This window comes from Tenrec ecaudatus, chromosome 5 (assembly GCF_050624435.1).
Source record: "Tenrec ecaudatus isolate mTenEca1 chromosome 5, mTenEca1.hap1, whole genome shotgun sequence".
Taxonomy (NCBI): Eukaryota; Metazoa; Chordata; class Mammalia; order Afrosoricida; family Tenrecidae; genus Tenrec; species Tenrec ecaudatus.
Window position 1 is genome coordinate 10,234,246 of NC_134534.1, and position 144,179 is coordinate 10,378,424.

Below are 144,179 nucleotides of genomic sequence, written 5' to 3' on the forward strand. Positions count from 1 at the left end.
CCTACGTATGTTCATCTGTGTCATTAAGATCATTAAATGCAGGAATGTTAGGAAGGTTGAGGCTTCAGAAATAGCAACTGGAGTAATGATTCCCTGAGGATGCTGGAAGACAGAGAAAGGGGAAGCATGGAAAGGGGACCTGATAACAAAGATGACTTCATACCCACACTTGAGGAGAGGGAATAACAGAATTGTAGGTGAATGGATATATTGGATGGGGTAAGATATGGCTTATATATGTCATATATCATAATCCATAATAGAATAATAACCATTATAATACATAACATTGTTTCCTTCAGTATGAACAGTTCTGGAATTCTCAGTGAGCAATGTTGCTTTCTTGGGGATAGCTTATAGAGTAAGTGGTGCTGTCCTATATAAGAAAGTGCCTCTGGGATCTTTGTGGTGATTTTGTTTTTCCACCAAGAAACTATTCAAGGCTGCCCAATGCTAAATTTTAATAAAGAACATATTTGACCTCCTCCCTGGGAGACAGATGGCAGAGAAGGGGGGAGAAGGGAGACTTGGGATAGGGCAAGATATGACAAAATAACAATCTATAAATTATCAAGGGCTCATGAGGGAGGAGGGAGCGGGGAGGGAGGGGAAAAAAAGAGGACCTGATACAAAGGGCTTAAGTGGAGAGCAAATGCTTTGAAAATGATTAGGGCAAAGAATGTACAGATGTGCTTTATACAATTGATGTATGTATATGTATGGATTGTGATAAGAGTTGTATGAGCCCCTAATAAAATGTAAAAATAACAAAAAAACCATGGTTCTTAAATTGAATATCAGCACTCGTATGAGTCAGATGGGAAGGTAGTCTGATGGAGCAGTACTAACTAAGTTCACTCAGTTTTGGTCTCATGGCACTGTGGGGATCCGTGACCTAGGGCAGTGCCCTGCCCAGTGCAGGTCACAGCATGTATTTCCTCAGAACACTTTATGTACACAAAATCTCCCTATGCGCTCAGGTGTGCCTTAGTTGCCCAGGGCTGACGTGCCAGAAATATCAATGGATTACTTCAAACAACAGAAAACTATAATCCCTCAGTTCTGGAGGCTGAAAATTCCTTCAAAGTGTCAGCCTTTCTGCTTCCTTACTTATTGATAGCCTCAGCTGTTCCTTGCTGGCTTAGTCTATAGACGATCCACTAGTGGTAACTAGGTGTGTGTGTGAATGTGTGGGTGGGTTTATTCTCATATCTTTTATATAATAGAAAAGTGACTGTATTAAGGATTCACCCGGCACTGGTTGGATCTCATGCACATAACGCAAGCAGAAATGTATTTCCAAATCAGATCAAAACTACAATTATAAACAAAACCTTTTTCTTTTGAGGGGCACGCCATCCTTCATAAATCACACCAGAAGGACTTCAGATGGAAATCCCACCAAGTGAATTGAACTGTTCAGTCAAACGCACCTGTAGCCCTTGGACCGAAGGCTGATACTCCCTAGTGTCAGAAGCACAGGCCTGCTAACCAAAAGGCACAGAATTGGCAGACGTGAGACGTTGGTGCCAATCTCTTGCCTTGAGGTTGCTCACTGAATGGTGGCCCTCGGCTACCAGTTACTTAGTATCTTAATTCCCTCCTTGTTCATGTGACATGGATGAATCTGTTGGGTATGACTATGTTAATGTGAAGGAATAGCACTGAAAGTTGTGCCCCATCATCAGCTCCCATTTTTTGTGTAAGTTATGTTCACTAACTAGAGTTTAATCTGTACAGGTCAACAATTCATGCATTGCAGTTCATGCCTGGCCAATGCTATTATAATTTGATATTCTCATCAGAGTTTTAGATTCTATACAATTGGCTAAACTAATGACACATCAATGTGTAGTGGATATTCATTGTTCTATTAACCACAAGATCAGTAGTTCAAAAACACCATGCAGCTCCTCAGAAGAAAGATAAGACTTTCTACTCCTGTAAAGATTTACAGCATTGGAAACTCAAAGGGGTAGTTCTACCTTGCCCCATAGGGGCATAACTATCCTCTGTCCTTTAAAAATTAGTCCCCTAAATATTAGGGCTGATGTTCACCTCATTTATGATAGACCTATGTACGTTCATCTGTGTCATTAAGATCATTCAATGCAGGAATGCCAGGATGGGTGACGCATCAGAAATAGCAACTGGAGTAATGATTCCCTGAGGATGCAGGAAGATGGGGAGAAGGGAAGGGTGTAATGGGGACATAATAGCAATAAAGACTTTATTCTCCCACTTCAGGAGAGGGTATAATAGAATTTTAGGTGAATAGATATATTGTATGGGGGAAGATATGACTTACATATATTATATATTATAGTCCATAAAATAATAATTGTTAGACTGTATAACATTGCTTCCTTCTGTATGAACAGTTCTGGAAATCTAAGTGAGTAATGGAGCTTTCTTGGGTATAATGTATAGGACAAGCCGTATTTTCCTATATAAGAAAATGCCTTTGGTAATTTTGTGGTGACATTAATTTTCCACCAAGAAATTATTCTAACCTGGACAATTCTTAATTTTAACAAAGGACATGTTTGTTTCTAGTAAAACATTGTTCTTAAATTGAATTTCACCATTGATGTGAATCGGATGGCAAGGTAGTCTGATAGAGCAGTGCTAAGTTCACTTGCTAAGTTCACTTAGTTTGTAGTCCCAGGGGAGTGCCCTGCCCAGTCCAGGAAACAGTTCGCCTTTCCTCAGAAAACTTTATGTACACAAAATTTCTCTTTGAACTCACGTGTTTCTTAGTTATCTAGTGACATAAATGGATTGCTTCAAAGAACAAAAATCTGTAACCTCCTAGTTCTGGAGGCTGAAAATTCCAACAAAATGTCACCCTTTCTAATTCCTTCATTTATGATAGCCTCAGCTGTTCCTTGGTGTCTTGATCTACAGATGATCCACTAATAGTGTGTGTGTGTCTGTGTTTTTGTGAGACTACTCTCATATTTTATATATAATCCAAAAGTGAATGGATTAAGGATTCAACTAACACAAGTTGGATCTCATGCACATAACACAAGCAGAAGTGTATTTCAAAACAGATCAAAATTACAATTATAAGCAAAACAACTCTCATTCTTTTGAGGGGTACAGCACCCTTCATTAGTCACACCACAAAGACTTCAGGTGAAACACCTACTAAGTGAACTGAACTGTTCACTCAAACGTACCTGTAGCCCTTGCACTGAAGGCTGATCCTCCCTAGTGTGAGAAGCAGATGCCTGCTAAGTAAAAGGCATACAACTGGCAGATATGATAGTTTGGTGCAAATCCCTTGCCTTGAAGTTGCTCACTGAATGGTGGTCCTGGGATAACAGTTATTTAGTATTTAATGCCCTCTTTGTTTCGTGTGACATGTATTAATCTGTTGGGTATGGCTATATTGTTGTGAAGGAATACTATTGAAAGTTGTGCCCCAGCATCCGCTAAAATTTTTTGTGTAAACAATGTCCAGTAACTAGAGTTTAATCTGTACAAGTCAACAATTCATGTATTGCAATTCATACCTGGCCAATGCTCTTATAATTTCATTTTCTCAACACTGTTTTAAATTCTGTACTATAGGCAAAACTCATGACACATCAACGTGTAGTGATTATGCATTGCTCTACTTACCACAAGATCAGTAGTTCCAAAACATCAGCCAGCCGCTCTGGAGAAAGATGAGATTTTCTACTCCTGTAAAGGTTTACAGCATTGGAGACTCAAAGGGGTAGTTCTACCTTGTTCCATAGGGCATAACTATCCTCTGTTCTTTAATATTTAGTCCGCTTTATATTAGGGCTGATGTTCACCTCATTTATACTGATAGACCTATGTACGTTCATCTGCGTCATTAAGATCATTCAATGCAGGAATGCCAGGATGGGTGACCCTTCAGAAATAGCAACTGGAGTAATGATTCCCTGAGGATGCAAGAAGACGGAGAGAGGAGAAATGTGTAATGAGGACATGATAGCAATGATGACTTTATACCCCCACTTTAGGAGAGGGAATAATAGAATTTTAAGTAAATAGATATATTGTATAGCGATGATATGGCTTATATATATACTATATTATAATCCATAAAAATAATTGTTAGTCTGTATAACATTGCTTCCTTCTTTATGAACAGTTCTGGGAATCTAAGCAAGTAATGGAGCTTTCTTTGGGATAACGTAAAGAACAAATGGTGATGTCCTATATAAGAAAGTGCCTTTTGGAACATTGTGGTGATTTTATTTTTCCACGAAGAAACTATTCTAACTTTTACAATTCTTAATTTTAACAAAGAACATGTTTGTTTCTAGTAAAATATGGTTCTTAAGTTGAATTTCACCACGAGTATGAATTGGATGGCAAGGTAGTCTGATAGAGCAACACTAAGTTCACTCAGTTTCTACTCTTATGGCAGTGTGGTGATCACTGACCCAGGGAAGTGCCCTGCCCAGTGCAGATAACAGCATGCATTTCACAGAACATTCTTATTTATGCATTAGTCTCCCTTGTGTTCACTTGTGTCGTACTTATCTAGGGCTGACATGCCTGAAACATACACGGATTGCTTCAAAGAAGAGAAATCTATAATCTCGCAATTCCGCATGCTGAAATTCCATCAAAGTGTCATTCGTTGTGATTCCTTCCTTATTGAGAGCCTCAGCTCTTACTGAGGGTCTTGGTCTATAAATTATCGACTAGTGGCTTCTGTGTGTGTGTGTGTGTGTGTTTCAGTCTATTCTGGTACTTTTTATATAATTCAGAAGTGACTGGGTTAAGGATTCACCTGACACTGGTTGAAGTTCATGCACTTAGCACAAGCAGAAGTGTATTTCTTTTTTTTACAAAAAACATTTTATTAGGGGCTCATACAACTCTTATCACAATCCATACATATACATATATCAATTGTATAAAGCACATCTGTACATTCTTTGCCCTAATCATTTTCAAAGCATTTGCTCTCCACCTAAGGCCTTTGCATCAGGTCCTCTTTTTCCCCCCTCCATCCCCACTCCCCCCTCCCTCATGAGCCCTTGATAACTTATAAATTATTATTTTGTCATATCTTGCACTGTCCGACATCTCCCTTCACCCCCTTTTCTGTTGTCCGTCCCCCAGGGAGGAGGTCACATGTAGATCCTTGTAATTGGTTCCCCCCTTCCAACCCACTCACCCTCTACTCTCTCAGTATCACCCCTCACACCCCTGGTCTTAAAGGTATCATCCACCCTGGATTCCCTGTGCCTCCAGCTCCCATATGCACCAGTGTACACCTCTGCCCTATCCAGCCCTGCAAGGTAGAATTCAGATCATGGTAGTGGGACGGGGAGGAAGCATTTAGGAACTGGAGGAAAGCTGTATTCTTCATCAGTGCTATATCGCACCCTGACTGACTCATCTCCTCCTCTAGACCCCTCTGTGAGGGCATCTCCAGTGGCCGACAAATGGGCTTTGGGTCTCCACTCTGCACTTCCCCCTTCATTCACTATGGCATATATATACCCGATCCCTTTGGCCCCTCATGATCGCACAGGCTGGTGTGCTTCTTCCATGTGGGCTTTGTTGCTCTGAGCTGGATGAGAAGGGTATAGCAATGATAGCAATGATGACTCTAGAGCCCCACTTGATGAGAGCGAATAACAGAATTCCAGGTGAATGAATATATTGGACGGGGTGAGATATGGCTTACATATATTATATATTATAGTATATAATATATGAATTATTATACTACATAACATTGCTTCATTCAGAATGAACAGTTCTGGGAATCTAAGCGAGCAATGGTGATTAGTTGGGGATAGCTTATTGAGTGAGTGGTGCTGTCCTAGATAAGAATGTGCCTCTGGGACATTTGTGGTGATTTTATTTTTTCCCCCAAGAAATTATTCCAGATTTCCCAATATTAAATTTTAACAGAAACATGTTTGTTTCTAGAAAATCATGATTTCAAAAATATATTTAGCCACTGATATGAATCGGATGGCAAGGTTGTCTGACACAGCAGTACTAAGTTCACTCAGTTTTGATCTCATGGCAGTGTGGAGATCCGTGACCCAGGGAAGTGCCCTGCCCAGTACAGGTCACAGCATGCATTTCCTCAGAACACTTTATGTACACAAAATCTCCCTATGCGCTCAGGTGTGCCTTAGTTACCCAGGGCTGACGTGCCAGAAACATCAATGGATTGCTTCAAAAAACAGAAAACTACAATCCCTCAGTTCTGGAGGCTGAAAATTCCATCAAAGTGTCAGCCTTTCTGAATCCTTCCTTATTGATAGCCTCAACTCTTCCTTGCTGGCTTAGTCTATACACGATCCACTAGTGGCAACTAGGGGTGTGTGTGTGTGTGTGTGTGTGTGTGTGTGTCTATTCGTGTATGTTCTATAAAATTCTGAAATGACTGGGTTAGGGATTCCCCTGACACCAGCTGGATCTCATGCACATAGCCCGAGGAGCAGTGTATTCCCAAATCAGATCAGAACTATAATTATAAACAAAACTCTTGTTCTTTTGAGGAGCATGGAATCCTTCATAGGTCACACCAGAAGACTTGAGGTGGAAATCCCACCAAGTGAACTGAACTGTTAACTCAAATGTCCTGTATCCCTTGGGCTGAAAAGGCTGACACTCCCTAGCATAAGAAGCAGATGCCTGCTGACCAAAAGGCATAGAACTGGCAGACAGGAGACATTGGTGCCAATCTCTTGCCTTGAAGTTGCCCACTGAATGGTGGCTGTGAACTACCAGTTACTAAGTATCTTAATGCGCTCCTTGTTTCATGTGACGTGTATGAATCTGTTGGGCATGACTATGTTGTTGTGAAGGAATACTATTGAAAGCTGTGCCCCATCATCAGCTCCCATCATTTGTGCAATTAATGTCCAGTAACTACAGTTTAATCTGCACAGGTCAACAATTCATGCATTGCAGGTCATGTCTGGCCTATGCTCTCGTGATTTCATTTTCTCATCAGATTTTTAAATTGTACAACATTGCCTAAATTAATGACACATCGATGCAGTAGTGCTGATGCACTTTTCTATTACCCACAAGATCAGTTGTTGAAAAACACCATCCAGTTGCTCAGGAAAAAGATGAAGCTTTCTACTCCTGTAAATATTGCAACATTGGAAACTCAAAAGGGTACCTTGCCCCATAGGGGCATAACTAACCTCTCTTATTTAATATTGAGTCCCCTTAATATTAGGGCTGATGTCCACCTCATTTATGATAGGCCTATGTATGTTCATCTGTGTCATTAAAATCATTCAGTTCAGGAATGCCAGGATGAGTGATGTTTCAGAAACAGCAGCTGTGGTAATGATTCCCTGAGGATGCAGGAAGACAGGGAGAAGGAAGCGTGGAAAGGGGACCTGATAGCAATGATGACTTTAGACCCGCGCTCGGGGGAGCAACTAACTAGTTCAAGGTGAATGGATATTGGATGGGGTAAGATATGGTTTATATATGACATGTTATAATCTGTAGTATAATAACTATTATACTATATAAAATTGCTTCATTCTGTATGAACAGATCAGGAATCTGAGCGAGCAGTGGGGATTTCTTGGTGATTGCTTATTGAGGAAGTGTTGCTGCCTATAGAATAATGTGCCTCTGGGACTTTGTGGTGATTTTATTTTTCCACCAAGAAATTATTTCAGGTTGGTTAGTCTAAATTTTAAAAAGAACATGTTTGTTTCTAATAAAAGAGGGTTCTTAAATTGAATTTCACCACTGGTATGAATTGGATGGCAAGGTAGTTTGATAGAGCAGTACTAAGTTCGCTCAGTTTTGGTCCCATGGCAGTGGAGTGATCAGTGACCCAGTGAAGTGCCCTGCCCAGTGCAGGTCACAGCATGCATTTCCTCAGAAAACTGTATGTACACAAAATCTCCCTATGCGCTCAGGTGTGTCCTAGTTACCCAGGGCTGACGTGCCAGAAACATCAATGGATTGATTCAAAGAACAGAAAACTATAATCTCTCAGTTCTGGAGGCTGAAAATTCCATCAAAGTGTCAGCCTTTCTGATTCCTTCCTTATTGATAGCCTCAGCTGTTCCTTGCTGTCTTAGTCTATAGATGATCCACTAATAGCATCTCTGTGTGTGTGTGTGTGTGTGTGTGTCTATTCTATAAAATTCTGACCTGACTGGGTTAGGGATTCCCCTGACACTGGTTGGATCTCATGCGCATAGTAGGAGCAGAAGTGTATTTCAAAATCAGATCAAAACTACAATTATAAACAAAAAACTTTTATTCTTTTAAGGTGTACAGCACCCTTCATAAGTCACATCAGAAGAACTTCTGGTGGAAATCCCACTAAGGGAACTGAACTGTTCACTCAAATGCACCTGTAGCCCTTTGACTGAAGGCTGATACTCCCTAGTGTGAGAAGCAGATTCCTGCTAAACAAAAGGCCTAAAACTGACAGATAAGAGACTTTGATGCGAATTTCGTGCCTTGAGGTTTGCTCACTGAATGGTGGCCCTGGGCTACCAGGTACTTATTAATTTTATGCCCTCCTTATTTCATGTGACATGGATGAATCTGGTGGGTATGACTATGTTGTTGTGAAGGAATAGTACTGAAAGTTGTGTGCCCATCATCAGCCCCTATCATTTGTGTAAATAATGTCCAGAGACTAGTGTTTAATCTGTACAAGTCAACAATTCATGCATTGCAGTTCATGCCTGGCCTATACTCTTATGATTTCATTTTCTCATCAGAGTTTCAAATTCTACAACATTGGCTAAATTAATGACACCTCAATGTGTAGTGGTTATTCATTGGTCTATTAACAAGAAGATTAGTAGCTCAAATACACCAGTCAGTACTCAGGAGAAAGATGAGGCTTTCTACTCCTGTAAATATTAAAGCATTGGAAACTCAACGGAGTAGTTCTACATGGCCCAATAACAGATAGCTGCTCTCTGATTCTTTAATATTCCGTTCCCTTACTACGAAGGCTTATGTCCACCTCATTAATCCTGTGAGACCTATGTATGTTCATCTGCGTCATTAAGATCATTCAATGCAGGAATGCCAGGATGGCTGACCCTTCAGAAATAGCAACTGGAGTAGTGATTCCCTGAGGATGCAGGAAGATGGGGAGAAGGGAAGCCTGGCATGGGGACCTGTCAACAATGATGACTTTAGACCTCCACTTGAGGAGAGCGAATAAGAGTATTGAAGACAAATGGATATATTGGATGGGGTAAGATATGGCTTATATATAACGTATTGTAATCCATAATAGAAAAAATGATTATTATAACATATAACATTGCTTCATTCAATGAGAACAGTTCTGGGAATCTAAGCAAGCTGTGATGCATTCTTGGGGACAGCTTACAGAATCAGTGGAGCTGTCTGATATAAGGAAGTGCCTCTGGGACATTTGTGGTGATTTTATATTACTACCAATAAATTATTGCAAGCTGTCCAATTCTAAATTTTAAGAAAAAAATGTTTGTTTAAAGAAAAGCATGATTCCTAAATTGAATTTCATCACTGGTCTGAATCTGATCACAAGGTAGTGTGATAGAGCAGTAGTAATTTCACTCAGTTTTTAATCACATGGCCGTGTTGTGAGCAGTGACCCAGGGAAGTGCCCTGCCCAGTCCAGGTCACAGCATGCCTTTCCTCAGAACACATATGTACACAAAAATCTCCCTTTGCACTCAGTTATATCTAAACTACCAAGGGCTGACATGCAAGAAATATAAATGGATTGCTTCAAAGAACAGAAAACTCAAAACTCTCAGTTCTGGAGCCTGAAAATTCCAACAAAGTGTCAGTCTTTCTGATTGCTTCCTTATTGATAGCCTCAGCTGTTCCTTGGTATCTTAGTCTATACATGGTTCACTAGTAGCAACTAGGGGTGTGTGTGTGTGTGTGTGTGTGTGTGTGTGTGTCTATTCTAGTACTTTTTATATAATTCAGAAGTGGCAGGGTTAAGGATTCACCTGGTACTGGTTGGATCTCATGAACATATCACAAGCAGAAGAGTTTTTCCAAAACAGGCCAAAACTTCAATTATAAACAAAACAATCCGTGTTCTTTGGAAGGTTCCAGCACCCTTCATAAGTCACACAAGAAGCACTTGAGGTGGAAATCCCACTAAGTGAACTCAGCTGTTCACGCAGATGCACCTGTAAGCCTTGGACTGAAGGCTGATCCTCCCTAGTGTGAGAAGCAGAGGCCTGCTGACCAAAAGCCATAGAACTGGCAGACAGGAGAAGATGGTGCAAATCTCTTCCCTTGAAGTTGCTCACTGAATGGTGGCCCTCGGCTACCAGTGACTTAGTATTTTAATGCCCTCCTTGTTTCATGTGACATGTATCAATCTGTTGGTTATGGCTATGTTGTTGTGAAGGAAAATGTTGAAAGTTGTGCCCATCATCAGCTACCATCAGTTGTGTAAATAAAGTCCAGTACCGAGAGTTTAATCTGTACAAGTCAACAGTTCATGCATTGTTGTTCATGCCTGGCCTATGCTCTTATAATTTCATTTTCTCAACAGTGTTTTAAAATCTACACCATTGGCTAAACTAATGGCACTTCAATGTGTCGTGGTTATGCACTTGTCTATGAACCACAAGATCAGTAGTTCAAATATGCCAGGCAGCTCCTCTCGATAAAGATGAGGCTTTCTACTCCTGTAAAGATTTATATCATTGGAAACTCAAAGGGGTAGTTCTACCCTGCCCCATAGGGTCACTATGAGTCAGCACTGACGACATAGTAGGGAAAGTGATGCCACAGGGGATGATTAATAATTTTCTCTAACATAAAATGACAAGTATGTTTTTCAGGTGCCCAGATACATATATAATCCATAGACATATGAATGGATTTGGGGCTTGCATTTAATTCTAATTCCAATCTAAGAACAATGAATTCTTTTGCAGTGGCCCTGCTTGATGCGTGACCTCGTAAAGACATCGCTGAGAATATGCTTAAAGGAGAACAATCTGAAGGAACAGTGTCTGCGTCTGAAAGGCTTTTCTTAAAACAAGCACCCATCTGAGTGAGGAGTCAACAAAGGCCGTATGGAAGAAGCACAATTCCAAGGTTTGCAAATAATGAAATTCAAATCTGAAGGAGGGGATGGTGTCAGAGCTGAAGTTGTGAGCATTTGGTTTGTAGAGGGCTGGGTGACCCTGAAAGCCCAGAATCCAATTGCAGGGTCCACATGTGGCTTGTTCCAGAGAATTCTCTGTGATCACGGTTAAAGGATGTGAACAGCCTGGTTATCAGACAGAGGGCATTGATTGTAAAGTCTGTTATGCTTGTTGTAGTTAGGGTACAATGGAATGCCTTCTCATTTCCCTCCCCTATTGACTCCCTTTAAAGCGGTTTCTGTGTTTTTCTTTAAGTAAAGAGGAAATACATATGGATTAAGCCTTTGATGAATTTCTGACCATATACTAGGGATGTGAACAGATTTGCATCATGAAGAATACAGTGAAAAACAGATTTTTGCAGACGTCGTTAAAATTAATGCCTTCCCTCATGATTCCCATTGGATCCAATAATTAAATTTGTCCAGTTCTTAAACTACCTTTACTTTTTTTCAATTGATGTTTTAACGGTTTTACTTTGTTATTGTTGTTAGTATGTATGTGTATATATCTATGCATGTGTGTATGTGTGTGTGTGTAATCCAGGATAGGGAAATCTATAGAGACAGTAGCTGGATTAACTGTTCCTTGGGGGGATGTCAGGGGAGGTTGGTTAGAAACGGGGAGCTAAATACCATGACTACAAGAAGAGAGACCATGTTCTCAAACTGGTTGTAGTGAGACTGTCCCACTCTTCCTGATGTGCTGGAACTATTGAAGCACATGTGAATTATATGCTAATGAAAACTGTTACTAAATAATGTTTAAAAGAGTGGTTCTGGGAAAGATGAACAAAATTGATAAACCACAGGCAAATCTAATGCAGAAATGGAATGAAACAAAGTAAATTCCATGAATAAGCAATGAAATGGATGCTATGACAACAGAGTCAAATGAGATTTGACTGTCTATCAATGGATTACAACCAATGTCCCCAAACAAACTGTCTACCAACTGTTGACCAGAAAATGAATTCACGGTCAGCCTCAGTGTCACACCTGAACTACAATAAAAAAATAACCGGACAATTGTCAGAGGGCTTCAAAAACGTCTTAGGAAAGATTCAAGATGACCACCTGGGACACCCAGTGGGGCCGTTCTACTGTGTCCCTTGGGTTTCTGTAGTCAGAATCGACTAGAGGGAGACCCCGTGTGCTGTGCGGGGGACTGTGGAAATCATGGGACACTCCACGCTACAGAACCTGAGCCAACAGGAGGGGGCAGGACAGATATCCTTCCTTCCTGAGCCAACGGTAGGGGGCAGGACAGCTGTCCTTCCTTCCTGAGCCTGGGCCATTGCAAGATGCAGCATGTCCACGGCCGGTGTAACAAGGTGGGAATGGGTATAGGGCGGGGGTCCTGAGTGCCATCCATGAGCATGTCCTGTGACTAAACTCAACAAATAGGGAATGCACTTCAAAAAGCTCATGGAAACGGGAAGTCCTAGACTACAGAATTTTCTTCCTTTAAAAAAAAATCATTTTATTAGAGGCTCAAACAACTCTGAACAATCCATACATCCATCTATTGTGTCAAGAACATTTGAACATTTGTGGCCCTCATTCTCAAAACATTTGCTTTCCACTTAAGCACTTGGTATCAGCACCACATTCCCCCCCCCTCTCTACACACTGTCCCCTCCCTGATGAACCCTTGATAATTTATAAATTATTATTGTTTTGCCATGTCTTAAACTGTCTGATGTCTCCCTCGCTTCACTCATATTTCTATTGTCTGTCCCCCAGGGAGGAGTTTATATGTAGATCCAATAATCGGTTCCCCCTTTCTACCCCACCTTCCCTCCCCTCTCCTGTATCGCCATTCTCACCACTGGTCCTGAAGGGATCATCTGTCCTGGATTCACTGTGTTTCCAGTTTCTATCTGTACCAGTGTAAATCCTCTGGTCTGGCCGGATTTGTAAGGTAGAACTGGGATCATGATAGTGGGAGGGAGGAAACATTTAAGAATTAGAGGAAAATTCTATGTTTCATTGTTGCTACACTGCATGTTGACTGGCTCGACTCCTCCCTGAGACCCTTCTGTAAGGGGATGTCTCATTACCTACAGATAGGCTTTGGGTACCTAACCTGTACTCCCTCTCATTTACAATATGATTTTTTGTTCTTTGATGCCAGGTATCAGACAATGGAATCTGTCCATGAACATTTTGAAGCCGCATTGTAGCTGCCCCACGCTGAAAATCACTGCATCAAGACGGGAGCGGAGTGCTCAAGGATCCTGGACCGTGGGTCCCAGCTTGGACTGCAATGAGAACCACCCAGAGACGTTTTTGATCCAAGATTCCATGGAAGAACCCTCATCAAAAGCAGAAAAATGCTGAACAGAAAACAAAATCCTTGTGGACTCTAGATGTTCTGTAGCTACGAAGGGTGCACGCTGCCCTAAAGCCAGTGCTCTCACATCCGCTCAAATAAAAAATATCTCAAGTTTTAAAGATGAATATTTCACTTGTTTAAAAACATGAAACAAAACAGAAGAAAGGCTACCTTAAGGTTGGAATTGCACAAGAATATTGAAAAGTACTAGACTGTCAAAACAATCAAATCTGTCTAGGAAGCTGGCCAGTCAGCATGCTCCTTAGAAAGGCCGTATGGAGTGTACTCTGCAGCTACGTCGTCAGCAGAGATTGATCCTGGAGAAGGAAGGGGCATTGAAACAAGAGGAACCCGGGGACGAGATGCAGGGCGGAGGGGCTGCAGCACAGGGCTGAAGCTTAAGGAGGGCGGGGTGGTGTAGCACAGCACAGGGGTGCTATGAGGCGGAGCCAGTGCGATGGCACCTGCAAAAACACGGGGTGTCCAATTGACAAGCGCAACTCGGACGATGAGATGGAAACCTGGGGAGCGGTGAGCCAATGTTCATGGGGAACCCCTCAGCAGAGGGGGTGGGGGTCGCACAACTGGAAGGGGGACCTGCACACGTCACTGAGAAATACGTGCAGAAACCTTGGATTTAGACTCAAAAGCCAAGGATCGACATACAAGACCTTGAAGATCGTGGAAAAATGGAATGAAAAGATACTGGAATTTTTCATTAAATGCGTTTGGCATCATTATCCCCATTTGTGCCTCAAAGAAATTGTTTACTTATGTGCCTTGAAGGACAAGACTACTATAAACACATTCAAATCTTCATCTCTTTGCCCTCTCCCTCCGCCATCTCCTGCCACTGTGTAACCCACACCATTGAGTCAATTAACACATAACCACCCTCTACAGGGCTTCTGGCCCATCAAGGTTACAGGAAGAGCCTCATCCAGCTGCTGGATTGAACTGCCAACCTTGCGCTTAGTGACTCGATGCCCAAGTCACAGTGCCACTAGAGCTCCTGCAGCCACGCCCTACCCTGACTTAACCCTTAGCCACCCACCCTCTACCGTCCATCCTCGTCCCTGCTCTATAGACCGGTTCAGCTTCTCTGCAGTGGAGGTGCCATCCTAGTGCAGCTGGAACCAATACGAAAGGGGACTTCACCACATGCGTGTTCTCACTGATGAAGGAACTGACCAGTCGCAGGCGTAGGCCTTTCCACGTATGCTTGGGGTGGGAGTGGGGCACACATGCTCCAATCGACTGCAGGAGAGAATGAACCTGCAGTGACCACTTCCCAAGTCTCTCCTGTGCTCTGTGGCATCTTGACTAGCTACATGTTCCATAGCCTAACATTTCAATTAAAAATTTTCACTCCCTTGAAAACTTCAGGCTAAATTGGAATTACTCATAATGAGGACCATCCATGAACTAAGTAAGTCAAACTCATTCTAGACAGTGGGACTTCTGTCATCTCCACCACCCAAGATGCACAGCAATGACGTGACACACGGAGGAAGCTTCTGAAACCCAGAGGTGGGCAGAATCCGGGTCTAGTAGCCGTGTGACCTCAGGCAAGCTTCTAGCCCTCTCTTCATGGGTCCTCCCTGTAAGTATGGTTGGGGCAATCATCTAGGTCATTTGTAGAGAATGCTTACAGCGGAGACTCGGGTGGGATGGCCATTCAATTTGCCACAATGTTATCAAAGTGTGTCTAGAACACAGCATGGCCAGGGTTGTCCAGAGCTGATTCCCAACAGTGTGTGTGCTCCTCAGACAAACAGGAGGGAGGAGGGGATGTCAGGTCCAGGCACAGCCTGACCAGGGCTGAGAGTGAGCAGCAAGCTGAGCCTGGCCAGAGAAGAGGTGTGCAGGGGGCGGGACGAGTGCAGGCCACAGCCCACAGGGACTTCACTATGCAGGTCCATGCACCATCAGGGGGCATTCTTAGGCTACAGGACTTTGAAGGAAGGTTCCTTGGACATTTCCGACATGAACCATCTTACTGGTGTTTTTCCCTACTAGAAGGAGCCTGGTGTTGGCTGCAGTGGCAAAAGCGCTTGGCTGCTGAGGTCGGTAGCGGAACTCACCTGCTGCCCCCGGGAGGATGATGAGCAGCCTGCTTCTGCACAGGTTCAGTCTGGGCAGCTCTGTGGGGAAGGCTCTAGTCTGTCCTCAGGCACGACGCTCAGGGCTGGACTCGATCATTGAGGAGCGAAACAGTTTCTTCAGCTAAGTGACTAATTTAGGGGCAGTGTCTTTGACTTTTAGATGAGGCCTGGTGGCATAGTGGTTACTCGTGGGGCTGCCAACAGCAAGGTTAGCTCCAAGCCGCTCTGTGGGACAAAGACGGGTCTCTACTCCCATAAAGAGTAATGGTCTTGGAAACTCACGGGGGTCCAGTTCTACCCTGTCCTGCAGTGTCGCTCTAAGTTGGCATCAAGCCTGGCAGTGGGTTTGCTTTGGTCTGGTCTTTGAATGTCAGTGAATGGAAGACTACGTTTGGGTTGATGCAGGAACCACAGCTCACGGGGGAACAGTCACGAGTGGGAATCCTAGATTCATTCACAGGGAGGGGGAACCCAGGGGGGACAGCCAGCCGGCTGCATGGGATAAAATTCACCTAGACACTTGTCCACCCTGCGAGGGGAACTGCCCCTCTCCCTCTGCAAATACTCCCTGGGTCGCTCCAGAGGAAGCAGCTCGTGTGTTGTTAATGGGAGCAATGCTAGGACGGCTTGATGGTGAGGACATCCACTGAGCATGCCCATTACCCACTGACCATGACACACACAGTGATCGAGGGTGGGCGGCCCTTCTACATGGGCCCCCATGGACTTTACTGCGCACTTAGCCACAATCTAAAACGCAGTCAGATCTGTTGGTTCAACTTCTCAGCATGGGTTTTATAGATGCATGAACTATCGAGGTGGTTAAGAGAGGGGCCGATGGGGAAAGAACGGATGCCAACAGGAAAGAGATTTTAGATGACTATTAAGACAGGGAATGTCCAGAGTATAGCACCCATTGATGGAGTCAACACAAGAATCCTAACATGACATTATAGGAGACAGGGTGGACTGATGGAAACCTCTATTGGTCCCCAATATTAAAGAACTCAAATAATTTTATTCTATTCATCCCAGGTGGGAGGGTTAATTAATGATGGGAATTCCCACCTGGGATCTATGATGCAGAGAATGTTAGTGGGTGAAAATACAGATTGATGAAGGGGACCAGAGTGTTCTGCTCCAGGCCCCCGTTGGGGACCCAGGCCATATGCAGATATGTGAGTATGATCACCTGAGGTAGGGAAAAGGCCTTTTGGGGGCTGCTAGATATAGGAGCGCAAAACATCATCATCCTCAACACTGCCAACAATTTACTGAAGGGGCCTAAAGTTCAACTTGAGGATACAGAAATACAACAGTTGAGGGGAGCTCGGGGAAAGTTTGCATGAGAATTGCCAACTCAAGCAGAGCTGGTATGAAGTGGTTTCTGGATTGTATTGTTGGCGAGGAATGGCGTCTGATTGGGAACACTCCTTTCTACCTGATATGCCAACTGAAGGTGAAAGGTCTGTCCTGAGGCTGGTATTGATGGGGTACGCTAAGTGGGAAATGCCTGAACCCCTTCAGATTGTTCATCTGAACCAGGAACAAGATATGTGTGGTCAAAAGGAGATGAGTCCTCTGGTTGAAGACCTACTAAGAGCTGCAGTGTGGGGCCCAACAAATCCTCTGAACTTTCCTGCATGGCCTGTGATACCGACAATCGATTATGGAGGACGAAATAAAGTCAAGCCACCGGTGGCTTCAGCTGCTCCACACATGGTATCAAGCCAATCTCAAGAAAGCCAGCCACAGTTTGCCTTCACCTGGGAAGATCACGATTCAGTTTCACATTCGCCCAGGGTGATGCAAACTCTTCACTTTTCTGCCACAGTCTGATCCAAAGAGAGCTGGACTGGTAGGAGTCACTCATGACATTGCACAACCAAGAAAAAGTTACTGTCACTACCGACCGAACCCCAAGATGAAGCAGGAGGCCCAGCAATTGGCATATTTGGATTGTAGAGGATGCATGTCCACACCTGAGAATATCGCGAGCTCTCATCCAGAAAACGGTGTTTGAATGGGGTCTGAGCCACACCAGGCTGTGTCCGTCTGCGTGACAGGAAGCACTTCGCTCTCCTGGCCCTTATGACCCGCATGCAGACTTGATTTCAGAAGGAGCTACAACGATACACAGCATTTGTGAGGCCCTTTCCTACCTGCTACTGTGCATTGGTTGAGATGGCCTTAAGGACAGGACGTAAAATCCTTGAGAGCTGAGACACTCAGAACATCTTGGGTGCTGTCAGCGACACCGCCTAGGAAGGAAGGTTCTGCCCAAAGTAGTCTGTTACTAACACGGTAAAGCCTCACGCTGGACAGAGCTGCTGGAGGCCAGTGGATGTATGGATTGTGATGAGAACTGTAAGAGCCCACAATAAAATGATTAAAGTATATATTTTTAAAAACTGCGTGCTGCGAGTTAAGGGGTGTTTCCCAGCATGAACACCTTCTATCACCGCTAGTGCTCCTTAAAATAAGCACCCGGAGCTCTTCCGGGGAGGGACTCTTGGGGTGGGCAGGAGTCTGCATCTCCCAAGTGGCCTTAACCACTGCAGAATTCATTTATCACAGAGCCCCTGAGACTCAACAGCACAGGGGGCATGCAGGATTTCAAGGACTAAACGCTTCCCTTGAAGGATTCCACCCTTTACTCGCTGTGTCAGCTTCTGTCTCAGGACCCAGAAGGGAGGCCAAGGCCACAGCCAACCTCGGGGGGCTGTGAGGAGGAATTGCATGCACTGTGGCTGGTTCACAAGGTCCTGGACAGCACAGGCCACTGAGGGAGCCTCACTTCTCTTCCCATCACAGGGACAGATTAGTCTGTGGGCAACCTCAGCGCCTGCCCTCCCTCGCCTGCATTCTAGAGGATAAAGGGCTGCTCCAACCTTACACTCTGGAACCCTGAAAGCCAGCCTGGGGCTTCCATTTAGCTCAGGCATTGACCTCCTGCTCCAAAATAGGAAGCCTCCTCCCAAACCTCACCTAACTCTGAATTTCTTCACCACAGTTACTTGCTGGCTGAGGGGGGATCTAACAGGGGTGGGGTGGGATGTAGGGCTTAGGGGGAAATCATGGGCCTCCTGAGACAGCGCTCTGAAAAGTGTAAGACTGTGAGCTTTGTCGAACCTTGGGTGAGAACTTGGCTTGGGGTTGAAACCATTGGGGAGCAAATGATTTTTAATTGTTTCAGTAACGCTTAGATATTTTGGACATTGATTTCAAAGATGCACTTTTATCTGAGCTCTCACTGCCTCTGCAACCATGATCAACTCCTTGAGGGATGGGATCCACCCAAGTGCAATGGCACAGCCCTAAGTTTGCCTTGTGGCAGACCCAGGGTGAATAAGGATTTGAGAGAAACAGCCATCGTCTGGCCGCGGGAATTGCGGAGGGCATCCTTCTGCATTAAAAGACCCTCAACACTCCACACCATCACCCACCAGGCCCAACCGTCAAAGCAAAGGCTGCACCTTCCAATGTCAGTGTCCACGTGTCTCAGTGTGCCCGTAATCTCTGTGTTGAAATCCCAAACACTCTACAATGGTCAACTCACATCGCGTGTCAGAGAAATAACCGTCACAGTAACTCCTCAGTGTTGGAGAGACCATGGTACACACGGCAGACATTTCTACCTAAAATCGAGCCACATTCTTCAGCCTCTGGGATGGAAAGGTGTCAAATACAAGCTGCCTGCTCTGTCTTCCTCCTAATACACTCAGGAAACCCACACAGGCCTGGCCTGGTGACTGGGGAGCCCGCTGCACAGCACGGAGGGGAAAGGACTGGGTGAACAGCTTGCACTGGACACTCCTCGGTAGAAGGGTAACCCTCGAATAGAGCCCTGTCCCCGAACATGTGCAAAAACAAGGACTGAGCGAGCGAGCGAGCACACACTGACACGTGCAACAGTGACATTGCCACAAAATGGAGCGATGACAGGATTTCTTATGTCAGAGCATCGTGCTTCGTGAATGATCTTGCAATGTCCTCTTTGACAATGAATGCTGAGTCATTCCTCTTGATTGAGTCATTCCCGGCATAGGAAATCACATGATTTGTGTATTCCAAATGGCCAATACCAGTCCATTTCAACTCACGGATGCCTAGGATATTGATCTTTATGCGTCTCTTTTTATTTTTGATCACTTCCCATTTTCCTAGATTCAAACATTGTACATTCCAGACTCTGATTATGCATAGATTTCCGTAGCTGTTTCTTCTTCGCTTGCGTTGTGTCCCATCAGCAAATCCCACAGGCTTTCCTCCATTCGTGCCGCCATGGCTGACACTATGTTGAGAAAGCAGCTCCTCCTCGGGCACATTTTGAGTGCCTTCCAAGACCCAGGCAGCTGATTCCTTCTTGGCTGTCTGTTCTTACTTTGGCAGCTCCACTGAGACCTGTTCACTCTGTGCCAACCCTGCTGGCACTTGAAGTGCCAGTGACAGAGCTTCCAGCACCGCAGCAACGCACGAGCCACCACAGGACAGCAACAAAGCATCTCTGTCTTCAACACTTTCCAGAGGCCTCATGCAGCAGATTTACCTAACGCAACTCATCTCTTCGTTACTTAACGGACGGTTCCAGGAACATTGACTGTGGACACAACGCAAGCAAGGCAAAGTCCCCGAGAACTTCCATTTTTCTCCCCTGTCATGATCCTGCTTATTGGTCCAGTTATGAGAACTTTTGTTTTCTTTATGCTGAATTGTAATGCACAGTGAGGGCTACCATCCTTGATCTTCATCCACAAGAGCTCCAAGTCCTCCTCACGTTCAGGAAGCAAGGTTGGGCTAGCTGCATATCACAGGCTGTTCACAGCCCTCCTCCAATCCGATGCCATATTCTTCTTCATTAAAATCCAGCTTTTCTGATCATTGGTCGGCCCACACGTTGAATGAGTATGGTGAGTGGCTGCTACCCAGATGCAAGCCCCTCCTGAGATTAAAGCATGTAACATGAGTGTGTTCTTTCTCATAACTGACTCTGGATCCACCTACAGGTTCTTCAGCGATGGTGTTGGGAAGGTGAGCAGCACAGAGTGCCAGGTTATTAGAACAAATAGTTCTTTCATTGAAGGATGACTTGAGTGGAGGCCCAATATCCATCTGCTACGTTAATGTTTAACATATAAATACATGTGCACAGGCCTACATTCATATAATTATATCAGTATATTTACATGTAAACATGCTTATCTTTATACCTCTCTAAATGCCTTTTGCCTCCTACTTCTTTCCCTATTTGCTTTTACTTCCCTCCTGTCCGACTATCATGTTTGACCTTGGTTCGGATCTCAGTAATTCCTCTCGGCTGCATTGCACTTGATCAAACCTCAGCAGGCATTCCATGTCATCCTTGACATTGATTTTAGATCCCTTGTTGTTCCCTTGTCCCTGGACTTGTTGGCTCCCCACACCCTTTCCCCCACCTCCTCTTCTCCTATGTCCTCCCCCCCCCACTGAATGACCTGTACTGTCATTTTCTCCTCAGGATTGTAAACAATCCTGCCAATCTTATATAGGTAGACATGTCAGGGGGTGGGTCGGGGGGACCTATAAATAGCCTCAGGTCTGTCTGCTGACCCTTATGAATCATGTCCAATAGGATCTGATGAGACGCCAAACCCTACCCTCCAAGTCAGAAGTCTGTTTTCTGACAAATCACCCACAATTATCGATGCATCTCAATTACATGGTTAATCAATTTCTGACTGAAGACATTAGAATTCTTTCACTTCCTTATTACTAGCTCTTGTGTTTGGTGCCTCAATTTGAATGATATTTGTACTGACTGAATGTCCTTGTATGTGGGTGCATACTCTCCCATCACGAACAGCATTGCACCTCAAGACGGATCTTGAGATAGCCTTGTTGACCATGAATGCAATCCTCCTGAATCTGTCATTTTCGCTATAGGAAACCATATGATTTTCTGATTCAAAATGGGCGACAATAGTTCACTTCAACTCACTAACCCTTAGAACATCAATCTCCCCTTCATTTCATGGTCTATGACTTCCAATGTTCCTAGATTCATCCTCCCTACATTCCAATTTCCAATTACTAATAGAAGTCAAACTCTAGACCACTAAAATAAACAATAATATCGAAGAGAAAATTGGTTCCTTGAGCATTCAATTTCATGAGAGTAAAAGGACAACATTTGCCCAAAACAAGAATGTGCAGGCAGAAATGGATAGAAAATACCAACGAAGGAGAAGGAACCCAGGCAGAAGTGGAGAGATGCTAAAACATTGTGGGAAATGTAACCAATGTTGTGGAACCCCAAGTGAGCCAAATTCATCACTGTCTCTTGTTATATAAGACTGCAAACATGTTGCCAAATGTTTGTATTTTGTTTTTTAATGATACTTTTATTGACCTATCTTACACAATCCAGTATACCCATTCACGTTGTACTGTGTAAATGAACTTCATCACAGCAAATTGAAGATGCGAAATGAGCCAAATAAGGTGTTGCAACTACAGTGACTGTAAATCTAGGAGTGGAAACTTGCACGAGTCACTGCTGTCGTCATCAAAGGAGCCTGCTCCGGGAATCGCCAGCTGCCTTTCTCCGGAAGGCGCAGCAGTGACACGCACCGAGCACTACCAGATTCTGCTCCTCATCCTGCGCAGGAGAAAACTTGCCCGACCCCCAGACACCTTGGCAGGAAGAAGGCAGAACAGAATCCCTGGAGAGGGACCCTGGAGAAGTCTGTGACACACTGCATGACATCAGAAAACACGAAGGTTGGCAGAGCCCATACTTCATCTCACTTTTCCTCAGCAAACAATTGTCATCCGGTAAGTTCTCGCTGGAGACGGGGGCAGGAATAGGAGGAGAGGTGCTCTGGGCAGAGGCTGAGATGTTCAGGCTGGATTTGGGAAAGGAGCAGACGGATTGGTTGTTTGTTTGAACATTTTCACCCCCAGCGAGGCAGCATATCTCCATCAGTTCTCCTTAATGGGGGGTGGGGGGCAATCTTGAGAACATCCACAGGCAAGCCTGCCAAGCTAACAGTTCATCTTTGTCAGATCGACTTTACAGACTCTGCTTGTTTCCCACCTTCCCTCATGATCACTGATGGCTTCCTTGGCCAACACCACACCGGATGGAACGCTCCCGGGGGGCTTTTCTATGAACTCTGGTGTCAGATGTATGGGACATGTTCCAACTGTGTTCTACCTGTACTTATGTTCATTTTGACTTCCTCAATCAACCTGTTTGTTCATTTTTCCCTCCTGTTGTTTCTTACACTTGCTATTAGTGCTTCTATTGTATTTATATTTTCCTAAAGCCAGCTTTGATGATTGTTCCTGCTCTCCAGCAACATTTTACTGTGGGTTGCATTGATTTCTAGTCTCCCCTTTAAGTATCTTCCCTCTACGTGTTCCTCTGTGTTATAATTTTCTTTTATGAACTTCTTGGTTTATATGTTTGGTTTGTCTCTTTCCAGCCTTTTTATTTAGTAAAAGTACTTGAAGCTCTCATTGTATCTCTTGGTACATCTTAGCTGTATTCAATAAACCTTTATTTGTAACATTCCCATTGTCGTTTTTCTTTGACCTATGAGTCCTTTGATAGGGGTTACCTTTTATTTACTTTCCAAACGTTTGGATTCTAATTCTATTTTTATTACTTATTTATAATTTACTGACATTATAATAAAAATGTAAAGTGGAGGTATGCATTTTACAGTAAACATTTTATGTAACATGCAGATTTTTGTAGATCAAGTTTGTAATTGCAGTTCTCTGATCATCTAAATCTTTATGGCATTTTAATATTTGATATATTTAGTTACTGATATCACTAAACAGCAGTATTTACATGGATTGAGGATGTCAGATTCAGTTCACAGAAGTTCTGAGCTGTTATTATAGAATGAACCTCTTTAGCTTAATAATCTTTTTGGAGTTTCAGTTAATTTTGTCTAATATGCATATGTATATGCTAGCTTTATTTTGTCATTGGCTTAGTTTGTCTTTTTCCATGCCTTCAGATTTAACTTCCGAACCTTAATACAGATGGAGTCCTGGTAGCATAGTGGTTATACCTGGGGCTGCTAACTACTTGGTCAGAAATTCGAAACCACCAGCCACTCTAAGGGAGAAAGGTAAGACGTTCTGTGCCTGTTAAGAGTTACAGGCTCAGAAACCCACACGTGCAGGTCTATCCTGTCCTTAAGCTGCTATGAGTAGGCAGCAACTCTTGGCTGTTGCAGGAACTTTAGTATTCTAAATGTATTTTTTGTCACAATAGCATGTTTCTAGATTTTTGTTTCCTTTCTAATATGACATTTCTGATTTTTACTTTGAGGAGAGTTAATCCATTTATATTCATTATATATTTTTATTTACCTTTCTATTTTAACGTGAGTGCTCTAGTTTGTTTTGCCTTTTCTGTGCTTCCTTTCTTTTTCTTCTCTACTGATCTAGATACTAAATATTCCATTTTTATCTACTTAGTGCTTAGCCTTACATTGTTAACATGCGTACTATATTCTAAGAAGGCTACTTTCTTGCAAAGGAGCCTGGGTGATGTAGTGGTTGAAAGTCAGACTGCTAACCTAGAGGCCAGCAGTTCAAAAGCACCAGCCGCTCTGCAGCACAGAGACGAGGCTTTCTGCTTTCATACAGAGTTACAGTCTCAGAAATTCAGCGTAACTCCATGTGTCTTGGCAACAGGAATGTCTCTCAGGGAGTGAGCATGTGTTCGCCTCCAGTGAGTTAATGATCTCTTTAGCGCCTCCAAATGTGGTCATCAAGCTGCCACCTGATTGACAGGCTGAACCCCATCCCTTCAGGTTATGTGACTAACACAGTCGGACTGAAATTTTGATAGAGTAACTTTTCTTAGCATCTTAAAAGTGGTATCCCATCTGCTGTTGCACCTGACAATTCTACCCTCGACAAACTGCTGTTGTGAGCTTCCTGCCTTTCAACCCAGGATCGTGACACCTTTATGTGCAGCAGGTGGGAGTGCTGTCTCCTCCTGTGTCACTGCACAGTCACCAGCATGTGTCGATCTGTGAAGGTTCTGCTGCATGGCCGTCACCCCAGGTCTCTGTTGTCCGCACCAGCTCTTAACTTCACCCAACACCACGTCCTCCTCTGGCAGTTGATTCCTGCTGAGGAGGCACCCAAGCCAGCCAAGCGATGTTCTGCTGAAATCTGCAAGAGCTTCCTTGGCTTGTTTTAGGAAAGAGGTCACCAGCCCTTTTGTCCTTATCACCTTAGTCTGCAAGTTCCACTGAAACAGGCCTCTGATGAGGTTTAAGATACAAGTGGCATAGCTTTCCGCATCATAAGCACACATAAGCCCCTGCAGTGCAGCAAATTGCCACTGGGTGGAGTTTCCATCAATGTCACTCCTCTCCAGGTGATCCTGCTTTTGTTTGGAGAGGCTTGAAGGTCTTCATGTCTTTCTGTTCCACAGTCCCATTACCGTCTGATAATCTGTGCATTTCATTTTTATTTATCTTTTGAAGACTCGATCTGCACGTAAACTCTACTGAACTGTAGTTAAGTTCTAAAACCCACCTTCTAGTTCACTAGTTCTCTCCTACATTAACTCTAATAGACTTAGATCTTATTCACTGACTTAATAGCTATGGTGCTATGTGTCATTTCCAGTGTTTTTGAGGGGAATCATTTTTGCAATTTTCCTGGTCATTTATAAGGCAACATTATTTTTCTCTTAGTGTTTCCTTTTTATATTTAAAACATTGAACATACTTCTCTTGTAATTCACATCAGATTGTTCTATTTTATGAACTTACTTATGGTAAGTTGATCCCCCTTGGGTCTCGTGTTATTGGCCCTTACATGGGACTTTATCTGTGCATCTCCTATGGAGCCTGTACTGAGTGGGTTTGACTCTCCCATCTAACGACTAACCAGCCAGACCCTGCTCAGCTTCTGAGACGAGATCTCATCTGTGTGTTCAGGGCAGCACAACCTCAGGGAAATGCTGCTGCTCCAAGGAGCTTTTCCATTTGTACCTACAAACTCCTCAGGCTTACTACCAAGATGAGGCTCATTTATTTTAATCACTCCTCTTTAAGCCTTTATGCTGAGTGTTATTTTGCTCTTAGAATACCCAAGGCCCCAAATTACTTATAGAGAATGACCTGGACTGAATGCTACCTGCTTATAGAACCTTCCCTCACCCTACTCCTTTGATGATTCACTCCACTCCCACCTTTGGATCCACTGCTGTCCATTTCCGGCATGGGTCTCCAGCTCTGCCACCTGAGATGGTTCAGGTTTACTGTGCCAACCTGGTCGATAAGCACATATGGAACTAATTGAAGGGCAGAGACATAACTGGCTCAGTGAGCCTCGTCATTCTGGTTCTATGTTCTCTTGTTCCCTGGTGGCCGGACAATTGGCTGGCTGCCTCAGCTGGCAAGGCTCACTTCCTGGGAGACCTCTCTGAGGAGAAGCCACATGCACTGATGCAGGCCTGGGTGCTGGAGAAGCCATGTGGAGGCCCCTGCCAGCGCTGGGATGCTTACACTGTCACTGGAGTCAAAGATTTCTTTCCACTGGCCTGTGATCCTCCTGCATTCGGCGTCATTGCGTGTGTGTTTGTGAATTTGAAGATGACTTGGTAGATTGGTCAGACATATGGGCTAAGTAAGACTTAAGGGCTTGGACTGGACTGGGTTGGGATGTTTTCTGAATGTATACTTACCCTATATTTAAAACTCTCTCTTCTACAGATGAGTTTACGTGGATTCCTTTCTCTAGTTTACCCAGATTAACACGCACCCCAAGTACTGCTGGCGGTCACTTCTGCATATGTTCCTCCTTCCTCCCTCCTGTGTTAGTTGCCTCTACTCATTCTTCACATCTATGTAATCCCTTCCTTAAGGAGCACCTGCCTTATTTCTCCAGTGCCCCAACCACGAATTTGCAAGGACTCACAGCAACCCCTCTCACACCCCCTTCATTGTTTAGCCGTTCCATGTCAATTCCCACGCAGGCTAAAACCTGGTCTTATTTCAGTCACAGCAAGATTGTATACAATCCTGAAGGACAGAGACTACAAGACTTTCTATAGGCAATTCACACCATTATATAAAGCAGCCATCTGGTTAATAACTACAAATCATGCCCTTTGACCAGTTGGGTCTTAACATATGGTGAACTGAGAACGTGCATATGTTTATCCTCTGCAGGAAAGTGTCCTCTTTGCGGCTTCCAGCACATTAGCCAAGTGCTCTCTAGGGCCCCTTGTGTCCTGGCAGGAGCTCACAGTGTGTCTAAAAACCATCCTGCTACTTGGCGATTTAAGTCAGATTTTGGTCACCCGACCTGTTGGAATTACTAACATGGGCATCACTAGAGTGTGTAAGCTGTTCTATTGTGGGTCTCTTCCAAAGGCTGATGTCTCTGGGGGAAGTATTCAGTTCACTATGGTAACACTCTGAGAAGGTTTACTTAACAATGACCTTCTGTAATTGCCAAAGGGGCTAGTCCATGACAGCAAACCCAGCTTGTCTTTAAAAGTCTTCTGACAGTATTTTATGTGCCAGATATGTGTATACTTTATTCTCTGGAAGTTTGTTGGCCAACTCCCACTTTCTTAACTTAGGCACTTTGCCAGTATGGAACCCACCCCTCCTTATCTTACTTTATGGCGCTGACTCCCCAACAAACAACCCAGTGCAGGCCATTCTCCTTCTCTCTGACACACAGTGCTTTCCCCAGGTTCTCCTACTCCCATGTGCCTCCTCTCTGTGCTTCCTGCCAACACTGTGGCCCAATCCAGCACCAGAACCTATCTGTCTAATTGCTACACCTGTTGAGCTAGACTCTCTACTTTGAGCTTTTACAATAATCTCTTGTCAGCAGCAACCCCATGTTCATGAAAATGCATCAGCTATGCCATCCCTGTCCTCAAAGGCTTCCAAGGTGCACCCCCCCACTCTCTCTAAGGAAATCCAAAGTCCCTACTATTCCTAACAAGGGCTTATGCCCTCTGATCCTGGCTGTTTTCTAAACTCGTCTTTCTTTGCCCCTCACTTTGTCCAGGCTCATCTTGCTCCAGCGCCATTACACGTACTGAGTTCTCTTCCTGAATCCCTCTGTCCAAGATCAGGTGCAGGGTTTGCCGCCCCTCCAGTGTCCATTCACATGTTACTTCTTGATATGCTTATCGAGGCTGCCATCCCTAGACCACTGCCCATGTCCTCTTGGCACGGCCCAGCCTGATCTCTGGTCCTTCAATTGATGACAAAACCAAGCAATCCTGGGCTGTCACAGATTCCGTTGGCTGGACATGAGGGAACCAGACTTTCCCCTCCTCCAACATAGGACCAAGGAATTTCACAGACTACCAAAATTGAGGGGGTTATAATTTAGTCACTATTAAATGCTTACAACTGGCAAGCACATTGATAAATCCCTTCCTTTAACAAATAGGTCAAAGACTTTTAATAGAATCCCACATTCTCCCTTCCAGTTGAACTCTGTACTCCCCTTTTATCTGATCCTAGCAACATGCCTTCCATGGTGGAGAAATCTGTGAAGGAAGTGCTAGAGAAGACGGGAAAGGAGATCTGAAGCCCATCAAACACCTCAGTACAGCCAGCAAATTGGAAGAGTTTAACGTGATGTTTAAGTTGCAGGAAACACGCTCATTCTTTTCCAAAAAAATCGACAAGCCAGCGGGGCTCTCCGTTTTGGAGATCCTGGAGGACTCCGGATCTTCTTCAACCCCAGGTACTGTGAGCCAGGGGTGAGGGGACATGGAATAGAGCACCTGGTGCCCACATAAAGTAGCTCACCAAGCAAGGAAAACTGACATAACTTAGGACTTAAATCAACCTGTAGAGGTAGGGCTCTTATATCCATTTTCTATACGAGACATAGAAGGTAATAAAACCATTTGTTCGACACTACAGACCTGGTAGAACTGGGACCCAAAGCAATGTCTGTCTGCTCCAAACATTTCCGGCTCCCGTGTGCTGCCATCTAGGGGCAGGTGCTGTACATGCCGTACCGGGAGACACTGTCAAGATAGAAGCCATGAGTCTCGTCCAACTGACATCACCATTTGTCTCTCTGGCTCATTTTCCCCCAAAACTTTTTATTGGGAGCTAATACAGATATCATATAATTTCATAGTTCAATTACGTCAGGAAGTATTGTATAATTGCTACCACTATGAGTTTCAAATTACTGTCTTCCTTCTTGAACTCCCTGAACCCAGCTCCCCCATTCCCACAGCATCCCCTCCGTAACCACTCCCAGAAAACCTTATTCGACTTGATGTCTTTATAGGATCAGCAATCCTGGGTTTCATATACTGAAAAACATACAACAAAAATTCCAGAGATCTGCCCCCAATGATAAAATACATCAGAGCTAAACAATACTATGAACACACACACACACACACACACACACACAATGTTGGAAATTCTATATGGCCCAATGTGTATGCAGTGGATGAACTGACAAGGTTTTAAATGGCCAAGTCTGGTTTACCATTTTGATCTCCTGTAGTCATCTTTCCAATGTACTCTTTTGTAACCAGTTTATCACAATTCCTCCCTTTTTTGGCATTAAGTACTTTTATTGGAGGCTCTTACATCTCTTATCACAATCCATACATTCATCCAGTGTGTCAAGTACATTTGCACATATGCTGCCATCATCATTTTCAAAACATTCTAAGGGCCCACTTGAGCCACTGATATCAGCTCCCCATTTCTTTCTCTTCCCACCCGCCTTCTCTCACAAGCCCTTGATAAAGTATAGATTAGTATTTTCATATTTTACATCAAGATTCCTGCATTTTGGATAAAGGGAAATTTTTAAAAACGTTTTATTAGGGGCTCATACAACTCTTATCACAATCCATACATATACATATATCAATTGTATAAAGCACATCCATACATTCCCTGCCCCAATCATTCTCAAAGCATTTGCTCTCCACTTAAGCCCTTTGCATCAGGTCCTCTTTTTTTCCCCTCCCTCCCCACTCCCCCCTCCCTCATGTGCCCTTGGTAATTTATACATCGTTATTTTGTCATATCTTGCCCTATCCGGAGTCTCCCTCCCCCCCCCTTCTCTGTCATCCCTCTCCCAGGGAGGAGGTCACATGTGGATCCTTGTAATCAGTTCCTCCTTTCCAACCCACTCACCCTCCACTCTCCCAGCATCGCCCCTCACACCCTTGGTCCTGAAGGTATCATCCACCCTGGATTCCCTGTGCCTCTAGCCCCCATATGCACCAGTGTGCAACCTCTGCCCTATCCAGCCCTGCAAGGTAGAATTCGGATCATGGTAGTTGGGGGGAGGAAGCATCCAGGATCTGGGGGAAAGCTGTGTTCTTCATCGGTAGTACCTTGCACCCTGACTGACCCATCTCCTCTCCTAAACCCCTCTATGAGAGGATCTTCAGTGGCCGACACTTGGGCCTTGGGTCTCCACTCTGCACTTCCCCCTTCATTCAATATGGTATACACACACATATATATATATATATATACACATACATATATTCTTTTTTTTTTTGCATGATGCCTTATACCTGGTCCCTTGGGCACCTCGTGATCGCACTGGCTGGTGTGCTTCTTCCATGTGGGCTTTTTTGCTTCTGAGCTAGATGACTGCTTGTTCACCTTCAAGCGGATAAAGGGAAATTACAGGAGGTTTATATACTATGGGGGTCTCACAAATGTATCTTGGGTCCTACTGTCACCCATAGCCTTCTGCAAACCAGTATCTTAGAACTTGGGCTCTGATACTCGTTCCTCCTTTGGCTTCATTCTTACATAATTGTGAATGAATGTTGCATTTTATCAAATACCTTTTCTACCTCAACTAATATTATCATATGGTTCTTTCTTTTGTTTAAATGGTGATTGCATGGATTGTTTCTCTAATATTAAACCATCCTTTCATAGTTGGTATGAATTCTAGTGATCATGAAGTATTATTATTATAATTATTTATGCTTGTTGGATTCTGCTGGCTAATATATTATTTAAGATATTGCTAGTGATATTCATTAGAATTATTGGTCTGTAATCTTCCATTCTGCTGATGTCTTTGCCTGACTTAGGTATCAGAGTTATAGTTGCTTCCTAAAACCATTTAGGTAGGACATTGTCCATTTGTGTAGTGTGTAACAGTTTATGTAATATTGGTATTAAGTCTTCTCTAAATGTTTCATAAAATTACCCAGTAAAACCATCTGCCCTGAACTCTCTGAAGATGGATTTTGTGGTATTTTAAAAATTACTTGATATACTCATATTTCTTTTTGTGTTATTGGTTGGTTGAGATTTTATACACCATTTTGTAGTAATTTAGATAAATAATGACATATTTAGAAACACATCTATTCTTTATGGATTTTCAAATTTGTTGGAGTACAGTTGTTCATAATACTGTGTGATCTAAAATAAATCTCATTTGGCTATGTTGTCATAGCATCCATTTCATTTCTTATTCATGGAATTTACTTTGTTTCATTCCATTTCTGCATTAGATTTGCCTGTGGTTTATTAATTTTGTTCATCTTTCCCAGAACCACTCTTTTAAACATTATTTAATAACAGTTTTAAATAGCATATAATTCACATGTATTCCAATAGTTCCAGCACATCAGGAAGAGTTGTACAATCTCACTACAACCAGATTTAGAACATGGTCTCTGTTCTTGTACTCAGGATTTTAAGCTCCCCATTGCTACCTAATCTCCCCTGCCATTCCCCCCTAGTAACAATCAATCCAGCTACTGTCTCTGTAGATTCCCCTATCCTGGATTTTATACACACACACACACACACACACATGCACACACATTTATACATATATACACACACATACAAACTAACAACAATAACAAAGTAAAACCGACAAAATATCATCAAAAAAAAAGTAAAGAATGTTTAAGAATTGGACAAATTTAAATTGGATCCAAAAAGAATTATAAGGTTAGGCATTAAATGTTAACAACATCTGCAAAAATCTGTTTTTTACTACATTCTTCATGATGCAAATCTGTTCACATCCCTGGTACATGGTCAGAGATTCACCAAAGGCTTAATCCATATGTATTTCCTCTTTACTTAAAAAAAAACACACTAAAATTACTTTAAAAGGAGTCAAAGGGGAGAGAAAATGAGAAGACATTCCATTGTACCCTAACTACAACAAGCTTAATTGACTTTACAATCAGTGCCCTTTGTCTGATAACCAGGTTGCTCACACCCTTCAACCATGATCACAGGGAATTCTCTGGAACAAGCCATGTGTGGACCCTGCAATTGGATTCTGGGCTTTCAGGGTCACCCAGCCCTCTACAAACCAAATGCTCACAACTTCAGCTCTGACACCATCCCCTCCTTCAGATTTGAATTTCATTATTTGCAATCCTTGGAATTGTGCTTCTTCCATATGGCCTTTGTTGACTCCTCACTCAGATGGGTGCTTGTTTTAAGAAAAGCCTTTCAGACGCAGACACTGCTCCTTCTGATTGTTCTCCTTTAAGCATATTCTCAGCGATGTCTTCATGAAGTCACGCATCAAGCAGGGCCACTGCATGAGAATTCATTGGTCTTATATTGGAATTAGAATTAAGTGCAAGCCCCAAATGCATTCATATGTCTATGGATTATATATGTCTCTGGGGCACCTTAATAACATACTTGTTATTTTATGTTAGAGAACATTATCAGTCATCCCCTGAGGCATCACTTTCCCTACAATGTCGTCAGTGCTGACTCACAGTGACCCTATGGGATAAGGTAGAACTACCCCTTAGAGTCCAATGCTGTAAATCTTTACAGGAGAAGAAAGCCCCGTCTTTATCCAGAGGAGCTGGCTAGTGTATTTGAACTACTGATATTGTGGCTAATAGACCAGTGCATAACCACTACACATTGAGGTGTCATTAATTTAGCCAATGGTGTAGAATTCACAACACTGTTGAGAAAATGAAATTATAAGAGCATGGACCAGTCATGAACCTCAATGCATGAACTATTGACTTGTACAGATTAAACTCTAGTTACTGGACTTATTTACACAACCGATGGTAGTTGATGATGGGCACAAATTTCCATACTATTCCTCCACAACAACATAGCCATACCAAACAGATTCATACATGTCACATGAAATAAGTCGGGCATTGAAATACTAAGTAACTGGTAACCCAGGGTCACCATTCAGTGAGCAACTTCAAGGCAAGAGATTGGCACCAACGTCTCCTGTCTGCCAGTTCTATGTCTTTTGGTCAGCAGGCCTGTGCTTCTGACACTAGGGAGGATCAGCCTTCAGCCCAAGGGCTACAGGTGTGTTTGGGTGAACAGCTGAGTTCACTTAGTGGGATTTCCACCTCAAGTCCTGGTGTGACTCACGAAGAATGCTGCGACTCTCTAAAGAACAGGAAATATTTTGTTTATAATTGAAGTTTTGATCTGATTTGGAAAAACCTTCTGCTTGTGTTATGTTCTTGATCCAACCAGTGTCAGGTAAATCCCTAACCCAGTCAGGTCAGAATTTTATAGAATAGACACACACACACACACACACACACACACACACACACACACAGAGAGAGAGAGAGAGAGAGAGAGAGAGAGAGAGAGAGAGAGAGAGAGAGAGAGAGAGAGAGAGAGAGAGAGAGAGAGGCTATTAGTGGATCATCTTTAGACTAAGACAACAAGGAACAGCTGAGGCTATCAATAAGTAAGGAAGCAGAAAGGCTGACACTCTGAAGGAACTTTCAGCCTCCAGATCTGAGGGATTATAGTTTTCTGTGGTTTGAAGCAATCCATTGATGTTTCTGGCACGTCAGCCCTGGGTAACTAAGGCACACCTGAGCGCATAGGGAGATTTTGTGTACATGAAGTGTTCTGTGGAAATGCATGCTGTGACCTGCACTGGGCAGGGCACTTCCCTAGGTCACGGATCCCCACACTGCCAAAGACCAAAACTGAGTGAACTTAGTACTGCTGTGTCAGACTACCTTCCCATCTGACTCATACAAGTGCTGATATTCAATTTAAGAACCATGTTTTACTAGAAACAAACATGTTTTTATTAAAATTTAGCATTGACCACCCTTGAATAATTTTTTGACGGAAAAACAAAATCACCACAAAGGTCCCAGAGGCACTTTCTTATATAGGAAAGCAGTACTTATTCTATAAGCTATCCCCAAGAAATCACCATTACTCATTGAGAATTCCAGAACTGTTCATACTGAAGGAAACAATGTTATATGTTATAATGATTATTATTTTATTATGGATTATGATACATGATATATATAAGTCATATCTTACCCCATCCAATATATCCATTCACCTACAATTCTGTTATTCCCTCTCCTCAAGTGTGGGTATGAAGTCATCTTTGTTATCAGGTCCCCTTTCCATGCTTCCCCTTTCTCTGTCTCCCTGCATTCTCAGGGAATCATTACTCCAGTGCTATTTCTGAAGCGTCAACCTTCATAGCATTCCTGCATTGAGCGATCTTAATGGCAGTATTAATGAGGAGAAAGTTAAGGCCCAATAGTAAGGGGAGGAAATACTAAAGAAGCAGAGGATAGTTATGTGTTTCATCAGTGCTATACTGCACCCTGAATTCCTCATCCCCTCTGTGACGCCCTTCTATGAGGGACAGTGTGATTGTCTTCAGGGTGGATTTTGGGTCTCCACTTTGTCCAAGCTCCTTCACATCAACGATATTGCTCATTTTTGATCTTCTGACACCTAATCCGCTAGACGCTTCACGATGAGACCGGCTGGTTGGTGTGCTTCTTCTATAAGGGCTTTGTTGCTTTCCTGCTCAATGGCCACTTGTTTGGCTACAAGCCTTTAAGACCCACATGCTATATTTTTTCATAGCCAGGCACCATCAGCTTTCTTAGCCACATTTGCTTATGCACGCGTTCAGTCTTCAGTGACCTTGATTGGGTAGGTGAGTATGATACAAGGCCACATTATTAGAACTAGCCGTACTTGTACTTAGCTGAGGCTTTAGTAGAGCCTCAAAGTCCCTCTGCTTCCTTTTTGTATTTTCATGTATGTGCATATATAGACAAATACATCTACATTTATATAATTGTATATTTACATATTTATATATTAATTTTTATACATATGCATAGATGTTTTAGGTTTCTTCTTCTTTCCTCTTTTTCTCTTTCCTTTATTCCTGCCTCTGGGCCTTGTCTGCTAATGCCTTCAGTTCATCTTGAGCTTCCTTTAGAACCGTTGGTTCTTGCTCCTAAGCTACCTCTTGAAATGGTTGAGTGTCAACTAATTATTTTTGGTGCAGGGACTCTGTGTATCCTTTCCTTCTTCTTTGGATGCTTGCTGCATCATTCTATATTTTGCACTTATGATCTGTCAAGATTGCTACTCACCCCTTTGAATTTTTTCTTGAATTCTTTCAGTTTAAGTGAAGCGGAGGCTGTTCTTTGTTTTCTAACCCAGTCTTTGCACATTTTATTATGAGTTTTGACTTCATCTTCTTGAGCTGCACTTTGAAATTTTCTGCTTAGCTCTTTGACGTCATCATTTCTTCCATTTGCTTTCGCTAGTCTGCAATGAAGAGGAATTTCAGAATCTCTTCTGAAATCTACTTTGATTTTTTTCTTTCTCTCCTGACTTTTTTGCCAAGGCATTTGACTGTGGATAGACTTGAGAACAGGAATCTCAGAACACTACATTGTCCTGCAGTGAAACCTAACATTAGTGTTCAACATGTCAAACCTGTACTTGAAATTCAGGTGGGATAGACCCAAGGTCGTATTTTGCCTTTCATGGACCTGTTTTAATTTTCACCAGCTGTACGCTGAACATACAAATGAGCAATTGATGGTCTGTTTCACAGTCAGCCTCTGGTTTGGTTTTAGCTGCTGATAAGGAGCTTCTCTGTGGTCTCTTCTTACAGATATAGTCAGTCACTTTCATTTCCAATCTTCCACCTGAAGAATTCCATATGCATCATCACCTTTTGTGTTTCTGAAAAAGATATTTGCAGTGGAAAAGTCCTTGCTCTTGCTTTTAAAAACCTATCATGTGTCTCCAGCATTGTTTATATCATGCAGGCCATATTTTCCAACTATTATCCTTTCCTCTTTTCCATTTTTTCATTCCAATCGCCAGTACTCATTAATGCAACTTGATTGCATATTTTGTCAATTTCAGACTAAAGATATTGGTAAACTCCAATTTCTGAATCCAGTTTCCTGCTTTGGTGATTACTGCATACATTTGAATAATTGCTGTATTGATTGGATTTCTTTATATGTGGAAAGATATTATCTTATCACTTATCACTGTATGACTGGGTGGATTTCACAATGGCCTTTTCGACCACGAATTCAGAGTCATTCATATTGCATCTGTCACTCCCAGCAGAGTAAACCGTATGATTCTGAGATTCAAAATGGTCAATACCAGTCCAGTTCACCTCACTGAGGCCTAGAATATTGATTGATACTCAATCAGTTTCATTTTTGATGACTTCCAATTTTCCTAGGCTCTTACTTTGTGCATTCTAAGTTCCAATTATTAATTAGAGCCAACAATAATTGAGTAAAATAAACAGTAACACCCAAGATGAAATTATTTCATTGAGCAATGTGATGTAACCCTCACCGATGAAAAGAAACCATGTCCCCTGTCTTGTTTGTGTTACAAGACCACACATCACTGCCAACTGGTTACATTGCAGATATGTGACTGTGCAAATAGGCTTTATTTACAGTACAAACAAACTGGAGAACTAAAATAGGGTGTTGAGCTACAGTGACTATAAATAATGTAAGACAAAGCCTTAACAGCAGTTCAGGTGGTGACAGACAAAGGGCGCTGCTTCAATAATCTCCAACTCTTTCTACTCTAGAAGGTTTAGCAGTGATACTTAATCAAACTCTGCCTGATCTGTTCCTCATCTTCAGGAGGAGAAGACTTACCAGGTCCCACAGGGGCAGCTTGGCAGGAAGAAACAAGACAGAATCACCCGCAGAGGATCCCTGGAGCAGTCTGTGACAAACTATTAACCTCAGACCAAGTAAAGCCAGCAGAGGCCCTATTCCATCCCACTCTTCCTCAACTAAGCAGTCTCCCTCTGGTGAGTGCCCATACCCAGAGACACGGGCGTGAATAAGACCAAGAGAGGTGCTTTGCCCCCAGACTGAAAGATTCAGGCTGGGTTTGGGAAAGGAGTAGAGAGCTGGAGCTTTGTTTTCCTCATCATTTCACCAGAAAGGGAGGCAGCATGTTTTCTAATGTGGGGGAATTCCTGATAGCACTCACCTGCAAGCATGGAGGTCTAACAGTTCATCTTAGTCCAGGGTCACTCTGGAGACTCTTCTTGTTTCCCTCGTTCTCTGGGGTCGCTGATGGATTCCTCGGCCCTCTCCTGATGGAACTGGAATGGCCACAGCAGGGCTCAAATGTAGGGGCAAAGTTGAAACTGTTCAAGCTATAGTTTTGTTCATTTTTTGGTTTCTCAATCAAAGTGTTTATGCGTATTTTCTCCTTTTTGCTCTTAGTGTGTCTATTGTATTGATAACTTCCTAAAATGAGCTTTGATGTTTGCTCCTGTCCAACATCCTTCTCCTTGTATGTTTCATTGATTTCCATTCTCCCTTTTGTGTCTTCACTCTGTTTTCCTCCTATGGTAGCTCCTTTGTCTAACTTCTTGTCTACATGCTTAGCTTGTTCATTGTAAACCTTTCTGTTTAGTAGAAGTGTTGAAGCAATCATGCTATCTCTCAGTACCCTCAGGCACATCCTGCACATTTTTATTTGCAGACATTCCTCTTGTCATTTTTCTCTGATGAATAAATTACTTTGATGTGGATTTTCTTTTCCTCTTTTTAGTCTCTCAACACTGGGATTCTATTATGTGTCTATTCAGCATTTAATGACACTGTAATAAAAACGCAACCTGAAGGTATAGTCTCCTTTAGAAGCCTGTACAATGTTATACATTCCCCTGATTGCTTTGCTCTTCTAAATCTTTATGACATTTTAATATGTGATCCATTTTTACTGATATCTCTGTATAACAGTATTTGCTTTATAAGCAAATGGTTCAAGTATATCAGTTGTTCACACAACTTTTTCGTTGTTCTTTGTAACTTAATCATTGAGTGAGCCTCTTAACTTTTTGGAGTTGCAGTCAATTTTATCAGATATAAGTATGCATATATTAGCTTTACTTAACCAATTGCTTGGTTTGTCTTTATCCAGCTTTTAATTTTAACTTCTTCTCCTTAATATAAGGAGCCCTGGTGGTGCAGTGGTTAGTTACGCTTTGGGTTGCTAATGTAAGGCCAGCAGTTGGAATCAACCCACCACTCAGAGAGAGAGAAAGGCCAGGCTTCTGCTCACATGAACAGGCCCCGTCCCAGACACCCACAGGCCCAGCTCCAGCCTCTCCGGAGGATCTCCATGAGTCGGCATAGGCTCCATGGCAGTTGAGAGATCCTTAATATTTAAATCTCGTTTTTTTTTATCAGCGTACAGTATTTCCAGACTTTTGATTCTTGTCTATCTCATGACCTCTGACTTTTACTTTGGGGGAGAGTAAATCCATTTATATTCATTATATATTTTTATTTACTTTTGTACCTTTTATCTCTTGCTTTCAAACTTGTTATTTTTCTTTCTTTTTTATCATTTTATTGGGGGCGCTTATAGCTCTTATAACAACCCATATATACATTGTGGCAAGCAGATTTGTACATATGTTACCATAATCCTTTTTAAAATCTATTTTTTCTACATGAGGCCTTGGTCTCATGAACCCTTGACAAATTATAAATTATTATTATATACATATCTTACACCGCCCACTGTCCCCCTTTACCCATGTTTCTATTGTTTGTGACTAGGTTGGGAGGGGTGCTATACATTGATCATTTTGATGGGCTCCCCTTTTCTACCCCCACCTTCTCCCTATTTTCATGGTAGTGCTACTCCCATTATTGTTCCAGAGTGGTTATCTTCCTTGATCCCCTGTTTCAAGAGGTCTTATCTGTACCAGTGTACATGCTCTGGTCTAGCCCGATTTGTAAGGAAGAACTGGAGGCATAAGAGTGGGGGGGGGTGGCGAGCTGGGAGGAAGAATTAAAGATCTAGAAGAATGCTGTGTAATTTGTAGGTGTGTTACTGCACCCTGGCTGGCTTGTCCCTTCCTTGTGCCCCTCCTATGGGGGGGTGCCTAATTGCCTACAGATGAGCTTTGGGTCTCCAGTCTGCCATACCTCATTCGCATCCATACGATTGTTTGTTTTGGGTGTTCTGATGCCTGATACCTGATCCTGTTGAAACCTCGTGACCCACAGCCTGGTGTACTTCTTCCATGTGGGTTTTTCTTGCTTCCCAGCTATATGGCCGCTTGACTATCTTGAATTCTTTAAGACCCGGTCAGCGTTCTTCTCTACATTTGCTTATGCACCCAGATTGTCTTCAGCGATCATGTCAGGAAGGTGAGTACCAAAGAGTGCCAGGTTATTAGAACAAAGTGTTCATTCATTGAGGGGTAACTTGAGTAGAGGTCCAATATCTCTCTGCATCTTAATACTTAACATATAATGTATGTACATAGATCTATATTCCTATTTTATGTATAAATATATTTCAATATATACATGCCTGTATTTATACCTCTATAAGTGACTTTTGCCTCCTAGTTTCTCTATTTTCTTTAACTTTCCTCCTTTCCTACTATCATGTTAGACCTTAAATGACTATCAGTAATTCCTCTCAGCTACATTGCACTTGATCAAAACCCATCAGGCATTCTGTGTCCTCCATGCCATCAATTTTTATCACGGCTTGTCCCCTTGTCCCTGTGTTTGCTGGTCCCCCATCCCTTTCCCCCACCTACACTTCTCCCATGTCCCCCTTGAACCATTGGTTCCATTGTTTTCTCCTTGGGATTGTTTATCCTGCGTATCTTATATGGATAGGAAAGAGAAAAAAAGTCTATAAATAGTTCCAGGTTTGTCTGTTGACCCTTATGAATGTTTTCCAATAGAGTCTGATGAGGTGCCAAGCCCAGCCCCTGAAATCTATTTTTGGGATTCGGTGGGGACTTCATTTTTTTACTCCCCTTACTGCTCTGTTGTGTGCCTTTGTGTTTTGTCTAGGTGTGTGGCGGGTGGGGGTGGGGGGGTCTTTCTCCTTTGAATACAAGTTTTCTATTGTTATTTACTTTTGTATTTTAATACAAGTTTTCTATTTTTCTGCACTTCCATCCTTTTTCCTCTGTACTGATCTAGATGTTAAATATTAAATTTATTTTCACTTAGTGGTTAGCTTTAAATTTTAAAAATGCATATCACAATATCCCCCCCCCGAAGCTCTGCATCTTTTAAAAAAATCATTTTATTGGGGGCTCATACAACTCTTATCATAATCCACACATGCACCCATTGTGTCAAGCACATTTGTACATATGTTGCAATCATCTTTTTCAAAGTATTTTCTTTCTGCTTGTGCCCTTGGTATCAGCTCTTCATTTTTTCCCTTCCCTCCTCAACTCTCTCCTCCCTTATGGATCCTGGATAATTTATAAATTATTATTATTTTCATGTCTTGCGCTGTCCGACATTTCCCTTTGCCCCCTTGTCTGTTGTCCATCCCCCTGGGAGAGGGTTATATGAGGGTCATTGTGATTGGTTCCTCCTTCCTTCCCCCACCTTGCCCTTACCTATGCCTACCCTCAATATTGGTCCAAGGAGTTTTCTGCCCTGTATTCCCTGTGTTTCCAGCTCTTATCTGTACCCATGTGCATGCTCTGGTCTAGCCAGATTTGCATACTACAGTATTTTAATGCTTCTACTTTCTTACAAAGGCACCATGGTTCTGTCCTTGTTACCAGCTGGGCTGCTAACCCCAAGGCCAGCAGTTCAAAAGGCTAAACCTGTCCTCAGGGGAAATATGTGGCTTTCTACTCCCATAAAGAGTTGTCCCAGAAATCCATTGGGGCATCTCTATGAGTCAGAATCAACTTGATGCCTGTGAGCTTAGAGTTCTTAAAGCTACTTTCTTGAAAAATGAGAAGATATTTTCACATTTTATTCTATTTCTTATCCCCTGATTTCTGTGATTATAATCTAGAATTTTAATTATATCTAATTTTGTATACCAAATTAGGTGCTATAGGTATGTAGATACAATGCTCCTTTCAATTTACACATGTGTTTGCTCATTCTTCCTTCTTAGATTCAAAACTTTCCTTATAAGTGAAATGTCATTTCATTTGAACTAATAATTTGGTAGTTTTGTGAAAGATTCTCCAGGAGCCCTGTTGGTGCAGTGGTTAGACATTGAGCTGCTATGTGCAAGTTTAGCAGTTTGAAACCACCAGTAGCTCTTTGAGAGGGGAAATGAGACTTTCTACTCCCGTAAAGCATTTCAGTCTTGGAAAACCAGAGATGCTGATCTACCCTGTCCTTTAGGGTTGTCACGAGTCAGGACTGACTAATGGCAGTGAGGTGTTTTCTGAAGGTTGTTAAAGAGAGTCCGTGTTATCTCCTTTCAATTGTTATTAATCTGACAATGCCTTTATTTTTGCTTAGCTTTGGTAGGGTAGTTCTTCCAGATTAAGATATTTTGATAGAACATAACCTTTAAGCATTTTTAATGAATTATTCCATTTTCTTTGGGCATCTACTGTGAATAATCTACTGTCTAAAAATTGATGTTGTGAGTTTCCTTTCAACCTGGGATCATGACACCTTTATGTGCAGCAGGTGGGAGTGCTGTCTCCTCCTGTGTCACTGCACAGTCACCAGCATGTGTCGACCTGTGAAGGTACCATTGCATGGCCGTCACCCCAGGTCTCTGTTGTCTGCACTGGCTCTCAACTTCACCCAACACCACGTCCTCCTCTGGCAGTTGATTCCTGCTGAGGAGGCACCCAAGCCAGTCAAGCGATGTTCTGCTGAAATCTGCAAGAGTTTCATCCACTCTTTTTAGGAAAAAAATCACTAGCTCTGTTTTCCTTATCATCTCAGCCTGCGAGTTCCACAAAAACAGGGCTCTCATGATATTTGAGATAAGGTGACATAGCCTCCTGCATCACAGCAAAACACAAGCCATTAATGGTACAAAGATTGACAGATGGAGTGTTGTCATAACAGTCCTTCCTCTCCAGACGATCCCGCTTTTCTTTGGAGAGGCTGTGAAGGTCTTCATGTCTTTCTGTTCCACAGTCCCAGTACCATCTGCTGATCTGTGGATTTCATTGTTACTTATCTATTCAAGGCTGATTGGGCTACTTAAACCAAACATGAGTGTTTTTCAAATATGGAAAGCAGAGTCATTTTATCTTTGACTAGTAGTTTGTCTCATTCTTTCTATTCTCTCCAACGGATATGCATGGTGTCGCCTCAGTATATTCCCCAGCTGTCTTGTCTATAGCACTTTCTATTTCTTTATCGTCCTCTACTGCACTGTGGTTACCTTCTCAAATCCACCTTCAAGGTCAGTCGTCCTCTCAAACTGCTGTTGTGAGGGACCATGTAGTCGGTTCTGTCGCACAGCAACTGTGTGTACACCAGGAGACACACTGCCCCGTACTGCACTGTCCTCAAAATTCGCCCTGTGCCCGAGCCCATGGCTGCAGCCACGGTGTCCATCCACCTTGTGGAGGCCTTCCTCTTCTGCGCTGCCCTCCACTTTGCCAAGCCTGAGGTCTTTCTCTAAGAACTGGTTCCTTCTGACAATGTGCCCAAAGTCTGTAAGAAGAGGGCTTGACATCCTTGCTCCTAAGAAGCACACTGGCTGTACTTCTTCCAGTATGGATCAGTTTGTCCTTTTAGCATCCATGGTCCTTTCAAAATTCTTCACCAGCACCACAATTTGAAAACTTCTATTCTTCTGTGGTCGTCCATATTCAATGTCCTTCTTTCACATGCACACGAGGCAATTGAAAATACCATGGATTGGATCAGCACGCCTTAATTCTCAGAGTAATTTGATTCCTTTTCAATACTCTAAAGAGGTCTTGTGCAGCAGATTTCACTTCTGCAACTTTAGATCTCTTGATGGCTTTTTTCATGAGCATTGACTATGGATCCAATCAAGACCAAATCTCTGAGAACCTCAACCTTTTCTCCATTTCTCCTGTTGTTGCCTCTTGGTCTGATCGTGAATATTTGAGTCTTCTTTACATTGAGCTGTAATCCAGACCAAAGCTGGCAACCCCTCATGTTCATCCACCAGTGCTTCAAGTCCTCACTGTCAGCCACCGAGGCTGTGCTATCGGCATAATCATAGATTGTTAATAAGACTTCCTCCCCATCTGATGCTACAGTCTTCTCCATGGAGTCTAGCTTCTCATAGTAATTTCTCAGCACAGAGTGAATAAGTATGGTGACAGGATAGAACCCTGTGGCACGCCGTCCTGGTTTTAGACCGTGTGATCTTCTATTGTTCTACTCACAGAGCGGCCTCTTGATCGATGTACACGTTCCCAATGAGCACTGTGAGGGTGCTGGGAAGTCCTCCAGAGTGGGTTATGATCCCCATCAAGGAATATCGTGGCATAGTCAATGAAACACGAACACATGTGGTTCTGGTACTCTCTGTGTTGAGCCAATGTACACCAGGCATCAGCAATGAGATCCCTGGTTCCATGCCCTCTTCTCGATCCACCCTGAACCTCTGGGAGCTGTAGTATATACAATATGACAGTGTAGTGCTATGACTGTTGTTGGATGATCTTCAACAAAATTTTCCTTGCCTGTGATATCAGTGATATAGTTTTATGATTTGAGCATTCTGTTGGCTCAACTTTGTTTGGAATGGGTACATATGGATCTCTAGCAGTCAGCTGGCCAAGTGACTACGAACCAAATTTCCTGGCATAGAAGAGGAAGTGCTTTCAGCGCTTCATCAGCTTGTTGAAACCTTTCAGTTAGTGTTCTATCAGTTGCTGGAGACTTGCCTTTGGCTAATGCTTTCAATACAACCTGAACCTCTTCCTTCTGCATCATTGCTTCTTACTCATATGCTCCCTCCTGAAATGATGGAATGCTGACTTGGTCTTTGGTACAGTGCCTCTGTGTATTCTTTCCTTCTTCTTCTGATGGTTCCTTTTTCATTCATAATATTGCCCATGGAACTATTTAATGTTGCAACTTGAGGCTTGAATTTTTTTTTTTTACTTCTTTCAGTGTAAGACATACTGAGGGTGTTCTTCAATTCTGATTTTCTAACTCTAGGTCAGTGGTTCTGAACATTCCTAATGCCACAACCCTTTAATACAGTTCCTCATGTTGTGTGACACCCCTCCCCCAACAAATTATCTTTGTTGCAACATCATAACTGAAATTTGCTACTGTTACGAATCTGGCAACCCCTTCAAAGGGTTGTTCGACACCCAAAGGTGTTGCGACCCACAAGCTGAGAACCGCTGCTCTGGGTCTTTGCATATTTTATTATAGTATTTTTCTTTGTCTTCTCTAAGTGTCTTTTGAGATTTTCGAAGATTTTGATTTTATCATTTCTTTTGTGTGCTTAGCTACTGCATGATTAAGAACAAATTTCAGAGTCTCTTCTTACATCCGCTTTGATTTTTCTTTCTTCTTGGGTTTTAAAAATCACCTTTATTTTTTCATCATGAAGGAAGTTCATCAGGTCTTCTGTCGTTAGTGTCCAATGTGTCAAATTTGTTCTTGAAACTCAGGTGAGATAGACACATGGTCCGATTTTGACTTGGCATAATTTTCTTCAGCTATAACCTGAAATTACATAGGAGCAATTGATGGTCTGTTCCAGGCAGCCCATGGCCTGGCTTTACCTGCTGATATTGAACTTCTCCATCATCTGTGTGTTTCATCTGGAGAATTCCATGTGTATTGTTACCTTTTTGTTGTTGAAGGAAGGTATTTGATATGAACAAATTATTTGTTTTGAAAATTCTATCATGTAACCTCCAGTTTCAATTGTACCAAGTCCATATTTTCCAACTACTGCTCCTTCTTCTTTGTCTCAAACCTTTTCATTCCAAGAACCAATAATTATCAATGCATCTTGATTGCATGGTTGATCAATTTTCAATTGAAGTAATTGACAGAAGTCTTAATTTCTTGTGATGTAATCTTCATATCTATGTAAATCCATCCTTAAAGAGTGTTTTTCTCACTTCTCCACTGCCCTGATCAATTTTCAAGGACCCACAACACCCTCTCTTTCACCCCTTTCATAGTTTAACCTTCCATGTCTATTTCCATGCAGGCTAAAACAATCATGAAGGACAGAGGCTACAAGCACTGTCTATAGGGAGTTCACAGCCACATACAAAGCAGCCATCTAGTTAGTAACTATAAATCATGCCCTTTGACTAGTTGGATCTTAGCCCATGGTGAGCTAAGAATGTGCATGTGTTTACACTCTGCAGGGGAAAGTGTCCTCTTTGCTACTTCCAGCACAATAGCCAAGTGCTCTTTGGGCCCTCTGTGTCCTGGCAGGAGCTTAGTCTAGCTATGGTTTGCCCATGTCTAAATATCATCCTGTTACATGGTGATTCAAATCAGATTTCAGTAAACTGATTTCTTGGAATTACTAACATGGGCATCACTAGTGTGTGTAAGCTGTTCTATTGTGTGTCTCTTCCAAAGGATGAAGTCTCTGGGGGAAGTATTCAGTTCACCATGCCAACACCCTATCTGTCTGACAAGGTTTACCTAACCCCTTCTGTAATTGCCAAAGGGGCTAGTCCATGACAATGAACCCAGCTTGTCCCTAAAAGTATTCTGACAGTATTTTAAGTCCCAGATATGTGTATAATTTATTCTCTGGAAGTTTGTGGGCCAACTCCCACTTTCTTATGTTGGGCACTTTGCCAGTATGGAACCCACCCCTCCCTTATCTTACTTTATGGACTGACTCCCCAACAAACAACCCAGTGCAGGCCATTCTCCTTCTCTCTTACACACAGTGCTTTCCCCAGGTTCTCCTACTCCAGTGAGTCTCTTTTCTGTGCTTCCTGCCAACACCGTGGTCCAATCCAGCACCAGCACTTATCTGTCTAATTGTAATCCCTGTAAACCTAGACATTGCATTTACACCTTTACAATAATCCCTTCTCAGCGGCAAATCCAAATTAAAAAAAATGCATCAACTATACCGTTCCAGTCTTCTAGGCCTCCAAGGTGCACCTTCTCCCTCTAAGGAAATTCAAAGTCATTACAAAATCTAACAGTGGCCCACACCCTCTGACCTCCAATATTTTTTAGCTCATCTTATTCTTTCTGCCTCACTTTCCCCAAGCTAAGCTTGCCTGGAGTCTTTTCATGTACTGATTTCTCCACTTGAAATCCTTTTTCCAAGATTAGATATAGGGTTTGCTTCTTTCCTCCACTAAGTCTTTGTTCAAATGCCACTTCTTGGTAAAATTGCAAACATTACCATCCCCCATCCCCATCTCCTCTTTGCACATGACTAACATTCTCTCTGATCCTTCAGTTGACGAAATCAAATGGAGGTTTGGTGGAAATGGAGAGCTAATAACAGTGAGGACAAGAAAGAATGAATATTCTAAAACTGATTGTGGTAATGATTGTGCAGCTCTTCTTGATATCATTTAACTATTGAGTTGTATGATATGTGGATTATGTGCCAATAAAATTGCCTTAAATTTTTAAAATAAAGCAATTCTGGGATTTTACACTTCCGTAGTTTGGGGACTGAAAAGCCTTGAGTCTTCCTTATTTCAGCCACAAGGAGCATGGAATTTCACAGACTACCAAAGTTCAGAGGGTTATAATTTAATTACTAACTCATGCTTACAACTGGCAAACACATAACTAAATCCCTTCTCTTCAGGAAATAGGTCAAAGATGTTTAAGAGAAGCCCCACATTCATCACACTTCCAATGTAACTTTGTACTCCCTTTCTATCTGATCCTAGCAACATGCCTTCCACATTGGAGAAGCACGTGAAGAAACTGCTCATGAAGACAGGGCAACAGAAAATGAAGCCCGTCAGAGACCTCAGCATGGCCAACAAATTGCAAGAGTTTAACGTGATATGGAAGAAGCGCCGCACATTTTCATCGTTTTTTAAGGTAGAGGACAAGCCAGCGGAATTCTCCATATTTAGCATCCTGGAGGACTCAGGATCTTCTTCAATCCCAGGTACTGTGAGCCAGTGGTGAGGGGACAAGGAATACAGCTCAAGGTGCCCAGATAGAGGTAGCTCACCAAGCAAGACTCCCTGAAACACCAGACAGGCAGATATCAGGTCAGCCTTCCCTACAGACAAAGGGCAATGGATAAGGTTATATCAGAATCTAAGAACGAGGTGGGCCCAGGATAAATGAGGTCATTTAGGACCTACATCAACCTGTAGAGGTAGGGGAGTTATATATGAGAACTAGGAGGTAATACAATCATTTGCTCAACACTACAATCCTGGTTGAACTAGGATGCAAAGCAATGTAGTCTGCTCCAACCATTTTCAGCTCCAGTGTGCTGCCACCCAGGAACAGGTGCTGTACCTGCTGCACCAGGAGACACTATGTCAGTAAAGACAATTCTATGAGGCTCCTGTCCAAGTGATGCCATCATTTCTTAGGGTGAAGCTGTTAACTCTGCTTATCAACCCCTGGATGGAATCAAGCATTTGAGATCCTGACTTAAAACATTAAACATGATGAAGGGCTGAGGCAAAATACTCAGTAAATGGTTGCACAGAGCCCTGGTGATGCAGTGGCTTATACTTCGTGTTGCTTGCTAACCATGAGGTGGTTGTGGTTGTTGCTGCTGCTGCTGCTGTTTTGTTGAAGCCGCCATCAAGTCAGTTCCAACACATAGAGTAACAGAACAATATACAACACGGTCCTGGGCCATCCTCACAGTCTTTCCCTGCTCAAGGCCATTGTTGCCGTCACGATGTCGATCCATGTCGTTGAGGGTCTTCCTTTGTCTTGTTGTCCCTCCTCTTCACCAAGCACAGTGTCCTTCTCCAGGGACTGGTTTCTCCTGGCAATATATCCAAAGCATATAAGGCGAAGTCTTGCCATCTTGGCCTCTAAGAACATTCTAGCTGTATGTCTTCTGTGACAGATTTGTTTGTCCTTTTAGTAGTGCCTGGTACTTTCCAGCACCATAATTCAAATGCATCTCTTCTTCTTTGGTTCCTTATTGGATGTTGAGCTTTCATCAGCATACGAAATGACAGTAGATACCATGGCTCAGACCAAGTGAACCTTAGTCCTCAAAGTAATGTCTTTGCTTGTGAGAACTCTAAAGAGGTCTTGAGCATCAGAGTCATCTAATGGAAACCATCTTTTGATCTTTTGACTGTTGCTCCCATGAGCATCCATTGTAGATCCAGGCAAGACAAACTCCTTGACAACTTCAACCTTTTCTCTAATTGTTATGATATTACCTATTGGTGTAGTTGTGAGGATGTTCGTCTTCCTTACATTGAGCCCCAATTGATATTGAATGCTACAATCCTTGATCTTCATCAGCAAGTGCTTTAAGTCTTCCTCACTTTCAGCAAGCAAGGTTGTATCATCTGCTTAATACAGGTTGTTAATCAGCCTTCCTCCCATCCTGATGACACATTCTTCTTTATAATATCCAGTTTCTTTGATGATTTTGCTCAGCATACAAATTGAATAAATATGGTAAGAGGATACAACCTTGAATCACCCCTTTCCTGATGTTAAACCATGCAGTATTCCCTTGTATTAGCCCCACAACCACCTCTGAATACATGTACAAGCTCCTGATGAACCGTTAGTCTGGGTTGACTACAGAAACAAATCCAAGGAGACTCATTTGTGTTTAAGACAGAGTTTTATATATAAGAGCAATTGAATATTGAGGAAACATTCCAGCCCAGTCAAGATCAAGTCCAAAGTCTGATATTAGCCTCCATGTCTGATACCAATCTATAAAGTCCTCTTCAGACTCATGAAACACATGCAATGATGCCGAATGCAGAAAGATCACAGGCCAGGGGGTGGAAGGTCTTGTGGATCCAGTGGCAGTGGCAGCACCTCAGCACTGTTGTGGGTTTCCACGTGGCTCCTCCAGCTCCAGGGCTCTAGCATAGCTCCATGTGTCTTGTCAACAGGAATGTCTGGCAGGGAGAGTGTTGTGCCCCGCCTCCAGTGAGATATTTATCTCCTAAGCACCTCCAAATGAATTCATCAAGCTGCCATCTGATTAACATGCTAAACTCCACCCCTTCATACTTAAAAAAAAACCATTTTATTGGGAAATTGTACAACTCATCACAATCCATACATTGATTGAAGCGGGCATGTTTGTACATATATTGCCTTCATTCCTTTCTAGACACTTACTTTCTAGTGAGCTCTGGGTATCTGTTTCCTTTGCCCTCATCACTCCTTGATAGACTGTGCATTGTTGTTATTTTCATCTCTCACACTGACCGCCGTCTCCCTTCCCCCATGTTTTCTGTTGTTCTTCCCCCTGGAGAGGGGTGTATGGTTATGTGTCGATCATTGCAATTGGTTCCCCCTTTCTCCCTTCCTCTCCCCCTCTCCCCCATGCCCTTCTGGTATCACTATTCCCACTCCTGTTCCTGGATTCTGTGTGTTGTGAGCTCCCATCTCTTATCTAAACCTGTGTACATGTTCCGGTCTAGTCTGAATTATGAAGCTGCACTGGGGTCATGGTAGAGGAGGGTGAGGAAGCCTCAAGGAACCATGGGAATACAGTGTGTTTCATCAATGCTTTACTGCACGCTGGTGACTCATCCTTTTCCTGTGGCCCCTCTGGGGGCAGATTGTTCCCTTGTCTACAGATGGGTTTTGGGTCTTTGCTCCAAGCTGCCTCGTTCCCAGCAATATGTTCTTGTTTGTTATGTGTCTGCTGATGCCTATTACCAGCTCCCTATAACTCCTCATGATCGCACTGGCTGTGTGCTTCTTCCACTTGGACCCCAGACACTATCTTTTAACAGCCGAGCACGATCCGCCTTCTTGCTTATGCACATTTGCTTATGCACCCATTTTGTCTTCAGCGATTGTATTGGGAGTGTGAACATCTCAGACTGCCGATTAGTTAGAACAAAGTGTTCTTGGATTCATGGAGGGTATGAGAAGAGACCCGACGTCCATCCCTAACTCAGTGTATTGTTGTATAAATATATGTACATGGGCCAATACCTCTACTTTTGTGGGTTAATGTACTGGCATATGTAAACTGCTATGTTTATACTTCTCTCCATTGCATTGCTTCCTAGTTCCTTCGTCCTGCCCCACTATCACGTTCCCCTTATTTCTGTCTCTTGGTACCTCTTCTTAGCTAGTTTATTGTTACTCTGACACCAATGTCCCTTGGATCCCAATCTCCTCCTTGTTATTGACTACAACACCCCATTTGTTCCCCTGTCTTTGGCGACACCTGCTCATCACCACCTTCCTCTTACCTCCCAGGTTTCCCAAGGACCATTGGTCCTGTTGCTCTCTCCTCAGGAATGCTTCCCATGACAATCCTATATAGGTAGGCATACTGACTATGACATAGCCATAATGGATTAAAAAAATCAATCAATAAAAAATAATCTTAAAATTTTAAAACAGAAGAAATATACAAATTCCTGGGTCTGTTCGCTGGCCTCTGTGAATGTCTAGGAGGAGCTAACCCTCCCAGGCTGGAAAGCCCCTTGGGGACTCCTCCGAAGCTTCGTAGCTCTGCCTCTATCCAGATGCTGATCTGGTATGCTCCCTTCTTGGTTCACTCCATTTTGGGGGATAAAGACCGCCCTACCTCCCCACCATGTGACCCCAGAAATGTCCTCAGTCACCGTCTACTCCAGTAAAGGGACAACATGACACAGGCTGTTGTTGGTTGCACAGTCCCCTCTGGGCTCCATAAGCTCCCCGCACAGACATCATCTTCCTGGCATGGTGTGCCAGCATGGAGTCCAGTCCTGCTCGCTCTTTCTCTTCCTCCCTCCCACCTGCCTCCATGTGGGTGAGGCATGCTGGCTCCTCTCCCTCACCTGTAGGTTCAGTGCCGCTCTCTGCCACATCCACGTCCAGGGAGGGGGTTAGTTTGGCTCTGCCTTTGGGGCCAGCCCTGTACCTCTCTCTTTTCATGCATTCTTCCACGTGGCCATGCTATGCATTCTTCCACGTGGCCATGCGATGCATTTTTCCACGTGGCCATGCGATGCATTCTTCCACATGGCCATGCGATGCATTTTTCCACGTGGCCATGAGATGCATTCTTCCACGTGGCCATGCGGTCCTCATGGTTTGGTGCATTGTGGTAGGGTCTGCATGCCCCTCCCAATTCTGTGGAGACCAGCCCAGTAATCTCCCCCTTGGTGAGTTATTGCCCTGCTCCCTCCATCATTTCAAATTGACAAAAGGTTATGTACTGACCACACGAATGTAATGAGTATACTGGAATTTCCATTCTTCTCAAGGTTATCTGAAGTTTATGACCCACACACTCAACAGCCTTGAAATAGTCAATAAAACACAAGTAAACATTTCCTTGTTTGCTCTACTTTGACCCAAGGTCCACTTGATATCAGCAGTGTTGTTCCATGTCCTCTTCTGAATCTGACCTTGGGCAGTTCTCAGTCAATGTACTGCTGCATCCGTTGTTGGGTGATCTTCAGGAGAGTTTTGCTTGCACATGGTATGAGTGATGTTCTTCTATTGCTTGAGCATGTTGTTGTGTCACCCTTATTAAAATGGGCACAAATATGAATCACTTCTACCCAGTCGGCCTAGTGGCCGTGGCCTCCAAATTTCCTGGCATAGACTAGAGCGCTTCCAGTGCTTCATCAACTTGTTGAAACAACACAAGGAGTGCACTTTGAATCACCAGTCACTCCATGGAGAAACATGAAGCTTGCTACGCCTGTGACCTTTGGAATTGACTCAGTGGTATTCAGTCTGGTGCTTTTTGTTTTGTTTTGCTTTGAGTAGCCATTGAATGCCCTCTCACTAAAAATGACTCCATCTGCCTGAGAGCAGGACTGTGCTCCACAGGGTTTCCAATGGCTGCTTTCTAAGGAGCCTATCATGAGGTCTTGCTCATGAAATGCCTCTGAGGAAACTCCAACCTCCAGCCTTGGAGTTTTTCCACCAAGAACATTAGTCATTTGTTCCACCCAAGGAAACCTGCAGCTGTATTCCAAAATCCAAACCAAACCCACTACTATTGGGTCTGTTCTGACTCATAGCAACCCTATAGGACAGAGTAGGGCTGATCCCGAGGGATTCTGAGACTAGAAATATTCATGAGAACACACCTACCTCTCAAATAGCTAAGGTGGGTTTGAACCATCACCCTAGAGTTTAACAGCTCCATGCTTAACCCACTGTGCTAAGAAGGCTCCTGAGTGGGGAATGGGCTTCAGTCACCCCATTACTTGAACTACACGTTTCTATGTTAATTCTTGGCTAAACCTAAGGTCAACTTTTCTCCTCCCCAGAAACTGACTCATCAAAACCAATCCCCTTCCAACAAGCTGGGAGCCTGGAGACGAGGATTGAAGTGAATGTAGGGGCAGCCACAGGCCCAGAAATGACGGTGTTGTATAAAACAACAGAGTTAGAAGAAGTAGCTCTTGAATTTCAGTATGTTACAATTCCTCTCGAAACCTGGACAGAACTTCAGAACAGGTGAGCCCATGAGAAAGAACAAGACCACGTCAGCAGTGTCCCGGTGGAAGCTCTCCTCTTGGTTATGTGGCATCTAGAGGCTTTACTGCTGAGACTAGGAATGAGGATGATGGTGTCAGAGATTAGATGTCCCTTGTAGGACATTCATTTCTTCAATCATCAAATTGTCACTAAGGTTTACCTGGCCCAAGCCAGGGCATTTTCTATTGTCAACCAGGCATGTGAAATTGGGACATTGACTAAGAAAGCCTGAAGAAGAGTTGATGCACTTGAATTGTGTTGCTAGCAAAGAATATTGGAAATGCCATGGAGTGCTACAAGGACAAACAAATCTGTCTTGGAAGTACAGTCAGAGTGCACCCTAGAGGTCAGGATGGCAAGACTTCGCCTTAAATACTTTGTACATATTGTCAGGAGAGGCCAGTCCCTGGAGAAGGGCACTGTGGTTGGTAACGTGGGCCACTGTAGAGAGGAAAGCCCTCGGGGAGATGGACTGACACTGGCTGTAACAATGGGCTCCTGTGGTGTTGTGTTCTGTTGGCATAGGGCGGCGATGGGTTAGAACCATCTCAAAGGCACCTGACAACAACAATCCTCCAGTTAGTCAGTTAGCCTCCCTCCCCTTCATGGTAACCTTCAAAAATGTTTCCTTTTTTGTGTAACTTTTTGCTGGGCTTTTAAAGCCTTGGTCCAATATAATAAGGTGCCCTGTGATTGACTAATTCACAGGGCAGAATGTTCTCTGTGTTATGATAAACATAACATAAAGTTCATTCATGTTATAAGGTGTTTGCCAGATTTGTGGTTATCTTTATTGCTATATAGTATTGAAATCAAAACTTTAAAGGCAGGAAAGAAAAAGGAGCTAGGTGCAGCCAGTGTGATCATGAGGTTTCAATAGGAAAAGGAATCAGAAGTTCAAAAACAAACAACCAAATTAGTGTGAAGGGCTAGGGATGTAGCAGAGACCCAACAGCCTTCTGAGACTCTCTCAGCAGGGCCACACAGAAGGGAATGATAAATCCAGGGTGCAGTATAGCACTGATGAAACACAGAACTATCCTCTAGTTCATTAATATTTCCTCCCTTTACTATTATGATTTTTATTTGTCTTTTATCATTTTATCAGGGGCTTATACAACTCTTATCACAATCCAGACATACATCAATTGTGTAAAGCACATTTGTACATTCATTGTCCTCATCATTCTCAAAGCATTTGCTCTCTACTTAAGCCCCTGGCATCAGGTCCTCGTTTTTCCCCTCCCTCCCCATTCCCCTATCACTCGTGAACCCTTGATAAGTTATAAATTAGTATTTTCTCATATCTTGCTCTGTCCGAAGTCTCCCTTCAACCACTTTTCTGTTGTCCATCCCCCAGAGAGGAGGTCACATGTAGATCTTTGTAATCATGTCCCCCTTTCCCACCCACCTTCTCTCTATGTTCCCAGTATCGCCACTCACACCCCTGGTTCTGAAGGGATCATCCGCCCTGGATTCCCTGTGTTTCTGGTTCCTATGTGTACCAGTGTCCATCCTCTGGTCTAGCCAGACTTGCAAGGTAGAATTTGGATCATGATAGTGGTGGAGGGGGCGGAGGAAGCATTTGGAAACTAGAGGAAAGTTGTATTTTTCATCATTGCTACATCGCACCCTGTCTGGCTCATCTCTGAGATCCCTCTGCAAGGGGATGTGCAGTGGCTGACAAATGGGCTTTGGGTGTCCGCTCTGCACTCCCCCCGCGCCTGGTTTTTATTTGTTTTACTGCAGTAGTCACGTTAGATTTTCGTATGTTCATTTCTATAAATAAGATCATTCATGACATGAAGGCCAAGATAGATAACCTTCAGAAACAGCAACAGGAGTAATGGTTCCCAGAGGGAAGGGGGAAGAGACAGCATTGATGATTGTATAACCCCACTCAAGGGGAGTAAAAACAAGGGAACCGTATGTGAATGAATATATGGGATGGTGTAAGATGTGGGGGGAAAAAAGAAAAATGCTCATCCCTGGGCGTAGAGTGGGGTGAGGGAGGGTTTAAAGGGGAGCTGTTATCAAGGAGCTCAAGAAGAAAGAAAATGTTCTGAAACTGATTGTGGTAGGAGTTGTACAACTCTGCTTGACGTGATTGAACTCTGGGATGTTATAATATCTGGAAGAGCTCCAATAAAATGATTTTAATAGAATCAGAAAAAGGAACTAAGTCCTTTCAATAAATGCAACAAGAGGCATGTAATGTTTTTTCAATACAAAAGTGCTGAGATCGATTTAGTGACCGATATTCTGAAGGCAATAAACGGGACCAGTTGAAAGAGGACAAGGATTAAGGAGTATGTTAGGTCTCTTGATGGTGCACATATTTGACCTGAGGCCAGAAAGGTCACAAAATACAATCAAGAGAAGGAGGAAAGGAGTCTACATAGAGGGTCTACAACTCCTGGGGCAGGACACAGCCTCCTGTTTTCAGGAATCAGAGAGAGACTAGCTGGATGGAGGCTGGGCCAGCCAGGACAGAATCAAACTCAGGGTCATCAAGCCAATGGGGACCCATAGTGACCCAAAAGGCCAGGTCAGAATGCCCTGTGAGTTTCCCAGATTGTACCTCTTTATAGCATCTGCAAATACGTATGGTGGTAGGAATTCTGTCTTTTTCCTGAGGGGTGGGTGATGGTTTTGAACTGCTGAATTTGAAGTTAGCCCCCCAGGCAAAGCCACAAAACCACCAGGGCTCCTATCCAGACAGGACAAAGGGGGTGGTGGTGTAAAATGAGACTTGGAAGATAAGCCATCAGATAGGATGAAAGGTCTTGAAGACACAGAAAGGAGCTCAACTTTTACAAGGATTATAGGAAAGCAGGGACGGATATTCAGTAACCTCTGCCCTCATAAAGGAAGATAAGCACTTCAGGAGTTGACACACCTGGTACCTAGAGTTTTAACCCCGTGGTGGCCTTGTGGTTAATCAGTGTTGTGGCCTCAACCTTAAATGAAGATGAAATTTGTTTTCAGGGCTTCAAACCTCTCACATGTACCAGAAAACAATCGACCAATCCACCTACCTAGGACAGGGAATCCATTAAGACCCACATGTGCTAGTCTTAGAAACGATCCAGGATCCTCTCTGGTCCTTCCTGCTTTATCCATTTTGTTCTAGTTCCCAACATGATTGGGTCATCCCTGTGCATTTCCCTAGAGGCTCTTCTTGATCATCTGGATTAGTTTACTTCTAGGCTTTTCTACTGGGGTACCCTAGTAGGTAAACATATACCCCTTATGGAGCCCAGGTTGCATAGGGTATTATGCCTACTGTAAGGTCAGAAGTTCCAACCCACCGGCCACCAATCTGGAGAGAGACAAAGCTTTCTATGCCCATCAAGGGTTGCAGGCTCCGAGTTCTACCTTGTCCTACAGAGTTCTGTGGGTCAGAATTGACTCTGTGGCAGTGAGTTTGGTTTTTGGTTTCTCAAGATCTATATTATTTAACAACATGAAGATGCCCTTAACAATAGGGCACACATACTCTTCCACCCTACCCATCAGGAAAAAAAATTGTTCTGTTCCCATAGGTAACTGCGCTTCTTAAGTCAGGCAGTAGCTTCCAACCCATTGAGGATACACCTGTTAAAAGTGACATGTACTGTACTCCTTCTCAGTCCTCTGAAGAAGTGTGGCCTAGAACAAGGCAAGAAGCTTTCCTCTTCCAACTCTGATGCTTCTCTCCCTTCCTCACATCCCCAGGAAACGAGTAGAGAAAGAGTCATGGTTTCTGCAGCAGCTCCGCCGGAAAAATGCTAACCTTTACGTGGTGACTGAGATCATGAAACTGACCAAGAGTACACCATTGCACACTAAAGGAAGTGTGGAGGTTGGGGGAAAGTTATCCATCCCCCAGATTCCATATGTCAAGGTAAAGATCTGTCTTATAGTGGGATGAAGGTACAAAGGTCCAGCCAGACTTGCCTCCCTCCCTTTTGTCTATGAGTCGAATGCAGGGCCTCTGTCTGGGACTTGGGTTCAGACAGAGTCATTATTTCCCAATTCTCAGCTGCTGAGATGCAGTCACTTATTTAATATGGTCCTTCTAGCCATCAGCCCTTCTCGGTTGTATTCCTCTGTGCCCGTGGTTTTAAACTCATTGGGAGGAGTAGGTACAGGGAGGATTCACCAGGTCACAGTTTGATTAGAGGGCAAAGATAAATGGCTCTGCAGGGTCTGCTCCCCTCCCTCTTGCTCTCTGTTGATTGGAGAGTGCTGGAGTGTTCTTGCTGCTGCTTTAGCTAAGTTCTCTGCCTCAGCCTGTGAGCTACACTACCTGTGGGCCCAGCCAGACCAGTCTGTGTATTATATTGCTAGAGCTTGATGCTCCTTCCAGACCTGCTTCACCACTGCTGCTGGTGTGTATATTGTACATCGCTGGACTAGAGGCTGATGAATTTGACATCCCGTCCTTTCCTGCTTTGCTAAGCTCCTGAGCTACTCAGTGTTGGTGACCCACCCTGCTGCTAGTTTCCTGTGGGCACACTCTGCTTGCTTTGCCCCAGGGAGAACTCTGCTGTTTCCTTCACCTTGAACCCAGCACCACCTTCAACCCCCTTGTGAGTTGAAGGACTTCCAGTACATTAATTGTCCCACAGATGTGAATTGAATTGAACCTTCTATAGTGCAGTGTGGACTAATTAGCTGTCATATTCCTTCCCGCTGTATAAACGTATCCTCTTATATATATAAAATCATAGCTGTCCTGGTCTCCTTTCTCTTCAGAACCCTGCCTAACGCAACCTGCCTAAATTAAAATATGAAAAAATACACAGTCACCATATCCAAACGAATTAATCCATATTTAACTATGTCAACAGGTAGCCTACTGTCAAGTACCATGAGAGCTAAAATACGACCTTGGTACATCCTCAGACTGGCGCTGTTGTTAAAGCCTGAAAGAACCTTATTGGTCTGTTTACTTGTTCATGGTCAGCAATTATTTCTTGTGGCTACCCTGAGCCAAGAGTTAATGTAAACCATCTATATGTGACCTTACAGGCTATATATTCTGTGTTCTGATTGTCAATAGAATACCATCAAGGCCATCTGCTTTGTGATCAGTCTGGTGCTTCCTTAAACATTTGGGGATAGAAATACTATAGGATCCAGCTATCCCTTGATTTACAGAAAGAAAAGCCATGACATAAATAGATATATGGGACCCATGAACACTGCAGCACTTGCCACAAAACCAAAAATATGGAAAAGATCTAAATGCCCACCAATAGAAGAAATGGATTTTCAAATGATGCTATTTCCATACAATGGAAAACAACTCAATGCTGAAGAGCAAAGGTGAACCTGTGAAAAACTTCATTACATGTACCTCAACACTCTGTGATGCTCACCTTCCCTGCCACAATCACAGAAGACAAAGCGGGTACATAAGCAAATGTGGTGAAGAAAGGTGATGGTGACTGGTTATGAAAAGAGATAGTGTCTCAGGTGTTAAAGGCTTGAAGATAAACAAGCGGCTATGTAGCTGAGAAGCAACAAAGCCTACATGGAAGAAGTACAACAGCTTGTGTGATCATGGGGTGTTGATTGGATCAGGTATCAGGCACCAAAGACTCAAAGCAACAATGCATATCAGTGTGAATGAGGGGTCATGCAGAGTCGAGACCCAAAGCCCATCTGTAGACAACTGGTATCCAGAAGAGTCACTAGGAAGAGACAAGCCAGTCAAGGAGTAGTATAGCACAGATGAAACATAACAACATTCCTCTAGATCTTTAATGCTTCCTACTCCCTTCTATCATGACCTCAATTCTACTTTACAAATCCTGCTAGATCCCAACATGTACACTGCTACAGAGAAGACCTTGCAACACATGGAATCCAGGACAGATAAAGCCCTCAGGACTCATATTGGCAGTAGCGATACTAGAAGTATAAGAGGAGGTAGGGGAAGAAAGGAGGAACGGATCACAATGATTGATATATAACCCCCTCCCAGGGAATGGAAAAGAAAATGGAGACAGCGGTCAGTTTAAGACATGAAAAAAAAATCTACATCATCAAGGGTTCATGAGAAAGGGTGGGAGCAGGGGGTAATGAGCTGTCTCAAGGGATCAATTACAAAGAAAATGTGTTAAAGATAAGAATGGCAGCTTATATATAAATGTGTTTGACACAGTGAATGGATGTATAGATTGTGATGAGAGTTCTGAGTACCTAATAAAATGATTTTAAAAAAACTTCATTACATGAAGGAACCAGGAGGATATCATGCTGAGGGATAAGTCCACATAAGACAAATATTGTATGAGTTCACTATGGTAAGTCTAGAAAAGAGTATCACATTAAAAGAAACATTATTTGATGGCCTCCAGGGGTGTTGAGGAAGAAAGTATAAATAACTGGCCAGAGCAGAAACATAGGTTACCTTGTGCAAACAGGAGAGCCACAGGCGGTAAGAGTGAGGTCAGCAGGCATTAATGTTTTAATTATGGCAGAGACGACACTTGGAGGAGTGCAAGGGTTAACAGAGGCAAGGACCATTAGATACTCAATCCTGCGATCACAAGAAGGCAGGAGTCCACGCACCAACTGCCATGCAGGCTACATGAGTGTGGAAAGGAGAGTGAGACTACAGGCAGGCAGACATAGAGGTTGGACAGAGCATGCTTCTTCACGAACATTCACTTTTACTGCAAAGTAAAAGCTCCATGAATGTGGTGCCCACACAGGGGGAAGCTCCAAAAACTTCTTAGATGAAACCAAATGCCTTCAGGGAATGGCCTATGGGGCTGGGGAGTTCAGGATCATGGTCTCAGGGGATGCTGAGGTCCTTTGGCATACACAGTTCACAAAGACTATGTCCCCTCTCCTACATCGGTAAGTAGCCACGGGGATTTCCCATGCTCACGTGTAGCCATCTAAGGTCTCTCCCTGTTCAGAGCAATGAAGAGTGCAAAGACATGGAAACCATCAGTCAAATGGACCAATGGACCACCTGAAACCCAGTCTCTACAACACTGAGACCAGAATGAGAATGCTCCACCTGCTCACAGGAAAGGGTCCTAGATAGAGTGGAAGAGAAATCTGGAATAAAACTAAAATCATAAAAAGACCAGGTTTACTGGCCACCCCGAGAATGGTGGAACCCTTGAGATTATGGGCCTCAGCCACCCTTCAGGTCTAGAAATGAATTCACCCCTCACGGCGGAATGTTTGGGTCAACTTTATACAGGCAATAAGGGCAACATTAACACTATGGAAAGGCTCACACCTTGCAACAACCAACTTCTGGGAGCCAATAGGAAGGACAAAATGCAGAACGGTCAGGAATGAGAAATGGAAACAGGCAACACAGAAAGTGAGATGAGTGATGGAAGAGTGTGGGGATTGAAATCAGTGCCATGAAATAAAGTGCAAATGAATCATTTAATGGAAAGCTCAATTCCTAATAAAATGTTTAAAGAGAAGGGGAAAAATCCAAATGTTGCAATATAATCATTAAATTTAAGAATATGAAGATAAATACTGACTGAAATGGGACCAAAAAAAGTAATAACTGAAAAATCAGAAACCAGAAGTAGGGAGGTGACTGTTGTGGATATTTTTTGTTCTCACAAGCTTTTTAATCAATTTGTCTTCTAAATTGTTATATAGATGTATTATTTTGATTAGAAGTAAACATCAGGCTTTTCAATGGTACTGTAAGGCAAAGAGCTCTATATTTCTGAACCTGGTTTTTCTCCTCAGGGTAAAGTTCAGGGGAAACGTCTCAAAGTGCACAAGGAGAAGATGGACCTGCCAGAGGACACGGTGATAGCCTATCAGAGGAAGCAGCTGGTTTTCAAGGAGGATGGCTGGCGTAAGCAGAGGCTGAAGGAGGCGGGTGGGATGAGGGAGAGTCTGCAGGTCCGGAGAAGATCATGTGGAGGAAAAAAAATCATCCCCTAACAATCAGTTGCTGTTTCCGTTTGAGGATGTAGGAGGTGTCAGGATATACACACACGCATACTGTCCTCCAAAACCCCCTTCCAAGAATGTCTCAACTCCGTGGCAGATACAAACTGCCTGTGGGCAAGGCTCAAAGGGGTGCCCAACGTGGAAGTGTATTTACCCCTGAGAAAGTGTATTTACTGCTCATCCTAATCATCATTACGGATTCAAGACCTTACCAATCTCAGAAGTGCCACAGAGTTTCCCTAGATGACCCAGAACCCTGCTTCTTAGCTCCAGCAGATATTAGCATGATCACACAGTTGCAGACATTCCTAAACAACACACTGAAGACTTAGTCTTTCCCTCGCCCACTCACCTTGACATGCACCATCCTCCCACATACAGACTCCACGTGGAGAGACCCCATGGGGACGAATGGTGAGCAGTGGGACAGGGCCTGTGCTCAGCATCCTTGCTCTCCTTCTTCAAACGATGAGTCCCACCTAGAGCTCCGTCTGGGCTCAGTTCCTCCAAGAGGAGAGAATGTCCTCATGTTGCTAACACAGAAATACACGCACGCACACACTGCCCACCTCTGTATCTTCAATCCTCTGCCCAAGAAGGGTATTGATGCCAATGTCTCTACCATCAAAGAAACAGGCTGAACTCCACCATCTTACAGGGGTGCTCTAGTCTGGCTTCTGAAGAAACATCAACCCTGCACAAAGCAGGCAGTGTCCACTGAAGGACAGAGGTCTGCTCATGGCCAAGCCAGGGGGTTCTATTAAAGGCCATGGTTACTTAGAAAGGGTTGTTTATTTAGGAAGGAAATTAAAATAATCCACCTTAAAGTGGGAAGAATGCTGAACAAAAGGGTCAGCATCACAGAAGTCACTGCAGGTCACACGTAAAGGACGGGGAGTAAAGTAGAATGCGCCTGTTGAAATATTTTCAATCCAAGGAGGAAGGGAACTAGCCCTTACAATGTGCCAGTGCATTAGACCCTTGACATCCTTGAATTTATTGGGCATAATCGCATCACAGTCCAGACCAACAGTGGTCAGCAGGCAACTTCAACTCGGAGATTCTGCGTTTCTGAGGACACTTTTCAATGTCTGGCTTTTAAGAAGTAGATCCTTCGACCTGAGTTCCCAAGTGTCTCAAGGTGGACATAACCTGGAACTCTGCATTTAGCAACGGAGCTTTTTAACCTTTCACACCCCAACCAAGTAGCTTTTTCCAGTTGGCCTCTTCTCCCCACTAACTTTCCTCCCACTGCTCACTTTCTCAAAGGCTCATCCATCGAGTCTTGGTGTCATTTCCTTATCTAAATGTCATGCCCCAAACCATTGAAGTCCGTCCTCCAATGAATTCACTCAAAGGAAGGCGCCAATGACCACACGGTCCACTAGTCCCTCCTGGGAACGCTCCTCTCCTGCACACAGACATGACCCAGTTCTCCAAGACCTCCTTTTCTCCTCTGCTCCCCACAGGCTCTTTCCCTCATCAAATATTTACATGGTGGTCTTGTCCAGAGACAAATCTCTCCATGGGAAAGCTGCGTCACCCAGGAAGATGGCAGGGTGGGGAGTAGAGGAGGCAGGGCAGGAAATCAAAGGACAGCAGGAGGACAGTCCTACAGGATGAGGGCAGCAGGAGGCCCATTTCCTTCACAAGATAAGGAAGTTCTTAGATGCCAGAGCCCAGAATCATCACGTGAGGCACCTATTTATAATGTACTTCTGGATCCCCCTCAGAGAGCCTGACTCAGAAGACAGATTGAGGAAATCTGTCTACACAAGCAAAATAGGGAATCATTTTAACAAGCAAGTGATTGTCCTACCAGAAGTCCCCAGGCCACTCTGAGAAGAGCTGCCACAGTCTGGCCTGGCTGAGGACACAGTAGAGGCTGCAGGTACAAGGCAGTGACAATCTCCTCACAGAATAACTTAGCGCTCTCACCCCTTTGCGCCCCCTCCAGATATTCTGTACTACTCAGAGGATGATGAACAGGAAACTTTCCAAGACTTCAAAGAGGGTGAGTCCCAGATGGGGCCACCCCAGCCCTGTGGCCTTGACTCTGCATTCCTCTGACATGGGAATGGTCCTAGAGGACTAAAGATCCAGGAAGGGGCTAGATCAGGGGTTCTAAACCCGTGGGTTGCCACCCCTTTGGAGGTCAAACAGAGCTTACAGAGGGGTCGCCTAATACACGGGGGAGGAGGTCCACTTCCTTCATGAGATAAGGCACTCTGCAAGTACTGAAGCACATAGGCACCTGTGTAAGTGCAGCATCTGCATCCCTCTCAGAGAGTCTCATTCAGAAGACAGAATGAGGCCAGGGAATCCATTTTAACAAGCAAGTGATTCTCCCTCCACAAGTCCCCGGGCCACTCTGAGAGGAGCTGCCACACCTTGGCCTGGCAGGGGAGCCCCAGAAGCAGCAAGTCTAAAGCAGGTGAAAGACTCCCATCTTTCCTAACCCATCTTTTCCCTTACAGAAATGTTTTACTTCTCAAAGGTTTTGTATGAAATATGCCCTTATGGTGAGTTCTAGCACTGACACCCCTCCCACCACCCCCTCTCTCCTGCCTTTGGTGCAGACACTGACCTCTTGGGTCACTGGAAACCCAGACGGTCTCTTTGCAGCCCCGGGATCTGGGGTGGGAGTGGGGGTTTGCCTGAGGCTCATCCCAAGACCTCAACCATTCCTAAAGGGTCTGGTTTGCAATTTCAGGTTCTTCCTTCAAGAAAGAACATGCAGGTAAGACCCAGTGAGAAGGGAAAGGAAGAAGGACAATATACGAGGATTCGGAAAATGCTAACAGGGGAAAGGCGAGGAGGTGATTCATGTAAGTTTAGGGACTCCGTTCCAGAAATGGGAACAGAATACTTCCATTCAGGTGAGTGGACTTATTTTGATCCCTCCACAGCATAGCTCTACACGAAAGTCCAAGCCCCTCCCGATTGTGGTGGCTGATGATGCCAAAGACTTTGTAATCTGGTCTCCTGGGCAAAGTGTGTGGGGATGGACAGGAGAGAGTTGGGGAGGGTGGGATGGATGGAGGCTGGTAAAACCACCCATCCTCTGCAACTCACTCTTGAACGAGAAGAACTGACTTTCTCTTTCTTTCCAACACAGATGTTCTCCCAATAGGTGAGTGGGGTTGCTGGAAGCAGGAGGGAAACTGATGGGGTGAGCGGGACAGGTGGCCCCTGCCTGTGTCACCCCAGCTCTGTGGCCTTGGCTCTGCATTCCCGTGGTGTGGGAATGAGCCCAGAGAACTAATGATCCAGGAAGGGGCTAGATCAGTGGTTTTCAACCTGTGGGTTGCCTCCCCTTTGGGCGTTGAACAACCCTTTCACAGGGTCGCCTAATATATCCTGCATATCAGGTATTTACAATATAATTCATAACAGTAGGAAAATTACATTTATGAAGTAGGATGGGAAAGGGAGACCATCAATCACTTGCTGTTCTCTCTCTAGGAAGAATAGAGGAACCCCATTCTCAAAGTGAGTGTGCGCTTCGGGACGACCTACATGGGAAACCACAAGGCTGAGTATCCCACAAACTCACACCATGGAGCTCTAGTTCCTTTTTTGCCTTCTCTCCATCCCATTATTCATTTATTCCTTAGTGCATCCATGCAGGAAAAGTTTATGCAAAGGACCGAGCAACACAGATTCTGGGCACTGGGAGTATAGGGCGGATCATTCCAGGCACCAGGCATGGTGGGCTTGGCGCACAAGGGTGGAAGCCGGGAGGAGTAAGGGGACCAGTAACAGCAATGTACAAGTCAGACAGGAAGGCATGACTCTTCCAAGCATCCACTCTACTGAACGCATCTTCTCAGCAAAGAACACAGTGGTGACAGGAAGTCTCTGGGAGAATGAATGTCCCAATGAATGTCCAGCATCCACCCATCAATTACTTTTTTCTTTCATTATTATTATAATATAAAATTTTATAAAATATAAATATTATAAAAATTAACTTTCACAATTCAATGAAACCAGCTACATTAACCATGATCCCGTGCCATATTTTCTATCCTGAAAAATACAAGGCATGAAGACATAGCAATAAGGGGGATTCATGTATGCCAGGCACTAGCCCCAGTCACATTACACACAGAACTCACTTTGTCCTCACGATATGAAACAAATGCAGCAACAGATGTGCAAGCTAAGCTCAGCAACTGAAAATCTCACACTTGAGCCAAGCACTCAAAAACAAACAAAAACAAACTCCCTGATAGCCAATCAATTCTGACTCTTATCAACACTAGAGACTAGGAAAGCACTTCTCTGCAGGTTCCCAACTATAAGCTATTTATGGGAATATAAAGCCACATCTCCATCCCAAGAAAATCCACATCTGGTGGATGCGAAGGATTGACCTTGTGGTTGACAGCCCAAGGCAGAACCCACTCCATCACTGGGGTCCTTACTAGAATAACTAAATGTTCTTCCTGACATTTCCCAGAAAAGAACACTTGGTCATTTTCTTCCAGTGACCCCTGTTAATACCTCCACCTTAACCTCCCTGTATTCTATCCCTCAATGCAGACATGTGACACTGTCCCTCTTTCTATGCTATCACGGCGTCTCCATCCCCTGCATTGGGCATCTCACTCACAGAAACACTTGGGGTCAGCCGGCAGCTGAAAGAACTAGAGGAGTTTGGCTCCTTTGGATGGGGAAGGGCTGATGATCCCAGGAATGTGCTACTCAGTACATTGTTCAATTTTCTGCTTGCTGGTGATCTCTCTTGGCAGATTTCAATCTTCTACAAGAGGAGATATACAAAGAGATGAAAGCCTTGGACAGCGTCCCAAGAAAGCTTCGAGATACCCTATTCCATAGCATTCTGGCTATGCTCAAGGACGGGGAGGATTTTCAGAATCTTATGGATCTGGTGAGGAGAGCAGCCCATTGGTGCACGGGGGAAAGGGGTGGGGTGAACAACACAGAGGGGACAGACTTAGAGATATGGATACCTAGATACAGAATAAACACGGGGAGAGGAATGGAAAAACACCAGAGGAATGAAGTTTGATCAGAGGTTCTGGTTCCAGGGAAAATCACCAGGGCCAAACAGTACAGCCCCCACATCATAGACATGCCCTGGGGAGATGGAGAATTCTCAGATTCCTCTCACTCTTTATTCATTTGGAGATCTAAAACACAATGGGAAAATGACATGTAATGGTATTATTGTTATTATTGCCATTGATACTCATGTCCTCTAGTTGGAAGAGAACCGCTCAGGTCATTTGGAAGGCCATGGTGGCACCATCCTAAATGAACTACAAAAGAATTATGAAGATCCATGGGCCATCCCAGTGCACTGCATCCTTTACCTGCTGGAAGCCATAATGGGTGAGAGTGATTTCAGGGGGAGGGAGATTCACAGGCTGGTGCCCCGGGCCCTTGAACAGCACGCATTAGAGGCCACATCCCAGAAGCCCTTCATATGCCATGAGTTTTCATTCTCACATCGCGCCTGTAACAAAGGGCATGAGGGCTTTGTGTAATAAACGTTTATGTGACATAGAAGACTGGAACCTAGAAAGCAACTGCCTTATGTCCATCCAGGACATCATCAGAGGGAAGGACCATAGCGCAATGGTTAATAGATCTGAAGACCATTGCCTAGGGCAGAAGGAAGACTTCCTGTGGCTGAGAACTCGGCTTTCAAGTCTAATGGGTTTCATCCCTCCCCATCAGGTTCCCCTCACTGGTTCTACTAGTTCCTGAGGGGCAAAAAGCCATCTAGATTCTTCATCACTTTCTTCCCCAAATGTCTCCCCTCCCTAGTGCTGACTGACATCCAACATGACCTGCTCGCTCAGTCCATGGAGAGGAGCATCCTGGCCCAGGAAAGAGAGCTGGTAAGGGAGCCCTGGGGGCTAATAGACAGGGGAGGGGGAGAAGGAACTGAAGACAAGGATGGTTCTGAGAATGACAGGATGCAGCTCCCCCTGGAAGGGATGATGGGATCCCAAGGGGGTATGTAAACCCTCTGCTGCAGCCTCCAAAGGGAGGGCAGGCAAAATAGGTGTGAGAGGACCTCACCAGGGCCTGGTTCCCCTGGCAATAGTTCTACATTAGTCACAGGGATATAAGTCCTGCCTTGGAAGCTGAAGGGAGATGAGTCTGACTGCCGCTTTGACTCTCTCTTGTACACGTTCTCTCCCTTTCTCTCCCCATAGAAATGTATGTTGCTACTAGATGTCCCTGAGTCAGTGCTGACACCTAGCACTGCTATAGAGAACACCACTCTGCCTGGTCTTGCCCCATCCTCACAATGAGTGTGTTTTCAGTCCATTGTTGCAGCCACTGAGTTAATCTGTCTCATCCAGGCTCCTCTTCCTTTTCTCATTCCTCTACTTAATCAAGCACCAGGTCCTGTTCCAGGGACTGGTCTCTCCTGAAACATGTCCAACATACGTGAGATGAAGTCTTGCCATCCTCACTTCTAATGAGCATTCTGTCTGTATTTCTTTAAAGACAGACTTGTCTGTTCTTCTGGTAGTCAAGGGCACTTTGAACACTCAGCATTAACACTGTAATTCAAATTCATCAATCCTTCACCGGCCATCCTGATTTACTGTCCAGCTTTCACATATATATCTCACTCAGTTGAAAGTGCCGTGGCTTGGGTGCAGCTGAGTGCTCAAAGGGAAATCTTCACTCTTGGCACTGTAAACAGGTCTGGTTCAGCCAATTCACCCAATGCAATACATCCTTTGGCATTTTTTGACTGCTGCTTCTATAAGAATTGATTATGAATTCAAGTATCCTGAAATCCTGGACAGGTTCAAGCCTTTCTGTGTTTAACATGAAGTTGTCTTGATCCTGTGATGAGGATTTTGGTCTTCTTTGCATTGAGTTGCAATCCATACGTAAAGTGACAGTCTTCCCTTTTCATCAGCAAATGCTTCAAGTTCTCCTGACTTTCACCAAGCAAGCTTGTGTCATCTGCATCGTCACAGGTTGTTCATTAACTGGCTTTCCTCCAATCCTGATACTACATTCTTCCTCCTATAACCCAGATTCTCTGATAGTTTGTTCAGCTCACAGATTGAATAATTATGGTCCAGGGATACAACCCTGATTGTTCAATGACTCCCCACTGTGTAGAGGTTCGACATGAATACAATGAAGTGTTCTGGAATTGTTTTCTTCTCAACTTTGCCCATGGTTTCTTACACAGAGTCAAATGCCATTGCAGTTGTTAAAATACAAGTGCACCCGGTTCTGTTCATCTCTGCTTTCAGCCAACATTCATCTCATGCCAGTAATGATATCTCTTGTTCCATGTCCACTTTATAATCAGGCTTGTATATTTGTACTTGTAGCCATGTTTGAATTATTTGAAGAGAATCTTACTTGCATGTGATATTAAGTCTATTTTTCAATAATTTCCACATTTTGCGGAGTCAACTTTCTTTGAAAGAGATACAAATATGAATCTCTTGCATTTGGTTGGCTGGATCGCTCTCTTCCAAATTTCTGGGCACAGACTGATGCATGCCTCCTGTGCTGTGACTGCTTGTTGAAATATTCCAATTGCTCCCGTCAACTTCTAAAGCTCTCTTTTGGTAAAAAAAACCCTCAGTGTAACTTGAAATTCGTCTTTCTGGACAATGGATTCTTGCTCATATCTACCTCTGTTCATTCAGTATTTTACCAAGACAAAATGTTTAAGCACAATTCCATAGGGTCCATTCTGAATTACAAAATCTCTATGAGATGGTACCGTCCCCCCCCCCCCCAAAGTAGATTTTTTCCCCCCATTTTTCAAAGCTCTGTATTTTTTTTTACACAAAACACCCTTATCACCTTAAGGTACCTTTAATTACACTTAACACAGTTGTCCAATCTGTGATTCCATTCTTTCCATTCTTGGAAACATGTTCAAGCTCATCTGTTTGCATGGCTGACAGCACCTCCCTCATATGTTTTTGTCACCTCTTCTATATCACCAAATCACTGTCCTTTAGCGTCCCTCTTCATTCAAGCAATCAAAAAGATGTATCACAGAGCAAGTTCTGGTGAGTAAGGTGTGTGGGGCCACAGAGGCATGCTGTTTTTTTGTGTGTGTGTGCCAAAAACAGGCATACTGAGATGGCTGTGTGTGTAGATCCATTGGCCACAAGTCAGGCCCTTTTTGTCACATACTGTTAAACAATCTTTTTGGAACTTCTAAGTAGAATGTTTGATTAAATGTGTGACCCAGTGGAACGAACTGCAAATGCACTGAAAGTGGACATTTTTATCGATTCGGGAAGTTGACAGACATCCAGAATGAGGTTTGTCATCAATCAACATTTCACCTTTTTGAAATAAGAAAACCACTCAGACACTTGAGTTTTTCCCATAGCGCTGTCCTGTCCACTGTTTTGAACATCACAACCGTTTCTGTGGCATTTTTGCAGAGTAGGAACCCAAAATTCACAGCTGCACACTGTTCTCTTAAATTGGCCATTACATAAAAGGAGGTTCAAGTGAAACTACTTTTATGAACATATTCACTTTGACCAGAGAGAACCATTCCAGGAAACACCACTGAGTGCACTAACCCAGAGTGAGTTGCCTCAATCCTGATTTTGGGGAAGGGACCTTCTCATATATATATTTTCTGAGACTGGAAATCTTTATGAGAACTTAATGCCTCCCGTTTTATTCTTGGAGCTGCAGGTGGATTTGAACAACTTGGGGTTCATAATACGACACTTGACAGTGTCAATTGCACTCCCAAACTTACTGATGGAATCTTTTAATATAGCAATTCAAGGTTCGATATTTCCCCTCAGTTCTTTCAACCTATGCTTTGCATACACTTTCAGTTTGGCAATCAGTGCACATTTAATTATAATACTTTATCTTTGCAAGCTTCCTTTGAGTCACTGTACCAAAAAGATTGACTGGTGGACAGTCAGGCACTTGAAGAAATATCATGTGATCAAGATGAAGACTTTGAAGGGAGAAGTCCAAGCTACACTCATGGCCGCATGAGAAAACATTTCTATTCAGCTATTTTACTTCATCATTTCTTCTCTTGGATTTTTACATCATCCAGAGGGAATTTTACACTCTCTTTAGACATCTACTTTGATTCCCACCTCTCTCTTTCCTCCGTCTTTTTAGTGACCGTATGCTTTCTTCATCTATGATGTTCTTGAGGCCACCCCACAGCTCATCAGGGCCTCACCTATGAGTGTCCATTGGGTCAGGTGTGTTCTTGAGATTTTTTCTACTTACATGAGTATATGAAAAGGTCATGTTTTAGCTCTCATGAACTTGCTTTCATTTTCTTCAACTTCAACCTGAACTTACATGTAGGCAATTGATGGCCTTTTCCATAATTGGTTCTGGACCATAACAGTGATGATGTGGTTTCTCATCAGATGTAGACTGTGTGGTTCCTGTGTATTCCATCTGGTGGATCAATGTGTACAGTCTGTTTGTATTACTCAGACATTCTTTGCATGATCATGTCCTGAGCCTTGCAGATTTTTACAACATGATTGATATCTAGCTTGATCTCTATCAGCAAGGCCACATTGTTCAACTACTCATGCTTCCTCTTTGGTCCATACTTTTGCATTACAATTATCTGGAATTATAAAATCATCTTGATTAAGTTGATCAATTTCAGGCTGAAGAAATTCCTCAATGACTTTATCATTAGCTATTTGGGTTTGTGCATAAATTTGACTAACAACTGTGTTCTTTAAATTTCCTAAAGGTTTGTAAATATCACCTTATCAAACATACCAGTGTGCTTTCAGATAGATCTTGAAATGTTTTGTCTTAAGAATTAATGTCATGCTTCATTTTTCAATTGACATTGCCCACATAGTAACCATATGCCAGTTTCCCTCAAAACCACACATACTATTCCATATTGATCTTATGATTTCCATTTTATTTCTTATTACTCCCAATTTTCCTAGATTCACATTTCATAGATCCACATTCTAATGATGAATGGATGTTAGAAAGCCTTTCTTCTTATTTTGATTTGGTCTCATCAGCAAAGGAGGGTCCCTAAAGCTTCGCACCATCCAAGTCATGAAGATAGAGTCTGCTTTGTGGAGCCTTGTTCTGAGTAACTTTCAACCTGAGGGGATTACTTTCTGATCTTCTATCAGAAAATGTTCTTCTCATAGGTTTTCAGTGGCTGCGTCTTCAGAAGCGGACCACTTCTTCCTTCTTCCTCATCTGCCTTAGTCTGAAAGCTCTGCTGCAGCCTGTCTACTACCTGCGACCCCACGGGTATTTCAATGATGAGTGGCATAGTTCCCCGCATCCCAGCAACACGCAAGACACCACAGAGTGATGAGTGCATATTGGATCTCTACAAGTTCATACATATGATCACAAATATATGCATTCACATATATACAGTGGTAGAATTTCAAACACTGACATTTATTCTGCAAACTGCACGTTGCTGCCAAGGAGCAAGATTTCTACGAACTTGTCCAGTATTTCAGGAATCGAAAGTCATGGCCAACATAGGACTCCTACTTTCCTTAAAAGCAAATCTTTTGGCACAGCCCTCAGTTCATTCAGAAGTGTTTTCCTCTTGACCTGAAAGGCCAACCTGTCCCTCTGACCCTGGTTTCCTAGGTGAAGAGCATCCTGCAGCCAAACTTCAAATACCCCTGGTGCATACCCTTCACCCTCAAGCCCGAGCTCCTCGCCAGCCTCCACGATGAGGAGCTGGACATCACCTATGGACTGCTGGAAGAGTGTGGCCTCACCATGGATCCACACAACCCCAGATCGACCTGGGATGCGGAAGCAAAGCAGCCTCTCTGTTCCCTCTATGGGACACTCTCATTGCTGCAGCAGCTGGTTGATCCCTAAGTCCTGCCTGAAAGATGCAGTCAGTCCAGAAATGCCTAGGTCCTCCACAGACCTCTGCTGTGAGTGTCTCCAGTGGGTTCAGGAGACGTGGGAGAGACAGAGGTTGACTAGGGGATGATTTGAGGGAACTCTCTGGAATCAGGGAAACATTCTGTATCTTTGAACAATTCATAACACTTATCAAATCATATGTTAAAAATTTGAGTATTTCACGATATGTAGATTTTAATTCCAAAAACTGTACACAAATCATAAACCATCATCAGCAATATGTTTTCTCATATGGGGGATGCTGATTTCAATATACTTTGGAACGCAGTAACAAAAATCAGGTGGGTGGAGGAATGGGTGGATGGCTATGCGGTGAAGTATGTGGCACAATGCTAATAATTGAGGGACCTGGGTGGAGGATATCCAAATTTCCTTTCTTATTTTTGAAATATTTTGTAAGACTGAGATGGTTTCAAAATAAAACGCTGTCAAATGTATATGTATATACATATTCAGTTCTCATTCAATGATGTTATGTTCTGCAAAGTCAAGAAAAGCGATGTTTGAATCAGTGAATAGAGAGACACTGATATAAGTAAAACACGAAGTTAGGGAAATTTAGCATCTGGTCACAAATTTCCTTAGCTGATGAATGCTTATCTGTGTTTTATATGTGTGTTTGTTGAAAGCCATTTAATAGACATTGTGAATTTGTCACATTGAATTTACAGCCAACAACACTAACTGATGCTGGATGAATCGTATTTAAAATGTTTTGCTCAGTAACGCACTACGCAGCCTTTTAGGGCTCAGGAAGAGCTGACAGCACTTCAGCACTACACTTGGTAGTGAGGTAGGTTTGGTGGGGTGTTTAGTCAATTTAAATGGTAAAATCTTGATAAAACACCTCCACAGAATATAAATAGAAGGGAAAATTTAATCATTACTTTATTTCTTCTTTTACACAATTTTATTGGGACATAAGCCCCATATCATACAATTCTATAGTTCAGGCATATCAAGCATAGTTGTAAAGTCCTCACTACAATCAAATTTAGAACATTTTCTTCTGTCTTGTACTCTTTGTTATTAGCTCCCCATTTCCCCCCACCCTCCTGTCAAATCCCCTACACACCACCAATCCAGCTACTGCCTCTATGCTTTCATTCATCCTGAATTTCAAACACTGAAAAATGTATAAAACAATGTAACAAAAAAGTTGGCAACAACAACAACCACATCAAAAATAGAGGGAAACCTCAATAAAAAAGAAAGCAAAAATTTTAACAATTAGAGCAACTTTAAAATGGGTCAAAAGGGAGATTAAATGATTAGGTGTTAGATTTTAACGTAACCACATCTGCCATAATCCACTTTCCTATGCCGTATGCATCACAGTTAGACTACTCACGGTCCTTGTCTAGTTTCCAGGGATTTCGCCAGAGGCTGAATCCTCATCCATTTCACCTTCCTTTTTAAAAACTCATAAAACTTTTAAATTGGTCAAAAGAGGAATGAAAAGCAATTTTATATTTTACCCAATTATATCCACTAAATCGTCTCTACAATACACTCTTCCTGATAACCTGCTTATTCGCATTCTTTTACTATGGTCAGAGAGTATTCACCAGAGCCATAATATATGCATGGGCCCATCAAGTGGATTTGGGCATTCACTTTGTCATCCATAGCCTTCTGAAAAGTAGGAGTAAACAGCGTAAGCTCAGATACCTGCCCTTATTTGAATATGCATTGTATTCCTTATAATCCTTCGATCACACAGGCTGGTGTGCTTCTTCCATGTAGACTGAGTTGAAACCTAACTTAGATGGCTACTTGTTTGAAGACAAGCTTTTAAGAACACAAATGTCCTAACGACCCCCATATTCATAACTTGGTACCATCTAGTTTCTTCACCACAGTATACTATAGCACCTGTATGCACAGGTGAAAATATTTTTAAAACAAAATAAAAGTTGCCTATAAAAAACTAGCAGCCAACATTATTCTCACTGTAGAGAAACTGAAAACATTTCCTCTGAGAAGAACAACCAGACAATACAGACTTTACCACCCTTCTTATTCCACAATATTCTGAAAGTCCTCACTAGAGTAAAGGAGCAAGAAAGAAAGGAAGGGCATTCAACTTGGTAATAAAAAAATAAAACCATGCCTATTCACAAATAATATGATCCTTTAGAGCAGCGGTTCTCAACCTGTGGGTGGCAACCCCTTTGGGGGTTGAACGACCCTTTCATAGGGGTCGCCCAATTCATAACAGTAGCTAACGTACAGTTATGAAGTAGCAACAAAAATAATTTTATGGTTCAGGGGGTCCCACAACATGAGGAACTATATTAAAGGGTCATGGCTTAAGAACCACTGCTGTAGAGAAAATCACAAAGAAAATTTTTGGACCTAATAAAACAATTCAGCAATGTAATAGGACAGAAAATCAATATATAGAAAACAATTGGATTGCTCCATACAAAAGAGGGGTGGGGGGTTGAAAAGGTAATCAGAAAAAGGGAAGGAAAAAAACCGTCTTGCAATAGTCCCCAGAAGATTGAATACTTACAGCAAAACTAATCAAGGGCATGAAATACTACACAAAGACAACTACAAAACACTACTGCAGGACACTAAAAGAGGCCTACATAAAGAGAATACATACCAGGCTCATCGATATGGAGACCATGTTTGATGCCAGTGAGTACACAAATAAATCTATAGATATAATGCAATCCCAAGCCAAATCCCAATAGTATGCTTTCAAGAGATTGAAAATTAATCAACAATTTCACATGGAGAGGTAATAAACCCTGAATTAATCAAGTAGTATTGAAGAATATCAACTTAGGGGCCCTGACATGACCAGGTCTTAGAACCTACTGTGTAGCCAGTGTAGACAAAGTATCCTAGTCCTGATAAAATGGCAGACACACAAACTGATACCAAAGAATGAGAGACCAGAAGTAAATTTATCCACCTGTGGACAGTTTATTTCCCACAAAGTGGTAAACTCCATTTAACGGGAAAGAGACAGCCTCTTTAAAACACAGTGCTCACAATATTAGATGTCCATTTGTACGGAATCCTGACGCATACCTCACACCATATCGATAAATTACCACAATTGGTCAAAAACATATAAATCAAACCTAAAACTAGATATACCATGCAATAAAAACACAGGGACTAAGTGAATAAACAGAATACCAAACATATCAAAATATATACAAATTTTAAAAGTTTAGCTCAATAAATGGAACTTTCTAAAAATTAAATACTAATGTTCATCACAGGTGTAAAAAGAGAATCTATAGACTAGGGACAATTTTTGGCTACAACTGTCACAAGAAGAATCTAATCGCTAAAGTTTACAGAACACATGAACAGTTCAATAACAAAAAGAGAAACAATCCAATCAATAAATAGACAGCATATGAACAGAGAGACATTTGAGCAAGGAAATCATTCAGGTGCCTAACATTCACATGAACATATGCTCACCATTGTTAGCCAATCCCCCTACCCTTGAGCTAATTCTACCTTATGGCCACCCAATGAGGATGTCAATCTTAACACGAGGAGAGAACTTCAACTGTCTCTTGCTAAATGGTGGGTTAGTGTGGACCACAGACTTTGCAGGTAGCAGTCCAATGCTTCTGCAATAACACCACCAGGCCCTGAGCAGTCATCAGAGAAAGAACACTCAAAAGTACAATGAGATAACAACTTACTCTAATGATAATGGAATAAATTAAAACAACAACAGAAACTAACAAATGTTGGTGAGGTTGTGGGAGATTAGAACTTATATATTTGCTGGTTGGGATGTACAATAATACCACAACGCTTGAAAGCGTAATGGTGCTTCCTGAAAAAGTAGAAATACAAGGGGGCTTCGAACATTTCATGGAAAGAACGGAATTATTTTTTCCTGGGGACTCTATGAAGCCTGTCATACCTATGACTCAGCCCTCCATTGTGGGTAGCCTAAAGAAATAAGAGCCTGTGGACTTCTGGGGAGATGGCAACTGAGTAACGCGTACCAGAGGGACTCCGCGGAAATCAGCCAAGGAGTGTTACTAAGAGGTTAATTCCACACTGATGGATCGTGGGAGTATCATAAAGATAAGTAGGTTTTGAAGGACGGGCGCTTTTGGGCTATCACAGTGAAGGCAGCTGGGGTTTGAACTTAGCCCCGCCCCTGTCTCAGCCACAGCTGGGACCAATTGTAGCCAGAGCAGGAGCTTTATCTCAACACAGGCACAGCTTGTCAATGCCTCAGGCCAGGGATTAAACCCTTGCAGCCCCATGGGCAAGGATCGGGGCTGAGCTAAATTGTTACCTTTGTTTCCCTCTCTTCTATCACCTAACAGTCTCAGTGGGCTTACTTTTAATTGTTTTTCTCCTCTTTGTCTCTTTGTTGTTCTCTCAAACTTCACTTCCTACCTCCACACCACTCCCCTTACCCTAGGGCATTTATTCTTGCCCACCCACCCATTAAGGTGAGCTCCACACTGTGCAGTGTAGCCCGAGGCTGGAGAAAGCCCGGCTGACTCCACCATGGGACACTACACCCAACTTCTTACCAGGGAATTCCTGCTTGTGTGACTGGAGCTCCTGTTTTTCCTCTGTTGTTCCACATGACTGTGGGGATTCCCCAAGACCTAAGGGAGATCGGCCAACACGTCAATGTTCAAAGCTGCTGTAGAAACCTCTGCCCAACTTCCACATCACCAAAGCAGCAACACACCAACTTTGTGGGGCACTCCCCTAAGAGGGAAGCCACAGGAGGATAAAGTGGCAGGTTAATTCCATAGTGAAAATAGCTTTAGGCAGTTTGAAGATGTATTCCTACAAGTCTCCCAGAGAAAGGAAGTGCTCTCTGGCTCCATCAAACATGGCACCTGGCTCTTCTAAAGCACCCAAAGCAAACAGCCATCAGCCCCAACGACCTCTATGAAAAGACAATAAAAACAGGAGAAAACAAAGGCAACGGCAGAAGATGTCTTGAACATGATGACATGCATAGAAGAGGCACACATTGAGAAGCCACACAAAGAAGTTTTGAGAATGCTACTTGTGGTCATACAGGATATAAGGGAAACAATACAGAAAAGGGATGGAATCATAGAGGAGATAAAGGCCATACACCAAAAGGAAATACAGGAGCTTAGGGAGGAGATAACAAAAAAAAGCACTAGCAGACACACAAATCTCAGGAATCGTCTGGAGGAAGCAGAGAATTGCATCAGTGACTTGGAGGACAGCCAACTAGACTTTAACAAACACTAACACAAATCTACTAAGATTATCAGAGAAGCTGTAGAAAACCTAAGAGTTATGTCTTATGCAATGACGAGAAACAACATTAGAATTATTGGATTACCCCAGGAAGACACAAGAAGTCATCTGCAGCAATAGTAAGAGTAAGAGAATCCTTGGAGGAAAACTTCCCAACTTAATGAATGAAAACCAGGCAACCATTCAAGAGGCTGAAAGAACACCAGCTAGACTGAATCCCAAGAAGAAGACAGCAAGGCACATAATAGTTAAACTATCCAACTTTGAGGAAAAGGAGAAAATCATGAGAGCAGCTAGGGAAAAACAAGCAATGACATATAAAGGTTCCCACTTAAGAATATGCTCAGACCTATTGGCAGAAACTATGAAGAAGAGGAGAGAGTGGATTAACATATTCTGAAAATTGAAGGAAACAACCCAAATCCAAGAATACTCTACACAATCAAATTATTACTCAAGATAGATGGAGAAGTAAGAGTCTTCAAAGACAAGGAAAAACTCAAAGAAAACGTTAGAAGAAACCCAGCCCTACAAAAGATCCTTATAGACCCAGTATGGACAAAAGAACAACAGGCACCAAGCATAAATAAGAGACTGCCACATAGAACAACCTCACCCAGAGGAGACACATCTCAAGGCTACAGACAAAAATGGGCTGAGAATCAAAGGCTGGAGAAAAGTGTACCAAGCAAACAGGAATTCAAAAGAATTAGGGGTTTCATGCATAATCCCAGATGAAATTGACCTGAAAGTGCCAACCAGGAAAAGAGATAAGGCGGGACACTATATCATGCTCAAGAGAATGGTAGACAACGAACCACTAAGCATTGCAAACATATATTCCCTGAATGAGAGACCCGCTGAATACATCAAACAAATGCTTCAAAAGATGAAAAAGAAATCACAGCCTCAACAATTATAATGGGTGAATTCAATACACTGTTTTCTGAGAAAGATAGATCACATGGACGGAAAAACAACAAGGCAGCTAGAGATCTAAACACTGCAATTACAAAATTTTACCTGATAGATATTTGCACAGCTTTTAATGCAAATACAAATATTCACATTTTTTTCACACCTGCATGGGACATATTTAAAGATAGACCACATTCTGGGGCATAAGGTGAATCTACATGAATTTAAGCACATTGATTTCATACAGACCTCTCTCTGACCACTGTATCATAAGGCTGGAAATTAACAAGAGGAAGATGAAGAAAACAAGAGCAAACAATTGGAGGATGAATAACTCTCTCTTGCAAAATGAGTACATACTAGCACTGATCAGAGATTAAACTAGGATCTTTCTAGAATCCCACGAGAATGAGAACACAATATACCAAAACTTATGAGATACAGAAAAGGCAGTTATCAGAGGACATATCATAGCAATACATGCACACCTGGGAAAGGAAGAGAGACGCATGACTGATATGCTCGCACAAGATTTACAAGAACTAGGGCAGAGTCAACAGGACAATTCTACTAATAGCAAAAGAAAAGAAATAATTTAAATCAGGGCTGAGATTCAGGAGAGAGAAAATAAGAAAACTATGGAAAAAAATAATGCTGCTAAATGTTGGTCCTTGAAAGGATAAACAGAATCGACAGACCGCTGGCAAACTTAACCAAAGAAAGGCTGGAACAAATTTCAATAGCAAGAATAAGATATGAATGGCTTGTACTCCAATGAATTTCACAACTTGGAAGGCATGGACAAATTCTTGGAAAAAAAATTCCTCCCTAAAATATCCCCAAACGATGGTAAGAATCAACAGACCCATAGCAATACAAGAAATAGATAAGGTCATCAAGGATTACCAAAAAAAAAAAAAAAAAACGAACCCTGGCCCAGATGGCTTCACAGACGATTTCTACCAAGCATTTAGGGAAGAACTAACACCAATCCTACACAAATTCTTCCAGAACATAGAAAAAACTGGCAAACTTCAAATCTCTTTCTATGAAGCTAGTATAGCTCTGATATCAAAACTGGACAAGGATCCCACAAGAATAAAGAAGTACAGACCAATATCCCTAAGGAACATTGATGCAAAAATCATTAACAAAATACTAGTCAATAGAATACAAAAGTATTTCAAACAAATAATTCACCACGACCAAGGGGGATTCCTACCAGGGATGCAGGGATAGTTCAAAATAAAAAAGTTCATTAGTATCATTCACCACATTGACATGGAAAACTATAAGAACCACATGATAATATCGATAGATGCAGAAAAATATTCGACAACATCCAACACTAATTCCTGTTTAAGACACTTGAGAAGATATGAATCAAAGGAAAATTCCTCAAGACAATGCAAGCTATATATGAAAAACCAACAGCCAACGTGGTGGTCAATGGAGAAAAGACTAACATAATTCTACTGAAAAAGGAGACTAGAAAAGCATGCCCCGTGTCCTCACTTTTATTTAATATTGTGTTAGAGGTTTTAGCTAACAGCATAAGGCAAAGAAAAGACATTAAAGGTATTCATCTGGGGAAGGAAGAGAGGAAATAATTGTTATTTGCTGATGATATAATTTTATTTATGGAAAATGCCAAATCTCCACAAGGGGAGAACTGGAAGCAAGAGAAGAGTTTGGCAGAGTCACAGGACACAAGATCAACAAACAGAAGTCCATCGGACTGATGTACACATTGGATTATAACACAGAAGAGAAGATAAAAAAGGTGGTATCCTTCACAGTAGCCAAACACAAACTGAAATCTAGGGATATACCTGACTAAAATAACAAAAGAACTATATGAGGAAAACTACAGAACGTGATTACAAGAAACCAAGAATGACGTCAAGAAATGAAAGAATATCCCATGCTCATGGTTAGGAAGACTCAATATACAAAAGATATCACTTCTGCCTAAGACACTATATAAGTTTGAAGCTATCCAGACACAACTACCCTCATCTTTCTTCAAAGAAATGGAAAAACTGAATACCAACTTCATATGGGGAGAGAAAAAAAACAACCCAGAATTAGCAGAGAACTCCTGAAGAAGATGGACACAATGGGAGGGCTTGCTTTACCTGACTTTAGCACGTACTATACAGCAACAGTTGTCAAACCTGCATGGTTTGGGTACAATGAAACATACTCGGACCACTGGAAAATAACTAAAAACCCAGAAATAAAATCATGAGCATGTAGTGAACTGATCTTTGATAAGGGCCCAAAAAATATCCAGTGGGAAACAGATGCCCTCTTTAACAAGTGGTGCTGGAAAAAATGGATATTTATCTGCAGAAAAATGAAGCAATACTCCTATCTCAGTCCATGCACAAGAATAAACTCAAGGTGGATCACAGACCTTGATGTTAAACCCCAACCCATCAGGCAATCAATGAGGGAATTGGGGCCAACTTGAGAACTTTGGCACTTGGAATACATATGTTATCAGAAATAGGGAAGGACACAAACACAGAGGAGGAACAAATTGGCAAATGAGATATACTGAAGATAAAACTTTTGTGTACATCCACAGAATTCACCAAGAGAGTACTAAGAGAGTCCATGGACAGGGAAAACATCTTTAGCAAAGACACATTAGACAAAGGCCTTATTACTAAAATCTACAATACTCTGCTAGCTTCCAAAAAGAAAAAAAATGAATTGCCCATTGAGGAAGTGGGCAAAGAACCTGAGCAGAAGTTTCACAGGGGCAGAAATCCAAATAGCCAACAAACATATGAGAAAATGTTCCTGATCTTTAGCCATAAGAGAAATGCAAATTAAAACAACAATGAGGTACCACCTAACACCCTCAAAGACAGCCCAGTTCTAAATATCAGAAAACAACAAGTGTTGAAGGGGCTGTGGGGAGACAGGAACTCTCATCCACTGCTGGTGGACCTGTAAGTATGTACGACCACTATGGAAATCGATCTGGCGATATCTAAAACAGATGGAAATTGAGTTGCCATACGACCCAGCAATCCCCCTACTGGGCATATACCCAGAAGAGGCAAGAAACAAACCAAGGCCAGACATCTGTGTTCATTGCAGCACAGTTCCCAATTGCAAAGAGTCGGAAACAACCCAAATTTCCATCAACTGACGAGTGTATTAAAAAGCTATTGTACATACATACAGTAGAGTACTACACATAGCTAAAAGCAGTGATGAACATATGAAGTACATCACTGCATGGGAAGAACTGGAGGAAATCATGTTAAGCGAAGTAAGCCAAGCACAAATGGACAAGTACAACATGATTTCAATGAGGTAAACTTAAAACAAAAATGCAAAGAGGGAATAGGGAAAAAGCTACTGTATACAAACATTCCTAGGGCGTGGACCAGGTAGTATGGCAGGGGCTAGACCATATCCAGGTATACATATGGTAGTCAACCAAAAAGTAAGTGGGGAAAGGAAAAATAAGAAAAAAGAAAAGGGTAGCAGGGACACAGCGCACTAACCCACCCAAGGGGAGGGTATTGTTTATATCTCCATGGGGAAAGAGGGACCAGACTTCAACCCAGTGCTCCAAGATGGGAATGCAACATGCTGGCATGGACTAAGGAACCAGTGGAGAGGTCTGAGGTGCCCGTGCCAATCTCAACTACATGGACACATGCCCTTTCATCCAGAAGAATTTATTTGAGAGGGCAGCAATGAATCTGCAGCTCCGGGAGAGGGAAATGTCTGATGAGAGCCCACAGGAGCAAATGAATGGGGCTGAAGAGAAAGTGGAGCACATCCTGGCCCACCAAGCCTTGAGGACGATATTCCTGCTCAGAGCAGCCAATTCACAGAGAAGACCGCATGGCCAGCCCCACTGTAAGACAGGACATTCCTCACTGACCCATAGCTCTACGGGGGACAACACTGGAGACACAGTGTGGAAATTCCACCCGATCTGATCTCACCACACCAAGGCAAAACACCAAGGGTGTGGAACAGAACAGCAAGAGGAACAGAGCAATGAAGTTCCCAGGGAATACCGAAAACACACTTTGGGGCCAGGAATTGGCACCCCATCAGACTCGACCAGAAAATACTCCCAAAGGCCAACAAACAGTCCCTGAACTAACTACAAGCTCTCTTTCTTGTGGTATTTTGTTTTCTTTTTTGTCCTTGGCTTCTTGCTGTTTTGTTTTCTCTTGCTACTTGGTTTTGCTTTTTCTTGTTTTTGTGCATGTTATCATCTCTGCAGGTCTGCTTAAATAAGATAGGCTGGATGATCAATCTGGAGGAGAAAACATTTGGATCGATAGTTCCTGTGGGACATGGGAGAGGAGGTGGTGGGGCAAAATGAATTGGTGTTAACAAACCAAGGGACAAGGGAACAACAAATGATCCAAATCAGTGGTGAGGGCTGGTACGGCGTAAGCAAGGGTAATGTAACCAAGAGGAATTACTGTAAGCCAAATGAAGGCCAAGCATGATAGTGGGACATGAGGAAAGTCAAAGGAAATACAGGAAAGAGCTACAAGGCAAAGGGCTTTTATAGAGGTCTACATAAAGGCATGTACATATGTAAATATATTTACATATGAGGATGGAAAAAGAGATTTATGTGCTCATATTTAGAGGATTAGTATTAAGGTATAGGTGGACATTGGGCCTCCTCTCACGTACTCTCTCAATGCAAGAGTACTTTGTAATATTAAACTGGCATTCCATGATGCTCACTTTCCTGACAGGATCGCTGAAGACAAAGCAGGTGCATAAGGAAATGTGGTGAAGAAAGCTGATGGTGCATGGCTATCAAAAGATATAGCATCTGGGATTTTAAAGGCTTGAAGTTAAACAAGCTTCCATCCAGCTCAGAAGCAACAAAGCCTACATGGAAGAAGCACACCAGCCTGTATGATCACGAGCTGTCAAAGGGATGAGGTATCAGGCATGACAGAAAAAAGACTCATATGATTGTAAATGAAGGGGAGTTCGGGGTGGGGACCCAAAGCCCATCTGTAGGCAACTGGACATCCCCTTTCAGAAGGGGAGTGGGAAGGAGACAAGCCAGTCAGAGTGCGATGTAGCAACGATGAAGCATACAATTTTCCTCTAGTTCCTCAATGCTTGCTCCCCACACACTTTCATGATCCCAATTCTACCTTGCAAATCTGGCTAGACCATGGATTTACACTGGTACACATAGTAACTATAAATACAGGGAGTCCAGGACGGATGATCCCTTCAGGACAAGTGATGAGAGTGGTGATATCAGGAGAGTGCAGGCAGGGTGGGGTAGAGAGGGAAAAGAAATACAAGGATCTACATATAACCTCCTCTCTGGGGGACGAACAACAGAAAAGTGGGTGAAGGGAGGTGTCGGACAGTATAAGATATGACAAAATAATAATTTAAAAATTATCAAGGGCTCATGAGCGATCAGGGAGCATGGAAGAGGGGGAAAATGAGGAGGTGATGTCAAGGGCTTAAGTGGAGAGCAAATGTTTTGAGAATGATGCGGGCAATGAATGTACAAATGTGCTTTACACTATTGATATACATATGGATTGTGATAAGAGTTGTAGGAGCCAGTAATAAAATGATTATAAGAAAGAAAGAAAGAAAGAAAGAAAGAAAGAAAGAAAGGAAGAAAGAGCTATGGCATGAATAGTCAGATGTATGCCTCTGTTCATTGCAACATTGTTCACCATCACCAAAAGATGGAAACCATTTAACTGCCTGTCAACCTACGAATGGATATACAAATTATGGTACAGAACCATGCAATACCATATAGCAATAATAAATTCAAACAAGTCTATGAAACATCTGAATGCAGGGAACTTGGAGGGCATGAAGAACACAATAGTGTATGCGATCACTAATATTATGAAAGAAAGAACAAATTTGTTTCCATTCAGGAAATAAACAAACAGTCACTCGTTCCTAGAGGTGAAGGGAAAGCCAGTACACAGTGTGAGAGAAGTCAACCCTGCCTAACCACGGCAAAGGAAGACACCAGAAGGAACACTGAGGAAGTCCAGGCTAATCACAGGAATAACGGCAGAGACCATTCTGCATCCAGAGTGTGAACAAACCGTGATGTACGAATGGCTGCAATGGGAGCTAGGTACACTGAAGGGGCGTGAGACAGTTGAGGGAGCACACTGTCCAACAGATACAGGTTTGGTGGTGGATATTCCACATAGATAATTGTAGGCTTTGCCTGTGTGAGGGGGCTTCTAAAAGTTCATGGAAAACTCCATTATTTTTATGCCATTTTCCCACTAGGTTTTTGAAGTCCCATTATGTATTAATATATAGACAACAGAGCACACAAGGGGCACAGTCATGGAATCTACTCAGGTAGATCCAAACATCTCCAGTTCATGAGCTCCAAGAGAGAGGGCCATAGACTTAGGGAAGGGCTATTTGGTCAATTGACTTTATGTTGTTCCATTGTTTTTTTTTTAAATCAATGTTCTGCTTTGTAGTTTGGTTGATTTTTCACCGGAGTCTTAAAAGGTTAGAAGTAGGCATCTAAAACACAACTATCAATCTTTTCCTAATGTGCAAAGAAGAATGAGGAAAATGAAAGATTCAGAGGAGCAATTACACGAAGGATGAATAATCCACAGCCTACACAACCCTGAGACCAGAAGCACTAGATGGTGTGCAGATTCTGCTATGGAATTCAGTGCCTGGGATCACAACTGAGTGTCCAGACAGAGTGGGAGAAAAATATAGAGCCAAAGATCGAATTCCCCAAAGACAAGACTTCCTGGTCTGAGAGCAACTGGTGAAGCCGTCAAGACTAGGCCTCTAAGATTCCCTTCTGAGTTGGAGATTGTCTTTAACCAATCACTGGGTCAACGAAGAACCCCCCTGAATCCAGTGGATTGTGACTCATACTGCCCCATAGGACAAAGTAGAACTGCCCGTACAAGAGCCATCAAGTCCCCTCTGACCCCAGTGGAAGTGCCCCTTTTGTTAGTCTTTCCAGAGAGGAGAGAGAGAGCAAGATTCCTTAATTAATAGGTCTTTATCTAGGGAGCTGAGATTCATAGCTGAAAGGAGATGCAACGGAGTGAGAGGAGAGGAACCTGGGCCAGAGGGACGTTGGAGCCGGCCCTTCGGCTGAAGTTAAGGACAAGAGAGACAGTGAAAGAGAGGGAAAGAGCTGACAGAGCCTGCAGGAGCCATCCCAGCAGAGCAGGAAAGAACAATTAATGCCCGTGCAGGGCCAAACCACAACAGAGGGCACACAGAAAGGGTGCTGATTGTGCTGCTGCACCCAGGAGCTGCCTGCTGAGTGGCTGAAGGTGTGGGTAGAGAGAAAGCAGGCTTGGGGAGAAGCAGACAGGACCTTTTGGCCCCTGCCTCCAGAGAAAAGCCAGAGGGACAGCCAGCCAGGAAGAAAGGGGCACATTGGACGCTGGGGCAGGAAAAGGAGAGTGCAGAGAGAGCTAGAGGAGAAGACAGGGGAAGAGCCCGAACAAAGAAACTTCCACACTTACAAGGAAGCCTTCAGGAGACTACTTTTACATTTAGAAAGGAGGGATCCCATGCCTTGTTCGGATTGAAAGCTTGGAGTCAGGGAAGGAATACAGTCCATATTAGGCAGGCACAGGGGTCTACTGGAATTGGTGGGTGAGGATGACCTGTATGTCCCAGGCCAGGATGTGTAAGGGGGTGTAGAGCAGGGATTTGTAAACAAGGAGAGAATGTCTATGGCTGGGGCTGAGTGATAGCGCTTCTGCTAGCGGTTCTCAACCTGTGGGTTGGGACCCATCTGGAGGTCGAACGACCCTTTCACAGGGGTCGCCGATTCATAACAGTGGCAAAAAGTACAGGGATGAAGTACCAAGGAAAATAATTTGATGGTTTGGGGGGTCACCACAACATGAGGAACTGTATGAAAGGATCTCAGCATGAGGAAGGTTGAGAACCACTGGCTCAGAGCCAGGAGGGTGGGCAAGGATGGATAGAAACAAGACAGCTGGGGACAAGGAGGAAGATCATCGTCATGACAGGAGGCTAGATTTAGAGATAAAGAGGGTTATCTCCCCCATGCCTGCAAAGACTCACATAGCAGGGCTGCGAAGAAATCAGGCATCTGTCAGATACCTAAGGGAAAATCCAGAATTGAGCATGCTCACATACCAGCCTCCTGTGCCCAGGTGGGAGGTATACCTGGGGGCAAAGACTTGGCCCAGACTCATGATATCACCCAGGTGCACCTAAACACAGCCAATCGGGTTAACCAATACTTCAACCAGGTCTCCCAGCCAGAAGGGTTCAATACTCCGGCTGCAGAAAGATGAGCTCTTTTTTTGGCTCTCTGCTCTGACCTAGGTGCAGGCTCTAGGTCTGAGGGAGGGGGTGCACACACGCTGCCTGGGCCCTGGGGCCCCAGCTCCCTCTCAGGCCTCCTTTTACTCTGCTAGTCCAGCTGCAGGTGGAGGGTGTGTCTGTCCCACATGAGTAAGTGCCTGTAGGTCCTCTTGGCAATTGGTCTTTTGGGCTCAGGGATCCCGCAGTTCCACACATGTGTGTTCTGTTCCAAGTGGTTGTTTATGCCCAGTGTGGACCCCAGCACAGCTGCCACATGGCTGGCCACACTTTCTAAAAATAGTGTGTACACTGTAAAACCAGACACCCTTTCCTGCATTGAAAGTCACTTGGATTGTGCAGTGCTTCTGCGACGTGAAGTCTTTCAGCGTGCGAAGCAATGAAGCGAGGCAAATCATCCAGAAACCTCACATCTCTGGTGCTGTGACTCGGATTAGAACCTTTGGACTGCACCTGCAAGGCAGCCCCAGCTCGGGAGACTCTTCTGTCCCTGGAGCCGCGCAGATCTTGGCCTCACTGGTGGGTTTGGTGTTCTTTTCGGTTGGGACTTCACCTTTCTACCTGTGAGAGACGGAGAAGCTCAGGTGGCTGGGTCGAACCTAAACTGCAGTTGGAGTCTGCCAGTCTTTGTAAGATGGAGGTGGGCCTTTGGCGTTTAGACAAGGCTGCAGACCCCCCAGTGTTAGGTTTCTGCGGAGGTATATCCCAGTTCTTGCTTCGTGCTGAGGGAAGAATTCACACAGTCGCAGCTCAGTTGTAATCCAAGTGATTAGTGAGGAAAGGGAAGTTTCAGGTATTCACAGGGAATTGCAGTGTGCCCTGAGGTAGCGTTTGGACCCAAGGTCCGGGCAGTGCATGTGTGCCCCCGTCCTGCGACCTGCTAGAATAGGGCTTCTCAAAATTCCTAATGCCTCACCCCTTTAATACAGTTCCTCACGTTGCAGTGAGCCCCACAACCATACAATTATCTTCATGGCTGCTTCATAACTGTATTTTTGCTACTGGGATGAATTGGGTGACCCGTGTAAAAGTGTTGTTTAACCCCCAAAGGGGTTCGTGACCCACAGGTTGAGAACCGCTGTGCCAAATGTAACCTGGTGTCCTGAGCAGCGCATTCAATAATTACCACTCTTTGACAGTTTAGAATGCTCGCTTTATTCACCGCAAACACATCAAACAATCTAATAATTCTAACATTTAACTCAAAGTATAATATCATTTTAAACAAATAACAGGTACAGGGTCAACACACTACATTATTATCTCAGCAGCATACCCCAATAAGGATTGCCTTAATCGGTGTACTCATCCCAGGTAGAGTTGGAGAGAGCAGGAACTGATGTCTCCTGAGTTCCTAGCTCTCTGAAAAGTCTGTGTTTCTACCCGGGTTTACTAGGCAGTTTAGCTGCTCTTTGACGTCATTCAGGAAATTTCGTGGCATCCAGCCAAGTCTGATGTCTGACCCTCAAGCTTTCTGGGTAGCTCTTCAGACCATCTGTTGGTTCTTGGCAGTGGCCAACATTTAAGCTGGCCTTAATATTATCCTTTCATATCGTTTCCAAAAGAGGCTTCCTGGGTTTACATCTTGCAAGGTAGTTCTTTCACGCTCTCATCACCAAAGGAGAGAAGAGTCAAAGAGGCGGCAGGCTTTTATCTCCTCCGGCTGGGGAGACATGGTTGAAGGTTTTGATCGACCTTATTGGCTTCGTTTAGATCCACCTGAGTGATCTCCTGTGGCTGGGCCTAGTCTGTGCACCCAGGTGTCTCACCATGCTCAGTGTGGGATTTCCATCCGTGTCTAATGAATGTGCCTGATTCCATTCCAATCCCTTTCTTGTGTCGCTGTGCGGGTGTCGGGGAGACAGCCCCCTTAGTTCCTCTTTTGACTCCCTAATCCCAGAACCATTCAACCCTGCCCTTCGGAGTTGCTGGAAGTGAGGGAATTTAAGGTCTACTTTGCCTGGGCCCCGATGGCTGTTGGAGGCCCTCACCCTCCGCCCTGTGTGTCTGCCTGCCTGCGCTCCACGTGATTCTTGCTTCTGTCCTCCACGTGTCTGTCTCCTCCTCTCCCGTGCAATTTCTGCCTCCATGCTTCCCTAAGCCTCCCTGCCAGGGATGCCACTGGGAGGACTGCGGCCTTGGCCGTGTACTCTGTTCCCCAAAGCCCTTTTGCTCCCGGGCACATTTGGGTCTGTGGCTGCCCCTGTGGAAACGTCCTAAGGACTCCCGGGCCGTGGTGCCCTTCGAGTGCTGTGCAGTTTAAGAGTTATTTACACTGGTTGGTATTTGCAGGACACCGCTCATCAGTCTCCAGACCTGCCCCCTCCATTTCTCCCCTGCAGGATAGCAGACCCATGACTCCTGCCGACCTCACTAAGATGCTCCAACCACAGGCAGGGGCGGGGCGGGGCGGGGACTTAGTGGTTACCCACCAATCTCTTCCTGACCCATCAGGTGTACCCTCCCCTCTCCTCCTGGTTTTCGGGGCTAGTCCCACCCTGTTCCCACCGTGGGACCTTCCCTGTTTGTTGTCCACTCCCAGTCTGTTTGTTTGCTTGTTGCTGTTTGGCTAGCCTCAGCCAGTTCTTTTGGTTTGGGTTTCGGTTCTTTCCGGTTCCTCAAAGCACCTTCCGCTGGTATACAGATGAGCGGGTGCAGAGGACAAACCTCGTTGTCTTAGGTTCAGCTCTGCCTGGTTTTGGGATTTGGGTTTACTTTCTTGCTGTTTTTAAAATTTTCCTTTTACCAAACTTTGGCAAGGGGCATTTGAAAGTAAGGTCGCTGAAGGATTGCTAATCCTGTTGAGCACAGTGCCTCCAGCCTCTCCAGCCTCTGGGCCATTTCCACCCCTGGTCCAGGATCCCGCCTGGGTCAGTGTATTCCCAGCCCAGGACTGCACATTCCCTGGAGTGACAGCTCCCTTTCCCTTCAGAGGTTCTGTTGAGTCACCCTTAGCCGGCGACTCCCCTTTGGAGGTTCCAGGTGGGTCTCTCAGCTCGTGACTCCCCTCCGTTTGCCCTGTGATTCCACTCAGAGTCATTGGCACCCAAAAGCCTGGCCTGCGGTCTAGGAAACAGCACCTGTAGAGCCGATTAAGGCTGGTGCTAAGCGCGCCATGGATATAAGGGTCTGTCTATGGTTCTTGGTTCCAGAGGATTGGAGACTTAGGTTAAAACTCCCTGATGCAGGGCAATCTAACCCCTTGCTGTGTGTTTTCTAGATAGGTGACCAGGGCCCTGTCCCTTGGACAACGCTTTTGCACTGTAACCTGCCTATTGGGCCAGATTTCACCTCTAGATGCCAAGCAAGCAGAAAATGGTGTTTGTCTGCCATTCCTTCACTCCCAGTGCATTCTAGGTGACTGGGAATCCAGACCAGACTTTAGCACACTTTCCCTCCCTCCTCTAATACAGACACAACCTGAAATATGTAAAGGATGGGAACATGGCCAGAGGTTCCTCTGTTCAGGCAATTTCCTCATGAGAAAAAGACCTTGTTCCAAAGGTGCCAAAGACCCTATCACCCCCTCTGAAGTCCCCGGACAATTCCCAAGCCTTTCAGCCTAACTGAACTCAAGCAGATTAAGAGTAAACGAGGGAGTTACTCAGACTTCCAGAACAGTACATAGATACTTTCAACTTTTGCCAGTGTTACCTTTTACAATACAGATGTTAGGCAAGAGGCTTGGCAGCAGGAGAAGAAGACAAGGAGAGATGTCAGACATGCTGGGTATTAGTCTCCATAGGTAATTAGTGCAATCTACCACCTGCCAGATTCTAAAAAAAAACCTGCACAAGGTACACAGTCCCTTTGCCACGGGGCAAAGGAGTTTGCTAATAGAAATCAGGCTCCCCGAGTGCCATGTAAATCCCCTGGCCTCTGGCAGCGCGCTGTCCTCTGGGGAAAACGCAGGAGGAAAGCAATCTGCTGGCCAGGGTACAATTGGTACCTGGATAAAGCGACCCCGCTGCACAGCCCAGCAGCAAAGGCTTGCTGCTCCTGCTCTGGACCGCTGGCTGGGCCTGGATGGGAAGGCGGCCAATTCATTATTTCCCTTGCTGCTGTCTACTCTCGTCTCACCTCTTTCCTCACACTCCAGCAGTAGCCTGACACTTAGGGATAACTTACGCGTCCACTGGGCCTGGAGACCTTAATCCTCAGGGCAGGTAGAGAGAGGTCACCCACACTTAAAGCCAACTCAATTGATGCAGGAAACTCTGATGCACTGGGTGTTAGACAGGGTTCTCTAGAGAAACAAAACCAGGACACTACTCATTTTTTTATATTTATACAGATAGATAGCATAAGAAATAAACAGTTAACTAATCTATAAAGCAGTACAAATGGCTCAGTGCAACTCACAATCGTGAGACAGCTGGTACACCTGCAGTCCTTCAAGTCTTCAGGGCCATGGGGTAGTCCTCCACGGAGCAGTTCAGGCTATCCGGCCACAGGCAGCAAAAAGCAAGCAGGTCACCAAGAGCCAGCCGGATGATAGGGTCTGACACTCCTCAGCTCAAGAGATGTGCCTTCCAGCAGTGTGGCAAGGCAGGTCTTGAAGGAACCTCACGTTACAGCGCCACAGCCCACAGATAGGCGTCCCACAGATAGTGTAGCTTGCAAATGGAGGCACAAAACCATCAAGGCAGCTGCACACTCCTCCAGTGATCAAAGAGCAAGAGAGAAAGAGGCGAGGCTCAGCAAGCCATTTATCTTTCTGCCCTTCAACTAATCTCACACGTGTTCATTGGCAATGTTGGCACAACAAACCTACCTATTACACACTGGGAAGAGGCACCGCCAGTAGCTCTGTGATGTCTCAGAAGGCCCCATGGGAACCTGAGTGTAAGCCCCTATGAAGTTTCACAGGGTGACCTTTCTTTGCACCAGAGCCAGCCACAGCCTCTGAGGGGTCTTTAATGCAGCAAGGTGCCACATGGAGCCCAATGCAGGAGGTGTTCCATCCGTATGGGCTTAGTCAGGCCCCAGAGGAGGGAAAGCTGCCCCGTGGTCTTCCTGGAGACCTAGTTCTTATAAAACCTGGACAGATGGATCCAATTCCCGGCTCAAGCCAATCAGGAAGGCCCTTCCCAGTGATTCTACCCCCACTGTCGTTAAAGTTCCAGCACAAAACGCTTGGATCCTCCCTTCCCGGGTGAAAGCGTGGAAGCCCTCGCACGTGGACCCCTCAGACACAGGCCAAAGGAGCAAGGTGAGTACTCCTGTGAATCCTTGGGTGGTTGTAAGATGGTGTTGTGCTGACACCCCGACAGATAAGTGCCTCGCAGAAAACCCGTCCTCAGACCCAACAGACGTGAAGCTGGGAAATGCTTTCACACAATTCCTGTGTACAAAGCAAACTTGTATCCCTGCCTGTCAGTCCAGTGGTCACAGCTCCTGAGAGTTCTTTTCAGATCTTCCCGTGTGACATGAACCCACACTTCCATGGGCACTGCTATCCCACAGCTCCCACGTGTCCTCAGGTGGGAGGGGCAGGAGGGAAGTTCAAGACTCTCTTGTGGAAGGAAGGCCCTGAGTGAAGCCCCTGTGAGGAGGGGGACGGGAGGTGGGCGTTCATCCTGAGCAGTGAAGCCGGGAGCCCTGGGTAGAGGAGGGGGCAGTTGAAGGTGATGCTTACAACGTCCAGGTGGTCAATTGCTATGAAAACTAATCTGCTGTAAGAGAAAGTCGACAGAGGAGATTTGTTTCCCAGGCTCTTGCTCTGTACGGAGAATGCTCCCTCCCGTTGGGTGCCTTCCCTGCACTATGTCAGGGCGGCCTCCTTCCCACCTGGGCTCCCTGATTCCAATTCCTGTGATCCCAATTCCCCACCTCTTCCTGCTGTGCTGCTTTTGGGTAGAAGGTGTCCTTTGTCTCCCTGTAACTGACTGTTCTTAGGAACACCTCTTCCCTTTGGGTGTTGCTGTTTACTTTAGGGGTTTCCTACTGTTTCGGGAGAGAGGTGAGGGTCCTCGCTTCCATGAAGGTGTGTGATTTCAGAAACCCTGGAGTAGCTCTACTTCGTCCTATGGGCAACATGAGTCAGACCCACTGGATGCAGCAGGCGATCTCGGTTGGCTCACTGGATAACGGGCATCTCCAGAAATAGCTCCAGCTCCAACTCAGAAGGTGTCCTAGCGCCGTAGTCTTGATGGCTTCACCAGTGGCGTCAGACCAGGAGGTCTGGTTTTATGGGGAATTTGATCTTTGGCTCTATTTTCCTCCCACTGTGTCTGGGCCCTCACCTGTGATCCAGGCACAGAATTCCGTAGCAGTGTCTGGGCGCCACCTAGTGCTTCCCGTCTCAGGTATGTGCAGGCTGTGGTTCATGAGGTTCACTAGTCCTTTGTGTACTTGCTCCTTTGAACCTTTGCTCTTCCTCATTCTCCTTTGCTCCGATAGGAAAAGAGTCATAGTTATATATTAGATGCCTGCTTGTAACCTTTTATGACTCTGGTGAAAAATCACCAAAGTAGAACACAGAACATTTTTTAAAAACAGCAAACTGTCAATTGACCTAGATAGCCACCAGGTCCATTGTCCTCTCCCTTAGAGCCCAGGAACTTGAGATGTTCAGATCTACCTGAGTAGATTCCATGACTGTGCTCCTTGTGTGCTCTATTGTCTATATATTAATACATAATGGGACTTTGAAAAACTGGTGGAAAATGGCATAAAAATAATGGAATTTACTATGAACTTTTCTTTCTTTTTTTTATTTAAATATTTCTTTTGGGGACTCTTACATCTCTTATCATAATCCATACCTTCATCCATTGTGTCAAGCACATTTGCACGTATGCTGCCATCATCATGTTCACAGTATTTTCTTTCTACTAGAGACCTTGACATTAGCTCCTCATTTTTCACCTTCTCTCCCCACCCGCCCTCCCTCATGAACCCTTGATAATTTATAGATTATTATTATTTTCATATCTAACATGCTCCACTGTCACCCTTCACCAACTTTTCCATTATTCATCTCCCTGGAAGGGGGGGTATATGTTGATCCTTGTGATCTATTGCCCCTTTGTCCCCCCCCACCTCCCCATACTCCTCCTGGTATCTCTATTCTCAATATAGGCCCTGAGGGGTTTAGCTATGGTGGATTCCTGTCTTGCAGACCCCTGTCTGTAGCTGTGTGCATGTTCTGGTCTAATCCGATTTGTAATGAAGAAATGAGGTCGTGATCGTGGGGGAGAGGAAGCATTAAAGAACTAGAGGAAAGTTGTGTGTTTCATCAGTGCTACACTGCTCCCTGATTGGCTCACCTCTTCCTTGTGACCCTTCTCTGAGCGGATGTCCAATTGTCTACAGTTGGTCTTTGAGTCTCCACTCCACACACACACTCCCATTCACATTAGGTATGATTTTGTTCTGGGTCTTAGATGCCTGAGTCCTGATCCCATCGACACCTCATGATCACACAGGCTGGTGTGCTTCTTCCATGTAGTCTCTGTCGCTTCTCAGCTAGATGGCTGCTTGTTTACCTTCAAGCCTTTAAAACCCCAGGCACTGTATCTTTTGATAGCCAAGCACCATCAGCTCTCATTTGTTTATGTACCCATTTTGTCTTCAGCAATCCTGTTGGGAAGGTGAGCATCACAGATTGCCAGAATATTAGACCAAAGTGTTCCTGTGTTGAGGGAGTAATTGAGTGGGGACCCAATGTTCATGTGCAACCTCAATTCTTAACATATAGATTTAAGTACATAGATCTATTCCCCTCTCATTATATATACATACATTTACATATGAACATGCCTCTATTTAGACCTCTATACATGTCTTTTGCCTCCTGGTTCTTTCCTCTATTTCCTTTTACTTTCCTCTTGTCCACCATCATGTATGGACTTCATTTGGGATTGTAATTCCTTGATGCTACATTGCCCTTGATTAAGTCCCACTAGGCATCTGATGCCTCCCCTCTCCATTGATTTTAATTCACTTGTTGTTCCCATGTCTCTGGATTGGTTTTCCTCCACCTTTTCCTTTCTCCCACCCCCCTTTCTCCTATATCCCCCCGGAACCATGGGTCCTGTTCTTATCATCTCTGACTTGTTATTCCCCCCATCTTATCTAGATAGACATGCAGAGATATTAATAAGTGCAAAAACCAGACAAAGTCAGACAGAACAACAAAGGAAGTAAAAACCAACCAAACAATAATAACTAAAAAAAACACCCAAAACAAAATAACAACAAAAAGAAAAGCACTGACAAAAAGGAAAAGCCTATAAGGAGTTGAAGGTCTGTTTGTAGGTCTTTACGAGTGTTTTCCAGTCGAGTCTGATGGGTGCCACACTCTGTCTCCAAAGTCTAATTTTGGAATTCCCTGGGGATTTCATCACTTTACCCTTCTTGCTGTCTGTTGCTTGCCATTAGTGTTTCCTCCCAGTGTGAGGGGGCCAGATTGGGCATAATTCCGGCCCTGAGTCTCCAGTGTTGTCTCCCATAGCACTATGGTTCACTGATGGACGTTGTGTCTTGTGGTGGGGCTGGGCCTATGGTTCTCTCTGTGCATTGTCTGCCCTGAGCAGGATATCGTCCCCGGGGCTTGGTGAGCCAGGACGTGCTCCCCTCCCTCTCTGTCCCTCTTTGTTTCTCCTGTGCGCTCTAATCACCTGTGCCCCTCTCCCCAAGCAGTGGCTTTGGTGCTGTCCTCTGAGCTGCATTCTTCTGGGGGCGGGGGTTGGGGGTTGTCCACATACTTTAGATTGTGGCTGGCCCCGCAGACCTCTCTATTGGTTCCATGGTACATGCCAAAATGTGGTATTCATGTCTTGGCACATTGGGTTGAAGCCTGGTCTCTCTCCCCTTCTCCTCTTAATTTTCTGGTCTGACAGCAGGAGCTCCGGATGGGTAAATCTACCTGATGCCACCTTTCCATACCATGAACTTTTAAAAGTCCCTCATACAGGCCAAGCCTATAATTATCTATCTAGGAATATCCGCAACCAAACCTGTATCTGTTGGACAGTGTGATCCCTTAACCGTCTCTCACCCCATGAATTTACCTGGCTCCCATTGCCGCCATTCGTACACCACTGTTTGTTCACACTCTGGGTGCAGGAGGGTTTCTGCTGTCATTCCTGTGGTTAGCCATGAATTCTGCGGTGTTCCTCCCGGTGTCTTCCTTTGCCGTGGTAAGGCTGGGCTGACTTCTCTCACACTGTGTCTTGCCTTTCCCTTCACCACTCGTGACCGGTACCTGTTTGCTTATTTCCTGGATGGAAACAGTTTTGTTCTTTCTTTCTTTTATAATATTAGTGATCACATGCAATATCCTGTCCTTTATGACCTCCTAATTAATTCCTGCTTTCAGATGTTTTATAGATTTGTTGGAATTATTTATTGCTATGTAGGATCCCATGGTGTCTGTACCATAATGTGTATGTCTGTTCATCGGTTGACAGGCAGCTCAATGGTTTCCATGCTTTTGCAGCAATGAACAGGCACTTACATACATCTGTTCATGCCGTAGCTCTTATTTCTTTAGGGTACACACACAGGGGGTGGCTGAATCTTATGGTATAACAGGCTCCATTGAGTCCATGGGAAAAAACCATTCAGTTCTTTCCATGAAATGTTCGAAGCCCCCTTGCATTTCTATTTCCAGTTTTTCAGGAAGCAACATCCTATTTTCCATGGTTGTGGTACCATTGTACATCCCAACCTGAAAATATGTGAGTTCTAATCTCCCACAACCTCACCAACATTTGTTACTTTCTGTTGTTGTTGATGTAGTAATTAGTGTCATTCTTGTCAGGTTGAGGAGTTATCTCCTTGTAGTTTTCAGTGGTCTTTCTCTGATGACTGCTAAGGGGCCTGGGGGTGCTGTTGCAGAAGCATTGGAGGGCTACCTGCAAGGTCTGTGGTTCACACTGACCAGCCATTCAGCAAGAGACAGTTGAAGTTCTCTCCTCCTGTTCAGATTGAAATCCGCATTGGGTGGCCATGAGGCAGAATTGGCTCAAAGGCAAGGGGAATGACTAACAATGGTGAGCATATCTTTATGTGAATGTTAGGCACCTGAATGATTTCTTTGGTCAAATGTCTCTCTGTTCATATCCTGTCTATTTATTGATTGGATTGTCTCTCTTTTCAAGTTTTCTGTAAATGTTAGCGATTAGATTGTTCTTGTGACTGTTGTAGACAAAACTGTCCCTAGTCTGTAGCTTCTCTTTTTACTCCTGTGATGAACATTGGTATGTAATTTTTAGAAAGTTCCATTTATTGAGCTAAAATTTTGTTGTTTGTATATATTTTGATATGTTTGGTTTTCTGTTTATTCATTTAGTCCCTGTGTTTTTATTGCATGGTATATCTAGTTTTAGATTTGATTTTTTTTTTAAAGTTTAAGAGTTTATTTGTTGGATTTGGGTTTGAATCTCTCCTTTTGAGGGTGCCCAATGTCTGGTGGCCTGAGACCACCATGTATTTTTGATTTTCATGCTCTCTTTGCTTTTTTTTTTTTTTACATTTTATTAGGGACTCATACAATTCTTATCACAATCCATACATATACATACATCAATTGTATAAAGTACATCCATACATTCCCCGCCCCAATCATTCTCAAAGCATTCGCTCTCCACTTAAGCCCTTTGCATCAGGTCCTCTTTTTTTTCCCCTCCCTCCCCGCTCCCCCCTCCCAATGTGCCCTTGGTAATTTATACATCGTTATTTTGTCATATCTTGCCCTATCCGGAGTCTCCCTCCCCCCCCTTCTCTGCCATCCCTCTCCCAGTGAGGAGGTCACACGTGGACCCCTGTAATCAGTTCCCCCTTTCCAACCCACTCACCCTCCGCTCTCCCAGCAATGCCCCTCACACCCCTGGTCCTGAAGATATCATCCACCCTGGATTCCCTGTGCCTCCAGCCCCCATATGCACCAGTGTACAACCTCTGCCCTATCTAGCCCTGCAAGGTAGAATTCGGATCATGGTAGTTGCGGGGAGGAAGCATCCAGGACCCGGGGGAAAGCTGTGTTCTTCATCGGTACTACCTCGAACCATCATTGACCCATCTCCTCTCCTGAACCCCTCTGTGAGGGGATCTCCATTGGCCGACACTTGGGCCTTGGGTCTTCACTCTGCACTTCCCCCTTCATTCAATATGGTATATATATACACATATACATATATAGACACACACATATACACACATATATATACATATACACACATATATCTTTTTTTTTTTGCATGATGCCTTATACCTGGTCCCTTTGGCACCTCGTGATCGCACTGGCCGGTGTGCTTCTTCCATGTGGGCTTTTTTGCTTCTGAGCTAGATGGCCGCTTGTTCACCTTCAAGCTTTTAAGACCCCAGTCACTATCTCTTTTGATAGCCGGGCACCATCAGCTTTCTTCAGCACATTTACTTGTTCACCCACTTTGGCTCCAGCCATTGTGTCGGGAGAGTGAGCATCATAGAGTCCAATTTAATAAAAGAAAGTATTCATGCATTCAGGGAGTGTTTGAGTAGAGGCCCAAGGTCCTTCCGCCAGATATGATTTTTATGTTTTTGACCAATTGTGGTAATTTATTGATATGGTGTGAAGTATGAGTCAGTATTCTGCACAGATGGACATCTAATTTTGTGAGCACCGTGTTTTAAAGAGGCTGTCTCTTTCCCATTTAATGAAGTTTAGCACTTTGTGGGAAATAAACTTTCCACAGGTGGATGGATTTACTTCTGGGCTCTCATTCTTTGATATCAGTTTGTGTGTCTGCCATTGTATCAGGACTAGGATACTTTGTCGACCATGGCTACACAGTAGGTTCTAAGACCTGGTCATGTCAGGGTCCCTAAATTGATATTCTTCAATACTGCTTGATTAATCCAGGATTTATTACCTCTCCATGTGAAATTGTTGATCAATTTTCAATCTCTTGAAAGTATACTATTGGGATTTGGCTTGGGATTGCATTATATCTATAGATTTATTTGTGTACTCACTGACATCAAACATGGTCTCTATATTGATGAGCCTGGTATGTATTCTCTTTATGCAGGCCTCTTTTAGTTTCCTGCAGTAGTGTTTTATAGTTGTCATTGTGTACTATTTCACGCCCTTGATTAGTTTTGCTGTAAGTATTCAATTTTCTGGGGACTATTGCAAGAGGGTTTTTTTCCTTCCCTTTTCTTGATTTCCTTTTCAACCCCATCCCCCTTTTGTATGGAGCAATCCAATTGTTTTCTATATATTGATTTTCTGTCCTATTACATTGCTGAATTGTTTTATTAGGTCCAACAATTTTCTTTGTGATTTTCTCTATAGCAGTGCGTCTTAACCTTCCTCATGCCATGACCCTTTAAGAGAGTTCCTCATGTTGTGGTGACTCCCCCACCCCCGAACCATAAAATTATTTTTGTTGCTACTTCATAACTGTATGTTAGCTACTGTTACGAATTGGGCAACCCCTGTGAAAGGATCGTTCAACCCCCAAAGGGGTTGCCACCCACAGGTTTAGAATCGCTGCTCTAAAGGATCATATTATTTGTGTGTAGTTATGGTTTTATTTTTTTATTACCAAGTTGAATGCACTTCCTTTCTTTCTTTTGCCCCTTTACTCTAGTTAGGACTTTCAGAATATTGTGGACTAAGAAGGGTGGTAAAGTCTGTATTGTCTGGTTGCTCTACTCAGAGGAAATGCTTTCAGTTTCTCTGCAGTGAGAATAATGTTGGCTGCTAGTTTTTTATAGGCAACTTTTATTTTGTTTTAAAAATATTTTCCCCTCTACATACAGATACTATAGTATACTGTGGTGAAGAAACTAGATGGTACCAAGTTATGAATTTGGGGGTCGTTGGGACATTTGTGTTCTTAAAAGCTTGTCTTCAAACAAGTAGCCATCTAAGTTAGGTTTCAACTCAGTCCACATGGAAGAAGCATACCAGCCTGTGTGATCAAAGGATTATAAGGAGTACAATGCATATTCAAATGTGGGCAAGTTTCTGAGCTTATGTTGTGAACTCCTACTTTTCAGAAGGCTATGGATGACAAAGTGGATGCCCAAATCCACTTGCAGGGCCCATGCATAGTTTATGGCTCTGGTGAATACCCTCTGACCATAGTAAAAGGATCCGAATAAGGAGGTTATCAGACAGAGGGTATTGTAGAGAAGATTTAGAGTGGATAGAATTAGGGTAAAATATAAAATCGCTTTTCATTCCTCTTTTGACCAATTTAAAAGTTGTATGAGTTTTTAAAAAGGAAGGTGAAATGGATGAGGATTCAGCCTCTGGTGAATCCCCTGAAAACTAGACAAGGGCCGTGAGTAGCCTAACTGTGATGCATACGGCATAGGGAAGTGGATTATGGCAGATCTGGTTACGTCAAAATCTAACACCTAATCATTTATTCTCCCTTTTGACCCATTTTAAAGTTGCTCTAATTGTTAATATTTTCTGCTTTCTTTTTTTTAATTGAGGGTTCTCTCTATTTTTGCTGTGGTTGTTGCTAGCTTTTTTGTTTCTTTGTTTTCTACATTTTTCAGTATTTGAAATTCAGGATGAGTGAATCCATAGAGTCAGTAGCTGGATTGATGGTGTGTAGGGGATTTGACAGGAGGGTGGGGGAAATGGGGCGCTAATAACAAAGAGTACAAGAAAGAAGAAAATGTTCTAAAATTCATTGTAGTGAGGATTGTACAACTATGCTTGATATGCCTGAATTATAGAATTTTATGAAGGAAATTTGTGACCAGATAATAAAGTTCCCTAACTTTGTATTTTACTTATATCAGTGTCTCTCTATTCACTGATTCAAATATTGCTTTTCTTGACTTTGTAGAACATAACATCAGTGAATGAGAGCTCAATACGTATAAACATATACATTTGACAACGTATTATTTTGAAACCATCTCAGTCTTACAAAATATTTCAAAAATAAGAAAGGAAATTTGGATATCCTCCACCCAGGTCCCTCAATTATTAGCATTCTGCCACATGTTTCACCACATATCCATCCACCCATTCCTCCACCCACCTGACTTTTTTTCATGTGTTCCAAAGTATATTGAAATTATCAATCCCCCATACCAGAATATATATTGCTGATGATGGTTTATGATTTGTGTACAGTTTTTGGAAGCAAAATCTACCTATAGTGAAACACTCAAATTTTTAACATATGATTTGGTAAGTGTTATGAATTGTTCAAAGATACAGAATGTTTCCCTGATTCCAGAGAGTTCCCTCAAATTTTCCCCTAGTCAACCTCTGTCTCTCCCATGTCTCCTTAACCCACTAGAGACACTCACAGCAGAGGTCTGTGGAGGGCCTACATCTTTTTGGACTGACTGCATATTTCAGGCAGGGCGTAGGGATCAACCAGCTGCTGCAGCAATGAGAGTGTCCCATAGAGGGAACAGAGAGGCTGCTTTGCTTCCAAATCCCAGGTGGATCTGGGGTTGTTTGGCTCCATGGTGAGGCCACACTCCTTCAGCAGTCTGTAGGTGATGTCCAGCTCCTCATCGTGGAGGCCGGCGAGGAGCTCGGTCTTGAGGGTGAAGGGTATGCACCAGGGGTATTTGAAGTTTGGCTGCAGGATGCTCTTCACCTAGGAAACCAGGGTCAGATGGACAGGTTGGCCTTTCAGGTCAAGAGGAATAATTTTCTGAATGAACTGAGGGCTATGTAAAAAGATTTGCTTTTAAGGGAAGTAGGAGTCCAATGTTGACCATGACATAAGATTTGAGAAATATTGGACAAATTGGTAGAAATCTTGCTCTTTGGCAGCAACATGTAGTTTGCAGAATAAATGTCAGTGTTTGAAATTCTGTAAGTGTATATATGTGCGTGCATATATTTGTGATCATGTGTATGTATTGGTGTGGATCCAATATGCACTCGTCACTCTGTGGTGTCTTGTGTGTTGCTGGGATGCGGGGAGCTATGCCACTCGTAATTGAAATGCCCGTGGGGTCGCAGGTAGTAGACAGGCTGCAGTAGAGCTTTCAGACTAAGACAGATGAGGAAGAAGGGAGAAGCGGTCTGCTTCTGAAGACGCAGCCACTGAAAACCTATGAGAAGAACATTTTCTGATAGAAGATCAGAAGGTAATCCCCTCAGGTTTAAAGTTACTGAGAACAAGGCTCCATAAAGCAGACTCTATCTTCATGACTTGGATGGTGCGAAGCTTTGGGGACCCTCATTTGCTGATGAGTCCAAGTCAAAATAAGAAGAAAGGCTTTCTATCATCCATTCATCATTAGAATGTGGATGTATGAAATATGCATCTAGGAAAATTGGGAGTAATAAGAAATAAAATAGAATTCATGAGATCAATATGGAATAGTATGTGTGGTTTTGAGGGGAACTGGCATATGGTTAGTATGTGGGCAATGTCAATTGAAAAATAAAGCATGACATTAATTCTTAAGACAAAACATTTCAAGATCTATCTGAAAGCACACTGGTATGTTTGATAGGGTGATATTTATAAACATTAATGGAAATTTAATGAACACAGTTGTTAGTCAAATTTATACACAAACCCAAATAGCTAATGCAAAATTGATTGAGGAATTTCTTCAGCCTGAAATTGATCAACTTAATCAAGATGATTTTATAATTCCAGATAAGTGTAATGCAAAAGTATGAACCAAAGAGGAAGCATGAGTAGTTGAACAGTGTGGCCTTGCTGATAGAGATCAAGCTAGATATCAATAATAGTCTATAAATCTGTAAGGCTCAGGACATGGCCATGCAAAGAACGTCTCAGTAATACAAACAGACAGTACACATGGATCCACCAGATGGAATACACAGGAACCACACAGTCTACATCTGATGAGAAACCATATCATCACTGTTATGGTCCAGAACCAATTATGCAAAAGGCCATCAATTGTCTACATGTAAGTTAAGGTTGAAGATGAAGAAAATGAAAACAAGTTCATGAGAGCTTAAAAAAAAAACATGACCTTGAGCATGTACCCATGTAAGTAGAGAACATCTCAAGAACAAACCTGACCCAGTGGACACTCATAGGTGAGGTCCTGATGAGCTGTGGGGCGGCATCAGGAACATCATAGATGAAGAAAGCATACGGTCACTAAAAAGACGGAGGAAAGAGAGAGGAGGGAATCAAAGTAGATGTGTAAGGAGAGTATGAAATACCCTCTGGATGATGTAAAAATCCAAGAGAAAAATGATGAAGTAAAATAGCTGAATAGAAACGTTTTCTCATGTGGCCATGAGTATAGCTTGGACTTCACCCTTCAAAGTCTTCATCTTGATCACATGATATCTGTTGAAGTGATTGACTGTCCACCAATTCTTTTTGGCTCAGTGACTCAAAGGAAGCTTGTAAAGATACAGTATTAGAATTAAATGTGCACTGATTGCCGAACAGAAAGAGTATGCAAAGCATAGGTTGAAAGAACTGAGGAAAAATATCGAACCTTGAATTGCTATATTAAAGGATTCCATCAGTAAATTTGGGAGTGCAATTTACACTGTCAAGTGTCCTATTATGAACCCCAAGTTGTTTAAATCCACCTGCAGCTCCAGGAATAAAACGGGAGGCATTAAGTTCTCATAAAGATTTCTAGTTTCAGAAAATATATATATGAGAAATCAGGATTGAGGCAACTCACTCTGGGTTAGTGCACTCAGTGGTGTTTCCTGGAACGGTTCTCTCTGGTCAAAGTGAATATTTTCATAAAAGTAGTTTCACTTGAACCTCCTTTTATGTAATGGTCAATTTAAGAGAACAGCGTGCAGCTGTGAATTTTGGGTTCCTACTCTGCTGAAATGCCACAGAAACGGTTGTGATGTTCAACAAAGTGGACAGGACAGTGCTATTGGAAAAAGTCAAGTGTCTGAGTTGTTGATTGATGACAAACCTCATTCTGGATGTCTGTCAACTTCCCGAACAGATGAAAATGTCCACTTTCAGCGCATTTGAAGTTCATTCCACTGGGTCACAGAGTTAATCAAACATTCTATTTAGAAGTTCCAAAAAGATTGCTTGACAGTGTGTGACAAAAAGGGCCTGACTTGTGGCCAATGTACCTGCACACACAGCCATCTCAGTATGCTAGTTTTGGGGAAAAAAGTAGCATGCCTCTGTGGCCCCACACACCTTACTCACCAGAACTCGCTCTGTGATACTTCTTTTTGATTGCTTGAATGAAGAAGGATGTTAAAGGACAGTGATTTGGTGATATAGAAGAGGTGACAAAAACATATGAGGGAGGTGCTGTCAGCCATGCAAACAGATGAACTTGAACATGTTTCCAAGAATGGAAAGAATGGAATCACAGAGTGGACAACTGTGTTAAGTGTAATGAAAAGTACCATGAAGGTGTTAAGGGTGTTTTGTGTAAAAAATAATACGGAGCTTTGAAAAATAAAAAAAAATTCTACTTTTGGGGGTGTACCCCCCTCATAGAGATTTTGTAATTCAGAATGGACCTTATGAAATTGTGCTTAAACATTTTGTCTTGGTAAAATACTGAATGAACAGAGGTAGATATGAGCAAGAATCCATTGTCCAGAAGGACGAATTTCAAGTTACACTGAAGGTTTTTGAGAAGTTGACGGGGAGCAATTGGAATGTTTCAACAAACAGTCGCAGCACAGGAGGCGTGCATCAGTCTGTGCCCAGAAATTTGGAAGAGAGCGATCCAGCCAACCAGCAAGAGATCCATATTTGTACCCTTTTCAAAGAAAGCTGACTCCACAAATTGTGGAAATTATTGAAAAATAGACTTAATATCACATGCAAGTAAGATTCTCTTTAAATAATTCAAACATGGTACAGATGCAAAAATCCAAGCGTGATTATAAGGTGGACATGGAACAAGAGATATCATTGCCAGCATGAGATGAATGTTGGCTGAAAGCAGAGATGAACAGAACAGGGTGCACTTGTATTTTATCAACTGCAATGGCATTTGACTCTGTGTAAGGAACTATGGGCAATCTGGAGAAGAAATCAATTCCAGAACACTTCATTGTATTCATGTCGAACCTCTACATAGTGGGGAGTCATTGAACAATCAGGGTTGTGTCCCTGGACCACAATTATTCAATCTGTGAGCTGAACAATTTATCAGAGAAACTGGTTTATAGGAGGAAGGATGTGGTATCAGGATTGGAGGAAAGCCAGTAAATGAACAACCTGTGACGTGCAGATGACACAAGCATGCTTGTGAAAGTCAGGAGAACTTGAAGCGTTTGCTGATGAAAAGGGAAGACTGTCACTTTAAGTATGGATTGCAACTCAATGCAAAGAAGACCAAAATCCTCATCACAGGATCAAGACAACTTCAGGTTAAACACAGAAAGGATTGAACCTGTCCAGGATTTCAGGATACTTGGATCCATCATCATCTCTTACAGAAACAACAGTCAAAAACAATCAGAGGATGTATTGCATTGGGTGAATTGGCCGAACCAGACTTGTTTAAAGTGCCAAAAGTAAAGATTTCCCTTTGAGCACTAAGCTGCACCCAAGCCATGGAACTTTCAAATGACTTCTCTCTCTCTCTCTCTCTCAGTCTCTCTCTCTCTCTTTCTGTTTATCTATCTATCCATCTATCTATCTATCCATCAATCTATGTATGTATGTATGTATGTATGTATCTATCTACCTACCTACCTACCTAAAAGCTGGACAGTAAATCAGGATGGCCAGTGAAGGATTGATGCATTTAAATTAGTGTTTATGCTGAGTGTTCAAAGTACCATTGACCACCAGAAGAACAGACAAGTCTGTCTTTAAAGAAATACAACCAGGAGGCTCATTAGAAGTGAGGATGGCAAGACTTCTTCTCATGTATGTTGGACATACATGAGGAGAGACCAGTCCCTGGAACAGGACCTCGTGCTTGTTAAGTAGAGGGATGAGAAAAGGAAGAGGAGCCTGGATGAGACAGATTGACTCAGTGGCTGCAACAATGGACTGAAAACACACTCATTGTGAGGATGGGGCAAGACCAGGCAGAGTGTTATTTTCTATAGCAGTGCTAGGTGTCAGCACTGACTCGAGGACACCTAGTAACAACATACATTTCTATGGGGAGAGAAAGGGAGAGCAGCGTGTACAAGAGAGAGTCAAAGCGGCAGTCATACTCATCTCTCTTCAGCCCCCAAGGCAGGACTTATATCCCTGTGACTAATTTAGAACTAATGCCAGGGAACCAGACCCTGGTGAGGTCCTCTCACACCTATTTTGCCCTCCTTCCCTTTGGAGGCTGCAGCAGAGGGTTTACATACCCCCTTGGATCCCATCATCCCTTCCAGGGGGAGCTGCATCCTGTCATTCCCAGAATCATCTTTGTCATCAGTTCCTTCCTCCCCTCCCCTATCTGCTAGCCCCCAGGGCTCCCTTACCAGCTCTCTTTCCTGGGCCAGGATGCTCCTCTCCATGGACTGAGCGAGCAGGTCATGTTGGATGTCAGTCAGCACTGGAGTGGGGAGACATTTGGGGAAGAGAGTGATGAAGAATCTAGATGGCTTTTGCCCCTCGGGAACTAGTAGAACCAGTGAGGGGAACCTGATGTGGAGTGATGAAACCCATTAGACTGGAAAGCCGAGTTCTCAGCCACAGGAAGTCTTCCTTCAGCTCTAGGCAATGGTCCTCAGATCTATTAACCATTGCGCTATGGTCCTTCCCTCTGATGATGTCCTGGATGGACATAAGGCAGTTGCTTTCTAGGTTCCAGTCTTCTATGTCACATAAACGTTTATTACACAAAGCCCTCCTGCCCTTTGTAACAGGCGTGATGTGAGACTGAAAATTCATGGTATATGAAGGACTTCTGGGATGTGGCCTCTAACGCGTGCTGTTCAAGGGCCCGGGGCTCCAGCCTGTGAATCTCCCTCCCCTGAAATCACTCTCACCCATTATGGCTTCCAGCAGGTAAAGGATGCTGTCCACTGGGATGGCCCATGGATTTTCATAATTCTTTTGTAGTTCATTTATGATGGTGCCTCCATGGCCTTCCAAATGACCTGAGAGGTTCTCTTCCAACTAGAGGACATAAGTGTTATTGGCAATAATAACAATAATGCCATTACATGTCATTTTCCCATTGTGTTTTAGATCTCCAAATGAATAAACAGTGACAGGAAGCCGAGAATCCTTCATCTCTCCAGGGGATGTCTATCATGTGGGGGCTGTACTGTTTGGCCCTGGTGATTTTCCCTGGAACCAGACCCTCTGATCGCTGACCAAACTTCATTCCTCTGGTGTGTTTCCATTCCTCTCCCCGTGTGTATTCTGTATTTAGGTATCCATATCTCCAAGTCTGTCCTCTCTGTTTTGTTCACCCCACCCCCTTCCCCCGTGCACCAATGGGGCTGCTCTCCTCACCACATCCATAAGATTCTGAAAATCCTCCCCGTCCTTGAGCATAGCCAGAATGCTATGGAATAGGGTATCTCGAAGCTTTCTTGGGACGCTGTCCAAGGCACTCATCTCTTTGTATATCTCCTCTTGTAGAAGATTGAAATCTGCCAAGAGAGATCACCAGCAAGCAGAAAATTGAACAATGTACTGAGTAGCACATTCCTGGGATCATCAGCCCTTCCCCATCCAAAGGAGCCAAGCTCCTCCAGTTCTTTCAGCTGCCGGCTGACCCCAAGTGTTTCTGTGAGTGAGATGGCCAATGCAGGGGATGGAGACGCCGTGATAGCATAGAAAGAGGGACAGTGTCACATGTCTGCATTGAGGGATAGAATACAGGGAGGTTAAGGTGGAGGTATTAAAAGGGGTCACTGGAAGAAAATGACCAAGTGTTCTTTTCTGGGAAATGTCAGGAAGAACATTTAGTTATTCTAGTAAGGACCCCAATGATGGAGTGGGTTCTGCCTTGGGCTGTCAACCACAAGGTCAATCCTTCGCATCCACCAGATGTGGATTTTCTTGGGATGGAGATGTGGCTTTATATTCCCTTAAATAGCTTATAGTTGGGAACCTGCGGAGAAGTGCTTTCCTAGTCTCTAGTGTTGCTAAGAGTCAGAATTGATTGGCTATCAGGGAGTTTGTTTTTGAGTGCTTGGCTCAAGTGTGAGATTTTCAGTTGCTGAGCTTAGCTTGCACATCTGTTGCTGCATTTGTTTCATATCGTGTGATATGTGACTGGGGTAGTGCCTGGCATACATGAATCCCCCTTATTGCTATGTCTTCGTGCCTTGTATTTTTCAGGATAGAAAATATGGCACGGGATCATGGTTAATGTAGCTGGTTTCATTGAATTGTGAAAGTGAATTTTTATAATATTTATATTTTATAAAATTTTATATGATAATAATAATGAAAGAAAAAAGTAATTGATGGGTGGATGTTGGACATTCATTGGGACATTCATTCTCCCAGAGACTTCCTGTCACCACTATGTCCTCTGCTGAGAAGATGCGTTCAGTAGAGTGGATGCTTTGAAGAGTCGCACCTTCCTGTCTGACTTGCACATTGCTGTTACTGGTCCCCTTCCTCCTTCCGGCTTCCACCCTCATGTGCCACGCCCACCATGCCTGGTGCCTGGAATAATCCGCCCTATATTCCCAGTGCTCAGAATCTGTGTTGCTCAGTCCTTTGCATAAACCTTTGCCACATGGATGTGCTAAGGAATAAATGAATAATGGGATGGAGAGAAGGCAAAAAAGGAACTAGAGCTCCATTGTGTGAGTTTGTGGGATACTCAGCCTTGTGGTTTCCCATGCAGGTCGTCCTAGAGCACACACTCACTTTGAGAACGGGGTTCGTCTATTCTTCCTAGAGAGAGAACAGCAAGTGATTGATGGTCTCCCTTTCCCATCAACCCCGGTGGCCTTTGTCACACTTCAGAGAGTTCTGCCTCCTTATTGCCTCCTCCACCTTAATGACTTCCTGCCCCCGTTCCGTCCATCCTTCACCTCCTCTGGCTGCCCCAGACCCTTTGCATTACACCTAGCCCAGTGGTTCTCAGCCTTCCTAATGTCACGACTCTTTAATAGAGTTTTCATGTTGTAGTTACCCCCAACCATCAAATTATTTTCTTTGCTTCTCTATAACTGTAATTTTCCTACTGTTATGAACTATACTGTAAATACCTGATATGCAGGATATATTAGGTGACCCTGTGAAAAGGTTGTTCAACACCCAAATGGGTGGCGACCCACAGGTTGAGAACCACTGATATAGCCCCTTCCTGGATCATTAGTTCTCTGGGCTCATTCCCACGCCATGGGAATGCAGAGTCAAGGCCACAGAGCTGGGGTGACACAGGCAGGGGCCACCTGTCCCGCTCACCCCATCAGTTTCCCTCCTGCTTCCAGCAACCCCACTCACCTATTGGGAGAATATCTGTGTTGGAAAGAAAGAGAAAGTCAGTTCTTCTCGTTCAAGAGTTAGTTGCAGGGGATGGGTGGTTTTACCAGCCTCCCTCCATCCTTCCCTCCCCAACTGTCTCCTGTCCATCTCCACATGCTTTGCCCAGGAGACCAGATTACAAAGTCTTTGGCATCATCAGCCACCTCAATCGGGAGGGGCTTGGACTATCGTGTAGAGCTGTGTGGTGGAGAGACCAAAATAAGTCCACTCACCTGAACGGAAGTATTCTATTCCCATTAATGGAACTGAGTCCCTAAACTTACATGAATCGCCTCCTCCCGTTTCCATTTTTCATTCTCCTCGTATATTGTCCTTCCTCATTTCCCTTCTCACTGGGCCTTACCTGCATGTTCTTTCTTGAAGCAAGAACCTGAAATTGCAAACCAGACACTTAAGGAATAGTTGAGGTCTTGAGATGAGCCTCAGGCAGCCCCCCACCCCCACCCCAGATCCCGGGGCTGCAAAGAGACCGTCTGGGTTTCCAGTGACCCAAGAGGTCAGTGTCTGCACCAAAGGCAGCGGAGAAGGGGAGGTGGGAGGGGTGGCAGGGCTGGAACTCACCATATGGGTATATTTCCTCCATACACTTTGAGGAGTAAAACATTTCTGTAAGGGAAAAGATGGGTTAGGAAAGACGGGAGTCTTTCACCTGCTTTAGACTCGCTACTTCTGGGCTCCCCTGCCAGGCCAGGTGTGGCAGCTCCTCTCAGTGTGGCCCGGGGACTTGTGGATGGAGAATCACTTGCTTGTTAAAATGGATTCCCTGGCCTCATTCTGTCTTCTGAATGAGACTCTCTGAGAGGGATGCAGAAGCTGCGCTTACACAGGCGCCTACTGTGCTTCAGTACTTGCAGAGTGCCTTATCTCCTGAAGGAAGTGGACCTCCTCCCCTGTGTATTAGGCGACCCCTCTGTAAGCTCTGTTTGACCTCCAAAGGGGTGGCAACCCACGGGTTTAGAACCCCTGATCTAGCCCCTTCCTGGATCTTTAGGCCTCTAGGACCATTCCCATGTCAGAGGAATGCAGAGTCAAGGCCACAGGGCTGGCGTGGCCCCATCTGGGACTCACCCTCTTTGAAGTCTTGGAAAGTTTCCTGTTCATCATCCTCTGAGTAGTACAGAATATCTGGAGGGGGCGCAAAGGGGTGAGAGCGCTAAGTTATTCTGTGAGGAGATTGTCACTGCCTTGTACCTGCAGCCTCTACTGTGTCCTCAGCCAGGCCAGACTGTGGCAGCTCTTCTCAGAGTGGCCTGGGGACTTCTGGTAGGACAATCACTTGCTTGTTAAAATGATTCCCTGTTTTGCTTGTGTAGACAGATTTCCTCAATCTGTCTTCTGAGTCAGGCTCTCTGAGGGGGATCCAGAAGTACATTATAAATAGGTGCCTTACGTGATGATTCTGGGCTCTGGCATCTAAGAACTTCCTTATCTTGTGAAGGAAATGGGCCTCCTGCTGCCCTCATCCTGTAGGACTGTCCTCCTGCTGTCCTTTGATTTCCTGCCCTGCTTCCTCTACTCCCCACCCTGCCATCTTCCTGGATGACACAGCTTTCCCATGGAGAGATTTGTCTCTGGACAAGACCACCATGTAAATATTTGATGAGGGAAAGAGCCTGTGGGGAGCAGAGGAGAAAAGGAGGTCTTGGAGAACTGGGTCATGTCTGTGTGCAGGAGAGGAGCGTTCCCAGGAGGGACTAGTGGACCGTGTGGTCATTGGCGCCTTCCTTTGAGTGAATTCATTGGAGGACGGACTTCAATGGGTTGGGGCATGACATTTAGATAAGGCAATGACACCAAGACTCGATGGATGAGCCTTTGAGAAAGTGGGCGGTGGGAGGAATGTTAGTGGGGAGAAGGGGCCAACTGGAACAAGCTACTTGGTTGGGGTGTGAAAGGTTAAAAAGCTCCGTGGCTAAATGCAGAGTTCCAGGTTGTGTCCACCTTGAGACACTTGGGAACTCAGGTAGAAGGATCTACTTCTTAAAAGCCAGACATTGAAAAGTATCCTCAGAAACAGAATCTCCGAGTTGAAGTTGCCTGCTGACCACTGTTGGTCTGGACTGTGATGCGATTATGCCCAATAAATTCAAGGATGTCAAGGGTCTAATGCACTGGCACAGTGTAAGGGCTAGTTCCCTTCCTCCTTGGATCGAAATTATTTCAACAGGTGCATTCTACTTTACTCCCCATCCTTTATGTGTTACCTACAGTGACTCTTGTGATGCCGACCTTTTTGTTCAGCATTGTTCCCAATTGAAGGTGGATTATTTTCAATTCCTTCCTAAATAAACAACCCTTTCTAAGTCACCGGTGGCCTTTAATAGAATCCCCTGGCTTGGCCATGAGCAGATCTCTTTTTAGTGTGAGTGCCACCCTCTCTCTGTCCCTCAGTGGACACCGCCTGCTTTGTGCAGGGTTGATGTTTCTTCAGAAGCCAGACTCCAGCACCCCTGTAAGATGGTGGAGTTCAGCCTGTTTCTTTAATGGTAGAGACATTGGCATCAATACCCTTCTTGGGCAGCGGATTGAAGATACAGAGGTGGGTAGTGTGTGCATGTGTGTCTTTCTGTGTTAGCAACATGAGGACATTCTCTCCTCTTGGAGGAACTGAGCCCAGATGGAGCTCTAGGTGGGACTCATCGTTTGAAGAAGGAGAGCAAGGATGCTGAGCACAGGCCCTGTCCCACTGCTCACCATTCGTCTCCATGGGGTCTCTCCACGTTGAGTCTGTATGTGGGAGGATGGTGCATGTCAAGGTGAGTGGGCAAGGGAAAGACTAAGTCTTCAGTGTGTTGTTTAGGAATGTCTGCAACTGTGTGATCGTGCTAGCATTTGCTGGAGCTAAGAAGCAGGGTTCTGGGTCATCTAGGGAAAACTCTGGCAATTCTGAGACTGGTAAGGTCTTGAATCCGTAATGATGATTAGGATGAGCAGTAAATACACTTTCTCAGGGGTAAATACACTTCCACGTTGGGCACCCCTTTGAGCCTTGCCACACAGGCAGTTTGTATCTCCCAAGGAGCTGAGACATTTTTGGAAGGGGGTTTTGGAAGACAGTATGCGTGTGTGTATATCCTGACACCTCCTACATCCTCAAACGGAAATAGCAACTGATTGTTAGTGAATGATTTTTTTTTCCTCCAGATGATCTTCTCTGGACCTGCAGACTCCCTCATCCCACCCGCCTCCTTCAGCGTCTGCTTACGCCAGCCATCCTCCTTGAAAACCAGCTGCTTCCTCTGATAGGCTATCACCGTGTCCTCTGGCAGGTCCATCTTCTCCTTGTGCACTTTGAGATGTTTCCCCTGAACTTTACCCTGAGGAGAAAAACCAGGTTCAGAAATACAGAGTTCTTTGCCTTACAGTACCATTGAAAATCCTGATGTTTACTTCTAATCAAAATAATACATCTATGTGACAATTTAGAAGATACATTGATTAAAAAGCTCCTGAGAACAAAAAATATCCACAACAGTCACCTCCCTACTTCTGGTTTCTGATTTTTCAGTTATTACTTTTTTTGGTCCTATTTCAGTCAGTATTTATCTTCATATTCCCAAATTTAATGACTATATTGCAATGTTTGGAATTTTTCCCCTTCTCTTTAAACTTTTTATTAGGAAATGAGATTTCCATTAAATGATTCATTTGCACTTTACTTCATGGCACTGATTTCAATCCCCACTCTTCCCACTTTCTGTGTTGCCTGTTTCCATTTCTCATTCCTGACCCTTCTGCACTTTGTCCTTCCCATTGGCTCCCAGAAGTTGGTTGTTGCAAGGTGTGAGCCTTTCCATAGTGTTAATGTTGCCCTTATTGCCTGTATAAAGTTGACCCAAACATTCCGCCGTGGGGGGTGAATTCATTTCTAGACCTGAAGGGTGGCTGAGGCCCATAATCTCAAGGGTTCCACCATTCTCGGGGTGGCCAGTAAACCTGGTCTTTTCATGATTTTAGTTTTATTCCAGATTTCTCTTCCACTGTATCTAGGACCCTTTCCTGTGAGCAGGTGGAGCATTCTCATTCTGGTCTCAGTGTTGTAGAGACTGGGTTTCAGGTGGTCCATTGGTCCATTTGACTGATGGTTTCCATGTCTTTGCACTCTTCATTGCTCTGAACAGGGAGAGACCTTAGATGGCTACACGTGAGCATGGAAAATCCCAGTGGCTACTTACCGAGGTAGGAGAGGGGACATAGTCTTTGTGAACTGTGTATGCCAAATGACCTCAGCATCCCCTGAGACCATGATCCTGAACTCCCCAGCCCCATAGGTCATTCCCTGAAGGCATTTGGTTTCATCTAAGAAGTGTTTGGAGCTTCTCCCTGTGTGGGCACCACATTCATGGAGCTTTTATTTTGCAGTAAAAGTCAGTGTACGTGAAGAAGCATGCTCTGTCCAACCTCTATGTCTGCCTGCCTGTAGTCTCACCCTCCTTTCCACACTCATTTAGCCTGCATGGCAGTTGGCGCATGGACTCCTGCCTTCTTATGATCGCAGAATTGACTATCTAACGGTCCTTGCCTCTGTTAAACCTTGCACTCCTCCAAGTGTCTTCTCTGCCGTAATTAAAACATTAATGCCTGCTGACCTCACTCTTACCGCCTGTGGCTCTCCTGTTTGTACAAGGTAACCTATGTTTCTGCTTTGGCCAGTTATTTATTTATTTATTTTTGTAAAACAAAAAAACCAAAGACCTTTATTTTAAAATTTTGGTTACAGTTTCAGTTTTTTGTTTCTTAAGAAGTCTACTGCTTAATCTCTCAGGATTAAAAAAAACAATATTTTAAAGAATTAACAACAAAGGAAGGTCAGGGTGAGGGCACAGTGCCCATTTCTCAGGGGTGTATAGCTACTCCAAGTTTAATACCTAGCGTCAAAACAGAATGTAGGTTTATATTTTATAAATGAAATGATATGCACATTCACCACCTTCAGCTGAGCTGGTTATAACTCAAAATATACAAAGCTTCGTTTTCAAGCTTGCTAATAACTGTAACAGGAATGATGGCTGACTTTAGTATGTAGTGTGTACCTTACAGTAATTTTTGAAACAATCATAGCACAGTAATAATGAAGTCTTCAATTTAGAGTCTGGAACATTCTTCCATCAGGGGGAGGGGAAATTCAGTCCAATGAGTCTGTCTCAAGATCTTCATCTCCTGTTTGCTCCACTGGTGTTCTCTTTTCAGTAACTGCATTAATGGTTTGAGCCCAAAATGAGATATATTTTTTATTACTGTACTTTACATGTTGTTTGGTGCTCAGTCTCCATTTGCTCCTCCTGCTTGCGTTTCCGGTCTGTAGCTTCCTTCTCATGCTGCCCTTTCAGCACGTTTCTCCGGGGAGCAGTCGGAAAGCTCCGTCCACCTTTTCTCTTCTTTTCCCCTTCTTGATCATCCCCTTCTTCAGAATCAGACGTAGACGCAACCCCTGCTTTGGGTATATTTTTCCGTTTTGATTCTACTTCTTTCTTCCCTTCTTTTTTGTCTGGCTCTTTTCTTGGTTTATCTTCTTCCTTCTGGCCCACTTCTTCCTTTTTCAGTTGCTTTTTGGGTTGTTTTTCCTCGTGCCCTTTTTTCTTACTTTTCTCTTCTCCGGTTCCCATGTCACTCTCTGAAGGGCAAGACGGTTTTACCATTTTGGGTCTGCCTCGTGGTTTTGGAATCTTGACTTCCGTAGCTGCAGGCCGTCCTCTCTTTGGACTTGCTTTCAGATGGACGGATGCTCCTGCTGGTGACCGGCTCCACTTTCCTCGCTTTCTCCTTGCTTTCCTGCCTTCCTCTTTCCCCCTCTTCTGGCAGCTTTCGGGGTAGTTCTGTCAGTTTCTTTAGTCACATCCTCCTTGCTGCCCTTTTCTTCCCGGTCAGAATCCTCCTTGGAAACTAGACAAGTTTCCTTTCCTTTGGTGTCAACATCAGAAGATGTGGTAGATTGCTTCGTCGAGGCCTGCTGACTTGAAATTTTCACTTTTGGGTTGTTATCTATTTCCCATAAACCTTCATTAAAACCTTTTTGTTTATTTGGCTTGCCATATTTTTCCTTATTTTCAGAGTAAGGAAATATATCTTTTGGGCCTAGAAACGCAGTCTCATGAGTTCCAAAAAAGAAAATGGGTAGTTTGTTTGTGGGCGGCTTGACAGCTCCATCAGGAACTTCATCTACTCGAGCCGGCCAATGAGGATAGCCTTTCATCTTGGCGAAGATGAGGTCTCCGGATTTGAAATCGCGCATCAGGTTTGGGGGGGCGACTCCGGGGGTCCGGAGCCCAGCGAGCAGCTGCGGAGGGCAGACTGGCGTCTCAGCGGGGCCTGGCGCTAGGAGGCGATGCCTCCGGGCGTCCAACGCGCCTGCCAACCCACGGGCACCCAGGCTGCGGTGGCGGCCCAACTCCCTAGGCCTGCGTCGCCGCAAGACACCTGCGACACCAGCTGCAGCAGAGGCGTCTCAACGGCTCCGATTCGCAACCGCTCCGCCGCCGACACTGCGCTGCTCTGGCCAGTAATTTATACTTTCCTCCTCAACACCCCTGGAGACCATCAAATAATGGTTCTTTTAATGTGATACTCTTTTCTAGACTTTTACCATAGTGGACTCGTACAGTATTTGTCTTATGTGGACTTATTTCACTCAGCATGATATCCTCCTGGTTCCTTCATGTAATGAAGTTTCTTTTAAATCATTTTATTAGGGACTCATAACTCTTATCACAATCCATACATCCATTCACTGTGTCAAGCACATTTATATATATGTTGCCATTCTTATCTTTAAAACATTTTCTTTCTACTTGAGCCCTTGGGATCAGCTCATTTCCCCCCACTCCCACCCTCTCTCACGAACCCTTGATGATGTAGATTTTTTTTTCATGTCTTAAACTGACCGCTGTCTCTTTTCTTTTCCATTCCCCTGGGAGGGGGTTATGTATCAATCATTGTGATCTGTTCCCCCTTTCTTCCCCTACCTCCCCTTATACTTCTGGTATCGCTACTGTCAATATGAGTCCTGAGGGTCCTGGATTCCATGTGTTGCAAGGTCTTCTCTGTAGCAGTGTACATGTTGGGATCTAGCAGGATTTGTAAAGTAGAATTGAGGCCATGATAGAAGGGGGTAGGAAGCATTAAATATCTAGAGGAAAGTTTTAGGTTTCATCTGTGCTATACTGCACCTTGACTGGCTTGTCTCTTCCTTGTGACCCTTCTGGGTACCAGTTGTCTACAGATGGGCTTTGGGTCTCGACTATGCATGACCCCTCATTCACATGGATATGCATTGTTGTTTTGAGTCTTTGGTGCCTGGTACCAGATCCCATCAACACCTCATGATCACACAAGCTGTTATACTTCTTCCATGTGGGCTTTGTAGCTTCTCAGCTACATAGCCGCTTGTTTATCTTCAAGCCTTTAACACCCGAGACACTATCTCTTTTCATAACCGGGCACCATCAGCTTTCTTCACCACATTTGCTTATGTACCTGCTTTGTCTTGCATGGTCGTGGCAGGGAAGGTGAGCATCACAGAGTGCTGAGTTACATGTAATGAAGTTTTTCACAGGTTCACCTTTGCTCTTCAGCATTGAGTTGTTTTCCATTGTATGGAAATAGCATCGTTTGAAAATCCATTTCTTCTATTGGTGGGCATTTAGATCATTTACATATTTTTGGTTTTGTGGCTAGTGCTGCAGTGTTCATGGGTCCCATATATCTATTTATGTCATGGCTTTTCTTTCTGTAAATCAAGGGATAGCTGGATCCTATAGTATTTCTATCCCCAAATTTTTAAGGAAGCACCAGGCTGAGCACAAAGCAGATGGCATTGGTGATGTTCTATTGGCAATCAGAACACAGAATATATAGCCTGTGAAGTCACATGTAGATGCTTTACATTAACTCATGGCTCAGGGTAGCCACAAGAAATAATTGCTGACCACGAACAAGTAAACAGACCAATATGGTTCTTTCAGGCTTTAACAACAGCGCCAGTCTGAGGATGTACCAAGGTCGTATTTTAGCTCTCGTGGTACTTGACAGTAGGCTATCTGTTGACATAGTTAAATATGGATTAATTCTTTTGGATATAGTGACTGTGTATTTTTTTATCTTTTAATTTAGGCAGGTTGCGTTAGGCAGGGTTCTGAAGAGAAAGGAGACCAGGACACTTATGATTTTATATATATAAGAGGACACGTTTATACAGCGGGAAGGAATATAACAGCTAATTAGTCCACACTGCACTATAGAAGGTTCAATTCAGTTCACATCTGTGGGACAATTAATGTACTGGAAGTCCTTCAACTCACAAGGGGGTTGAAGGTGGTGCTGGGTTCAAGGTGAAGGAAACAGCAGAGTCCTCCCTGGGGCAAAGCAAGCAGAGTGTGCCCACAGGAAACTAGCAGCAGGGTGGGCCACCAACACTGAGTAGCTCAGGAGCTTAGCAAAGCAAGCAGGATGGGATGTCAAATTCATCAGCCTCTAGTCCAGCGATGTACAATGTACACACCAGCAGCAATGGTGAAGCAGGTCTGGAAGGAGCATCAAGCTCTAGTAACACAATCCACAGACTGGTCTGGTTGGGCCCACAGGTGGCATAGCTCACAGGCTGAGGCAGAGAACTTAGCTAAAGCAGCAGCAAGAACACTCCAGCACTCTCCAATCAACAGAGAGCAAGAGGGCCCTGAAGAGCCATTTATCTTTGCCTTAGAATCAAACTGTGACCTGGTGAATCCTCCCTGTTCCTACTCCTCCCAATGAGTTTAAAATCATGGGCACAGAGGAATACAACCGAGAAGGGCTGATGGCTGGAAGGACCATATTAAGTAAATGACTGCATCTCAGCAGCTGAGAAATCAGAAATAACGACTCTGTCTGAACCCAAGTCCCAGACAGAGGCCCTGCATTCGACTCAGAGACAAAAGAGAGGGAGCCAAACCTGGCTGGACCTTTGTGCCTTCATCCCACTATAAGACAGATCTTTACCTTGACATATGGAGTCTGAGGGATGGATAACTCTCCCCCAACCTCCACACTTCCTTCGGTGTGCAATGATGTGCTCTTGGTCAATTTCATGATCTCAGTCACCACGTAAAGGTTTGCATTTTTCTTGCGGAGCTCCTTCAGAAACCATGAATCTTTCTCTATTCGTTTCCTGGGGATGTGAGAAAGGGAGAGAAGCATCAGAGTTGGAAGAGGAAAGCTTCTTGCCTTGTTCTAGGCCACACTTCTTCAGAGGACCGAGAAGGAATGCAGTACATGTCAGTATTAACAGTTGTATCCTCAATGGGTTGGAAGCTACTGCCTGACTTAAGAAGCTCAGTTACCCATGGGAATAGAACTATTTTTTTCCTGATGGGTAGGGTGGAAGAGTATGTGTGCCCTATTGTTAAGGGCATCTTCATGTTGTTAAATAATATAGACCATGAGAAACCAAAAACCAAACTCACTGCCACAGAGTCAATTCTGACCCACAGAACTCTGTAGGACAAGGTAGAACTCGGAGCCTGCAACCCTTGATGGGCATAGAAAGCTTTGTCTCTCTCCAGATTGGTGGCCGGTGGGTTGGAACTTCTGACCTTACAGTAGGCATAATACCCTATGCAACCTGGGCTCCATAAGGGGTATATGTTTACCTACTAGGGCACCCCACTAGAAAAGCCTAGAAGTAAATCAATCCAAATGATCAAGAACAGCATCTAGGGAAATGCACAGGGATGACCCAATCAGGATGGGAACTAGAACACAATGGATAAAGCAGGAAGGACCAGAGAGGATCCTGGATCATTTCCAAGACTAGCACATGTGGGTCTTAATGGATTCCCTGTCCTAGGTAGGTGGATTGGTCAATTGAAGACACAGTTTTCTGGTACATGTGAGAGGTTTGAAGCCCTGAAAACAAATTTCATCTTCATTTAAGGTTGAGGCCATAACACTGATTTACCACAAGGCCACTGCGGGGTTAAAACTCTAGGTACCAGGTGTGTCAACTCCTGAAGTGCTTAACTTCCTTTATGAGGGCAGAGGTTACTGAATACCCGTCCCTGCTTTCCTATAATCCTTGTAAGAGTTGAGCTCTTTTCTGTGTCTTCAAGACCTTTCATCCTATCTGATGGCTTATCTTCCAATCCTCATTTTACACCGCTACCCCCCCCCCACTTTGTTCTGTGTGGATAGGAGCCCTGGTGTTTTTGTGGTTTTGCCTTGGGGGGCTCACTGCAAATTCAGTAGTTCAAAATCACTACCCACCCCTCAGGAAAAAGACAGGATTCCTACCACCATACGTATTTGCAGATGCTCTAAAGAGGTACAATCTGGGAAACTCACAGGGAAGTTCTAACCTGTCCTATTGGGTCACTATGGGTCCCCATTGGCTTGGTGACCGTGAGTTTGATTCTGTCCTGGCTGGCCCAGTCTCCATCCAGCTAGTCTCTCTCTGATTCCTGAAAACAGGAGGCTGTGTCCTGCCCCAGGTGCTGTAAACCCTCAATGTAGACTCCTTTCCTCCTTCTCTTGATTGTATTTTGTGACCTTTCTGGCCTCAGGTCAAATACGTGCACCATCAAGAGACCTAACATACTCCTTCATCCTTGTCCTCTTTCATGTGGTCCCGTATATTGCCTTCAGAATATCTGTCACTGAATCGGTCTCACCACTTTTGTATTAGAAAAACATTACATGCCTCTTGTTGCATTTATTGAAAGGACTTAGTTCCTTTTTCTGATTCTATTAAAATCATTTTATTGGAGCTCTTCCAGATATTATAACATCCCAGAGTTCAATCACATCAAGCAGAGTTGTACAACTCCTACCACAATCAGTTTCAGAACATTTTCTTTCTTCTTGAGCTCCTTGATAACAGCTCCCCTTTAAACCCTCCCTCACCCCACTCTACGCCCAGGGACAAGCATTTTTCTTTTTTCCCCCCACATCTTACACCATCCCATATATTCATTCACATACGGTTCCCTTGTTCACTCCCCTTGAGTGTGGTTACACAGTCATCAATGCTGTCTCTTCCCACTTCCCTCTGGGAACCATTACTCCTGTTGCTGTTTCTGAAGGTTATCTATCTTGGCTTTCATGTAATGAATGATCTTATTTATAGAAATGAACATACAAAAGTCTAACGTGACTACTGCAGTAAAACAAATAAAAACCAGGGGCGGGGGGAGTGCAGAGCGGAGACCCAAAGCCCATTTGTCAGCCACTGCACATCCCCTTGCAGAGGGATCTCAGAGATGAGCCAGACAGGGTGCGATGTAGCAACGATGAAAAATACAACTTTCCTCTAATTCCTAAATACTTCCTCCGCCTCCTCCACCACTATCATGATCCCAATTCTACCTTGAAAGTCTGGCTAGACCAGAGGATGGACACTGGTACAGATAGGAACCAGAAACACAGGTAATCTAGGGTGGATGATCCCTTCAGAACCAGGGCTGTGAGTGGCGATACTGGGAACATAGAGAGAGGGTGGGTTGGAAAGGGGGACATGATTACAAGGATCTACATGTGATCTCTCTGGGGGATCGACAACAGAAAAGTGGATGAAGGGAGACGTCGGAGAGGGCAAGATATGACAAAATACTGATTTATAACTTATCAAGGGTACACAAGGGAGGAGGGAATAGGGAGGGAGGGAATAATGAGGACCTGATGCCAAGGGCTTAAGTGGAGAGCAAATGCTTTGAGAATGAAGAAGACAATGAATGTACAAATGTGCTTTACACAATTGATGTATGTCTGGATTGTGATAAGAGTTGTATGAGCTCCTAATAAAATGATAAAAAACAAATAAAAGTAAAATAATAAAGGGAAGAAATATTAATGAACTAGAGGATAGTTCTGTGTTTCATCAGTGCTATACTGCACCCCGGATTTATCATTCCCTTCTGAGAGAATCTGTCCAATTAACTTGCAGGGGGCTGTTGGGTCTCTGTTATATCCCCACCCCTTCACACCAATTTGGTTGTTTGTTTTTGAACTTCTGATTCCTTTTCCTGTTGACACCTCATGATCACACTGGCTGCACCTTCTCCTTTTTCTTTCCTGCCTTTAAAGTTTTGATTTCAATACTATATAGCAATAAAGGATAACCACAAATCTTGAAAACACCTTATAACATGAATCAACTTTGTGTTATGTTTATCATAACACAGAGAACATTATGCCCTGTGAATTAGTCAATCACAGGGCACCTTATTGTATTGAACCAAGACTTTAAAAGCCCAGAGAAAAGTTACACACAAAAGGAAACATTTTTGAAGGTCACCCTGAAGGGGAGGGAGGCTAACTGACTAACTGGAGGATTGTTGTTGTCAGGTGCCTTTGAGATGGTTCTAACCCATCGCCACCCTATGCCAACAGAACACAACACCACAGGAGCCCATTGTTACAGCCAGTGTCAGTCCATCTCCCCGAGGGCTTTCCTCTCTACAGTGGCCCTCCACGTTACCAACCACCGTGCCCTTCTCCAGGGACTGGCCTCTCCCGACAATATGTCCAAAGTATGTAAGAGGATTTCTTGCCATCCTGGACTCTAAGGTGCACCCTGGCTGTACTTCCAAGACAGATTTGTTTGTCCTTGTAGCAGTCCATGGCATTTCCAGTATTCTTTGCTAGCAACACAATTCAAGTGCATGAACTCTTCTTCAGGCTTTCTTAGTCAGTGTCCCACTTTCACATGCCTGGGAGACAATGGAAGATGCCCTGGCTTGGGCCAGGTAAACCTTAGTGACTATTTGATGATTGAAGAAATGAATGTCCTACAAGGGAAGTCTAATCTCTGACGCCATCATCTCATTCCTACTCTCAGCAGTAAAGCCTCTAGATGCCACATAACCAAGAGGAGAACTTCCCTGGGACACTGCTGACATAGTTTGGCCTTTTCTCATGGGCTTACCTGTTTAGAAGTTCTGTCCAGGTTTTGAGAGGAATTGTAATATACTGAAATTCAAGAGCCACTTCTTCGAACTCAGTTGTTTTATACAACACCGACATTTCTAGGCCTGCTGTGGCTGCCCCTACATTCACTTCAATACTTGTCTCCTGGCTCCCAGCTTGTTGGAAGGGTATTGGTTTTGATGAGTGAATTTCTGGGAAGGAGAAAAGTTGACCTAAGGTTTAGCCAAAATTAATGTAGAAACATGTAGTTCAAGAAATAGGGTGACTGAAGCCCATGCCCAACTTCAGGAGCATTCTTAGCAAAGTGGGTTAAGCATGGAGCTGTTAAACTCAAGGCTGATGTTTCAAACCACCCACAGCCCTTTGAGAGGTAGGTGTGTTCTCATGAATATTTCTAGTCTCAGAATCCCTCGGGATCAGCCCTACTCTGTCCTAAAGGGTCGCCATGAGTCAGAATGGACTCAGTAGTAGTGGGTTTGGTTTGGTTTTCGTATCCAGCTTCAGGATTCCTTGGGTGGAACAAATGACTAAGGTTCTTGCCTGAAAAACCCAAAGGTTGGATGGAGGTTTGCTTTTCCCCAGAGGCATTTCATGAGCACGACCTGATGACAGGCTTCTTAGAAAGCCACTGTTGGAAACCCTGTGGAGCACAGTCCTGCTCTCAGGTGGATGGAGTCACTTTTAGTTAGAGGACATTCAATGGCTACTCAAAACAAAATAAAACAAAAAGCACCAAACTGAATACCACTGAGTCAATTCCAACGGTCTCAGGTGTAGCAAGCTTCATGTTTCTCCATGGAGTGATTGGTGATTCAAAGTGCACGCCTTGTGTTGTTTCAACAAGTTGATGAAGCACTGGAAGCACTCTAGTCTATGCCAGGAAATTTGGAGGCCACAGCCACTAGGCCGACTGGGTGGAAGTGATTCATATTTGTGCGCATTTTAATAAGGGTGACACAACAACATGGTCAAGCAATAGAAGAACATCACTGATACCATGTGCAAGCAAAACTCCCCTGAAGATCACCCAACAACGAATGTAGCAGTACATTGACCGACAACTGCCAGAGGTCAGATTCAGAAGAGGACATGGAACAACACTGCTGATATCAAGTGGACCTTGGGTCAAAGTAGAGCAAACAAGGAAATGTTTACTTGTGTTTTATTGACCATTTCAAGGATTTTGAGTGTGTGTGTCATAAACTGCAGATAACCTCGAGAATAATGGAAATTCCAGAACACTCCTTATGTTCATGTGGTCATTACACAACTTTTTGTCAATTTGAAATGATGGAGGGAGCAGGGCAATAACTCACCGAGGGGGAGATTACTGGGCTGGTCTCCACAGAATTGGGAGTGGCATGTTGCAGACCCTACCACAATGCACCAAACCATGAGGACCACATGGCCACGTGGAAGAATGCATCTCATGGTCACGTGGAAGAATTCATCGCATGGCCACATGGAAGAATGCATGAGAAGAGAGAGGTACAGGGCTGGCCCCAAAGGCAGAGCCAAACTGACCCCCTCCCTGGAAGTGGATGTGGCAGAGAGCAGCACTGAACCTATAGGTGAGGGAGAGGAACCAGCATACCTCACCCACATGGAGGCAGGTGGGAGGAAGGAAGAGAAAGAGCGAGCAGGACTGGACTCCATGCTGGCACACCAGGCCAGGAGGATGATGTCTGTGCGGTGAGCTTATGGAGCACAGAGGGAACCGGGCAACCAACAACAGCCTGTCCACTCCCTTTACTGGAGTAGACGGTGACTGAGAACATTTCTGGGGTCACATGGTGGGGAGGTAGTGTGGGCTTTGTCCCCCCCCCCCAAATGGAGTCAACCAAGAAGGGAGCATACCAGATCAGCATCTGGATAGAGGAAGAGCTACAAAGCCTCTGAGGAGTCCCCAAGGGGCTTTCCAGCCTGGGAGGGTTTTCTCCTCCTAGACAGTCACAAAGGCCAGCGAACAGACCCAGGAATTTGTACATTTCTTCTCGTTTTAAAAATTTAAAGTTATTTTTTATTGATTAATTTTTAAAAATCCATTATGACTATTGCTATGTCATAGTCAGTATGCCTACCTATATAGGATTGTCACGGGAAGCATTCCTGAGGAGAGAGCAACAGGACCAATGGTCCTGGGGAAACCTGGGAGGTAAGGGGTAGGGGGTCGTGAGCAGCTTTCGCCAAAGACAGGGGAACAACTGGGGTGTTGGAGTCAATAACAAGGAGGAGATTGGGATCCAAGGGGCATAGGTGTCAGAGCAACAGCAAACTAGCTAAGAAGAGGTACCAAGAGGCAGAAATAAGGGAAACGTGACAGTGGGCCAGGAGGAAGGACCTAGGAAGCAATGCAATGGATAGAAGTATAAAATAGTGGTTTACCTATGCCAATACATTAATCCACAAAAGTAGAGGTCTTGGCCCATGTACATATATTTATACAGCAATACACTGAGTTAGGGATGGACTTCAGGTCTCTTCTCATACCCTCCATGAATCCAAGAACACTTTGTTCTAACCAATCGGCAGTCTGAGATGTTCACACTCCCAACACGATTGCTGAAGACCAAATGGGTGCATAAGCAAATGTGCATAAGCAAAAGGCGGATCATTCTAAGCTGTTAAAAGATAGTGTCTGGGGTCCACGTGGAAGAAGCACACAGCCAGTGCGATCATGAGGAGTTATAGGGAGCTGGTAATAGGCATCAGCAGACACATAACAAACAAGAACATATTGCTGGGAACGAGGCAGCTTGGAGCAAAGACCCAAAACCCATCTGTAGACAAGGGAACAATCTCCCCCCAGAGGGGCCACAGGAAAAGAATGAGTCACCAGGGTGCAGTAAAGCATTGATGAAACACACTACATTCCCATGGTTCCTTGACGCTTCCTCACTCCCCACTACCATGACCCCAGTGCAGCTTCGTAATTCAGAGTCGAGCGGAACATGTACACAGGTATAGATAAGAGATGGGAGCTCACAACACAGAGAATCCAGAAACAGGAGTGGGAATAGTGATACCAGAAGGGCATGGGGGAGAGGGGGAGAGGAAGGGAGAAAGGGGGATCCAATTGCAATGACCGACACATAACCATACACCCCTCTCCAGGGGGAAGAACAACAGAAACCATGGGGGAAGGGAGACGGCGGTCAGTGTGAGAGATGAAAATAACAACAATGCACAGTCTATCAAGGAGTGATGAGGGCAAAGGAAACAGATACCCAGAGCTCACTAAAAAGTAAGTGTCTAGAAAGGAATGAAGGCAATATATGTACAAACACGCCTGCTTCAATTGATGTATGGATTGTGATACGTTGTACAAGTTCCCAATAAAGTGATTTTAAAAAAAAGTATGAAGGGGTGGAGTTTAGCATGTTAATCAGGTGGCTGCTTGATGAATTCATTTGGAGGTGCTTAGGAGATAAATATCTCACTGAAGGCGGGGCACACACACTCTCCCTGCCAGAAATTCCTGTTGACAAGATTCATGGAGATATGCTAGAGCCCTGGAACTGGAGGAGCCAAGTGCTGAGATGCTTACACTGTCACTGGATTCACAAGACCTTCCACCCACTGGTCTGGGATCTTTCTGCATTTGGCATCATTGCATGTGTTTCATGAATCTGAAGAGTACTTTATAGATTGGTATCAGACATAGAGGCTAATATCAGACTTATGGACTTGATCTTGACCTGGCTGGAATGTTTCCTCAATATTCAATTGCTCTTGTATATAAAGCTCTGTCTTAAACACAAATGAGTCTCCTTGGGTTTGGTTCTGTAGTCAACCCAGGCTAACGGTTCATCGGGAGCTTGTACATGTATTCAGAGGTGGTTGTGGGGCTAATACAAGGTAATACTGCATAGTTTAAAATCAGGAAAAGGTGTGATTCAAGGTTGTATCCTCTTACCATATTTATTCAATTTTTATGCTGAGCAAAATCATCAAAGAAACTGGATTATATATAGAAGAATGTGTCCTCAGGATGGGAGGAAGGCTGATTAACAACCTGTATTAAGCAGATGACACAACCTTGCTTGCTGAAAGTGAGGAAGACTTAAAGCCCTTGCTGATGAAGATCAAGTATTATAGCATTCAATATGTACTTCGACTGAATGTAAGGAAGACCAAAATCCTCATAACTGGACCAATAATTAATATCATCTTAAGTGGAGAAAAGGACTTTGTCTTGCCTGGATCCACAATGGATGCTCATGGGAGCAACAGTCAGAAGATCAAAAGACGGTTTCCATTAGATAACTCTGATGCTCATGACCTCTTTAGAGTTCTCACAAGCAAAGACATTACTTTGAGGACTAAGGTTCACTTGGTCTGAGCCATGGTATCTTCTGTCGTTTCGTATGCTGATGAAAGCTCAACATCCAATAAGGAACCAAAGAAGAAGAGATGCATTTGAATTACGGTGCTGGAAAGTATCAGGCACTACTAAAAGGACAAACAAATCTGTCACAGAAGACATACAGCTAGAATGTCCTTAGAGGCCAAGATGGCAAGACTTCGCCTTATATGCTTTGGATATATGGTCAGGAGAAACCAGTCCCTGGAGAAGGACACTGTGCTTGGTGAAGAGGAGGGACAACAAGACAAAGGAAGACCCTCAACGACATGGATCGACACGGTGACGGCAACAATGGCCTTGAGCAGGGAAAGACTGTGAGGATGGCCCAGAACCGTGTTCTGTGTTGTCCTGTTACTCTGTGGGTTGGAACTGACTTTATGGCGGCTTCAACAAAACAGCAACAACAATAACTACAATAACCTCATGGTTAGCAAGCAACACGAAGTATAAGCCACTGCACCACCAGGGCTCTGTGCAACCGTTTACTGAGTATTTTGCCTCAGCCCTTCATCATGGTTAATGTTTTAAGTCAGGATCTCAAATGCTTGATTCCATCCAGGGGTTGATAAGCAGAGTTACTATCTTAACCCTAAGAAATGCTGACATCACTTGGACAGGAGCCTCATAGAATTGTCTTTACTGCCAGAGTGTCTCCTGGTGCAGCAGGTACAGCACCTGTTCCTGGGTGGCAGCACACTGGGGTTGAAAATGCTTGGAGCAGACATATTGCTTTGCATCCTAGTTCAACCAAGATTGTAGTGTTGAACAAATGATTTTATTACCTTCTATTTCTCATATATAACATCCCTACCTCTACAGGTTGATGTAGGTCCTAAGTGACCTCATGTATCCTGGGCCCAGTTAGTTAACAGATTCGATATCATCTTATATTCTTGCCCTTTGTCTGTAGGGAAGGCTGACCTGATATCTGCCTGTCTGGTGTTTCAGGGAGTCTTGCTTGGTGAGCTACCTCTATCTGGGCACCTTGAGCTGTATTTCTTGTCCCCTCACCACTGGCTCACAGTACCTGGGATTGAAGAAGATCCTGAGTCCTCCAGGATGTTAAATATGGAGAATTCTGCTGGCTTGTCCTCTACCATAAAAAACGATGAAAATGTGCGGCGCTTCTTCCATATCACGTTAAACTCTTGCAATTTGTTGGCCATGCTGAGGTCTCTGACGGGCTTCATTTTCTGTTGCCCTGTCTTCATGAGCAGTTTCTTCACCTGCTTCTCCAAAGTGGAAGGCATGTTGCTAGGAGCAGATAGAAAGGGAGTAGAACGTTAAATTGGAAATGTGACGAATGTGGGGATTCTCTTAAACATCTTTGTACTATTTCCTGAAGATAAGAGATTTAGTTATGTGTTTGACAGTTCTAAGCATGAGATAGTGATTAAGTTATAACCCTCTGAACTTTGGTAGTCTGTGAAATTCCATGCTCCTTGTGGCTGAAATAAGGAAGACTCAAGGCTTCTCAGTCCCCAAACTACGGAAGTGTAAAATCCCAGAATTGCTTTATTTTAAAAATTTAAGGCAATTTTATTGGCACATAATCCACATATCATACAACTCAATAGTTCAATGATATCAAGAAGAGCTGCACAATCATTACCATAATCAGTTTTAGAATATTCATTCTTTCTTGTCCTCACTGTTATTAGCTCTCCATTTCCACCAAACCTCCATTTGATTTCGTCAACTGAAGGATGGAGAGAATGTTAGTCATGTGCAAAGAGGAGATGGGGATGGGGGATGGTAATGCTTGCAATTTTACTAAGAAGTGGCATTTGAACAAAGACTTAGTGGAGGAAAGAAGCAAACCCTATATCTAATCTTGGAAAAAGGATTTCAAGTGGAGAAATCAATACATGAAAAGACTCTAGGGCAAACTTAGCCTGGAAAGAGTGAGGCGGAAAGAATAAGATGAGTTAAAAAATATTGGAGGTCAGAGGGTGTGGGCCACTGTTAGATTTTGTAATGACTTTGGATTTCCTTAGAGGGAGATGGTGCACCTTGGAGGCCTTTGAAGACAGGAACGGCATAGTTGAAGCATCTTTTTTTTAATTTGGAGTTGTCGCTGAGAAGGGATTATTGTAAAGGTGTAAGTGGTATGTCTAGGTTTACAGGAATTACAATTAGACAGATAAGTGCTGGTGCTGGATTGGGTCACAGTGCTGGTAGGAAGCACAGAGAAGAGGCTCATGGGAGTAGGAGAACTTGTGGAAAGTGCTGTGTATAAGAGAGAAAGAGCACAGTCTGCACTGGTTTGTTCGTTGGGGAGTCAGTCTATAAAGTAAGATAAGGAGGGTTGGGTTCCATACTGACAAAGTGCCTAAGATAAGAAATTGGGAGTTGGCCCACAAACTTCCAGAGAATAAAGTATGTACATATCTGGCACATAAAATACTGTCAGAAAGCTTTTAGGGACAAGCTAGGTTCATTGTCATGGACTAGCCCCTTTGGAAATTACAGAAGGGGTTAGGTAAAGCTTGTCAGACAGATAGGGTGTTGGCATGGTGATCTGAATACTTCACCCAGAGACTTCATCCTTTGGAAGAGACACACAATAGAACAGCTTACACATACTAGTGATGTCCATGTTAGTAATTCCAACAGATCAGTTTACTGAAATCTGATTTGAATCACCATGTAGCAGGATGATATTTAGACATGGACATACCATAGCTAGACTAAGCTCCTGCCAGGACACAGAGGACCCTAGAGAGCACTTGGCTAATGTTCTAGAAGTAGCAAAGAGGACACTTTCCCCTGCAGAGGATAAACATATGCACGTTCTTAGCTCACCACGGGTTAAGATCCAATTGGTCAAAGGGCATGATTTGTAGTTACTAACTAGATGACTGCTTTGTATGTGGCTGTGAACTCCCTATAGACAGTGCTTGTAGCCCTTGCCCTTCAGGATTGTATACAATCTTGCTGTGATTGAAATAAGACCAGGTTTTAGCCTTCATAGGAATAGACATGGAATAGACCTGGAAGGTGAGAGAGGGGGTGCTGTGGGTCCTTGAAAATTGATCAGGGCAGTAGAGAAGTGAGAAAAGCACTCTTTAAGGATGGATTTACATCGATATGAAGATTAAGTCACAAGAAATTGAAGACTTCTGTCAATGACTTCAGTTGAAAATTGATCAACCATGCAATCAAGATGCATTGATAATTATTGGTTCTTGGAATGAAAAAAAGTTTGAGACAAAGAAGAAGGAGCAGTAGTTGGAAAATATGGACTTGGTGCAATTGAAACTGGAGGTTACATGATAGAATTTTCAAAACAAACAATTTGTTCATATCAAATACCTTCCTTCAACAACAAAAGGTAACAATACACATGGAATTCTCCAGATGAAACACACAGAAATCAAATTGATGACATCTATGGGAAGAGATGATGGAGAAGCTCAATATCAGCAGGTAAAGCCAGGCCATGGGCTGCCTTGAACAGACCATCAATTGCTCCTATGTAATTTCAGGTTATAGCTGAAGAAAATTATGCCAAGTCAAAATTGGACCATGTGTCTATCTCACCTGAGTTTCAAGAACAAATTTGACACATTGGACACTAATGACAGAAGACCTGATGAACTTCCTTCATCATGAAAAAATAAAGGTGATTTAAAACCCAAGAAGAGAGAAAAATCAAAGCGGATGTAAGAAGAGACTCTGAAACTTGTTCTTAATCATACAATAGCTAATCACACAGAAGAAAGGATTAAATCAAAATCTTAGAAATTCTCATAGGGCACTTAGAGAAGACAAAGTAAAATACTATAATAAAATAAGCAAAGACCCAGAGCAGCAGTTCTCAACTTGTGGGTCACAACACCTTTGGGTGTCAAACGACCCTTTCAAGGCATTGCCAGATTCTTAACAGTAGCAAAATTACAGTTATGAAGTTGCAACAAAAATAATTTGTTGGGGGAGTGGTGTCACACAACATGAGGAACTGTATTAAAGGGTTGCGGCATTAGGAATATTTAGAACCACTTACCTAGAGTTGGAAAATCAGAATTGAAGAACACCCTCAGTATGTCTTACACTGAAAGAAGTAAAAAAAAAAAAATTCAAGCCTCAAGTTGCAACATTAAATAGTTCCATGGGCAATATTATGAATGAAAAAGGAACCATCAGAAGAAGAAGGAAAGAATACACAGAGGCACTGTACCAAAGACCAAGTCAACATTCCATCATTTCAGGTGGGAGCATATAATCATGAATCAATGATGCAGAAGGAAGAGGTTCAAGTTGTATTGAAAGCATTAGCCAAATGCAGATCTCCAGGAATTGATAGAACACTAACTGAAAGGTTTCAACAAGCTGATGAAGCGCTGAAAGCACTTCCTCTTCTATGCCAGGAAATTTGGTTCGTAGTCACTTGGCCAGCTGACTGCTAGAGATCCATATGTACCCATTCCAAACAAAGTTGAGCCAACAGAATGCTCAAATCATAAAACTATATCACTGATATCACAGGCAAGGAAAATTTTGTTGAAGATCATCCAACAACAGTCATAGCACCACACTGTCATATTGTATATACTACAGCTCCAGAGGTTCAGGGTGGATTGAGAAGAGGGTATGGAACCAGGGATCTCATTGCTGATGCCTGGCGTACATTGGCTCAACACAGAGAGTACCAGAACCACATGTGTTCGTGTTTCATTGACTATGCCACAATATTCTTTGATGGGGATCATAACACACTCTGGAGGACTTCCCAGCACCCTCACAGTGCTCATTGGGAACGTGTACATCGATCAAGAGGCCGCTCTGTGAGTAGAACAATAGAAGATCACATGGTCTAAAACCAGGACGGCGTGCCACAGGGTTCTATCCTGTCACCATACTTATTCACTCTGTGCTGAGAAATTACTATGAGAAGCTAGACTCCATGGAGAAGACTGTAGCATCAGATGGGGAGGAAGTCTTTTTTTTTTTTTTTTTGTTAATAAAGTATAGTTCCTTTTTATTTTATTTTATTATTATTTTTTCATTTTCTTTTTTTTTTAATTTTAACAATTTATTGGGGCTCATACAATTCTTTTCACAGTTCATGCATATACATACATCAATTGTATAAAGCACATCTGTACAGTCTTTGCCCTAATCATTCTCAAGGCATTTGCTCTCCACTTAAGCCCCTTGCATCAGGTCCTCTTTTTTTTCCCCCCCTCCCTCCCCATTCCCCCCTCCCTCATATGCCCTTGGTAATTTATACATCGTTGTTTTGTCATATCTTGCCCTATCCGGAGTCTCCCTTCCCCCCTTCTCTGCTGTCCCTCTCCCAGGGAAGAGGTCACATGTGGATCCTTGTAATCAGTTCCCCCTTTCCAACCCACTCACCCTCCACTCTCCCAGCATCGTCCCTCACACCCTTGGTCCTGAAGGTATCATCCACTCTGGATTCCCTGTACCTCCAACCCTCATATGCACCAGTGTACAGCCTCTGTCTTATCCAGCCCTGCAAGGTAGAATTCGGATCATGGTAGTTGGGGGGAGGAAGCATCCAGGATCCGGTGGAAAGCTGTGTTCTTCATCGATACTACCTCACACCCTAATTAACCCATCTCCTCCCCTAAACCCCTCTATGAGGGGATCTCCATTGGTCGACACTTGGGCCTTGGGTCTCCACTCTGCACTTCCCCCTTCATTTAATATGATATATATATATATATACATACATATACATACATATATACATATACACATATATACACATGCATACACACACTTATATCTTTTTTTTTTTTGCATGATGCCTTATACCTGGTCCCTTGGGCACCTCGTGATCGCACTGGCCGGTGTGCTTCTTCCATGTGGGCTTATTTGCTTCTGAGCTAGATGGCCGCTTGTTCACCTTCAAGCCTTTAAGACCCCAGACACTATCTCTTTTGATAGCCGGGCACCATCAGCTTTCTTCACCACATTTGCTTATGCACCCATTTGTCTTCAGCGATCCTATCATGGAGGTGTGCAGTCAATGAAATGATTTTTTGTTCTTTGATGCCTGGTAACTGATCCCTTTGGGACCACTCGATCACACAGGCTGGTGTGTTCTTCCATGTGGACTTTGTTGCTTCTGAGCTAGATGGCCGCTTGTTTATCTTCAAGCCTTTAAGACCCCAGTCACTATCTCTTTTGATAGCCGGGCACCATCAGCTTTCTTCACCACATTTACTTGTTCACCCACTTTGGCTCCAGCTGTTGTGTCGGGAGAGTGAGCATCATAGAGTTCCAATTTAATAAAAGAAGGTATTCATGCATTGAGGGAGTGTTTGGGTAGAGGCCCAAGGTCCTTCCGCCACCTTAATACTTGACCTATAAATATAGACACATAGATCTATTTCCCCATCCTCCTATATATATTTGCATGTACATGTCTTTGTCTAGACCGGGGAGGAAGTCTTATTAACAATCTATGATTATGCCGATAGCACAGCCTCAGTGGCTGACAGTGAGGACTTGAAGCACTGGCTGATGAACATGAGGAGTTGCAGGCTTCAGTCTGGATTACAGCGCAATGTAAAGACGACCCGAATCTTCACGATCAGACCAAGAGGTAACAACAGGGGAAATGAAGATTCTCAGAGATTTTGACTTGCTTGGATCCATAGTCAATGCTCATGAAAGTAGCCATCAAGAGATCTAAAGTTGCAGAAGTGAAATCTGCTGCACAAGACCTCTTTAGAGTATTGAAAAGCAAGCATATTACTCTGAGAATTAAGGTGTGCTAATCCAATCCATGGTATTTCCAATTGCCTCGTGTGCATGTGAAAGAAGGCCATTGAATATGGAAGATCATAGAAGAATAGAAGTTTTCAAATTGTGGAGCTGGTGAAGAATTTTGAAAGGACTATGAACAGTAAAAGGACAAACTGATCCATATTGGAAGAAGTACAGCCAGTGTGCTTCTTAGGAGAAAGGGTCAAGCCTTCATCTTACAGACTTTGGGCACATTGTCCAAAGGAACCAGTTCTTAGAGAAAGACCTCAGGCTTGGCAAAGTGGAGGGCAACGCAGAAGGGGAAGGCCTCCACAAGGTGGGTGGACACCGTGGCTGCAGCCATGGGCTCAGGCACAGGGCGAATTTTGAGGACAGTGCAGGACGGGGCAGTGTGTCTCCTGGTGTACACACGGTTGCTGTGAGTCAGAACCGACTACATGGTCCCTCACAACAGCAGTTTGAGAGAATGACTGACCTTGAACGTGGATCTTCAACTGTAACCACAGTTCAGTAGAGGATGATAAAGAAATACAAACTATTATAGACAAGACAGCTGGGGAACATACAGAGGCGACACCATGCATATCTGTTGGAGAGAATAGAAAGACTGAGACAAACCACTAGTCAAAGATAAAACGACTCTGTTTTCCATATTTGAAAACACCCATGTTTGGTTTCAGTAGCCCAATCAGCCTTGAGTAGATAAGTAGCAATGAAATCAGATGGTACTGGGACCTTGGAATAGAAGAGACGTGAAGACCTTCAAAGCCTCTTCAAAGAAAAGCGGGATCATCTGGAGAGGAAGGACTATTATGACAATACTCCATTTGTCAGTTTTTTGTACCTTTAATGGCTTGTGTGTTTGTGGTGATGCAGGAAGCTAGCCACCTTATCTCAACTATCATTACAGCACCGTTTTAGTGGAACTTCCAGACTAAGATGATAAGGAGAACAAGGTTAGTGATTTTTTCCCTAAAATGAGCCAGTGAAGCTCTTGCAGATTTCAGCAGAACATCGCTTGACTGGCTTGGGTGCCTCCTCAGCAGGAAGCAACTGCCACAGGAGGACGTCGTGTTGGGTGAAGTTGAGAGCCAGTGTGGACAACAGAGACCTGGGGTGACGGCCATGCAGCAGAACCTTCACAGATCGACACATGCTGGTGACTGTGCAGTGACACAGGAGGAGACAGCACTCCCACCTGCTGCACATAAAGGTGTCACGACCCCGGGTTGAAAGGCAGGAAGCTCACAACAGCAATTTGTAGACAGTAGAATATTCACAGTAGATCCCTGAAGAAAGTGGAATAATTCATTTAAAATGCTTAAAGGTTATGTTCTATCAAAACATCTTGATCTAGAAGAACAACCCTACCAAAGCTTAGCCAAAATAAAGGCATTGTCAGATTAACAACAATTGAAAGGAGATAACACGGACTCTCTTTAACAAACCAATGGAAAAAATCTCACTGCCATTAGTCAGTCCTGACTCATGACAACACTAAAGGACAGGGTAGGTCAGCCCCTCTGGTTTTCCAAGACTGAAACTCTTTATGGGAGTAGAAAGCCTCGTTTCCCCTCTCAAAGAGCTACTGGTGGTTTCAAACTGCTAAGCTTGCACATAGCAGCTCAATGTCTAACCACTGCACCAACAGGGCTCCTGGAGAATCTTTCACAAACTACCAAATTATTAATTCAAATGAAATAACATTTCACTTATAAGGATAGTTGTGAGTCTAAGAAGGAAGAATGAGCAAACACATGTGTAAATTGAAAGAAGTATTGTACCTACATACTATAGCACCTAATTTGGGATACAAAATTAGATATAATTAAAATTCTAGATTATAATCACAGAAATCAGGGGATAAGAAATAGAATAAAATGTGAAAATATCTTCTCATTTTCCAAGAAAGTAGCTTTAAGAACTCTAAACTCACAGGCATCAAGTTGATTCTGACTTATAGTGACTCTAGGGGCAGGGTTGAACTGCCCCAACGAATTTCTAGGACAACTCTTTATGGGAGTAGAAAGCCACATATTTCCCCTGAGGACAGACTCATGCTTTTGAACTGCTGGCTTTGAGGCCAGGTGGTAACCAGGACAGCACCATGGTGCCTTTGTAAGAAAGTAGAAGCATTAAAATAAAATACTATAATATGCAAATCTGGCTAGACCAGAGCATGCACATAAGTACCGCTATGAACTGGAAACACAGAGAATACAGGGCAGACAAACTCCTTAGACCAATATTGAGAGTAGCCATAGGTAAGGGCAAGGTGGGGGAAGAAAGGAGGAACCGATCACAATGACCCTCCTATAACCCCCTCCCAGGGGGATGGACAACAGACAAGGAGGTAAAGGAAGATGTCGGACAGCGCAAGACATAAAAATAATAATTTATAAAAAATCCAGGATCCATAAAGAAGGGGGGAGGAGGAGGATGGAAGGGAAAAAAATGAAGAGCTGATACCAACGGCTCAAGTAGAAAGAAAATACTTTGAAAAAGATGATTGCAACATATGTACGAATGTGCTTGATACAATGGATGTATGTGTGGATTATGATAAGAGTTGTACGAGTCCACAATAAAATGATTTTAAAAAACGATGCAGCGCTTCAGGGGGGAACTATTGTGAAATGCATTTTTAAAATTTAAAGGTAACCACTAAGTGAATATAAATTTAATATTTAACACTTAGATCAATACAGAGGTAAAAGTAAGGAAGTGCAGAAAACCCAGAAAAAAATAGAAAGCTTGTATTGAAATACAAAAGTAAATAACAATAGAAAATTTGTATCCAAAGGAGAAAGACCCCCCCACCCCCCCACACACGTAGGTGAAACACAAAGGGCACACAACAGAACACTAAGGGGAGCAAAGCAATGAAGTCCCCGAGGAATCCCAAAAATAGATTTCGGGCGCTGGGCTTGGCACCTCATCAGATTCTATTCGAAAACATTCATAAGGGTCAACAGACAAACCTGGAACTATTTATAAGCTTTCTTTCCTTTTTCCTATCTATATAAGATACGCAGGATAAACAATCCCAAAGGTGAAAACAATGGAACCAATGGTTCAAGGGGGACATGGGAGAAGTGTAGGTGGGGGAAAGGGATGGGGGACCAACAAACACAGGGACAAGGGGACAAGCCGTGATAAAAATTGATGGCATGGAGGACACAGAATGCCTGATGGGGATTGATCAAGTGCAATGCAGCTGAGAGGAATTACTGATAGTCATTTAAGGTCTAACATGATAGTAGGAAAGGAGGAAAGTTAAAGAAAATAGAGGAACTAGGAGGCAAAAGGCACTTATAGAGGTATAAATACAGGCATGTATATATTGAAATATATTTATACATAAAATAGGGGTATAGATCTATGTACATACATTTATATGTTAAGTATTAAGATGCAGAGAGATATTGGACCTCTACTCAAGTTACCCCTCAATGAATGAACACTTAGTTCTAATAACCTGGTATTCTTTGATACTCACCTTCCTGACATGATCGCTGAAGACAATATGGGTGCATAAGCAAATGTAGAGAAGAACGCTGACCGGGTCTTAAAGAATTCAAGATAGTCAAGCGGCCATATAGCTGGGAAGCAAGAAAAACCCACATGGAAGAAGTACACCAGGCTGTGGGTCACGAGGTTTCAACAGGATCAGGTATCAGGCATCAGAACACCCAAAACAAACAATCGTATGGATGCGAATGAGGTATGGCAGACTGGAGACCCAAAGCTCATCTGTAGGCAATTAGGCACCCCCCCATAGGAGGGGCACAAGGAAGGGACAAGCCAGCCAGGGTGCAGTAACGCACCTACAAATTACACAGCATTCTTCTAGATCTTTAATTCTTCCTCCAGTTCCCACCCCTCTCACCCCACTCTTATGCCTCCAATTCTACCTTACAGTTTCGGCTAGACCAGAGCATGTACACTGGTACAGATAAGACCTCTTGACACATGGGATCAAGGACAGATAACCACTCTGGAACAATAGTGGCAGTAGCACTACCATGAAAATAGGGAGAAGGTGGGGTTAGAAAAGGGGAGCCCATCAAAATGATCAATGTATAACACCCCTCCCAACCTAGTCACAAACAATAGAAACATGGGTAAAGGTGGACAGTGGGTGGTGTAAGATATGAACATAATAATAATTTATAATTTATCAAGGGTTCATGAGACCTAATAGAAAGGGTTTAAAAAGATGATGGCAACATATGTACAAATCTGCTTGCCACAATGTATATATGGGTTGTTATAAGAGCTGTAAGAGCCCCCAATAAAATGATAAAAAAGAAAGAAAAATAACAAGTTTGAAATAAGAAAATAAAAGGTACAAAAGTAATTAAAGATACCAAATGAATATAAATGGATTTACTCTCCCCCAAAGTAAAAGTCAGAGGTCATGAGATTAGACAAGGATCAAAAGTCTGGGAATCCTGTACGCTGATAAAAAAAAACAATTTTTAAATATTAAGGATCTCTCAACTCCCATGTAGCCTATGCCGACTCATTGAGATCCTCCGGAGAGGCTAGAGCTGGGCCTGTGGGTGTCTGGGACGGAGCCTCTTCATGTGAGCAGAAGCCTGGCCTTTCTCTCTCTCTGAGTGGCGGGTTGATTTTGAACTGCTGGCTTCAGGTTAGCAGCCCAAAGGGTAACTAACCACTATGCCACCAGGGCTCCTTATATTAAGGATAAGAAGTAAAAATTAAAAGCATGAGCGGCCATCTAGCTCAGAAGCAAAAAAGCCCACATGGAAGAATCACACCAGCCAGTGCGATCACAAGATATATATATATATATGTGTGTGTGTGTGTGTGTGTGTGTGTGTGTGTGTGTATGTGTATATATATACATATACATACACACATACATACATATATATACCATATTGAATGAAGGGGGAAGTGCAGAGTGGAGACCCAACGCCCAAGAGTCGGCCACTGGAGATCCCCTCACAGAGGGCTTTAGGAGAGGAGATGGGTCAGTCAGGGTGCCATGTAGTACAGATGAAGAACACAGCTTTCCCCCAGATCCTGGATGCTTCCTCCCACCAACTACCATGATCCTAATTACCTTGCGGGGCTGGATAGGGCAGAGGTTGTACACTGGTACAGTTGGGCCTGGAGGCACAGGGAATCCAGGGTGGATGATACCTTCAGGACCAAGGGTGTGAGGGGCGATGCTGGGAGAGTGGAGGGTGAGTGGGTTGGAAAGGGGGAACTGATTACAAGGATCCACAAGTGACCTCCTCCCTGGGAGATGGACGGCAGAGAATGGGGGGAAGGGAGACTCTGAATAGGGCAAGATATGACAAAATAACAATGTATAAATTACCAAGGGCACATGAGGGAGGGGGGAGCGAGGAGGGAGGGGAAAAAAAAGAGGACCTGATGCAAAAGGCTTAAGTGGAGAGGAAATGCTTTGAGAATGATTGGGGCAGGGAATGTGCAGATGTGTTTTATACAATTGATGTATGTATATGTATGGATTGTGATAAGAGTTGTATGAGCCCCTAATAAAATGTTTAAAAAAAGAAGCATGGATAAAGACAAACCAAGCAATTGGTTAAGTAAAGCTAATATATTCATATTTATATCTGACAAAATTGACTACAACTCTAAAAAGTTAAGAGGCTCACACAATGATTAAGTTACAAAGAACAACTAAAAAAATATGTGAACAAATCTGATATACTTGAACCATTTGCTTATACAGCAAATACTGTTAAATGGAAATAGCAATAAAAAATGGATCATGTATTAAAATGTCATAAAGATTTAGAAGATCAATGCAATCAGGGGAATGAATAACATTGTACATGCTTCTAAAAGTGACTATACCTTCAGGTTACATTTTTGATTACAGTGTCATTAAATTATGAATAGAAATATAGAATCCCAGTGTTGAGAGACTAAAAAGGGGAAAAGAAAGTCCACATCAAAGTAATTTGTCCATCAAATAAAAGAGACAAGAGGAATGTTTGCAAATAAAAATGTGCAGAATGTGGCTAAGAGCATACTGAGAGATAGCATGACTGTTTCCAACACTTCTAAACAGAAAGGCTTACAATGAACGAGCTAAGCATGTAGACAAGAAGTTAGACAAAGGAGCTACCATAGGAGGAAAACAGAGTGAAGACACAAAAGGGAGACTGGAAATCAATGAAACATACAAGGAAAATGATCATGAACAGGAGCAAACACCAAAGCTCATTTTAGGAAGATATCAATACAATAGACACACTAAGAGCAAGACTGGTAACAAGCAGAAGGAGAAAATACGCATAAACACTTTGATTGAGGAACCAAAAAAGGAGCAAAACTATAGCTTGAACAGTTTCAACTCCTCCCCTACATTTGAGCCTTGCCGTGGCCATTCCAGTTCCATCAGGCATGGACCGAGGAATCCATCAGTGACCCCAGGGAACGAGGGAAACAAGAAGAGTGTCGAGCATGACCCTGGACAAAGATGAACTGTTAGACCTCCATGCTTGCAGGTGAGTGCTATCAGGAATCCCCCACATTAGAGAACATGCCACTTCCCTTTCTGGTGAAATGATGAGGGAAACAAAGCACCAGCAATCTACTCCTTTCCCAAACCCAGCCTGACTCTTTCAGTCTGGAAGCAAAGCACCTCTCCTGGTTTATTCATGCCCGTGTCTCTGGGTGTGGGCACTCACCAGAGGGAGACTGTTCAGTTGAGGAAGAGTGGGATGGAATAGGGCCTCTGCTGGCCTTCGCGTGTTCTGAGGGTAAGCAGTTTGTCACAGACTGCTCCAGGGATCCTCTGCGGGTGATTCTGTCCTGTTTCTTCCTGCCAAAGATTTCCCTTTGGGACCTGGTAGGTTTTCCTGCTGAAGATGCGGAACAGAGTCAGATAGAGTTTGAATAAGTATCACTGCTAAACCTTCCAGAGCAGAAAGAGTTGGAGATTATTGAAGCAGTGCCTTTGACTATCACCACCTCAACTGCTGTTAAGGCTTTGCCTTACATTATTTATAGTCACTGTAGCTGAACACCCTATTTTAGTTCCTCAATCAGCTTGTTTGTACTGTAAATAAAGCCTATTTGCATAGTCACATATCTGAGATGAAACCATTTGGCAGTTATGTCTAGTCTAGTAACACAAATAGAACAGGGGACAAGGGTTTCTGTGCATCGGTTGGCGTTCCATCACGTCAGCTACATTCCCCACAGAGTGTTTGCTCTGGGTTCCTGTTTCTTTTCTTTCGCATTGTCTATCCTTTCCTGCCTTCCCTCTCTATGGGCTAATGTCTTTTTGATCTTGTACAACTGATTGTTCAATTAAAGAATTTCCTCTTGGCTGTTACTCTTTATTTTAGCAAAATATTGTTTGGCTTCAATCAATAATTGGAACTTAGAATGTAAAAATTAAGAGCCTAAGAAAATTGGAAGTCATCAAAAATGAAACTGATTGAGTAATGATCAATATTCTAGGCCCCAGTGAGGTGAAGTGGACTGGTATTGACCATTTTGAATCACAGAATCATATGATTTACTCTGCTGGGAGTGACAGATGCAAGATCAATGACACTAAATTAGTGGTCGAAAAGGCCATTTTAAAATCTACCATGATGTACAATGACAAGTGATAAGATAGTAACTTTCCACATATAAAGAAATCCAATCAATACAACTATTATTCAAATGTAAGCAGTAATCACCAAATAGGGAATTGGATGCAGAAATTGTAGAAGTTTACCAATGTCTTTCGTCTGAAATTGATCAAATATGCAATCAAGTTGCATTGATCAGTACTGGTGATTGGTTGGAAGAGAGAAAAGAATAGTAGTTGCAAAATATGGCCTTGGCGATGTAAACAATGCTGGAGACACAAGATAGGATTTTTAAATCTATCTATCTATTTATTTAGCATTTTATTGGGGACTCATACAACTCTTATCACAATCCCTACACACACCAATTGTTTAAAGCACATCTGTACATTCTTTGCCCTCATCATTTTCAAAGCATTTGCTCTCCTCTTAAGCCCTTTGCATCAGGTCCTCTTTTTTCCCCCTTCCTCCCGCTCCCTTCTCCCTCATGAGCCCTTGATAATTTATAAATTATTATTTTGTCATATCTTGCCCTGTCCGACGTCTCCATTCACCCCCTTTTCTGTTGTCCAATAGAATTTTAAAAGCAAGAACAATGACTTTTTCACTGAAAATATCGTTTTTTCAACAACACAAAAGGTGATGATACACATGGAATTCTTCAGGTGGACTACATGGAAATGAAAGTTTCTGACTACATCTGCAGGAAGAGACCATGGAGAATCTCATTATCAGCAGCTAAAACGAAACCAGAGGCTGACTGTGGAAAAGACCGTCAATTGCTCATTAGTAAGTTCAGATTACAGCTGAAGAAAATTAAAACAGGCCCATGAAAGGCAAAATACGACCTTGGGTCTATCCCACCTGAATTTCAAGAACAGGTTTGACACGTTGAACACTAATGATAGGTTCCACTGCAGGACAATGTAGTGTTCTGAGAGTCCTGTTCTTCTCAAGTCTATCCGTAGACTGTTGTGGTCCACACAGTCAAATGCCTTGGTAAAAAAAGTCAGGAGAGAAAGAAAAGATCAAAGGAGATTCCAGAAGAGACTCTGAACTTGTTCTTTATAGTAGACTAGCTAAAGCAAATGGAAGAAATGATGACGTCAGAGAGCTGAACAGAAAATTTCAAAGTGCAGCTCAAAAAGATGAAGTCAAATCTCATAATAAAATATGCAAAGACTGAGTTAGAAAACTAAAGAACAGCCTCAGCTTAACTTAAACTGAAAGAATTCAAGACAAAATTCAAAACCGTGAGTAGCAATTGTGAAAGAATCTAAAGGCAAAACATAGAATGATGCAGCAAGCATCCAAAGAAGATGGAAAGGATACACAGAGTCCATGCACCAAAAATAATTAGTCGACACTCAACCATTTCAAGAGGTGGCATAGGAGCAAGAACCAACGGCTCTAAAGGAAGCTCAAGATGAACTGAAAGCATTAGCAAAAACAAGGCCCAGAGGAGGGAAGAACAGAAAAAGAAAAAGAGGAAAGAAGAAGAAACCTAAAACTTCTATACATAGGTATAAATATCAGTATATCAATATGCAAATATATAATTATATAAATGTAGGTGCATTTGTCTACACATGCACATACATGAAAATACAAAAAGGAAGCAGAGGGACTTTGAGCCTCTACTAAAACCTCAGCTAAGTACAAGAACGGCTAGTTCTAATAATGTGGCCTTGTATCATACTCACCTACCCAACAAGGTCACTGAAGACTGAACGGGCGCATAAGCAAATGTGGTGAAGAAAGCTGATGGTGCCTGGCTAAGAAAAATATAGCATGTGGGTCTTAAAGGCTTGTATCCATACAAGTGGCCATTGTGCAGGAAAGCAACAAAGCCCACATGGAAGAAGCACACCAGCTGGTGTCATCGTGAGGTGTATATCGGATTAGGTGTCAGAAGTTCAAAAATGAGCAATAACATTGATGTGAAGGAGCTTGGACCAAGTAGAGACACAAAATTCACCTAGAAGACAATCAGACTGTCCCTCATAGAGGGGCATCACAGAGGGGATGAGGAAGTCAGGGTGCAGTATAACACTGATGAAACACATAACTATCCTCTGGTTCTTTAATATTTCTTCCTCTTACTATTAGGGCTTATGTTTCACCTCATTACTACTGTTTGACCTATGTATGTTCATCTGTGTTATTAAGATCATTTGATGCAGGAATGCCAGGATGGCTGACCCTTCAGATATAGCAACTGGAGTAATGATTCCCTGAAGATGCAGGAAGATGGGGCAGGGCGGGGAGGGGACTAAAAGGTGGAAAGGGGACCTGATAACAATGATGACTTTATACCCCCATTGAGGAGAGCAAGTAACAGAATTGAAGATGAATGGATATATTGAATGGGGTAAAATGTGGCTTATATATGTAATATATTATAATCTATGACAGAATAATAATTATTATAATATATAGCATTGCTTCCTTTAGTATGAACAGTTCTGGGAATCTAAGCGAGTAGTGGTGATTTCTTGGGGATAGCTTATTGAGTGAGTGGTGCTGTCCTATATAAGAATGTGCCTCTGGGACCTTTGTGGTGATTTTGTTTTTCCACCAAGAAATTTTTCCAGGTTGGCCAATATTAAATTTTAACCAAAACATGTTTGTTTATAGAAAAACATGATTCCTAAATTGAATTTCGTCACTGTTATGCATTGGATGGCAAGGAAATCTAATAGAGCAGTACTGAGTTTACTCAGTTTCTACTCTCGTGGCAATGTGGGGATCAGTGACCCCGGGAAGTGCCCTGCCCAGTGCAGGTCACAGCACGCCTTTCCTCAGAAAACTTTTATGTACACAATATATCCATTTGCACTCATGTGTGCCTTAGTTATCTAGTGCTGACGTGCCAGAAACATAAATGGATTGCTTCAAAGAACAGAAAACTATAATCTCTCAGTTCTGGAGGCTGAAATTCCAACAAAGTATCAGTCTTTCTGATTCCTTCCTTATTGATAGCCTCAGCTGTTCCTTGATGTCGGTCTATAGATGATCCACTAATGGCATCTATGGGTATGTGTGTGTTTGTGTGTGTGTGTGTGCATCTATTCTGGTATTTTTTAAATCATTCAGAAGTGACTGAGTTAAGGATTCACTGGACACTGGTTGGATCTCATGACCATAACACAGCAGAAATGTATTTCCAAATCAGATCAAAACTGCAGTTATAAACAAAAACACTCTTGTTCTTTTGAGGGGCATGGCAAACACACCTGTAGCCCTAGGGCCGAAGGCTGATTCTCCCTAGTGTGAGAAGCAGATGCCTGCTAAGCAAAAGGCATAGAACTGGCAGACAGGAGACGTTGGTGCCAATCTCTTGCCTTGAAGTTGCTCACTGAATGGTGACCCTGGGCCACCAGTTACTTAGTATTTTAAAGCATCCTTGTTTCATGTGACATGTATTAATCTGGTGGGTATGGCTATGTTGTTGTGAAGGAAAATATTGAAAGTTGTGCTCCAGCATCACCTCCCATTGTTTGCGTAAATAATGTCCAGTAACTAGAGTTCAACCTGTATAAGTCAACAATTTATGCATTGCAGTTCATGCCTGGCCTATGCTCTTATAATTTCATTTTCTCATCAGAGTTTTAAATTCTGTACCATTGGCTAAACTAATGACACATCGATGTGTAGTGGTTATGCATTGGTGTATTAACCACAAGATCAATAGTTCTAAAACACCAGCCAGCTCCTTGGAAGAAAGATGAGGCTTTCTACTCCTGTAAAGATTTACAGCATTGGAAACTCAAAGGGGTAGTTCTACTCTGCCCCATAGGGTCAGTGGAGTCAGCACTGACTACATGGTAGGGAAAGTGATGCCCCAGGGGATGACTGATAATGTGCTCTAACATGAAATAAGAAGTATGTTATTAAGGTGCCCCAGAGACATATATAATCCATAGACATCTGAATGGATTTGGGGCTTGCACTTAATTCTAATCCGAATCTAAGAACAATGAATTCTCATGTAGTGGCCCTGTTTGATGCGTGACTTCGTGAAGACATCGCTGAGAATGTGCTTAAAGGAGAACAATCTGAAGGAACAGTGTCTGGGTCAGAAAGGCTTGTCTTAAAACAAGCACCCATCTGAGTGAGATGTCAACAAAGGCCGTATGGAAGAAGCACAATTCCAAGGATTTCAAATAATGAAATTCAAATCTGAAGGAGGGGATGGTGTCAGAGCTGAAGTTGTGAGCATCTGGTTTGTAGAGGACTGGGTGACCCTGAGAGCCCAGAATCCAATTGCAGGGTCCGCACATGGATTGTTCCAGAGAATTCCCTGTGATCACAGTTGAAGGATGTGAACAGCCTGGTTATCAGACCAAGGGCATTGTCAAGTCAATTATGCTCATTGGAGTTAGGGTACAATGTAAAGTCTTCTCATTTGCTCCCCCTTTTGACTCCTTTTAAAGCGGATCCAGTTTTTGTTTTTTAAGTAAAGAGGAAATGCATGTGGATTAAGTCTTTGGTGAATCTCTGACCATGTACCCTGGATGCGAATAGATTTGCATCATGAAGAATGCAGTGAAAAACAGATTTTTGCAGACGTCGTTAATGTTTAATGCCTTCCCTCATGATTCCCATTGGATCCAATTTAAATTTGTCCAGT

At 43.5% G+C, this 144,179-nt stretch overlaps 2 protein-coding genes and 1 pseudogene across 2 annotated transcripts; 1 reads left to right on the forward strand and 2 right to left on the reverse strand.

The window, feature by feature from the left end:
- Positions 1–13,901: 13,901 nt before the first annotated feature.
- LOC142448582 (gasdermin-C-like) lies at positions 13,902–71,036 on the forward strand. The gene is made up of 12 exons (XM_075550535.1): positions 13,902–13,994; positions 28,084–28,325; positions 46,502–46,728; positions 52,028–52,217; positions 55,956–56,124; positions 59,964–60,075; positions 62,131–62,187; positions 62,887–62,913; positions 64,931–65,070; positions 65,405–65,534; positions 65,973–66,046; positions 70,797–71,036. The coding sequence occupies exons 1-12, from the start codon at positions 13,902–13,904 to the stop codon at positions 71,034–71,036; spliced, it is 1,701 nt and encodes a 566-aa protein (XP_075406650.1).
- A 28,874-nt stretch (positions 71,037–99,910) lies between these two features.
- Positions 99,911–112,400, reverse strand: LOC142448583 (gasdermin-C-like). The gene is made up of 9 exons (XM_075550536.1): positions 112,383–112,400; positions 111,139–111,270; positions 109,022–109,078; positions 108,297–108,323; positions 107,330–107,390; positions 105,956–106,095; positions 105,484–105,613; positions 104,974–105,047; positions 99,911–100,189 (listed from the first exon to the last, which is right to left on the reverse strand). Exons 1-9 carry the CDS (start codon positions 112,398–112,400, stop codon positions 99,911–99,913), a joined length of 918 nt encoding a protein of 305 aa, XP_075406651.1.
- A 678-nt stretch (positions 112,401–113,078) lies between these two features.
- Positions 113,079–114,246, reverse strand: LOC142448649 (PC4 and SFRS1-interacting protein-like; annotated as a pseudogene).
- Positions 114,247–144,179: the final 29,933 nt, after the last annotated feature.

Bases quoted from the DNA above. Each gene is read 5' to 3' on its own strand.
- LOC142448582 (XM_075550535.1), top strand. From the start codon at position 13,902: ATGAGGCGGAGCCAGTGCGATGGCACCTGCAAAAACACGGGGTGTCCA. The intron at 56,125-59,963 runs GTAAAGATCTGT...TTTTCTCCTCAG, and splicing joins CCCAGATTCCATATGTCAAG to GGTAAAGTTCAGGGGAAACG. The intron at 65,535-65,972 runs GTGAGAGTGATT...TCCCCTCCCTAG, and splicing joins CCTGCTGGAAGCCATAATGG to TGCTGACTGACATCCAACAT.
- LOC142448583 (XM_075550536.1), bottom strand. The intron at 106,096-107,329 runs GTGAGTGTGTGC...CTCTCTTGGCAG, and splicing joins AGACGAACCCCGTTCTCAAA to ATTTCAATCTTCTACAAGAG. The intron at 100,190-104,973 runs GTAAGGGAGCCC...CTGGTTTCCTAG, and splicing joins TGGCCCAGGAAAGAGAGCTG to GTGAAGAGCATCCTGCAGCC.